Here is a 131,473-nt window from a genome sequence, read left to right on the forward strand (position 1 = left end):
CACGTGACTTTTTGCTCTTGACGAGTTCACTTGTCTGAAGGACAAGTAGGCTACAGTACATAAAAAGCCCTGCTATTAAACTTTAACATTATACCTTCAATTGAAGATATTCATCCAAGTTTTCCCTGACATCTGAGCACACACTGACTCAAGTAAGTACAAAGGTGAAAGGCGACAGTTATGAATAATCATTAATGACACATCAATCTCACAATCTTGTGAGATTAAGTCACATTTTTACCTTGGTGTAGGCCTACTGACTCCATCACCACCGGCGCTACTGACAGTGACAGGGTCCACTGATGGCCTGTAAATGAGCAAGGAGCAGTGGTTCATTTAAAAACGTAGGAATAGCCTATAGCCTAAGTTACACTTTGAACGACTGATCTATTTTGTAACGTTAGCCCTGACCTAAGGTAAACTAACATTAAACTTCACCAGCAGATAAATTGGCTAGCTAACTCGTTCAGTAAATCAAGTTATCTAATCAAATAACCAAAATCATGAATGAAAGACCCAATTATATACTTTGGACTCCAACTAGGATAGTTCACAATATACTGTACATGGAGTTCATATTTTGACTTTAGAAACGTTGATGAATGAAACCTACCTGAGCGCAGCATAACTGTGACAATCTTGCAGCGACATCTTGCAGCGACGAAAGAGATGGGCCCAATCCCAAACCACCCCCTACCCACTCCACCACCGAGTGTCCCTCCAAATGAATTGTCACTCGCAGCTGGGGAGGGCACTCTCAATCGAGGGGGAGGGTATATAAATGGAAAGCCAAATGTGGGATGGACTCCACCGGAACCGACCGGGACAGGGCCGTCAACATGGCATGTTTAGGTGATTTATGGGAAAAATGTTTAGGATTTATAATACAAATATAAATCACTATAATTAAATCCATGTATGATGAGAAATGGTCAAAAGTCCAAACGGAAATATGTTTTTTCAAATCAACTCTAACTAAATGAATACTATAACACTGTCCCGAGACAAATACATAAATCAATTAATAACTTAGTCCTATGCCTCTTGGGCAGCATTCCTTCTTTTGTGAAGTGCCATTTGCATATCGCAGCCTAATGGAAAGGAATATATGATGTAGGCTACATTTGACGTAGACCTAGGCATATTTAGATTTATTTTATGTCGGCTATGAATACAGGCTTTTAAGAGTTTGCTACAAGTCAAGTGATATAGGGATAAAGTGATGTTCTCCTACTTTTGTCTTCGATTTTGTTTGAGGCAGTGAAATCAGTGTGAGAAAAACAAATGTTTGAGTGCTGTAAAATAATCTGGAATAATTGACAGTGTAGGAAGACCGAACGTTATTTATATGCGGTTTCCTGCGGCATCTCTTTGGCACGTGCACTTCCTGCTTCGGTTATCGGGAGCTTGCACCGATGCAGGCTTGCTATTTAAAGGACAATGCTCGTTTTTGACAACCTGGACCTTATTTACGACATATTATAAGACGTTTGACTCACCGAGATCACTTTGGTGTAGTTCGGAGGCATGTAGAAGAAATTTTAAATCCAGCGCGAGCCAGTATATCCATGTAATGGCGGTGGTCGGGGCACTTAGAATGCAGTTTCTAAAAATTGTTGTGGCCTGTTGTGGTTTTCACATGCCATGATCTTTAGAAACGTCTTTCGAAACGAAATAGCTTCCTCACTTGCTCCAGCACGCATTCCCACAGCGTGCAATCTGTCTAAAGACGTTTCTAAAGATCATATTACAGAGGCATGTGAAAAACAACACAACAGGCCTATGCTCTATGTAAGCACAACTAGCGATTCATCAAGACAGATTGATGAAAACAACCGTTTCGCGGCAGAAAATTGATTTTTAGAAACTGCATTGCCTCCGATGCAGTTTTTAGAAACTACATGCCTCCGAACTACACCAAAGTGATCTCGGTGAGTCAAACGTTATAATATGTCGTAAATAAGGTCCAGGTTGTCAAAAACGAGCATTGTCCTTTAAGGGGTTGACAGCCCACTCGCACTCCAAGCGCACTCCGCGCTAATTGGTTTGGGACGGCCCTTAACATGGCGAAGCTCGGCGTGAACGTGCAAACGGAGGGGGAGTGGATAGGGCGAGGGCTTAGGGGGTGGTTTGAGATTGGGCCGTAGTGTTCAAGCCCGCGAAAGATTTTAGGTCAAAGAAGACGCTAGACAACTAACGTTAGCTAGCTAAGGCCCACGTAGTCAATTGAGTTTAACATGGTCAGTTATGGTTAGCTAGCATGCTAACGCGTTAGCGAAGGCTAACGAGAGAATAAATATATGATTTATGTTTCTGAACACTAGGAGTAGCCTACAGTGATATATTACCTGGTTGATTGAAACTGTCATGTTTAAAATAGCCACATAGTCCGTGAAAATGTATGCTAGCTATCTAGCTACTGCTAGCTTGCAAGCGTCGCTTGAGAGGCACGGTTTCCATAGGGACGCAGCCTGGGGAGTCGAGCCCGCTGGGGGGCGTGGCGGAGGGCGTGTTCTACCCCAACTCGGGTGGGAATCGTTAGTTTTGCGTCCTGAACGATGGTTACGTATTGTAACCCTAGTTCTATGAGTGGAGCGGAGCCCCACAGGGCTAGCTCCTATTGGCTAGCGAAACCCAGCTAGGTACATTGACTGAAGAAAAAAACATACACGCACCTGTGTCCAACCAAGTCCGGTGCACCACTGTATAAGCGGGCTACGCCCGCACATCTGCTCCTAACCGAAATTTTCAGCGAGCAGACTGCGGGGTCAGCAAGTCTGTTCCCTGTGGGGCTCCGCTCCACTCATAGAACTAGGGTTACAATACGTAACCATCGTTCTATTTTGTGGAGCTCCGCCCCACTTGGCTAGCTCCTATTGGCATAAGCGGAGCTACACGACCGCACCATACACTCTTGCTGGCCCCAATAAAGGAAAAGCCAGTCAGGACACGAGCCAGGGCTGCAAGGCGAGACCATACTAACAGTTGATCCGACCCAAGCACTAGCTCCACCCCGCCACACTCAGTCTATCACAGCCGAGGGCAAGGAGAGGTACGTGGGGCAAGAGCTGGACCAAAGCGGTTACTCCGTAACAAGCCCATCCCAGCCTCACTCATAAACAAGAGCGGAACGTCACTAGATGGGCCTGCTCCTACCTTAGCTGAACCAGTGAGACCTGCGTGAGTCACGTCTGCTTTCCTAGCAGGAAAAGACCCCGCGTCTCGAACCGGTTCTCCAGCAGCGGCGAGACCTGCCGTGGTCCATTCTGACTCTTTAACAGAAGACCCGGCGGCCCGAGCCGAACACCTACATGAAACATCCTGTCTAATGCTGGCTCGCACAGGCGGCTGTGTTTAGCACAGATGACGCCACAGAGACAGAGGACATGGATAAAAGGTAATAACGGACAAAAGGAGACGGGGACGACCAAGTCGCCGCCGCACAGATGTCCTCCACCGACACACCATTGAACAGGGCAACTGACGTGGCCACACCCCTTGTGGAGTGTGCCTGAACAGTACCAGGCAGAGGACGACCCGCAGTCACGTAAGACTGGGCGATGCCCTCACAGATCCAATGGGAGAGACGCTGTTTCGACAACGGAGAACCCACCTTCCCCGGGCCGTGGCAAACCAACAACTGGGGGGTAGTGCGGACCGCAGCCGTGCGCTGGACGTAACACGTCAACGCACGCACAGGACACAACAAATGTAGGCGGGCCTCTTCCTCGCTCGCATGAGGTGGAGGATAGAAGGCTCCCAGCTCCAAATCCTGTGCTCTATAGGCGCCCCGGACCACCTTCGGAACGAAAGATGGATCCGTGCGCAACACAGCTTTGCTCCCATCACCCGTGATGAGAAAAACCGTCAACGCCCTTAGATCACTGACCCGCTTGCCCGACGTCAGAGCAAGGAGCAGCGCGGTCTTAATCGAAAGCCACTTGAGAGATATCTGCTCCATTGGTTTCGAACGGCGCTTTACATAGCGCATCCAGAACCAAGAGCAAATCCCAAGGCGGCGCCGCAGCCTTACGCACAGGGCGAAGACGGCGCGTGCCGGCCAGGAAACGTTTAACCAGGGGATGCCCGAAAACCGTAGTTCTGGCGAACCCCTCATGGCATGTGGAAATAGCACACGCATACACCTTGATAGTGGATGCTGCCAAACCGTCACCATGATCCATCAAGTGCTGAAGGAATTCCAAAATTGCCTCGACCGAACATGACTCGGGAGCGAAGTCCCTTTCCTCACACCAACGCACAAAAGCAGCCCATTTGCCAGAGTAAACCAAGGCAGTGGAAGCCACGCGCGAACTCTGAATCGTACAGATCACGGCCGGAGAGAGTCCCCTATCAGACAATCTCCACCGTTCAAGAGCCAGGCCACCAGCGGCCGTCCCAAGACCGGAGGTGCGCAAATTGAGCCCTCCACCTGGGACAGCGCGTTCGGCCAATGAGGGATGTGCCACGGTTCTACAGTAGTCATGGCCATCACTTCTGCATACCATCTCGCCCAGTGGCGGTCCGGCGCTATCAGTATTACTGATGCACCCTCTGACCGCACCCTGGCCAACAATGGTAAAATCAGCCCCATCGGCGGGAAAGCATACAGCAGCGCCCCTGGCCAGGGGGCATGCGCAAACAGAGGCTGGTCCTGCTGTTTCAGAGAGACCCAGAGGGGACACTTTGCATTCTCTCTCGAAGCGAAGAGATCCACCCCTGCTCTGCCGAACCGGGTCCAGAGCTGAGCCACTATCTGAGGATGTAGGCTCCACTCGTCCGGGTGAGGCCCGCCCCGAGACATCAGGTCCGCCCCGACGTTCGGACGGCCGGCAATGTGCCGCGCTGTCAGTGACCGGAGATTGACATGAGCCCATCGCCACAGCGTCACCGCCAGACGGTGAAGTGCTGGCGAGCGGTCTTCCCCTTGTCGGTTGATGTAAGCTACTGTGGTCTGGTTGTCTGACCGCACCAGCACATCGCGCCCCTGTACCAGGTGTACAAAGTGGCGCAATGCCAGTAGCACCGTCTCCAACTCCAGGAGGTTGATGTGGCGCCGTTCTCCGACGGCCAACAAACCACCTACGGCCTGGGACAGACATGTACCTCCCCAGCCGCTTAGAGACGCGTCTGTGAAGACAGCGATGTGAGCCGACACCCTGCCTATTGGAACACTGTGCGCTATTACGCGCCGGTCCCTCCAATAGTCGAGGTCTGCTGACAACGACCCCGGCATCCGCACGAGGTGCCGTCTGTGCCTCACAGGGTCCAGACAAAGCCGCGCGAACCATCTCTGCACGCACCTCATGTGAAGTAGGCCCAGTGACACTACCACATGGGCAGCTGCCATGAGACCCAGAAGGCGCATGATCGACAGAACCGCAATCGTTCGAGAAGGACGGCAAACACTGAGACTCTTCTCCAGTGTTTCCCTCCTTGAATCGGATAGCCGTGCTCTCATGGCGCTCGTGTCCAGATTGATACCCAGGTAAACAATCTGACGGGCCGGCCACAGAGCGCTCTTCTCCCAGTTGACTGCAAACCCCAGGTCGGTGAGATGCCTCACCACCGTGACGGTATGCGTCAGAGCCAACAAAGGCGACGGAGCCAGTACCAGCAGGTTGTCCAGGTACGCCAGGATCCTGATGCCCTGACGGCGTAGTGGTCTCAACGCCGCCTCCACACAATTGGAGAAGGTTCTGGGGGCGAGCGCATATCCAAACGGAAGTCTGGTATATTTGTACGCCACACCCAGGTAGGCGAAACGCAAAAACGTCCGATGCCGATGAGCTATCGGTATGTGGAAGTAAGCGTACTTGAGGTCTATGCTGGTGCAAAAATAACCGGGAAGGAATGCCTCCAGCATTTGTCGCACCGTAAGCATATGGAACTTCAGATTCGCCACCGTTTTGTTGATAAGGCGGAGGTCCAAAATTGGCCTCACGCCCCCCGTCTTCTTTGGCACGAGGAAGTAGCGGGAATAAAATCCCTTGTTCCTCTGGTCTGACGGGACCACAGTTACCGCTCCCTTCGCCATCAGTTCTGCAATCTCTGCTGACAGAGCGGCAGCCTGAGCGGGACGCGGTATCACTGTCTCCACTACGCCCGTGAAGGGCGGTGGGGGGCAACAAAACTGAATGAGATACCCTTCCCGTAGAACACGCTGCAACCAGCTGTCCAGGAGACATCTCTCCTGCCAGACTGTGAAGCGGTTGGAAAGAGGTTGTGGCGGAGATCGCGGGAACAGATCGAGGAACCTGCCATAGTTCAATTTGGCCCTGACCGCCACCAGACGGCTGAGAAACTCTGCTGTCCTGGCCCAAGGCGGGCCATCCTCGAAAGGGAGATGAAAAATCCCCATTGGGAGTTCAATGTCCCTGAACAGCGCGAGGATGAATGGCATTCCTGTCAAGAAGCACTTCATTCATAAAAAGAGGAAGTGAGTCGACACCGTCCGCATTGCTGACAAGCCGCCGTTGCTCATCCCATTGAGAGAAAAAAGTGTTGCAATGCGGGAAACCCCGCCTTCTCATTTGCATGATCTGTCAAGGTGCCGTCTTTCGCAGACCGACTAGACGGGACATGAGAGGCGGGCAGTTATTTCTCACCAACATCACACAAAGCGGCTAGGCGAAAACCATGCGAATGGTGCACGTTGTGAGATGAAGTGTGGATATCAGACACCATAGGCCTGCTCCTCTTAGCTAAAGGCCGAGCGTTGGTATCACACACACTGACGGAGCGGCGCCTCGGCTGCTCATGAAAATAGCTAGCCGAGGCTGCCGTCAAACCATCACCCTTTTTACCTCGCCCGGTGGCAAGTGAAAACGTTTTAACTGCCGAAGCAGAAAAACGTGCCATTGTCCCAGCCGGAGGCTCAGTAAACATGGAAGTATTCTCACTGCGAACACACAGGGAGAGGCTCGAACGCTCGGCCCGAATGAACGAACGCCGTCTGGGGGTCAAGCGCATCTTTTTCGCCGCTGAACCCCGCCAGCTGTCGGTCCCGAGAAAACTCCGAACAGGGCAGCACAGCCATAGCACTTGGCCTGGGCGCACACATCCCCTTCGTTAAAAACCCAAACGGTCTGTTTAGAACAGGGACGGCGAGACCTGCCGTGGTCAAATCTGACTTTCTCACAGACGACCCAGCGGCTCTAGCCGAATATATTATATTGAACTGGCGAGAGCTGCGCACGTCACGTCTGCTTCCTTAGCGGGAAAAGACTCCGCGGCTCGAGCCGGTCTTTCAGCTGCGGCGAGACCTGCCGTGGTCAATTCTGACTCTTTCACAGAAGACCCAGCGGCTCTAGCCGAGAACATTACAGTAACTGAAACAAAAGGAGATGCGGACTGTACATGACAACCAGGATAGCGTTGCATTGTGGCTTTATTCCTCGGGGAAAAAAGGGAAACTCGCTCACCGCCGCTCTTAACAGAGCATGGTGTGGGCACAACACAGTCAAGCATCTCCACGCAGCCACCACAGTCACGCATCTCCACGCACCGTCAATAGGTGCGTCTCTTCTTGCCCCAAGCCGGAGGCGGAGCGGTGGGCGCGCTTAAAAACGCCGGTCCGGTCCCGGCACCCTGGGCGGGGTAGGCAGGGGGAGGTCGCGGGGGAGGAGCCGCGCGCGCAGTCCAGGAGCCCGGACGAGCCGGTCCATGGGCCGTAGCAGGGCGGGACCCCGTGGCAGGTTGTTGACTTGTGTGTTCGCCGGCGCTTGCTTCCGGTCGCGGCAGCATCAGCCAGAGCACGCGGACCTGCCGGCACACTGCACTCCCCCGGAGCAGCGAGGTGGCGAGCGAGGAGGAGCCGGTCCTGCTCCTGGCTGTGACACTGCTCCAGGATGTTAGACACAGCCGCCCCAAACAACCCCTCCCTACTGACCGGTGAGTTGAGGAGGACACCTTTGTTTTCCTCGCGCAGACGAGTCAGGGAGAGCCATAGGTGGCGCTGCTGCACCACCGACGTGGCCATCACTCCACCCAGACAGGAGGCAGAGACTCTCACAAGCTGAGCCATGGCTCCGGCGGCTTCGGCCATCTCCGCTCTCCTGTCTTCATCCATAGAGGGGGGGGTTTGCTCCGTAGCTAGCTGGTCGATGTAAATGGCCAGCATAGCAATGGAAGAGGAGGCAGCCATGGCCTGCGCGGCCAGCGAAAAACTCTTGTCGGCCAAGGACAGGGTTGTCCTTGACGTCCGGCATGAAAGGCTTCCTGGCCGAGCCCCAGGCAGAGGAACCAGGCACCAGGACCGCTGCAATATCGGGTTCCAGGGGAGGAGAGCCGATAGCTGCTACGTCAGTCCAGCCGGTTACCCTCATAGCTCTGCTGAACTGGCGAAGCGGACATCTGATGGCCAATGGCCGCTCCCATTCAGCCTCGACGAACGCTCCAGGTCAGGCATAGCCGGCAGGAGACAAGGGGCAAGCTGGGAGGGACGCCCTTAGCAGATGGAGCTCTACAGGGGGAGCCCCGTAGTCGCAGCAGCCTCCGGGACGGGGATACCGAGATGATGCGCGGCTCTCTCCAGCAGCCGGGGCAGGTCGCGATCGAAGGAACCCTGCCCCGGGAAGGAGGCGCCACTAGCCGTAGTGGCTTCTGAGGCAGAGAGACCCTCGTCTGGCTCGGAGAGCTCTTCCTCATCATCCGTAGGCTGGAGGGAGGTAATCGGGGCCGCCGGTTGTTGCAGGGGCGCGCCGATGTCCTCGCCGTCGACCGCGCCCTCAAGCTGGGCCAGACCTTCAGTCTCCAGCGGCGGCGGAGCGAAGAAATGCGCCCGGAGCATCCTCTCCATGGGGTCCAGGAGGGCGCAGATCTCGCAGGCGGGTGACGGTGCCAGACCCGCTCTGGCGTGCTGCGGCCCCAGACAGCGGAAACACAAGATCAATCGGCGCCGGCAGGGGGTCATCGAGGGATGCCGCCGGCTCCGCTTGGGTCCGCTATATAGACATCATATCTTGATCTTCTTCCAGTACAATGCGAGCTGAAAATTTCGAAGGAGCAGATGTGCGGGCGAAGCCCCGCTTATACAGTGGTGCACCGGACTTGGTTGGACACAGGTGCGTGTATGTTTTTTTCTTCAGTCAATGTAGCTAACTGGGTTTCGCTAGCCCTGTGGGGCGGAGCTCCACGAAATAGAACACATCTATGCGTCGGTATTGAGTCACGCTTAGAGCACCACCTACTGGTGACAGGAAGTTTCTCTCAGTACTGGACACCAAAATAGCACACCCTTTAATGGTGCCGCACCCTGACACACGTGGGTGCGAGGGCCCGCTCACTGCTGCTCGCAGCCCTAGTAATCCAGCCACTGAAGACAAGTTCCAAATAACGTCCATCTCATCAGATCTGCTGACCATCACTAATATGTACAGGTCTAATGATGCATCCCATGACTTCTTGACTGCCCTGTCAGATTTCATACAAGATCCATTTCCCACATTATCCTGGGAGACTGGAACTTTTGCCAGGGAGATGACACCAATCATCCAGTCAGGTAATTTCTGGAGGCGCATCAGTTCCAAGCAGTTCCAAGGGCAGATGCCTGGACCAGATATACATTAGATTCACCTCTCCAGGTGTACAGTGTATAACCACGTGTGTGAAAACGTGCTACTACTCAGACCATGAACCAGTTGCAATTACATTTCAATTAGACCATCAGATACTGTAGGTGATACATTTAAATTACAGAATAATAAAACAAAAGTATGCACATTTGTTTTATGGTGTCCTAAAGACAACTAACAACTCTGCTCTCAGAAGCAGAGTATCTCGTCATAGAGAATGAGCTTTTTCACTGTAGGTAAGGTGAGAGGGGATAGAGATAGTAGTCCGGAACAAAGGCCTGTTTGTCTTCTACAATCCCACAGACAAGTGTGGCAAAGTACATTATTTACAGTGGGACCCGAAACTAAACACTATGGTTGTATTCATACATAGATCACACACTTCCCCAGACACTCCCTCTCTCCGTGTCCTCCTCCTCAGTCTGAGAGGCAACTGAGAGTTGCTTACAGAGACTGAGTGGACAGAGGGAGGGGGTGTGAGAAGAAGCAAGGTAGACACGAGAATAGAAGGAGTGAGGCAGAAGGAAGAAAGGATTGTGTCCTATCGAGAACTAGAGAGAGGACGGCGTTCTGTATCCTTTAGATAGAGAGAGGACAGCGTTCTGTATCCTTTAGAGCTTTATAGAGAGAGAGAGAGAGAGAGAGAGAGAGAGAACAGCGTTCTGTATCCTTTAGAGAACTAGAAAGAGAGAGGACAGCGTTCTGTATCCTTTAGAGAACTAGAGAGAGAGAGATTGAGAGAGAGAGGACAGCGTTCTGTATCCTTTAGAGAACTTGAGAGAGAGAGATTGAGAGAGAGAGGACAGCGTTCTGTATCCTTTTGAGAACTTGAGAGAGAGAGAGAGAGAGAGAGAGATTGAGAGAGAGAGGACAGCGTTCTGTATCCTTTAATGCAGAGTTATAGGAAGAGGGGAGGACAGAAGAAAGGAGTATAGCGGCTCTCCCTCGTCTGACTCAAAGCGCATCACAAACACGCACGCACACACACAGGCTGTCAGGATGAGGTTTGAGGAGGTCCTGGACGATGTGGGCGGCTTCTCCAAGTTCCAGTTCCTGGTGCTGCACCTGCTCTGCCTGCCCCGGGTCATCCTGCCCCTGCACTTCCTCCTCCACAACTTCATCTCGGCGGTGCCCCCCCACCACTGCTTCCTGGGGGGCGGAGGGCCAACTGTGCCGTCCCTGGCCGTCCCGGAGACGTTAGCCCTCAGGGTCCCCCGCGAGGCTGACGGCTCGCTCAGCTCCTGCAGGGTCTTTGCCCCCGGGATGGCGGCCGCCGCCACAGACCTCGTCCACACCAACAGCACCAACACAAGCGTGACCGTGCCGTGCCAGGATGGCTGGGTGTACGACCACTCTCAGTTCAGCTCCACCACTGCCACACAGGTACCGTCGCCAAGTCAAAATGCTTAGTAGTCTATATTCTGTACGAGGCCGTGGGGTATGTTTACACACTGTCATGGATTCCCATGTTTCTGTGTTTGTATTACTTTTTTCACAGTGGGATTTGGTTTGTGACAACAAGAAGGCCAACCAGGCCCTTGCCACCCTGTTTTTTGTCGGAGTCACAATTGGTGCAGTTGTGTTTGGCCAACTTTCAGATAAGTAAGTTATACTTGTTTAGTTGCCTTTGTCCTGGCCAGAATCAGGTTTCTCTAAACATACAGTAGACTACACTATGGTGTATATAAAACTGAGCCGTTTACAATATGCTATGTGAGTGAACACCTGCTTATGGAGCTCATATGTCTGTTTCTTTGACTGGTTGGGGTCTGCTGAGCATGACTGGTTGGGGTCTGCTGGGCATAGTACAGGTGTTGAAGGACCATACTAGCATCTATGTTTGTACTTAACTGAGGAGTGGGTCTACTGAGCAACATTTGATCCTTCCATCATCTCTAAACTTGTGACACTGTGACAGGGCTGCGTGCTCTGGGCCAGGGTCAAGTTTGTGTCATACTTACGAAATGTAATCTATGGCAAATGTAATCTATGACATTGTGATGGGTGTTACGGTCTCACTGAAATGAACACGGCCAGCGTCACGAATTTCTGTGCAATGTATTCCTATGGGCCGAGCTTTTCGTGCTTGAGCCAAGTGGTCAAGACGCTGGCTTTATGGCCCGTCTCTCCGGAATGCTGAGATTGCCTCCAACTATGTTCGAATTTGTATTGTTTTTCATAATGTTTTCTGTATTTGATTTTGCATGTTTCTAAATCAGTGCAATGGGCCTCATTCACCAACGAAGTAAAGAAGTTCTTAAGAAACATTTCTACTTAAACTGTATTTACGCCGTTTCTAAGAAAATTCTGTCATTCACCAATGGTTTCTCATCTGGGATTTGTTCTCAGCTAAGAACAGAATACGAACACTGAATAGCAGTCGCAAGTAGGCCATTTGAGTGCGGAAATATAGACTATGCAAAATTGGTGATTTCAGTCACCTCAATTCTACAGTTGGATGATAGCCTATATGATTGAAATACAATTATATTTGCATAGTTCCCAATAACGTGTCCTGATTAATCATAACCATAATTTCCATTGTAAACGTGTGCGTCAGAATATCTGATATGTCATCGTTTAAATCATTTCGCTCCGAATTGCTTGTTATTCGTGTTGATCAGTCTTTAGATGTCGATAAAATATTTAGATTGTGTGTTAATAATTTGTGATTTTGGTATAAATTAATGAGTGTTGTGTTTTGTTTTAAATCGTTGACCGTTCTGCAAAACCGTGAGATTTCCATGACCATTTTATCAATTGGTGATTGCGGTCACCTCAATTCTACAGTTGGATGTGTGTTAGTGCGCTAGACGGAGAGTCTGCTGCGGAGAGAGGGTGGTAGTCCGTGTCCCTGGTGTCTGTATCCATTTCGCCAGCGGCGCGCACACCCAACAGTGCTGTTGTCCCTATTATGGCACTAACGCGCTGGTCGAACTCGGACAACGGTGGGCACGCCGGCCCCCCTCCAGTAGCCTGCATATCTCTCCTCAAGATTAAACATTCACGATTCCTTTATTTGTCACATGCAGCCTAATGTCCAGTCACAGTGAGTCACAGTTGCCGCCGGTGTTGTGCCGAATTCTCATCCCCGCAGAATCCTACTCCCCTAGCGCGTGAACGCGCATTCGCTTGTTCTCACTGCAGCTCGTCGGCAGGTCGTTCTGCGCTCTTCTCCCGACAGAATTAGTGTTTAAATACAGTTTCTACCACTCAGTAAAGACCAGAACGTCACAAGAGTAGCCTAGCAGCTCATCACAGAAAGCGATTGTATATTGTAGGTTTTAGGTTATAAGATGAACGCATCGAAATGCGAACCTCACTAATACATCCATGGAAACTCAGCGACCCATCGGCGAATGGAGCATATAGCCCACGCTATAACAGGTCACTGATGGTCGCCATGTAGGCTACCTGCTGGTTGTATGTAGGCTAGCCTTCAGTAGGCTATGCCATCTGTATTAATATCTAGCTATAAGATAGCCTGTATCAGGTTCTCCTAACATGATGCGTGAGTCGCTCTGAATAAAAGCCTCTGCTAAATGATTATGATAATGTGAGTTCACAGCCTTAATTATGTGTTTGGTATATCTTCTGCTGTACTGTGGATACCTTTTTGTATTTTTATTGTTTGTTTTGTCATAATTGATAATTGTTTATGAAAAAATAAACATAAAAGGTATCTTATGAGTCCATATGGGCTGGGTTTCATTTGAAGCATGACACTTAAATAATGGAATAATGAATTAATGTTGTGAACGACTGGCTCAGGGACCAAGGACCCGTGTGGCTAGACCTCCAGACAGACGGAAACCAGGGGAGAGTTTGGCCAGCAGGCCGTTTAATAAATAATAGGGGAAATAACTGTTGCCACAAAAACAAAGGGGGAGGTGAAACAGTGGGGGGAATGTATGGTGCGATGTGTGTGGTGTAATGGCGTGTGTTCTTCAGCAGGGGGTGTCTGTGTGTGTGTCTGCGAGTGGGAATGAGAGGGGTGTGTGGAAATGTGCGTCCACAGAGGACGCCATCGCCCACATCCTTCACACTATCCCACCGGGGCAAAGGGAAGGGGAATTTAGTGAGATTGCTGTGCATTGACTTTAGTTCATTTTTCAATACCATAACACCCCCCCCCCCTCTCTCAACACACTCCCAACTGCTATACTCCCTGTACATACATAATGATGTAAGCAGGTTAAATATGAAGTGCCTCTGACTTTGCAAACCAAAGATATGAGGGGAGTGAGATTCTGCCAGCCTGCTCACTTTCCCTGCCAAATGCCACCCGTTGTAACTACAAGCATGTGCTTTTAGGAACACCATCTAGTAACCTAAACATGTAAGAACACTAAATTCTTACAAATTCGAAATATTTGCAAACCAAAGATATGAGGGGAGTGAGAATCTGCCGAACAGGCTGGCAGAATTTCACTCCCCTCATATCTCTGGTTTGCAAATTCAGAGACGCTTCATATTTAGTGTTCTTACATGTTTAGGTCACTAGATGATATCCCTTAAAGCACATGCTTGTAGTTACAACGGGTGGCATTTGGCAGGGGGAATGAGAATCCGCCAAGCAGGCTGGCAGAATCTCACTCCCCTCAAACCTAGGTGTAATACTTGACTCAGATCTTAATTTCGAAAACCACATCAAGAATATTACAAAGACATCTTTTTACCACTTAAGGAACATTGCCAAGGTGCAACCGTTTCTCTCTCAGGCTGACACCGAAAGACTAATGCATGCTTTCATCACAAGCAGGCTGGACTACTGCAATGCTCTACTATCAGGCCTACCAAAGAAAGCAATCTCTAAACTACAAATGATACAGAATGCTGCAGCACGGGTCCTCACTAAGACTAGATGGAGGGCACACATCACACTAGCCTTAAAATCACTACACTGGTTACCTGTCAACTCTAGAATAGACTTTAAAATACTATTACTAGTCTATAAATCTCTCCATAGTCACGCATCTGAATACATTTCAGACATGCTTGTCAGGTACATGCCCAACAGACCACTCAGATCCTCAGGTACTGAACTCTTAACAGTTCCAAATGCCCGGACAAGAAACACAGAGAGGCAGCTTTTAGTTTCTATGCCCTCAACCTCTGGAACACGCTGCCGGAGTGCCTAAGAAGGGCCGAAACAATGGAGGTCTTCAAGCGAGATCTCAAGATGTACCTTTTCGGCCTAGCCTTCAATCACTAGCCAGGACCTTGAGACACAGAAAGGCAGCCTCCAACCTACCTGTGAATCCTCTGTATACATTGGTGTATATCCTGCTATGCACTGTATGTATATCGAGATGTGTACATAAGCTGGTTGCCCTGAAACAGGCATGTTCTGTTCTAATATCTGTGTTGCTTCTATGGCTCAGCGTGCTACTAACCCTTTTCTGCCTCCCCTCTCCCTAGTGCCTCTCTCTCTCCCTCCTACCTTCTAACCAGGTCCAGTGGATGCCCCACTATCACCCGCAGACCACCCTGAGTCCGATAGATACCCCCGTGTCAGCTGTGGATGTCATAGTATTTAGTTAACACACACATGTACACACAGACACACATCAGTCCACATCTGGCTTAGGCCTGGACCTGGGCCCAGTCCCCCTTCCCCTCACCCTAACCCGGGTCCATATCCTTTTCCTACCCCCACTCTACCCCCGACACCTGCCTCTACCTGGACCCAGGCACACTCACACACACACAGACATACACCAGTCCTGGGCTCAGATCCCCTTCCCCTCACCCTAACCCGGGTCCGTATCCTTTTCCTACCCCCTCCCTACCCCAACCCCTGCCTCTATCTGGGCCCAGGCACATTCACACACACACACACACACAGACATACACCAGTGTTAGCCATGTCTCTCCCATGATATTTTTAGCCTCTCTTACTCTGAAAATGTAATTAAATGTAATTTATTGCTTTATAAATGTTCTTAGCCGTTAGACAAACATACTCCAGGAGCTTGCTCGATCGTCTTGTTGAGAGGGGTCAGGGAAGAATTTTTACAGCTCACTTTTCTGGCCCCCGGGTGATACTGTTTTTTTGCTTCCCTCTGGAATATGTAGGGAGTGGGTCGTATGCTCACCTCCCTTGTTCTATGTAAAGGGCATTGTGTTGCCTCTGGGTATGAAATGCGCTATACAAATAAAGCTTTGATTGATTGATATCTTTGGTTTGCAAAGTCAGAGGCACTTCATATTTAACCTGCTTACATCGTTATGTATGTACAGGGAGTATAGCAGTTGGGAGTGTGTTGAGAGAGGGGGGGGGGGTGTTATGGTGTTGAAAGCTGAACTAAAGTCAATGAACAGCAATCTCACTAAATTCCCCTTCCGTTTGCCCAGGTGGGATAGTGTGAAGGATGTGGGCGATGGCGTCCTCTGTGGACCTATTGGGTCAATAGGCAAAGTGTAGAGGGTCCAGTGTACAGGGCAGTTTGGAGTAGATGTAGTCCTTCACCAACCTCTCAAAGCAGTTGATCACCACAGAGGTGAGTGCTACTGGGCAGTAGTCATGGACTATACGGACATATGGACGTTACAGGCCTATGGGTATAATATGCCTTATATTGATGTGACTTAATTCATTATTCCATTATTTAAGTGTCATGCTTCAAATGAAACCCAGCCGATATGGACTCATAAGATACATTTTCTGTTTATTTTTTCATAAACAATTATCAATTATGACAAAACAAACAATAAAAATACAAAAAGGTATCCACAGTACAGCAGAAGATATACCAAACACAAGTATGGCTGTGAACTCACATTATCATAATCATTTAGCAGAGGCTTTTATCTAGAGCTACTCACACGCATCATGTTAGGAGAACCTGATACAGGCTATCTTATAGCTAGATATTAATACAGATGGCATAGCCTACTGAAGGCTAGCCTACATACAACCAGCAGGTAGCCTACATGGCGACCATCAGTGACCTAATAATGTAGGCTAAACACGATAATGAGGGGGGGGGGGGGGGGGGGGTGGATAATAGAGTTGGCCGATTATGTATTTTAAGTGCTCTCGTTTATTGTCGTGGGCTATATGCTCCATTCGCCGATGGGTCGCTGAGTTTCCATGGATGCATTAGTGAGGTTCGCATTTTGATGCGTTCATCTCTTGTGACGTTCTGGTCTTTATTGAGTGGTAGAAACTGTATTTAAACACTAATTCTGTCGGGAGAAGAGCGCAGAACGACCTGCCGACGAGCTGCAGTGAGAACAAGCGAATGCACGTTCACGCGCTAGGGGAGTAGGATTCTGCGGGGATGAGAATTCGGCACAACACCGACTCCAAGGTTATGGTCACTACAGATAAACTCCAATGCTCAATTTACAAATGATACAATAAGGACCATTTCTACAGTATGTAGATAAGATCAGGTGAGGTAGATCTGAGGTAGGGTACCTCTTTTGTCAACTGCTAGCGTTGACAGCTGTGTAGGCTATATCCCTACTAACACAATCAGGTTGCAGCAATGTTGCAGCAACGTGCAATTTAGACTTTTGTATGGTCCACTCAACGTCAAGTTAAACGTGCATGCAACGCAAACGCGGTATCTGCACACAAGTTGCTGCAACGTGCCTGTAATGTGTACACAACGTTGTGATTTCCGTGATGATTTCGATGTATATTTCACACGTTTTGTCGCCGTTGTGGCAACGTGGACAGTAAGTAAAGTTGTAGTCGTACCTGGCTGCAACGTTGTATACACGTCTATATATTATGTTACGTTGGACTGCAACGTGGTCTACACTTGGCTACATTTATAATTTGCATTACAAATTTTTATAATTTGCATTACAAAACAAATCAGCTCTTTGCACAAGCTCCACTACTTCCTGAAACTCTACAGGCATATTTCTTTACCGTCCTACCCTACTAACACAATCAGGTTGCAGCAATGTTGCAGAAACGTGCAATTTAGACTTTTGTATGGTCCAGTCAACGTCAAGTTAAACGTGCATGCAACGCAAACGCGGTATCTGCACACAAGTTGCTGCAACGTGCAGGTCCAACGTGTCTGCAACGTGCCTGCAATGTGTACACAACGTTGTGATTTCCGCGATGATTTCGATGTATATTGCTGCAACGTTGTATACACGTTTATATATTACTTTGTTACGTTGCTGCAACGTGGTCTACACTTCCGTTGGCTACATTTATAATTTGCATTACAAAACAAATCAGCTCCTTGCACAAGCTCCACTACTTGTATATTGCTGCAACGTTGTATACACGTTTATATATTACTTTGTTACGTTGCTGCAACGTGGTCTACACTTCCGTTGGCTACATTTATAATTTGCATTACAAAACAAATCAGCTCCTTGCACAAGCTCCACTACTTCTTGAAACTCTACAGGCATATTTCTTTACCGTCCTATACTATTGGATAGCAATTGCGATGAATCCGGTGTGCAGCACACCTGATCAATCACTTCCATCCACTAGTATAGGACAGGAAAGAAATACGCCTGTAGAGTGTCAGGAAGTAGTGGAGCTTGTGCAAAGAGCCTATTAATGTCATAGTCAATGCAGCAAGCAAAATTATGTTACAAAAGTTATGACACAACACCATTAACAGTTAAGAACAATTTATTATATTAAAAAAGTACAATTTCACACTATGGCTATCCAGACAAAAAAGTACACACAATGTCTGGCCTGCAACGTAATAAACAAGTTCTAAAAACAAAAAGGATTTTACAAAAGCATCCTGTTAAAAAAAAGAAGTTATTTATATTACAAAAAGTTATTTACAAAAAAATGACAGGCTGTGCTCAGATAGGCTGGGGGGGGGGGGGGGGGGGCTGTGCTCAGATGGGCTGCGGGGGGGGGCTGTGCTCAGATGGGCTGGGGGTGGGCGTCAGATGGGCTGGGGGGCAGCTAGGAAGGGAAGTCTTCCTCATCAGAATGCTGGGGAGTGCTCAGATGGACTGTTCTTGGATGGGCTGTGCTCAGGCGGACTTCTGCAGATACCTAAAGACACAATGAAATGGCTGTAAATACACAACGCACATACAAGCACAAAAAAGTGGTACACAATCATTGGAACCATGCCGTGTCACTGGGTAGGAGAAACCCCCCAAAAAAGACATCACTTACCCTTCTGCATTTAGCAGGGGCATGTTTTTATGTCTCCTGCAGCTGGGCAGCCACCTCCGCCATCGTAGCCTTTGGCATCGAGACGATAACTGCACCTTTAAGTTATCAAGAAAGGTAATGGTTTCAATTCACATCGGTCATGGAACAAAGATGATGTATTAAAAAATATTAAAAATACTAGTGCTGCGAGCAGCAGTGAGCGGGCCCTCGCACCCCACGCGTGTCGGGGTGCTGCGCCGTTAAAGGCTGTGCTATTTCGGTGTGCAGTATTGAGAGAAACTTCCTGTCACCAGTAGGTGGCGCTCTAGGTGTGACTCAATACTGAAGCATAGTTGTGTTCAGGACGGTACCTTGATGAAGCGTGAGAAATGTTGAGTAAATCGGATAACGTATGTAGGAGTTATGAGGACTTCCTGTTTCACCAGTAGGTGGCGCTGTAAGTGTAACTCAATACCGACACATAGATGTGTTCAGAAGGTGACCTTCATGAAGCGTCAGCAATTTGGTGCAAATCGGATGATGTATGCAGGAGTTATGAGGACTTCCTGTTTCACCAATAGGTGGCGCTATAAGTATGACGCAATACTGACACATAGATGTGTTCAGGACAGAACCGTCATGAAGCGTGAGATAAATCGGACAAATCGGATAATGTATGGAGGAGTTATGAGGACTTCCTGTTTCACCAATAGGTGGCGCTATAAGTATGACGCAATACTGACACATAGATGTGTTCAGGACAGAACCGTCATGAAGCGTGAGATATATCGGACAAATCGGATAATGTATGGAGGAGTTATGAGGACTTCCTGTTTCACCAATAGGTGGCGCTATAAGTATGACGCAATACTGACACATAGATGTGTTCAGGACAGAACCGTCATGATGCGTGAGATATATGGGACAAATTGGATAATGTATGGAGGAGTTATGAGGACTTCCTGTTTCACCAATAGGTGGCGCTATAAGTATGACGCAATACTGACACATAGATGTGTTCAGGACAGAACCGTCATGAAGCGTGAGATATATCGGACAAATCGGATAATGTATGGAGGAGTTATGAGGACTTCGTGTTTTATGGCGAAATGTCAAACTTTGGCGGGGCGCCACGGCAAGGGTGTTTGGTGAAAACTCAATTTTTTTGATAACTTTTGATCACAAAGGTCTTAAGATGAAGCTAACCCGATATGAAGTTGATCGGATGAAATCTGTAGGAGGAGTTCGTCGAAGTACGAGGCATGGAAATGGTAAAAACAAGGACAAAATGGCACATAAAGAGCAAAATGGCGGACTTCCTGTTGCATGTTGGGTATAGCTCCAAGAGACATTTAAGTGTGGCTCGATGAAATACATATGCCCACCAAATTTCGTTCGCCTACATCCAACTGAAAGGTGGGGCTCGCCATTTTAAACTTTCCAGGGGGCGCTCTTGAGCCGTTTTGCCACGCCCATTTCCGTCACCAATGAAATATCCGATTTTCACCAGGACTGATGTATCTGCAAAGTTTCATCCGTTTTCATCGATGTTTAGGCCGCCAAAAAGGCATTTGTTTGGGGAGAAGAAGAAGGTAGAATAATAATCCTTCGAAATTCAATAGGGCCTCGCACCGCCAGTGCTCGGGCCCTAATGAACCATTTCTTACGTGTTAGAACATTGAAGAGTGTCATACTCTTCAGTGGCTTCTTCCCCTTCTTCCCGTGCGCTCCACACCGCATGTGTGGCAACAGCTGACAGCACCCGCCGGACTGTGTCAGCCAAGTCTCTGCCACCAATGGCACCTAGACAGGCACAAAGACAGTCATTTACTGTCTTTACTTCCCTGCAAAAATAAGACAAAGTTCTGCCCTGCAGACACTCACCATCTTCCTCTGATGTTCCCGGTCCTTCAACCTGGCCTCAAAGACCTGCAGCTCCTCCTCCGTTTGGGCAGGGTTCAGTACACCCAGCACTTCTCCCTGGGCACCTCCGGACTCCACAGGCCACATGCTCTGGGCCAGTTCCCTCACACTCTGCGCAAGCTCACGGAGTTGCTCCCGCAAGTCTGAGAACTGCTGATGTACAGACCTCTGGAAATCTAGATAAACACAGATGTGGCTATAAGTACATTGACATAAAACTAAATGAAACAAAATTAAACTCAAAATATATCCCTGCATGCAACATGAAGTAGTTCCTGAAATTGCACATACCAGCATCTGCAGAGCAGCATCGATTGGGTAGAGGGGTACATGGAGTCAATGCTGCTGGAGCCGTTCTCTTGGGCGATGGCATCACAGAGCTAACTGAAAACCAAAAGGGATAAAAAGATTAGCAGGAAACTTTATGGTGTTGGCAGCATGCTTTGGCTTCTGGCATTTGAAGGAAAATAAATGAAGACATGAAACAGGTAGACACATCACAACACCACAGCAGTACATGCCACTCTTACCTGGTCTGGCTGGGGTGCTATACATGGGGCCTGGGCTTGCATGGTTTTCGCTCACAGGGGATGAGCTTGGAAAATCTGCAAGATGAGAATGGTATTCAAAATTTAAAAAAATAGTCCAACTATCAGTGTGCAAATAGGCATAGACATTTCACAACTCAAACATGCATACCTGGATTGTACAGCACACGCGGATTGTACTGGACAGCCGGCAGAGGCCTTTCGATTCCGGCACCTGGCATACTGGCTTTGGCCTGCGTTGTGGGGACCGATGGCTGCCTGGGGCTTGGAATATCTAGTGGAATATGAGTAAATTAGCTCAGATCAGATCAGTCAATTTCAAAAGTAGTAATCTTTTGGGACTGTTGAATGCACTTTATTATATTACATTCGTCACTGGAGTCATAGCGCGTGTTGCGCCGTCTCTTTTGAACATCTTGCCGCTCATCCATTGATGACTGCTGCTCGAACACCTTTGCCATGATCCTGGCACCTTCATAATGATCTGTGTGCATTAAGTACCATAATCAAAACATTTCAGCCATCCTTTTTCCTCAAAATAATGAATCATGTTTTTGTCCGATCAGTATTTTTTTAACAGCTTAAAATGCAAGCCTACCAGTTATGGACTTTGGGAAAACTCAGACTCTGGAGCGCCCAGTCAGGGTTTAGTTACACACAGTTCTTTATGCGTTGGCTGACTTTGTTCATTGGCCTGCAACACATCTGCAACTATGAGTGAAACCATGTTAGTACCTGCTTCCCTGTACAATTGAAAAGTAGCACACCAATCAGAAACATTGTTCACACAAACTGTTCTTACCTCCCATCCTTTTTCGAGAGCCACGATACTGGGACAACCGACAGTTCCCGTCTCCAGAAACTCCACGCTGCAAAACATTCTGCCCAATAAACACAAAATATTAAGGTTATAAACACATAAGGACCCTATGGGAAAGTAGGCAGAGGGGAAGAGGCGAGTAAAACAGTGAACAATTCAACAAGTAATTACAGCAGATAAGTAATTAGTGACACGTCACTAGGGGGAGTTGGCAGCAAAGTAGCATTGATGTTTGATGATCTCGTCTGCCCAGGCAGAGGCGCAGATGGAAATGGCGGTCAATCATAAGTGTGGGAAACATGAAGCTAGTTTAGGCATTAGCCACTGCAGTGCACAGATTAAACGTATAAGGCTCATGAATCACGCGTTACTACTCGCAGTTTTAACAGGAACGCCTGTTTTTTTGACTCGTGAACTCAAACAATACACACCGATGCTACAGATGTGGCAAACAAAGCTGCCTCCATCTTTGTTTCGAGCTAACGTTATTGTCTATGGTACCACGGTTACCTTGTGGGTGGCATCGTTCTCAGTCTCTCCGACTTACCAGACAAATGGAAAATATATAACGCATTATCTTGGCTTCGCCTTCACTGTTACCTATGTAATAGTAGCCTAAGATTCGTGATGGCCTTAGAAAGCCTGACACGAGCGAGCTCCCAATGTGAGTCTCAAATTCAGCAGTCAAACAAACAAACAATTCACATTTCCCTCAGTCCAGTGGCCATTTTAGAGTAACGTTAACTAACACAAAACTTAACAGCTCAGACCGTTCGCTTATGTTTCTGCAAATGTTCGCGGCGAACACAAAGCCAGCAGTAACAGAAAAAAGGTTTGCAATAGTTTGTCGGAGTATTTGCAATATTGTCTAAACGTTAGTCAAGTTCGGGCCTTGACTTAGCTAGCTAACACTAGGTAACGTGCTAGCTAGCATTAGCTAACGTTAGCTAGCTATCATTAGGCTTCCAATTCCTGAACTTAGTTTAGCGTGCAGGTTATGAGTTACTTCTGTTTACTTAAATTATTACCGGTAAGTAAACAAATAAATAGCTAAACCAACAGTCAAATCAATGTAATTTAATGAGAAAAAACCCCCGAGGTAACTGGTATAACTTACCAGAGATGAAGTGCGCACCACACTGTGTTTGTTGGTCCCCAATCTGTTCTCTTTATGGCTTTAAACCACAGCTGTCGGCGGTTCCTCTGAAAAGGGTAACATCTAAAGGGGATGCTGAAGAATCTGAGGCCATCATCTTGTCCTTTTCTGTTTGTACAGTTCACAGCACAGCAGCTTTGAGGCATAATTAGCTACATGAAACGGAGCTCCTGGCTACTGTGGCGAGTTCGTTTGCCTTTTTACCCAGAGGCTGCGTGCTCGCTCTGCTGTGACGTAGGCGGCGAACCCATCTATAGGGAGGGAAAGTAATCTCATCGCCCCCTAGTGGAAGCGTTCCATAATGCCGAGAGAATGAATGGGTTTTCTCGACACGTCTTTTGAAAAATGATATCTTGGTCGACACCGAAAAGTTAGTAGAATTTTTTTTAATTAATGAAAAAGCATTCAATTTATAACAAACAGGGAAATATACAATCAATAACATTTCTAAGATGAGTTATTCACCTCAACATACAGTACAATATGAAGGATATAAGCGAAAATTAAAAAAAAAATTAAAAAATACAGGAGCAGTTTGGCAAAGAATCCTGCCTACTTCAACTGTGAACCAGCAAGCAGTGACGTCACGGGATAGCCCGATTGCTAGCCTAATAGGACTGTAATACAACGTTACTGTCACGTTATGTAATGACGTTGCAGGGACCCATGTTGCCAATGTTTCTGCAACGTTGCAGTAAAGTCTAATTAGACTTATGAGGGTAAAGTTATTTTCGATGAAGATGAAGGTGGCAACACCGAAACGTTGTTAAAAAGATTAAAGCAGAGAAAAAGTGTGTGCGGGAGTGTTGTATTTCTCATTTAAAGTTATTTTCGACCATAGATGGACGTTGTCACAACATCGCCTGATGGTAACGTTGCAACTTACCTAAGTACAACTTATGTGCAACGTTGCTGCAACCCATTTTTTTAGTTGGGATATTACTGTATATTGTATTCTATCACTTTGACATTTTGCACCGTTCTGTCTCGCTGTTTATGTACCAAGGCAAATTCCTCGTAGTAGGAGGCCTACTTGGCTGAATTAAAATCAGATTTTGATTGCCCACATTGGATTCGACATTCAGTCCTCTGACTTGCTAACGCACCTGACACAACCCCACCTAAACCATTATGCTATCGAAAAGCTGGCGAGTCGAGGGCGCGAATTACCGGTATTCATTCAGAGAAGTGACATCTGCGCACAACCCTGTAGTTGCATATCCTTATATGGGGCTGGCGGGGAGTTTACCTATGCTAATTCATGTGAGCGGCAACAAGCTTTGAACTTGAGAAACCATTCGCCATTAAGAGAAGGCAGGTGCTAACTCTTCCAGCGGTTTACGAACACCTACGTCGTGAATCAGACAGGAGCTTTCCTTAGAAACGTTCTTAGGAAGAAATTTAAGAACAGAACTGGTGAATGAGGCCCAATTGTTCTTAATCGTTGGTTTGTAATGGTTTGATGGTTGTTGCGCCCGTTATAAAAACGATTAGTGGATTTTGAATTAGCCAGGTCTTCTTTGGTTATTTGGCGGCAAATTACCGTCCTTGGTGCAGTGACATGAGTTATCGCTCCAAATTATCTCGCCATCACCATTCTACTGGTAAGTTGTGTCCCGCCTGTCCTGTGCATGTTTTGTGCAAATGAATTATGTATTTCTTTTCCTGACAATTTGCATGGTTTTCACATTGAGGTGCTCCTAACGTTAGCTAGCTTGCTTTCTATGGTTTCCAGACCACACAGCTTGATGGTAACAGTAACATTAGTACTTAATAACTACTTCAACTAACGAGGTTTCGCAAGGTTTACCTGCTATACGTTATGAGAAAGGAGTTGACAGCTAGCATAGCAGCTCGCAATGCTACAGAACACAGTCAATACTTAAAGTTGGCTAATTTAGCTAGCTACTTATGCGCATCAGGGCGCTGGGACCACTAGCATACACGGAGGCAGGAAACAGTTCTTTGTAGTTTATACTGTAGGACATCAAATCACTACAGAGGCGGTACGGTGTAGGCTATCACAAACTCATAAATCAGCTGCTATGAAGTTAGAGGAGATTAATCGGTGCTCTCTTTGGACCGCTAACGGGCATCCAAACATGTGCATGAATGAAATGAAATGAAATGTAATGACGGGCTTCTATGGGGAAATCAATTCATTCAATTGTAGCCTTTTGTTCATGTTGGTGTACATTTGGTTGCTATACAGGCATTCCTTATTATACTGTTAATGGGCCATCTCTTCTCTTCTCCTAGGTCTGATCAAGCAACCCATTCAATCTCTCACTTTAACTCTTTCGTTCGCTCATTCAAAAACAAATGCACTTTTAGGAGCCATCTGCTCTCTCTGTCCCTCACTCTCAATCTCGCTCCCTGTTTTTTAATCTCCCCTTCTCTCTCTTGCGCGCACGCATGCACACACACACACACACACATACAAAAGGAAAGAAAATGCCTGGAGGGTTCACTAAAAAAATTTGCCCGGCATTAAGACAGTAAGGGCATTTTATTTTGTGCCCGTCTTTGATGCCCGGCGTCAGGACTGGTTGTACAGCATAAAGAAAAACCACAATAGTGGCTGCCTGAATGATGACGCCTGAATGATGCATCTGACGCATCTGTTCTGGTGTGTATACGATTCATGCATATTTCAAAATGTCATTTTTTTTGTTTATACATGTAGGTTCTAGCTTGTAATAGTGAAAGTCATAAGATAATTTAACAGTAATGTTATAATTGGGTTTTGCCTGCTTGAACAATTCCAGGCAGTTGGCTATAAGCCGGTGCTTCTGCCGGGGACAAGAAAACGAAACACAGCAAAGTGTGAAGTACTGCTACCTCGCTGCACCCTAAGTCTATTTTCACAGACGTCCTTACAAAGGATGAGCGACGTGTTCTGTGCTTTGGTTGAAGGTAACTAAAATATGAACCAGGTTTCACCACAATTGTGTTTGCAATAGGAATTTAGCCATGAGTCAACACCTGACCGACCATGCACCTAATGAATTAGAGGAGCCTCAAGCAATGAGGGAATTAAAATTATATATATATTATATATATATATATATATATATATGTATATATATTTAGGTGACCAATAAGCCTTCAGCCATGGTTATGTACATTTGAGAGGGTCATTTTGAATGCTCATTGTAAATTTCACTGTTATTTCTGTCCAACACTTGTCAATGCTGCATAGATTGGACCAAAATGTCCTCCGTGGATGAGGCTGTTATAGAAGGACCAACCCCAGGGTGAACCAGGAAGTAGGCTACAGATGAAGGACCTCCCATGGACTTGCCAGGTAGTTTATACAGTATGATATACAGTATAGTGTTGCATGGTATACCGATATTTTATAAGAACCGTATTTCCGAGTTGTGTAGAAGCAGTGTGCGTGCGTCTCTCTACCTCTCTGCTACTCTGTCTTTCTGGGGCAGTGTGCGTGTAGCGCTCTGCTTCTCTCTGTCCCTCCGCTACGCCTTTACTCCTCCTAAGAAGAGTAACCATCAGTCCAGTTCACCAAACTACTTTCAGACTGTAACAATATATGATTGACAGTCGGAGCTAACACCAGTTTGGATTCGGCGCGAGCCTTGTTGTAATCATTTTATGAAGAGCTGACTAAAGAAGTTGAACCTTAAAGGAGTAGTAAAGGGAAAATGCATGTTTAGCCCTGTTTTAAGGTTACTTATGATCATATACAATGGTTCAGATCAAAAAGTTGACAAAACTAGCACTTTTGATAAAGTCTGATCATTGCTCTACCACCGTTTAGGTCATTCAATGGATGTGGGTGGGCACCGTGAAAAATCTTTCAAAAACATGTGCCCCTAGCGGATTTGTTCCTATCGGAGAGGAGTTTCAATGTAAACTCCCATAGACCAGATTTTCTAATAATTACTACGAAGCCATTTCGGTGAAGTTATCAAAACAAAAACTTGTGAGTGTCTTTACAGTAATAACCTACTAACCGTGAGAATTTCAAACAGTATTTCGCCTTCTTTCAAATTTTCGAAATTGCTCCATTTCTCCAGTCAAAGTCAATGGAATTTAATAAAAATATTTTCATAATTCGGATTGTGATTGAAAATCAACTATGATCACCAGAATCAATAAAGTTTGTAAGAAAAATATACAAAAAAGTATTTGCCCTTTAAGGCATTCTACTAACTTTTCGGTGTCAACCAAGATATAGTTTTTCAAAAGACGCGTCTATGAGAAATCTCATTAATTATCTCGGCATTAGAAACACTACCACTAGGGGGCAATGAGATTACTTTGCCTCTCTATATGAGTTACTTTTGCAAAGTTTTGTAAAAAAAATATAATAATAACTTTTCGAATTCGAAAAAAAGCTTCGAATACCAACCTACCCAACGAATAGTGGAATACTCAAATTACTCAGGCCTAATGTACAATATATGTGTGAGGGGTTTATTTAATGTAATTACTAATTGGCCATTTAGTCAGGCCTTATGCAATCTATGTTGTTGGGTTATGATGCATTTTCTGCACCTTAGGACTGCTAAACCTGGCCTTTGTCTTTGGTAGCATGTTCATCAGCATGACGGAACGTCCATTGTGGGTGTGGAGTGGTGAGATACAGAGAGGCTATGTTCTGAATCGCAGACTTCTACTTTTTACTACCAGTACGTACTATAGCTGCCCCTAGAATGTACATACGTTGCATTGTATGCAGTATGCATACAATTGGGACATACTACTTTGGCATAACATTGTGCCTTGAAATTTGACCACATCCTTTGCACTCCATAAAGTGTCATTCTTCCATATAGTCCACAGCTGTTGCGACCATGGAGCTATAAAAATATGACTCGCACATGTGATGTAATTCTCACTGCGCACAGGATTGTGGGTCAGAATAGGCAGAAAAGCCTGCTGGCTTGCATACTGCAAAATACGACGGGATGTAGTAGGACATCCTGGCATTTTTACCATACTGCATGTGGCATACTATGTATTGGGACATACTACATCCTTTTTTGGCATACTATATGCAGTAGTATGGACAGTGGCGTGCACAGACATTTTGGGGGGCAGGTGCTCAGTGAAAAATGAGGGCACTTGCGCGGCGAGATGTTGACGGGGGGTGGGTAGAGGTCGATAATTTGTATTTTGATTGTCACGCAAGTTGTTGACGGGGGTGCTGACAGAGATTTTTTGATTGTCGCGCGAGTTGTTGACCGGGGGGGGCTTTTGCCATGTTCGATTTGTTCGATCCACCCGTGGTTGCTCATTTCTCCGCGTGAGAATTGTGAAGTGTGGCATGTGAGCGTGAGAAGAGGCTGAAACGCGTGTGTCTCACGCTCAATGCATGAGACTTGGCAGCCCTGTAAGCCTAAGATTAATACATAATACTTAATATTCAGCTTAAAGGGCAATGCTCGTTTTTGACAACCTGGACCTTATTTACGACATATTATAAGAAGTTTGACTCACCGAGATCCCTTTTGTGTAGTTCGGAGGCCTGTAGAAGAAATTTAAAATCCAGCGCGAGCCAGTATATCCATGTAATGACGGTGATCGGGGCACCGAGAATGCAGTTTCTCAAAATCTATTTTCGGCCGCTAAACGGTTGTTTTCATCAATCAGATTGGATGAATCGACAGTTGAGATTCCTCAACGCGAGGCATTGTTGTGGTTTTCAAATACGGGGTCTTTAGCCTCTGTAATATGATCTTTACACGCCTTTCCCCACTTGCTCCAGCACGCATGCGCACAGGCCAGGCTACACTCGCGGCTCACATTCTCTGCGCTACGATCGTTGTTGGTGCCGAGAATATTGTCGTCGTCATTCGTCAGCAACAATCCGATCGTAGCGCAGAGAATGTACGAGCGAGTGTAGCCTGGCCTGTGCGCATGCGTGCTGGAGCAAGTGGGGAAAGGCGTGTAAAGATCATATTACATATTATATTACTGGCTCGCGCTGGATTTTAAATTTCTTCTACAGGCCTCCGAACTACACAAAAGTGATCTCGGTGAGTCAAACTTCTTATAATATGTCGTAAATAAGGTCCAGGTTGTCAAAAACGAGCATTGCCCTTTAAGTATACTGATAGCTTAAGCTTCACATGCTGTACCAACAACAAATTCTACCGACATTGGTCGTGTGGTGGTCGTCATTACGTTAAATCCATTAATTGATTATGACTAGCTAGCTTGTTAAAGGACAATGCTCGTTTTTGACAACCAGGACCTTATTTACGACATATTATAAGACGTTTGACTCACCGAGATCACTTTGGTGTAGTTCGGAGGCATGTAGAGGCAGTTTCAAAAAATCTATTTTCTGCCGCGAAACGGTTGTTTTCATCAATCTGTCTTGATGAATCGCTAGTTGTGCTTACATAGAGCATAGGCCTGTTGTGGTTTTCACATGCCATGATCTTTAGAAACGTCTTTCGAAACGAAATAGCTTCCTCACTTGCTCCAGCACGCATGCGCACAGCGCGCAATCGTTGCTCCAGCACGCTGTGCGCATGCGTGCTGGAGCAAGTGAGGAAGCTATTTCGTGTCTAAAGACGTTTCTAAAGATCATATTACAGAGGCATGTGAAAAACCACAACAGGCCTATGCTCTATGTAAGCACAACTAGCGATTCATCAAGACAGATTGATGAAAACAACCGTTTCGCGGCAGGAAATAGATTTTTTAATCTAAGTGCCCCGACCACCGCCATTACATGGATATACTGGCTCGCGCTGGATTTTAAATTTCTTCTACATGCCTCCGAACTACACCAAAGTGATCTCGGTGAGTCAAACGTCTTATAATATGTTGTAAATAAGGTCCAGGTTGTCAAACAATACACTTGTTTCATTTATGTGTTACCTGGCTGGTTAGGTGTCATCACTCGGGGACTCTGGATGGGGAAAGGGCAGTAGAGGAGATGTGTGTGCTGTGTGCAGTGCTGCTGCAGCGCACCTTCGTTTGTGTCCACTTTTTCGCGTTTACGGTTGACAAAGGAAGAGAGGGAGGGGAGGGGCACGGGTGTGCCGCAGGCACGTGTGTGTGGGGGGGAGAGTCTGGCAAAATAACAACGCATTTTGGGGCATTATTATTACACGCTTTTAATCGAGAATTGGTCGATGTCACCATGGGCCACATACAGTAGGCCTACACTGTAAAACTTAAAAATAAAAAATAAAAAAACAAGTAACTTTCAAAAGGGCACTTGTCTTGTCCAGAGGGCAAAGGGCAGGTGCTCTAGCACCACCTCGTGTCTATCTGTGCACGTCCCTGAGTATGGAAGTATGCGAACGCAGCCACAGAGTGCGCACATTGTGTACCCTCCTGCTTGGTTGCCACCTGCTGGCTACTGTGGGTAGTGGCTGGCTGCTGGCAAAAATCCCAGAATTCACATTGAATCCATTATCCAGCAAACCTCTCACTGATATTAGGGGAAACTGTTTCATTTTAAAGACTGTGATGAACTTGTTCTTTATGTGCAACCCGTTTAAATTTCTTTAACAGACTTGACTACTGGATATCAGAACAGAGGACTAGAGGAGGTGGTGAATAAAAAAAAAAAGGGAAATAAAAGCTCTCCCTACATACCCATGCTGCCCCTCATGCTGCCCCTACCCCAAACCCACCTACTGTCCCTCCATCTATCCAATGTTCAGGTAACAAAAAATGTGTGCAAGGTGGGGGGCACGGCCTGTCAATCATATCTGACTGACAGTTCTCAATGATAGACCTACAAAACAAGGTGTACTTGTAAGAGTGGGAAATTTGGGCATATTTACATGAGTCATTCAGCAGATGCTTTTATCGAAAGCGACTGAGAATAATTTAGTACAAACTAGTACTAAAGTCAAGGAGTAAGAGCAGCTGGGAAGTTGTATTGGAGAACTTGGGGTGGTTGAATACCAGGTGAACTGCAGCTTTCTTTAATGTTTAGAGTTTTATAGTACTTCAAAAGACTAACATTGAATAACAACATTGATCGACACATTCACTTAAAGATAACTGGCATGTGTCAGATTCAACCACCATGTTACTCCTAAACAGCTTGGACCACACAGGGCTGTTTACTGTGCCTGCAGCAACTACCCTAAACCCACCTACTGCAGCCACCCTGTTTAAAGCTCATGGTAAACTTAATTGTTTTCTCTGTTCAACACTTTTAAACTCATGAAACAGCCTTGAACAGACAAGAGTCAGAGCTAGTTCCTGTACCTACCCCTGCTGCACATACCGCACATAGAAAGAAGAGAGCTAAGCAAAATGGTGAGCTGCATCAATTCATCTACACTAAGGTTTTGTCCACACACTAAGTAGGAGAAATTGTTGTATTTTAATTTGTTCTTAAATACAGTTTGAAATGGCATTGAAAGCTACATGAGATAACTCGGCACCTTTGTGATAAAATCGGCACTGTGTTTTAAGAATCACACTTCCTATAATCCCCCACTCACTCGCTGTAATGATGGGGAAAAAATGATAACAAACGCCCGTGGCGCAGACTGGATTGGAAGATTGTAGCTACTTTCTGGAAGGATGGCTTCAATGCAGGCAAATACCGGTCTTCTTTCTTTTATGTGCATGTAGATTTCGTATCGCGGGGCGAAGTGTTCGTTGTCTTCCTGATATTGTGACGTGTCACTTCCGTTTCCATCACAAGATTTCCCGCCAGTGTACTAGCCAGTACACCGAAATAATAAAATAATAAATTCACAGGGTCTTATGCAGTTTCATGTCACGGAAATGATTTTTAGGGTCTTGCTAAGGTCAATTCATAAACGAATAGCAATTAAAGGTGAATAATGAACCATAAAAAAGTTATCTCATTGAGCTTTAAAGGTTTACTGCTAACCTGATGTGCCAGATGGTTTGTTCATACAGAACCATCTGGGAAGGTTTTGTTGGAAACTGTTTGGCAAAGGACAGGCATTTTCAATAAATACAGGCAGGTGATTAGATAAAATCATCTATCACCGACTATCATTCTTGCCGAAGTCAGTCGAGACAAGAGCAGAAACCTATTTACATGGAGAAAAGCCTTCAGTGCTGTTACTTGCTCTTCTTTCAATGAAGAAATACTCTCCAGTTCAGACTTAAAAAACGCTTTTGGCTCCAAATATACCCTACTCCACAAAGACGTCTCGATTGCACTGGGCTGCTGCTTGTTCGAACGCCTGCACTTTCATGCTCAAACCTTAATACCATTCCATAGGTACAGTATTTGTGTGAAAATGAACACTGGGTTCCAATCAAATGCAATGTTGCTACTGTAGCTATAGCTAAATATAGACATTCTACAAAACTTCTAACCCACTAGGGAGACCCTAGGCTGCGTTAAAAATTGTAGGCTACTTATTAGTAATGTAATCGGATCAGCCGATTTGGCTTTTGGTGATCGGCCCCCAAAATCCTGATTGTAGCATCCCTGGTTATATATAACAACAAATCTGTGTGAGGTGGGGAGCACGGCCTTCCAGCATGGCCTTTCATATATAACTGATACTTCTCAATGATAGGCCTACAAAAATGAACTTGTTTTGTAGGAAAATTTGGCATATTTATTTAGCAGTTCAGGCGGGAGATGAAAAGGGCCTGGATGAGCACCTGCGCCGTTTCGTCAGTGAGGAACGAGCGAATCCTCCTGATGTTGTAGAGCAAGAATCTGCAAGAGCGTGGATGTGATATGTGCCGAGAATGACAGTTGATCGTCCAGGGGAAAATACCAACATGCACACTCTCACAATGTTGTGGTGCTGGGAGTAAATCCCCTTAAAGGTTTTAAATGAAAAATGACATACTCGCGCACATACTTTTTCTCTGCTTTTCATCTGCCAATGTTTCGGTTAGAGCTTCATCAGGACAGATTTTTGTAACAATGAGAATGTGAGTTAATTTTAAACACCACCATACAATGTGATTGGATAATTGGATGTGTGTTTCCAATCCCCATTGGTTAGTGAGATGACATCATGAAACGACATCACTGCAAGGAGAAAAGAGGCAAATTAGAAAATAAAACATTATAATGTATACATAACACCAACATTATTAGGAAAAACATTCTAGAGAAACATATTCTAAAGAGAAAAAAGGGACTCTAAGGACGCTTTCACACCTAAAGGTCTAGACCAAGGTCCGAACCTGAATCCCGTTTGGCGCTTTCACATTTTGTATTTTTTATTGATTAGTTCCATAACTTTCGCTTTCACACCAGCGGACCAAAGGATTTTTGGCGGCAGACCTACATTATGTCGTCATCGCTTGCATGGGGGTGCGTCTCCCTATACTTGACACTGATTGGTTTGTGGATACACGCGTCTGTTTGATCCGAAAGTGCGAACCTTTGATTTCACATTAGGCAGCAGCGTACCTTGGTTCGAGCCGAGACCACCTCTTGAGGTTGGACCAGAGACCGAGTCTTTGATCCGCGCCCCGTGGTCCAGGAGGTTTCACACCTGTCAATTTGGTTCGGATCAAACTGGAAAGTCTGAAAGTCCGGACTAAACAACTTAGGTGTGAAAGGGTCCTTAATCATCAAACACCTGTCTATCAGCATATTGTATCAAGCAGTATATTAAGAACATGACATAGTTTGACTTATAATAGTACAAAACATAAATCTATCATCAATAGGATATAATAGAAACCTATTAAAATATATTTCACAAACACACACTTCCCCGGGAGGAACAGCAGCTCAGTCTTGTCCAGGTTAAGCTTGAGGTGGCATGTCGCCATCCACTCATGTCAGCCAAGCATCCAGCTATGCGTGCCTCCATGACAGGACCAGCTGGGTGTCATCGGCATAGCAGTGATAGGAGAAGCCATGTGAGTGAATGACCGAAGAACCCTGAGAGGAGGAAAAAGTTATAGGGTTAATTATTATTATTAATTATTATTAATAATTTTTTGGTGTTGATTTGTCCTTTAGATTTCCAAACAGAAAGACCAGACCAGAAATGCTAGTCTGGCTGTAGCCTATCTGCAACCTAGAGTAATTTTAAAGAGCTGGTATTGTGGAAAACAAGAAAAAATTGTTTGCCGACGGATTAGGGTGATTGTGATCCTGTGTAACATTACTAATTTATATCTCCTTGGTCTTTTTAAGTTATTTGAACTTTTGAAAAGAAAAAGACTGAAATAATTTAGTCCTGGGTATATGGTGGCATGCATTTGATCAATAATAGAATGTTTAATGTCAGGTATATTTAGTTTAGACAGAAAAAGGTTGAGAAGTGTGTGAGAGAGGGATGGAGAGAGAGAACACTGGGAAACTACTGTGTTCATCTGATGTAATTATAGCCTATGTGGGATTTCAGTTATGATCGGGGGTGGCATAATTGCATATTATATATTTGTGTATGTGTTCCATGTCCAGGTATAGGTTGGACAAGACTCAACCCAGACCAACACCAGGCTCCATCCCTCCAGGAACCACACCAGGCTCTGTCCCTCCACACATCACCACCCCAGGCTCTGTCCCTCCAGGAACCAGCACACCAGGCTCTGTCCCTCCAGGAACCAGCACACCAGGCTCTGTCCCTCCACACATCACCTCACCAGGCTCTGTCCCTCCACACATCACCACACCAGGCTCTGTCCCTCCACACATCACCACACCAGGCTCTGTCCCTCCACACATCACCACACCAGGCTCTGTCCCTCCAGGAACCAGCACACCAGCTATGCAGCCACCCAAGCAGGGCCCACAGTCGGGTAAAAGAACAAAGAAAATGAAAGGTGTGTTTAGTCTCTGCATGGCTTGTATTTGTTTTTGTGCACTCTGAATTGAGCCCTATACAAAAAGCACTACTGCACGTTCTGCACATTTGTATGAATAATATATTCCTTAGAATTACAGATAGCGCTCACAACCAGCTTTACATCTTTCCAGTCTGTGAAATGATATAGACAAGGAAAAGAAAGGCAGGGCAGTGTTAATGACTAACTTGATTATAGTGTTTCCTCTTCTCTTTGGCTGTACCAGTTGCTGGTTATCGATTCCGATTGATAAACCCTCCTTCATGGGAGGGGAGGGTTTAACACTGATGAACCCTCCTTCATGGGAGGGGAGGGTTTAACACTGATAAACCCTCCACGGGAAGGGAGGGTTTAACACTCGACTGGGATCACGCCTCTCATCGTTCACCAGCAGCTGGTCAGTGGATGAGGAAAATGTAAACAGTCAGTGCATGGGTTGCATAGCAACTCTACGATTTACGAGTTTTAGTGCTGTCCTATTACGTAGGGAAAGTATACCCCTCGTAGCTCTGCTCTGAAGGGTAACTCCAAACCTATGGCTAGGACTAAGGGTGAGAATTGGGATGCAGCCTATGTCACAATATTTAGCTGTTTATGTACACATCCTGTAAATTCCTTTAGCTTGCAGTGTCTGTCAAATATCTTGTTTGATGACTATGATTCAAAATATACTGTATACTATTTCAACAATGCATATATATATTTTACTGCTTACAAAATTCAAATAACATACAGATGTACAATGTCTGTCTGCTTGCCACAGGGGAGGACAGAGAACCTTTGTGACTGACAGCCATGCACCATATGGTACATTAGCTTTTGGTTATGTACAGTTACATCTAATACGGACACAGAGGCAGTCACATGGCGTGTCCCATAAGACGCCACATGTATGACTAAACACTAATTTTTCTTCTCTCCCTTTATTTATATTTTCTCAGTGGAAAGACTTGGCCTCCATCCTGGCAGCTAGCCGCTGGCATCTTAACCTTTTGTTGACAGACTTTTTAATGTAATTTAAAGGGTCATTAAAAGACTGCCCTGGCAGGTGATTTATGTTAACACTCTATTGGGGGAATAGCCTACTTTACTGATAGTTTAAAAAAAAAAAAAAAAATCCAAGTCCAGTGGAGGGGTGCAGTTTGTTCAGGGAACTTCTAATGGGTTGTTGTGTTCAGCTTTTTTATGTTATGGTGTGTTTTTATTTACCTTTTATTATTACTGTTTGCAAAAGAGGTTTTGTTGACCAGTCTGATAGGCAGTAGTACTATACTCAGGTGTATATATTTATTTTATTTTCATTGCTGTTTTTTTGTTTAGATAACAGAATATGACTTCCATTACAGAATTTAAGATAAGATCATGGAACGTACATGGGCTGAATAACTTATCCAAGCTAAAACAAGTTTAAAATAGAGCTAAGCGAACTCCAAAATATTACTTTTACAGGAATCACACCTACCACAAAGTGATATTCATAAGGTCCAGAATAGATGGAATGGCCAGGTCATTGCAGCTTCCTACTCTTCCCATGCTAGAGGGGTGTTAACTCTTATACATAATTATATTCCTCTAAATATAATTAGGACAGTGTCTGACCCAAGAGGTAGATACTCCATTATTCACGGCACTCTTCTTTCAGACACTTTGAATATTGTCAATATACAGTATATGGTCCCAATGAGGATATACCCTTATTTTTCAAAGATCATTTTCTAACTCTATCGTCATTCCCAGGTCATTATATCATATGCCACGGAGCAGTGTTTAGCCAATTCAACTGGGTAACATGTACATTTTCAGGGCTACTTACTGTTCAGACAGGCATGGAAACCAGGACATCGGGGCAGATCAGGGGAAGAGACTTAGTTGAGTGGGTGGAGATTCTGCAAGAAGTAGTAGCCCACAGACAGTAACAGAAAAACATAATTACACATGCAACACGAAATAAGCATACAATCCATGGATTAATAAAAGCATGTAAAGTACACCCAACTGCACTTTCTCGTGGGTTGTGACGATTTTGTTACCATTGCATAACAGAAAGTACATTTTGATTGTTGAAATCAAGTCCAATTTGGAGATTCCCATCATGTAGTACTCAAACACTTACCCAGTTGAATTACATTATGTTAGGAAATCAAACAGGTCATAACTACACTTTTGAGAAATGGTGAACGTGAAAAAGGCAAAGTGGACAGATCAGATGAAAATGCTATGGAAAGTTTTGACCACTAGATGTCAGTCAGTCAAGATACATTACAGCAGCATAATGAAAAAGTTGACTGGTCCCATTAGGATCTAAAACCATTAGATTCCATTAGAAACCTACTGGTCCCATTAGGATCTAAACCATTAGAAACCTACTGGTCCCATTAGGATCTAAAACCATTAGAAACCTACTGGTCCCATTAGGATCTAAAACCATTAGGATCTACCGGTGCTGTGTTAAAGTCACCATTAGGATTCACTGGTTCCCACACAGTAGGCTTGAACTAAAATATTTAATTAAAGCAAACGGATCTGCAGTCATCCTCCATTCACATTATTATACCTCCTGAACCTAACATCTGAAAGCATTAAGTGGAAAAAAACAGCAACATTACATTTTTTGAATTTATTAACTTGAGTCAAATTCTGTTTTACAATGTAATTGAACAAGAATTGTAATGACTTTCAAACAAAGAACTATGACAAAGCGCTATAACATCTGCACAGAAATAATGTCAGTGAGTGTGCGTCCATCTGAAAGAGAGTAACTTTGAGATGCATCAGGGGCAGTGTGTAATCCTGCCGGTATTCCAAGCGGATTAATTAGGATGGTGTGTTGGGCTATTCAGGAGACGGGAAGTGTTGTGGCGATAGGAGTAACTCAGATTTGGCTGGTGGCAGTACAAGGTGTTAGGGTTTTCTGGGGCGCAGTCTGTGGTGTTGGGACGATTCCAGGGGGCAGCGAGTGTTGTGGGGAAGGAGGACTGCAAATCCTGCTCTAAAGCACAGGATTTGAGAGCGCAGTGATGTTGCCTAAAGATAAAGAGTGGGAAATAAATGAAGAAATCAAAATTCAATAATATTGTTAAAGTGGAGGGGGGGGGGGGATATATTTTTCTAACCTAGCCTTTTGTAATCCTTAAGTGGTCTAGTAAAGAAAAATATATGTTCCCAACTTTAAAATATTGCCCCATGTATGTATTATTTTATTTTACCATCTGTGTGGCCATCCTTGAGAGTCCAGAGGAGAGGAAGAGGGAGGGAGGGGGTGAGGAGGAAGAGAGAGAAAGTCCAGGGGTGAGGAGGGGTAAGAGGAGAGAGTCCAGATTAGGGTTAGAGTTTGAATGTACTGTACCATACATCATGTTAAAATCATAATAATAACCACCTCCATCTATTCCTCATGCCAAAATTAAACAGAAAATGGGGCCATGTTCAAACGTTATGTAGATTTAAACATTTAGTTCTTCACTTTCCGAAATCCAGGATGGCCACAAAGATTATTAAAAATAATTTGAGAGCGAGCGAATAAGAGGGCAATATTTAGGCCGAAACAACCAAGCTTTTAGGTAAACACTAAACTACAGAGCCATTATATGGCAACAATGGCCAAGCACCACAAAGAGAATGACAGGACGATAAAATACACCCCCTTAGGGCACAGCACTCAATAGCCTTCTCCCCTACTTCACTAATCAGTGTTTAGGCTACTAGCCTACAAGCCTGCTAGGCGTATTAGCCCACCGCTCCAGGTCTTGATTTGATTTGGTCTTGACTTCCGTAAGCTAGAATCATTTTAAGTCAAAAACAGTCTGAAAGTCGATTTCAGGCTTCCCCTTATGGTGTCAGAATGATGGCTTATGATCAAGTTTTCAAATCAAGTTTTATTTGTATTTGTATGGGTAAGCCAGGCTTACCCTGGCTTATAGGAGCAATCGCCACTGGGGTACCAATAATTTGCAACACTTGGGACAATTTAATTGTTCCTATCAAAACGTAAACAACTATAATTCCACACCAAAACGAAGTTCATTAGGCTACGACAACTCTTGCTCAAACACCACAATGCCTTTTATCAAACTAAAATAGCCCTGCCAGTGCTAACCATCTCTGGGCTACTGTATTTAACATAATAACATCGCATTCATAAGCCATCGTTCTGACACCATAAGGGGAAGCTTGTCAACGACATGCGACAACAGGTCCTTATCTCTCACATAGCAGCAAATTCACACACATTGCCAACATGATCAATCTGAAATGCATACGGTTGCGTGTCCACCGACAAGGTGTATTTTAGGGCGTTATAGGGACGAGAAAATAACTTACCTGATATAAAATGGGCACCGCAAAGGTTGGCATTTCTGATTATGTCCTCAGTCCAGTCCGTAGGCTACGCTTAATGGCTTGTAGCCACAGTCGACTCCAGTTCTGAAAAGGCCGGTTTCCTCTTGAAACTACTAAAGTTTGCCACTAGACTACTAGTCTTTGCACTAAAATACGGCTTGCTCTGAACTCGTCTGTCTCCCCCTGCTTGTTTCAAGAATGCACGTGCATACATAGCTGGGTCTGTAATGAACAAATATGACCCACGCTCTATTTTAACATTTCTGATGATTTCCTCAGTCCAGTCCTACGCTTAATAATGGCGATTTCGTCTGTCTTCCTCTACTACTGTTTCAAGAATGCGCGGGCATACTTGTGCTGACTAGGCTGTAAAAGGGTCTATAATTAACAAAAATGACCCATGCTTGTTACATAACTTCTTGGTATGTCCACATCAAGGATTGAACTCACGACCTTCGGGGTGATAAGCAGCGCACTATCCACTCAGCCACTGCTGACCAGAGACATCTGTGGAGTCTTCTTGTTTTGATGTTCTGGGACCACTGCCTCTTGTGGTAGCAACATAGAACTGCAGGTCAATAACTTGACGGAAGTTGAGGCAGGGAGCGACAACTCGGGATTCCCTCTTCTTGGTGTGTCGGCTGTATACTGTATACAGCCAACACACAAAAACACATACATGGTACAATACTGTATTTCAAGTGAGGAACATCAAGATTCCCCCCCGCCCCCCCCCCATGGTGGATGGGAACGAGCAACCGATTAAGTAAAACTAACACACTGCAGTTCTCCATTACCTATTGCAGATGAAATAATATATGATGTATATAGTATACATAGTACAATATAGTATGATTCAGATTTACCTCTGTCAGATGGGCCCTTCTTGTTATGTGACTGGTCCTCAATGGCCTCCTGCTGATACCCGTGTTGTTTGAACCCAGAGACTCCCAGCAACCTCTGAATGTCTTCCATCACCAGGGCAGGGTTGGAGTGAAGGGTTGAGTGAAGCCAGTCACTATGTGCAGTTGGACATACCACAGACACACAAATCACAATACTGGAATACTGTTGATCAGTAAATGCCTTTGGCTAGCTATGGTGCAAGTGAGGGAGGGAGGGAGGGAGGGAGGGGGAGAGAGAGATTCTAATTTGAGTTCTATCTTGAGTTCATCTAAGTTTGTACTGTAGACTACTTTCATGTCAAAGAGGAAATAAACATTAAAATTGTAAATTGATTTGTGTAAGTAGATTGACCATAATCTTACCATATCAACAGCTGCAGGGTGGGACTCAGTGGTGGATCAGTTGAAGGACTCTTCAAAACTTTGGAGGTTCCAGTTTTCTCTAGGTGAAAAAGAAATGTGAACAGAATTGTGATCGGGTCAGCTGTTAAAGGAGAATGCTCGTTTTTGACAACCTGGACCTTATTTACGGCATATTATAAGACGTTTGACTCACCGAGATAACTTTGGTGTAATTTGGAGGCCTGTAGAAGAAATTTAAAATCCAGCGCGAGCCAAGTATATCCATGTAATGGCGGCGGACGGGGCACTGAGAATGCAGCTTCTAAAAAAATCTATTTTCTGCCGCGAAACAGTTGTTTTCATCAATCTGTCTTTATGAATCACTAGTTGTGCTTACATAGAGTGAGGGCTTGTTGTGGTTTTTCACATGCCTCTGTAATATGATCTTGAGAAACGTCTTTAGAAATGAAATAGCTTCCCCACTTGCTCCAGCACGAATGCGCACAGCGTGCAGACTGGACATTCTCCGTTACGTCTGTAGGCTACACTCACGGCTCACATTCTCTAACATACTCTACGATCGGCTTGTTGGTGCCTGAAATATTGTGTGCAATATGCCTGAATATTTATCAGATTTTGAGGATATAGAAGATGACTTAGAATATGATGGACGCCGATCGTAGCGTAGATAATGTGAGCCGCGAGTCTAGCCTACAGACGGAGAATAGCCAGTTTGCGCGCTGTGCGCATGCGTGCTGGAGCAAGTGGGGAAGCTATTTCGTTTCTAAAGATCATATTACAGATACATATTACTTAACAAGTTAAGACAGCTAGTGTTAGCTTGTTAGCTAGCCAGTTCCAACGCTCGCCGCAGTTTTGACCAAAGACCATCGTCAGAACAGCCTTTTACATCCGTCGCTAGAGCCTAGAGCTCAATCGTAGGCTAATGGATGTTAAATAAACTGTACTATTTACAAAAAAGATGAGCTTGTGTTGTGTGGCAAATAAAGATGCCGTCAAGTGATAGAACTTGAAGCATGTGATCTTGGAACGTTTTAATAAACATGGCTGTGATAATGAAATTGCTTAACATTGCAATCTAACAACATACTGTATAGCGTACACCAGGAACTATTAGAAATTACATTACAGATGCGATGGCCATTAAGTCCATAACAGTCTATAGTGTTGATGTCCAGACTATTTCCATCACATCACCATTAGGGACCACTAGACTCCTGTAGGGACCGTTAAGACTCCTGTAGGGACCATTAGACTCCTGTAGGAGACATTTGAATCCTATTAGAAAACCTTTAAAGGTGTCTAGAATCAGTCATAGATCAGCTATTGAACCATTAGGAACTTTTATTTTATGATACCAAACCATCAGGAAAACACTACAACCATTAGTAGCCATTAGAACCCATTACAAAACCATCAGAAACCAATAGAATATGTGTAATGGTTTCTATAGTTTTTTTCATCAGGGTGTACAACAAAACGATGAACGCAGACACAGAAGATTGTTCAATATCAACTTGATGGTTTTAATATTATTACCTTCATGGTTATGAAATGACCGCTGATATGATTACTATATGAAATTGTTCTGGCTACTATACAGTATTTGGTATTATTCTGCCAACAGAACTGGGGCCTATTACTAAGCTACAAGAAATACAACATAATCAGATGTTAATGGTACATCATTTGATAACAGGAAGCAGTCAAAACGTCATCACGAGGTATGTCATTCACGACCAATGTACAACTATACTGCGACTTTGTAGGGAAGACATCGCTACGACGTCTCGAAGATGTCACGTTATTCAACAAAATGCGACTTTGTGCCGACGACGCCACAACGTCGTCACAAAGTTGTTGTTGTTTTTTTGTTGTTATTTATTAGACCAGAATGGGATGAACATTCCATACAATTGGTACACAATAGGCATCAAATCGACTAGAATATCACAAATACATTCAACTACACAAAAAACAAAACAAACATACATTCAAGAACATTCAAGTAAATAGGCTATACAGTCATATCTCTTAATAAATCTTGTACTAGACTCACTGTATGGTTACATTTCTTATTTCCTATCAACATGATTCAATATATTTCCTAAAATCAATGAGAAACTTAAGGGGAGACACCCCAGGTGAATAGGAAAAAAAATATCCTTAATAGGTATCACCATCAAACTCCCCCAGTTTGTTAGGTACATTAAGGAGCATCATTTTTGTATTACAAGTTTTATGAAATCTTATGGATTAATATGCAAATTAGGCATTATATGCGCTAATTTGCATAATTTCGGGACATCAAATTTTTTAATTGGTTCAAGCCAGATTCAAAATTTTGTTCACATATCCCTATTCAAAACTTTGGCCAAGGGGGATTTTTGATATCTCTTTTCTTCACTTCAGAAATCAGAAAATACTGTCAACAGTCATAAAAAGACCAATTTTCGCCATGTTTTAGGGATAAACTGTTATATAAATCAGGCTATGAATGAAATTTAAAAAATCCCCCTTGGCCAAACCCTTCAGAATATGGATTGGAACAAAACTGGAAAGTTAGGTGTATGTAGGTGCTACTCAAGTGGTGGTTTTGATGTCCCAAAGATGAGAAATAACTCATTTTGAGAAAACGGGCTTTGAAAATTTGTATTGTAAAAAATCATACATTTGCATTGTAAACCAATATTTACAACCACAATATCCAATCACATCATTAGTAACAACATTACACAACATCTGAAAACACATAGAAACTGAAAACTGAATAACACAGCATGTTTTGGATTCAAAATAGTCCAGGAGTAGACATTTTGTATAGAGAAGCAAGACCTGTTTAGTTGGAAGCCCACTCACCACGTCAAGGTACAGCCCACGAGTGGGGTGTTAGTGAGACGAGACTAGAGACGAGACAATGTTAGTAGGGAAGAGAACATTCCCTTTTAGAAAGCTTGTATTATTTTGTTAAACAGATCATTGACAAAGATAGACACATTTGACGAGGACATGCATGAGAAAACAGATTATCTAACTTTTTGTGTTTTTTTAAGCGTTTTACATGGAGAAAACATGAATGAATGAATGAATGAATGAATGAATGAATGAACATGAAGAGTAAGCTGATTCATAAATACACAGGACAAGATGTGGTAAACAATGCAGGGTAAACACCAATAGAAGCTAAATATAGATTGCCAAACAAACAAGTGAGATAACCATCGTCAAAAGCAACACCATAGGAGACATCAAGCTACGCCGTCATAGGTCTACAGAGTCACTACTCAGATGGCACCACACTAGCTATCCACAAAACTGTTCTAGGCAGCTAGTTTGTAGAACCCACTCAGCTGCAGTCCACAAAACTGTCCTAAAACCACAATATGTTCCTGGTGCGCATGGGGTTGTCATCAGTGAAGCAGACTACCCCATATTGCCGCCTTCATGTTGTCCACTGAACGCTGGTTATTGAGAATTATTGTAATAATTCTCAATAACTGTAATAATTTTGTAACATTTTGCATTTATTGGCAGTCAGCTTACCTACCTCTGGGTCCACATCTGCATATGCCTGCCTAATCTGCTCTCTGCTTCTGTGCAAGGACTCCAGACCTCTCTCTATTTCAGCAACTGAAATTAAAACAGTTTATTTGGTCAGTTTATGGATGCATGTAGAAATGCCAAAGGTAGAGAGAGGGAGACTACTGTGCATATGTATAGGCTATTGATATTGGCTAGAGAGAGAGAGAGAGAGAGAGAGGGAACATGTTTCAATAGCCTACCTGTCACCCTCTTGTCATGTTTCTGATACGTTTTCAGATGAAGCCCTAGGATCCAACACTTTACTAATCTTTTGGAGAGCTGCATACCCCAACCCTAACTCGTGCGCTAAGAGGACCATCCTCACATTGACATCAAATGCAACATCATTCCTAGTTGTATCATGAAGCCAAGTCGATGTGTAGACACTTTTGCGATAGCCATTCCTCACAAAGACTGCACTCTAAGAGCAAAGTACTACAGAACCCACTATTCTGAGGATCTATGTTAATTTTAAGACCAGTCCCTGCACAATTAGGACAAATCAACCCAGTTATCAGCTCATTCAAACGCGCCGCATCTCTCTGCTGCTTACTGGACATGCTAACGCTAGCCTCATCTCCCTGCTGCTCACTGGACATGCTAGCACCGGCTAATGACAACTTGCGCGAATAGGCACTTTATATCTCATAAATGTAAACCTTTCCATTTAGTTTCTCTGGTTTTCTGTTCAACCTTGCGGGCAAACACTGTTGTCGTTGTTGCTTATTACGTTTAGAACGCTTTACAGACGGCATTGTTTGGATTAGATATAAGGATGTGGAAACGTGTCACATGACGCGCTGAACCAATCACGTTCTCAGAAATCAACAACAGCCAATGAGATTTCACGGTTAGCATCAAACCCGCCTTTGTATTTCCACGATTGGTTGCTGATACAAATGAAACTATCAGGTTTGGTTGCGATAACATTGAGCTAGAGAGCCAGAGCTTTCCAATGATAGCTGGCATGACCGGGTCCAAACGAAAGAAACGCTGCGAGACGTTCTGAAAAAAGGCTAACTTTTGGTGATTTTAGGAAGAATCTACAGACGCAAACAGACTAAATGAAGAAAAATAAACATCTAAATGCGTATTTTTTATGTTTTAATTCCACTCGTATGAAAGAAGACATGTTATGGAAGCAAACTAGCACAAAATCTCAAATTTGACCAGGGCGTTGAAAAACGATGTTTTCACCAAACGTGTCTCCCCTTAACAAAGGAAGGGAGAGATTTTGAAAATGTAGCTGTATGGATGTGAAATTTGGCGATCAAAATCATTAAATTAAAAATATACTGAATTTTCTGGGATTTGTTTTCATAATATAACAACACATCTTTCAATTCCAAATTAAGTGGATGCTTAGTTCGTGAGATTAAATATTTCTAAATTTTTTTCAAGAATCCTGAAGAGTACTGACAATCATAAAAAATATGTTCAATCGTCTCCTTCATTCTTACAAAATTCACATTTGTTATCAATGTCTGTAAACCTCGACAGATAAATATTAGTGGTATAAATGTAATGTAAAATCTTGTATTGAATTTCTTTCATTTTGAGGGAGATAACATATTTATAAGGAAGAAGCCATGCCATTTTCCAATTAATATCGTAAGATAGGGAGGTCCATACAAATTTTCCTCTTGGAGCAATTCTCCTTATTTTGTGAAAATAATTGGGGGCCAAGCAGCGAAGGCCACCATTGTTCTTGTACCTTTTCTTATTATTTATTTATTATTATTTATTCTTCTGCCATGGGAGTCTATGGCAGCTCATAGAACCGTATGGTAAAAACTTGTGAAAATTGGCACCCTCATTCATGACAGTCCCGTGAGTCTTTTCACCAAGACCCATGTCCACAGGCCGAACCCTCTAGTGCCACCAACATGTCAAAGTTGGAGGTGCGTTTGTGCACGCAACTTTTGACCTGTAAGCCCGATTTTCAAAAACGAGGTACCGTTGGATTCCTTGGCTCAAGCGAGGAGGATTGGATTGGATTTTCCGCCATTTTGGATTTTATGAAAAACACTTAAAATGTATCTCCTCCTAGGCATTTTCACAAATCTGCATGAAACTCGGTGGGTGTCATCTCTAGACCAATGTCTATAGGATTCTTAAAGGGATTTTTGATTGTCCATTGCGTTCACTCCTTACAGCCAATCAAAATTTGGCATCCAAGCCGCCAAACAGGATATGGGGTTATATCTCAGCAAATTGTTGATGTATCAAAGCCACATTTGGCACACTCATTGGGGACAGTCCCATGACCCCTGTAAGCAAGTGTCATCACGACAGCTTGAACCCTCTAGTGCCACCACCATGTCAAAGTTGGAAGTGCGTTTAGGCACACAACTTTTGACCTGTGTGACCGATTTTCAAAAATGAGGTACCGTTGGAATCCCTGGATCATGCCGAGTTCACCCTATGATGTAATTTTACACCAATTGGATTTCCCACCATTTTGTATTTTGTGTAAAACACTTAAAATATATCTTCTCCTCGGGATTTTCACCAATCTACATGAAACTGGCTGTACACATTCTCTATACCAATGTCCACAAAAGTCTTACAGGGATTTTCGATTGTCGAAGGCATTCGCTTGCTACAGCCAATCAAATTTGGCATCCAAGCCGCCAAACAGGAAGTGTGGTCATATCTCAGTACCGTTTTGATGTATCATAACCACATTAGGCACACTCATCGGGGACGGTCCCATGACCCTTGTCACCAAGTCTATGTCAACACCTCTAACTCTCTAGCACCACCAACCTGTCATAGTCATGTTAGTAAAGTACCATAAGGATTCTGGATTTTTCAGATATTCTTTTAACAATATTATTTTAAAAGTAAAATTTCACATCCATAAAATCTAATATCTCCATGCCACCATCGCCTTTTCAATCTGCTAAAATCTCTTTTCTTAAATAATGGCACTTATTTTTCCAAACAAAATTGATTAAGGTGTTATTTATTTCTTTACAGAGGGATTGTTGGATAAAGAGAGAGAGAGTAGGATAAATTAATCTAGAGATGCCATCCGCTTTACTGAGAAGAACTCTACCTAACAGGGACACATCTCTGTGAAGCCACATTTATACTTTTAGTTTTTTGTATCTTGGGCTTAAAGTTTTTTACTTGACGATCATTAAGATTTTTTGAAATATAAATTCCAAGATATTTAACACCTTTTTAACAGGCATCTCACAAATTAAGGATTCCTCAGTGTCATACATACTTAATATTTCACATTTATTTAAACCTGAAGCTGTTGATAAAGTATCTATCATCTTGAGTGCTATCTCTATTTGTTGTTTATCTTTTAAGAAGAGGACTGTATCATCCGCTAGCTGCGTCATCCTAATTTCTCTTTCAAATATCCTCAAACCTTGAAAGACATGGCTATAACTTCGGGTTACGACCTCAGACACGGAACCCGTTTTCTGACACTTGGATTTGAATGGGGACACTTGGGAATCATTTTGACACATGGGACTCACTGACATTTGGGATCCTTTTGGCATTTGGGCATCTTGTCCACTGGGGTACCTTTTTGACATTTGGGAATTGTACATTTGGGACTCTTTTGACATTTGGGAACCGTCCATTGGGGACTCTTTTGACATTTGGGAATCCTCCCGTGTCCATTTGGGAATCTTTTGACACTTGGGACTCTCCATGGGGGTGTACATATGGGACTCTTGACATTTGGGAATCCCTATTGGATATGAATGGGGAACACTTGGGAATCATTTTGACACATGGGACACATTTGGGACTAGTCCATTGGGGACTCTTTTGACATTTGGGAATCTTCCCATGTCCATTTGAGACTCTTTTGACATTTGGGCATCGACATTTGGGAATCGTTTGACTTTTGGGAATCTTTCCCAAATTGGACACTTCCCATCAAAATAGAGTCTTGCTTATCAGTGTGTGGGGTTTTTAGCATGACCCAAGACCAGCTAGAGGGGTCCTGTGTTGATTTTACCTTTGCAAGTACCAGAACCATACTGTCCATTTGGGAATAAAGAAAGATTCCCAAATGTACGTCCCATATCCAAACTCTCACTGTTCCCGTGCAGGCATGCTAGCTCCTAGCGGGTCCGATCAAAGACCGTCCTGCTCCATTTGAGTGTGGTAACAACATATAAAAAAAATCAGCACCATTGCATGTTCAGAAAAAAAGTTGCTTCAATCTGATCAAGATGTACAGATGGTGTCAGGGGCTATGATCCTGATACCATATAGACCGTGGTTTCTCCAACAAGACAAACTTTTTTTCTGAAGGACTTGGGCAGTTTATTCTTTCACATTATAATAGTAAACACTCTCCCTGCTATGCGTGTGAAATATGGGGTTCCTAGAGTAATATTAAGGGTAATTTGCCCATGAAAGATTCCCAAATGTACACCACTGACATTTGGGAATCCTGGACGAAAATTCAAACTTTGGAACTCATTTTGAAGGTCTTACCATTGACCAATGTGCACAAACACCGGATCACACGTTGTTTGTACTGTCCACTTTAACATACAAGTGGTTGCAAGTGTCTAGCTATAGTGAAAGGGTCATGAAGCCATGAATATGTTTAGAAACATGAAAAGGTCACCAACTGTCATTCCATTCCGTTACTTTTGAATCCGAAATGTCAAATGATTCCCAAATGGACACCCCCTGTAGAGTCCCACATGTCAAAATGGTACCCCAATGGACAGTTGGGCCTAACAATCTTAATTTAATCAGGACATTTTGTACTGTCCACAGCTCCACAAAGGATGCAAGTAGAAGGCCCATATTTACATATGTTCATCCCACAGTGGGGTGCTATATGTCGCCCAATTACCAGCCTTCTATCTCCTTTCCAGGGCTACTTATACCCAATAATGTCAGTGACATTTTGAGACCCAAGTGTCAGAAACCATTGACATTAGGCTTCTGCGATGAACAAAACAGCCACAATGTAGCCTGCTTATAGCAAGCGAGAGGGCAGTCTACCATAAAGTGTATAACCATAATGTAATATATCTAGACTACATGCATTGTGGTATTTCTTTATATGCCTATGCCTGCCTATCATTTTTTTCTCAATAAACAGTTATGTCATCCTCTGAGTCCGAATAAGTAGGCTAATAGACCGGCAGCTCTAAATGCCTTCCCAATCAATGAGACATGGTTGTAAAAATGATGTTTTATTGATGAAAAGGGTAAAACTGAAAAACATGGAAAGAGTCATTGCATTGATCGATGCAGTCCGTTCAAATAGGCATCAAAATATAAAGTAGGTCCATTTAAAATGACCAATTACATCTTTAAATCCCTTCTAATCTTGGCCTTTGATAGGGTTTTTTCACGCCCTACTGCCAATTATATCCGGACATTAACTATCTTGTGCATACAGAGCACAAGCAATGAAACAATGAAACGAATAGATTTCCTCCCTGTCTGTCTGTGGCATTCACATCCAGCAAACACTGAAAATACAGGTCCTCAATTTATTTAGATTATACTAGCCTATCCAACTGGACAACTCCAATGAATGTTGAACGTAGCCTACTTTTGTTCTTTAGGTTTTACAGAATCGGCCTACAATGTCCACACATGCATGCGCCATATCTGACTAGCTCGCCACTCGGCAGCGAACCTGGACTAGACTATTGTAACCCCCCCCCCCCTACAAATTCCTTTATATTCAAATAAACTGGATGGACCGGTTTCCTAGCCCTGGATCGTGGGGAGGGGGGTAGCCTACGTTAGCGGGTGCTTTGCCATGACCGGCCATTCCACAGGTGTTGGATTGAATTCGCTAGTTTGATTGATAGATGGATTAAACGTCCAAAGTATTGTGCAAGTATTGTATAGGCCCATGTGTAAGAGATGAATGGTTGTAACCATGAACTCAGCCAGAGGTAGGCCCTACTGTAGATTATCAGTATTATCACCAGTATCAATTGATGCTTTCCTACGTGTTGCCATTCATTTAAACCACCATCTCACCTAGACTACTTCTGTTGCTGCATTTTTACATTTATGCTTTCATGATTTTAGAGCGCAATCAACATTTTCCAGGATTCCAATAAGTCCATCCATTCATCCAACTTTGTGCTGAGCGCAGCGCAGGCTGGTAGCCTACTGTCAAGGATCACGACTGATGCACTCCCTTAACACGTCTCGCAACTCCCCAGACCATCAAGAGAATTTCAATATGAAAGACCTTAAGTGGGGTATTCCAGGAGGTAGCCTAATGTAGCAAGTCGTCAGTCTTCATGATGCACTGTTATGCTTGTTTGCTGTGTAGATCCAGTCATAGAAGCGGGCATCTCGTCCGGCGATTTGAAACAGCTGGTCAATTCACCCCAACAGAATAGCCAAGCGAAGGACAAAAATTAAACCACAAACGTTACTGCTGGTATTGAAACAACTGTGTTAGCCTAGTTCCATATGAGAACACTCCTCGGTCCAATTCCATATAGTAGATCAGCCCGTGTCCACGTAGTTGCTAGCTAACTGGTGTGTACATTCCATGAATATCCGAAGCAATTATTCCCTATGTAGTTCACTATATGGGTAACACTACTTAGGGAATAGGGAGTGAGTGAACCATTTCAAACACATCTCTAGTCAGCCCCATTAGCTAGCTTACTCGTCCTGATGCCATGTTCCATATGAGAACACTCTGCTAGCTAGCTAGTTAGCCTACTGTATTAAACCTCTACTTGTCCCGATACCTTGTTCCATATGAGTTAACAGATACAGACCCGACGACAGTTACAGAGATAGATAGGCCTACTAGCAGCTCACCCCGCACCTCGTTGAAGGCAGCCCGTTGCTTGACAATCCTCTGGGTGAAGTCGGGTTGAATGCGAATCCTGTCACCATCTGGAGTGACGACCTCTCCCTTCTGGATGGCTTTCTTAATCAGCACCTCCCGTTCCTGGAAATAATGACACTTCACTACGAAAGCTCGTGCAGGTTGGTCGTCTCCCAGTCTCTCCCGTAAAGTGCGGTAGCCCGGTCTAATAGGGGAGCTTTGTCCAGCCTGAGAGAGTCCTTAAAGGAGTAGTAAAATGTATATGTATGTGTAAAAAAATGCATGTTTAGCCCTGTTTTAGGGTTACTTATGATCATATACAATGGTTCAGATCAAAACGTTGACAAAACTAGCACTTTTGAGAAAGTCTGATAATTGTTCTACCACCGTTTTGGTCATACAATGGATGGGCACCATGAAAAAGCTTTCAAAAACATGTTAAACTCTTGATTTCAAAGACAAGAAGCTCACAGAGGGGGTAATTGATGTCCGTTGGTGTTCTGACATCAAATTCGCCGCAAAGTATGAATCCTCTAGGGTTTTATTGACCATTTTATGAAATCCATTGACTTGTATAACGCCAACTAATACCTTGGTGAGTTTCTTGTCTTTGAAATTGAGAGTTTAACATGTTTTTTGAATGATTTTTCACCGTGCACACCTACATCCATTTTATGACCAAAACGGTGGTAGAGCAATTATCAGACTTTCTCAAAAGTGCTAGTTTTGTCAATGTTTTGATCTGAACCATTGTATATGATCATAAGTAACCTTAAAACAGCGCTAAACATGCATTTTCCCTTTACTACTCCTTTAAGCAGTTGCGAAACGAATTCCGGAGCATGCTTCCCATCCTCTCGTCTCTCCTTCACACCGATTATGCGCAAGTTACACCAGCGAGATCTAGCCTCCAAGTCCTCGTTCTTCTGCTCTAAGTTGTTGACATCTCGCTTCAACTTGGTTACCTCTTGTTGGAGGGAGGTTATAGCGTTGAGTGGTCATTCACGGCTTCTTCCATAGAGCTCACCTGGGCTTCGAGTGCTGCGGTCTTGTTATTTGCTTGGTCTGTCACATTTCTAAATTCTTCTCTCAGCTTCTCACATTGGTCTCTCATCTCGGTAGCCTGTATTTCTGCCCTCTCGTCAATCTTCGAGAATAGTTCCGTTTTCAGTCCTCTTATCTCACGGAGAATCGCCTCTTGGCTACCCTCAGTTTCACCCTCGGCGTTAGCCTCCTCGGCAGCGCTAGCTGCAGCCATGCTAGCTCCGTGACCCTTGTTGCATGGCATGGTTTATCTAGTTCTACTACTAACGTTAAACACTGCTTCTGACTAAATCCTACTTTCTCATTTCTTTATAGTCATATTGGAACGCATAAAACCGATAGAGAGTGTAATTGTGATCAAATTAAATGAGGTTTGTTGAAGTGCTCGGCCCAACACGTCCTCACATGGCGTTGCTCAAACCGGAATTCCAGACACTCGGAAAGTAGAGTTAACATTTCTCACTGAGAGTTTTAGAGGAAAGGGATAGCCTATATTTGATACTGATATTACTTAATATGATACTGATATATACTAATTTACACAGATATTGCCCATTCAATTTCAGTTCAATCCCTCGTGAAATAAAATGATTGAACAATATAAATCCTGTTGCTGTGTGCTTAAAAAAAAAAACATTTTCATTATGTCAGTAGGATACAGGACATCAACCCCCCCCCCCCACCCCCCCTCACAGAATTTGGTTTTGAAATGCTCCTTATTTCTGAGGTGTCAAGGTTGGCAAGTATGTGTTAAGGTCACTGATGGAGGATACAACAGTTTTAAGACCTGTGTGATCACAAGGTCAAGGGTGTGGACAAGTAACATGTTGACTGAAGTCCATGGAATTCAGAAGCTTAATGAAATCCCTTGCCTTCAAGTCGTCCTCATTGTGCAGATTAAAATCGCCAGTCATAATAATCTGATCATAGTTTGTGTGAATCATAGACAGGAGTTCTGAAAAATCCAATAAAAGGGGAAGGCATTTCTTGGGTGGTCTATACACAGTTACTGCTAGATCTGGGGAGTGGCACTTTAAAACTACGGCATGTGTAAAGGTAAAACAATAAGTTTCGTTCTAGACAACGGAGAATATGTAATGTTTTAATGTTCAAGATGTCACAGGGAGAGACAGAGGGCTGGGGTTGTTTGGAATGTGTTAAGACAGGTAGTCTGAATGGCCTGGTAAGATTGGAATCTTTGGGGTTGAGGCTAAGAATGTGGAATGTGTTCAGATAGGTACTCTAAGTGGTCCGGTAATCTGATAATCTTTACACTCAGGGTGAGATGAAAAGGACAGGCTCCAGTGGTCTATGTCCTGGGGAACGTTACGACACCTGAAAGTCCAGATTTGTGGGCAAGAAAGGGGGAGTCATACTCTTCTGCCTTAAATTGTGGAGCACAGATTGCACTTGGGGTTCTCTAAACTAACCAGCCTTGCTGCAGGTTGCTTGACAAGAAGCCACACTCGAGTGTTTGTAACAATCCTTGAATTAATAAATTCTGGTAACTCTGTTGAACTCTGTTTTGCTTCTTAACCCATATTGAACGAGAAATTCTACAATAGATGATATTCAAATGAAGTAAAATCATCAAAGGAAATGCTCCTGCAGCTCAGAGCATCAGTTGCTATGGTGGCTGTTCCTCCGCCCTTTTTCCCAGTTCTGGTAGACTGAGAAAATGTAGTTGGAGGGAGAAGCTTTAATCAGGGCTGCTGACCCATTGGTATCTAACCGAGTTTCAGTCATAAACATACAGTCAAGTTTATGTTCACATATAAGATTGTTTATGAGAAACGTCTTGCCAGCAAGTGACCAGATATTAAGAATTGTCATGACAACATGGACATGTTCTCTGGGTGGGGGGACTGGTTCGAGCTACACTTTGTAAGAGGCATATCAAATTGTCTGTGGATACTCAATTTGGTCTGTGGCTGGCTCTGTAAGTTCTTTGAAGAGAGGCATGGACTTATCGTGTTTATAGGCCTACCAGGTAGTTACTTTGTTGAAAATACCAACCGATCCGTTTGTGTGCACTGACTCAATAGGAACAGGACATAGGGGAGATGGAGCGGTAGAATTTTCAGTACAATGCCAACACCTGAGGGAAGAAGCCATGTTCTCGGAGAGCAGCCAGGCCCCCAACTGGTTTGGGTGGAGACCATCATGTTTCAGTAGGCTAGGCCACGTCCAGAACAGGTCAATGTTGGAGAGGAAAGGGAAGGACTCCTAGGGAAGCGCAGTAGTCCTGTAGCCAGGTGTGAAGCCAGAATAGTCTGCACCCTCTCTCACAACCCCTTCGGAATGTATGGAGGGGCTCAGAGAGGATCTGTTTTCCAGTGTCTAGAAGGGAACTTATAAGTGCTTTAAAATCATCCTTTCAAACCTCTGACTGCCGGGCTCTCACGGCGTTTGTTCCTACGTGTAGGATGATGGATTCAGCCTTGATGTAGCTGGCTAGGATGCTTGCGAGTTTGTGATGGAGATCATGGACTCGAGCACCTGGGAAACAGTGAACTCTAGAGGAGCATCCAGATGTGGGCAAGATGCAAATGTCTCTGGTTGAGTTCGGGGAGGAGCCGGCTGAGAGGAGGGGCAAGAGGCAGGGGGGCTGGGGAGGAGACTGTGCTGCGTGGCGCATCTCCTGCCCCTGGCGTGTTGTCTCCAGGCTGCGTGGCGATGTCACCTCCTGTTCCCGGCACACTGTCTCCAGTCTGCATGGTGATATCATCTCCCGTCCCCGGGCGCGTCTCTGCCGGGTCGCGTGGTGATGTCATCTCCCGTCCCCGGGCGCGTCGCTGCCAGGCCGAATGGTGATGTCAGCTCCCTTGCCGAACACACGATCTACAGAGGGCCTGTCCTCCATGTCCATTGTTGCCAGGGGGTTTGAACCTGTGGTTTCAGATGCTGACTTGAAACCGAGGGGTAGATGAAAATTCACACAATGCTTTGCGAACTTAGGTAGGGATATGAAACATAGCTGCCAGTGCCGTGAAAAAACGTGGGAAGAAAGCCCAATATCTTCGCAAATAATCATTTAAAAATGGTAAAATCCATGGAAAAGCTTAGTTTAATGTAGATGCAAAGGAACATGTCATTGGATCGTTATGACATGCATTTCAGAAAAAAAACGCTTTTTACGATGTCAAAGGCATTTCATTGCGTTTTGATGTGGATCCAGTAAGTTACTGGTAGGCTACGGTGCAATGTTGAATCTAATCGAATCCATAGAACTTTGTGTAAACAACGATTTTTGAGTGACAGTTGATTCGACTCCCCCCGGGCCTCACCGAATTCCTCTCTCTCCTTGGTTCCACTTTACTGGGCAAAATATGATTGAATGGGCTTCATTTTCCTAATTTTGTTAACGTTACTGGCAGGGACATTCGGCGTCTGCACAGTCGTTTTTGAGTCATCACGAGAGTCCTGCACGTTGCAGGTTGCAGTCATGGGACTTAAAACATTGTGGGACTTGTAGTTTTGTATACGAGTGCGCAAAACTTTGACTTTGAGTTTGATCCAATTTGCATCGATTTATGTTAGGCGCAAAAAAGTGAAATAGTTGAAAACAGTACTCGCACAGTGTGCTCCTAAATTATTTTTTCGGATCACACAAAACTATTTTTAGTCGCAAATGTGAGTAAAATGGTCGCACCTTAGAGCCCTGGTGAGTCAGAAAGTTAGAAAATGGGTATGAATTCAGAATTAGCAGCACAAAAGTTAGAGAGGAGAGCCATTCATTTGAATGGAGAGCATTGTTGTCGAACACATCGTCATACCTAAAATACTATAAGTCACACAGCTTAGATACTTATATTGTACGAATCAGCACAAGCGTGTGAACATTTTGATGTATGCTATGTGTATGTGCTGTTAAGACTGTAGGAGTGCCAGCAGTTTACAAAATATGTCAATATTTTCAAATCAACCATACTAGTCACCAGTTAGATCAGATGTACACTAGTGTGCTTCTGATGGTGATCCTTTAATAAACGAAACTAAACCATACTAGTCACCATAGCAACCACAGCGCAGCAGCACAGCTTTACAGCACCAAAGCACAGAACACACAGAATTCACTGACTCACTCGCCATAGGTTTCAATGGGGAGCGCAGTTGCCGAACAAATTGTCACACAGCTTAGATACTTACATTGTACGAATCAGCACAGTTGTGTGAACATTTCAATATATAATATGTGTATGAGCTGTTAACACTGTAGGAATAGCGACAAGTTAGAAAAAGAGTAAAAATGCAAAATTAGCAGCTCAAAAGCTAGAGTGCATTGCCATACGTTTCAATGGGGAGTGCAGTTGCCGAACAAATCGTCATACAGCGAAAACTACAAGTCACACAGCTTAGATACTTACATTCTAAGAATCAGCACAGTTGTGTGAATATTTTAATATATGATATGTGTATGAACTTTCAAAACTGTAGGAGTGTCAGCAGTTTACAAAATGTGTGAATATTTTCAAAGCAACAGCTGCCACCACTCTAAAAACAAAGTTTCTGAACATTCCAAAAGCAGTTTCAAGCAGTTTCAATGGGACAAAAATTTGTTTTAAAAGTTAAATTTCTAAAAATCTATAAAAAATATAAAAAATCTGAATGGATGTTAAAGAGCTAAAAAGTTTCAAAGTTTCAAAGTTTGAATGAAGTTTCTAGCATAAAGTATGAAGAAGTAGTTAAGGAGACAAAAACTGGGGAGAATAAGAAAGAAAGAAAGAAATAGTGGAAAAATCACAAGTTGGGCTAGCTTCTGCAAGCTAGCTCACCTAATAAATAACTGGAGAACAATATGCTGAAGTCAGCATTCACACAAATAATAATAACTAGAAAGGGTGCTGTTGTTGGTGTGAAATGTTGGTGTAATCGAGTTGAAATGGTTTAACTCACTACTCAGTATAAATATAGAACACTTGCACCATTGAAGAGTAAGCTTTTTGGTGGTGTAACTGATTGTGGTGTTTATGAGAGGTGGTCATGTATGAACACAACTGAACATACTTGTGTACTTGTGTTATTTCAATTTCAATCAGCCATTATAGAGAATAACAGAAGACATAAGTTACAAAACTATATACAGAAATTAGGCATGCATAACATGCATAGAAACTATATTATAGAAAAAAATAGAAACAATATTGCGTAAACAGCAAAAAAAAAAGTTGGGCTGACGCATTGATGCTCCGTGTATTCTTAGACAGGAAATGCAACCTATAATGAAAATGCAACAAGATATTCACAATTCCAGCTGTAAATATTTGCAGAATACATCTGAGAATCAGTATGTAAAGTTTAGTAAATGCACCTGCCCTGGAAGTTGAGATAGCAGGTACCGAGTAACGTCAGGTACTGAAAAAACTTAATTTTAAGAAAATAATAAGATAAAGATAAGCATTATCAATTCATATGGTTATTTCACAGGTACAAAAATTTGAAAAATAGCAGTTTTTAATCAAGTCTTGCCATTTCTCTGTTAATGTCGTGATATACATGTTATAATAGAAGAATATTGAAAAATCTGAAAATTGAAGTTCGGAAGAAAAAAACCCATTTTGACTGTAGTGTCTCCCCTTAATTCGTGTATCCGCCCAGTTATTCTAATCACACCAACATTTTATGTGTTCTAACTTGGCCCATGCTACACCCCTCCACTGAGTTTCATGAAAATCGCTCTGGTAGTTTTTGTATAATCCTGCTATGTGACTGAACGAACGAATGAAATAACACACACGACTGAAAATATACCCTCCGCCAGCGGTCTCTGGGCGGAGTGAATAAAAATAATAATATTCATAATAATGAAAAGAATAAAAACGAATAAAAACATTTTACTATGCTCCAGAGAGGCTCAAGGCGAAACTTACAGGCAAGTGCTCTTATAAAAAGAGCCCGCTGCATTAGACGGATGTATAGGGGTAGCGGGAGTCAGCCACGGAGATAGCAGCACACTGTGTAGGGGTCTAGCTGGGAACAAGACTTACCGGCAAAGGCCCAAACGCTAAGCACGTTTTAAAGCAGAGATGGCACAGGACTGTGGTGATGGTGTCCTATTCCTGATCTTGTCCCAGTACTACGCCGCCAGCGTCATCGTAGCCGGTGCTGCTAGCAGCGTCTCCATAGCCAACACGCTAGCACTAGCTAGCAGTGTCCATTCTCGACCGAGACTCAGAAATAGCCTACTCGAGAAATCCGAGCGTCGGATTGATAAAATAGTTACTACGTTAAAATAAGTAGATGGAAACCACCAATATCTAAAAACGATCACAAAGATATGGTGTAAAACTGTATTAAAACAAAGTTTCGGCAGAGCAGAGCAACTTAGAGCCAAACAGGAAGTGAGTGCATGCTTGCCCAAATATACAATACTAAGGGAAAGCTGGAAGTTTTTGAAAATATTTGGGGGAGCTTCATGGAATTTTGGAAACAAAAAGTAGGTAATGATCAATAAATCCAAGGACTGGGGTGGGGATGGGGCAGCTGGAATAAGCCTATAAACTGGAGTAGCCTGTGTGTTCTTTAAGATTTCTGTACATGTATGTACTCTAACTCCTGTATCTTGACCTGTATTAATTACTGTTTTACTTACTTGCCTATACGTTTGATGGTATACTGTACTTGCTGCCAAGACTGACCATTTTATTTTATTATGTTTGTTTGTTTATATTTGAAAAACAATCTCAATAAAAAATATTGTTAAAAAAATAATAATATGAAACCTATCGGTTCTTCCACGGTGACAAAACACTTTTACACTTCACTCTTTTGTGACAGTGTAGTGATAGCGGACGTTAATCAGCCCTAACCTGATATGACTGTTTTCTGATCACTCCAATCCTCTCTGCAGGTTCGGTCGGAGACCCATGATTCTGGTGTCCTTTGTGGCCAGCGCCGCATTCGGAACAATCTCCGCCTTCTCCGTCTCCTACGTCATGTTTGCTGTGACAAGAACGCTCTGCGGTGTGGCGCTGACGGGAATGTCCATCACTACACTTGCACTGAGTAAGGATGTTGTCTTCTCTCCCCCTCATAATGTCCCATGTGGTACACTGTATGTCACTTTGAAGCACATGCTTTCATGTATCTTGTTTGTACCCAGTGGTGTCTGTCGATTGAGCCCTGCTGACACCTCAAAAGACTTCCCTTGGAGCATCATAAGAAATCAAATTGTCATGTTATAATATCACATTGCATCGTATTGGCTTGCATCCATACAGTAGTAGTCTATGATGCATGTGTTGTGTGTCTTTTCACCCTCCAGGTATTGAGTGGACAGACATTAAGCATCGCACCTTCAGTGGTACCATCATCAGTCTGTCCTGGAGCCTGGGGAATATGCTGCTGGCCCTGCTGGCATACTTCATCAGGGACTGGAGATATCTGATGCTGGTCGTCACCTCTCCCTGTATCGCCGCCATCATCTCCTGGTGGTAGGATGGTCATTTCTCCCTGTATCTCTGCTGTTATCTCCTGGGCCCAGTATTTCAAAACATTTAATCTGGATCAGAATGATCTAGATTTCATAATCCCTTTTTTTGCTATCCCAATCAAATTGATCGTGTAGGTTTTGTCCTGTTTTTTCAAAGAATTTCCAGATACCACAAGATCAGGATTACAGAATCCTAGATTTGCAGTCATTCTATAGGCCTTCGTTGGTCAAAGTAATACAACATTTCATTGACACAGACGTTAATGAATAATAATTTATGAGTAATAATAATAATAATTATAATGTATTACTGGATAAAAAAGTTAAACTGTTTTTATTGATCAAATGACCCTAAGTAAAATAGTGGTTGACTAGAACTCTTCTCATTGGCCGTCCATCTGGTTGCAGTGCTGCTAGTGGGAGGTCAGGGACATCTACTTGGGGCTGTGAATGATCACCTCTTTCACCACAGAGAGGAACCTTGCGTTCTTCAGCAATGTTATGAAGCACAATGCAGGCCAGAATGATGTTGCATGCTTGCTGTGAGTCTACACGTATTGATGTGAGAACATAAGAATGTAACTTGACCTGCGTTATTCTAACAGACGCTTTATGGCATTACGCACCACCGCTCGCATGCCCATAGAGGGCGCAGTAATACTAGGCTACTCATTGACCTGTAGCTCATCTCGCACATTAGATGAGCCTACCTTGTTCTCAAACTCCTTGTTCTCGGTTGTAATTTAATTATTACGAACAAAGCCAATCTATCTATAGTATCTATCTCTGTAACTGTCGTCGGGTCTATATCTGTTAACTCATGTGTTGGGACAAGTAGAGGTTTAATACAGTAGGCTAACTGAGTGTTCTCATATGGAACATGGCATCAGGATGAGTAAGATGGCTAACAGAGCTGACCAGAGATCGAATGCACCCATGTGCATATTCAAGCATCTCATCAGAGGGAGTGGGGATATGTCAACAGGAAAAGGAGGCACAGCATCAATGTGCAACTTGTGGGAGATGCTGACCTTGCCATCACCAACTGTGTTGTGAAATCAGTCAGTACATGATCATCACACATCTTTAGAGAGAGCCAGTTGTTCACTGAATTCGGTATTTGCTAATTCAATCCTACTCAGAATCCTGATCAAATGCTGTTCTGGGGTATTTCAAAATTCTAAGGTGGAGATTAGGTTCTATTTCATGGAGCTCCTCCCCACAGGGCTAGCTCCTACTGGCTAGTGAAACCTACCTAGCTACAATTGACAGAAGAATAAAACCCATACACGCACCTGTGTCCAACCAGGTCCGGTGCCTGCACAACTGCTCCTTTGAAATTTTCAGCTCGCAAAGACAACTAAAAAGAGAAGACCCGAAGATGACTACTCGGCAACTCTCCGAGGAGCTGGCGGCATCCCCCGGGGCCCCCGGCCGGCGCTGTTTAGTCCACCAGATAGATTCTGCAGTTGCGGCGCTCGCTACAACGATGTGGGACATCCCCTCTGCTTCCGCTATGTGGGGGCGCAGCAACTCGACTATTGGAGGGACTGCCGCGTAATAGCACACAGCGTTCCAATAGGCAGTCGTCTCACATTGCCAATTTCACAGACGCATCTCTAAAAGGCTGGGGTGGTACATGTTTGTCCCAGGCCGTAGGTGTTTTGCGGGCCGTTGGGGAATGGCGCCACATCAACCTCCTAGAATTAGAGATGGTGTTGCTGATGTAGCGCCACTTTGTCCACCAGGTATGGGGGCAAGATCTGCTGGTGCAGTCGGACAACAAGACCACAGTAGTGTACATCAACCGGCAAGGGGGAGTTCGGTCACCGGCACTTCACCGACTGGCAGTGATTCTGTGGCGATGGGCTCATGTCATCCTCCGGTCTCTGATGGCACAGCACATTGCCGGTCATTTGAACATCGGGGCGGACTTGATGTCTCGAGGCGGGCTTCATCCGGACGAGTGGAGCCTACATCCTCAGATTGTAGCTCAGCTCTGGGCTCAGTTTGGCAGTGGACCTCTTCGCTTTGAGAGAGAACGCAAAGTGTCCCCTCTGGTTTTCGCTGCTTTATGCCTTCTCGCCGATGGGGCTGATTTGACCATTGCTAGCCAGAGTGCGGTCAGAGGGTCTATCAGTGATACTGATAGTGACAGATTGCCTCTGGGAGAGATGTTTTGCTGATGTGATGGCCATGATGTCTGTGGAACCGTGCTTCATCCCTTCTTGGCTGAAGGCAATGTCTCAGGCGGAGGGCTCGATTTGCATGCCCCCGGTTCTGGGGCGGCCGCTGGTGACTTGGCTCTTAAACGGTGGAGATTGTCTGATAGAGGGCTCTCTCCAGCTGTGATCTCTACAATTCAGAGTGCGCACGCAGCTTCCACTGCCTCGGTTTACTCTGGCAAATCGGCTGCTTTTGCACGTTGGTGTGGAGAAAGGGATATCGCTCCCGAGTCCTGCTCGGTTGAGACGATTTGGGAATTTCCTCAACAAATGATCGATCATGGCAGGGGCGTTGCTAGACATAAGACTCTACTGGGGCACAGCCACCCACCCCCGTAAGAAAATGATGTAGGCCTACATCAAAATTAAGAGGCTAGATGTATGAAGACATTTGACCTCTTGTAAACTACAACTGTTAAAAATGTAGAGATATTAATCTTTATGAAAAAATAAAATGGCCTTCATTCATATTTCACATGTGCACAATTCAAATAAATACAATTAAGCTACATAGTAGTATAACAACTTGAATATATGTTGTCTCCTCTTGAAGGACAAATTTTTTGAGCATTAAAACTACCATCTGTACATTTTGGCAAAGTGGTAAACCACTTGACTGACTCAACTTAGATAGTTCCTCCCTCTCAACCGACAAGATGGCAAGATGGTGAAGCCTGTCTTGCCCCCAAGTGTGGAGCCGTCTCAGCACACTGAGGTTTCATGGAACTCAGTCTCATCTCTTGGGTGTGATCTCTCCTGTCTTTCATCCGTCTCTTGCTGCCTGTCTTTCCTCTCTGTTTCCCCTGACTCATCCAGTTCTCCTCCTCCTCCCCCTGCACTCTGCTCCTCCTTATCTGATGCAACATACAAAAAAATGAATATGATCACCTATAGCCTCCCCAAATCATTAAGATCTGCAAGTAGGTTAGCTAGCTAGCTTGTCAACTAGGTCTCACCTCTCTGTGTCATCTCTCTCAGGCTAATCCACCTCCATCTCTCTTCCTCTTCCTGCACTCTGCTCCACTTTGTCATTTTTATTATATATTTTTTAATATATATATATATATATATATATATATATATATATATATATACAGTAGGCCTAGGCGATATCTGGTCAACTATAACATAAGCTTTCCCTAATTCATCATTCAGACAGGTAAACCCTGGATAGCAAGTCAATGTTAACCAGCTAACGTAATCTGTGTTAGCTAACTAATGTTAGCATGTTAGCTAGCCAAGTCTCCGTCTCATTTCTTTTCCCAACTAACGTTAGCTCAATCTGTCAACGGTCTGTCTATGGCCAATGATCATGAAGTGCGTGCCTAAACTTGTATTTTGGGGTTAAACTGCATTGCTTTGACATTGTGGGTTATTGTCATCAACAGGGCTGTACTGGGTGAATATTTCATGTTGGCAGTCATGTCCAAGTCAGGCCACGAGCCAAGCCGACGTGGTGAGATGGAACACTTTCAGTTTCGTTTTGCGGGGGGGGGGGGGGGGTGCTGCGCGATTTGTTGACGGGGGGGCTGCTGCGCTATTTGTTGACGGGGGGCAGGTCATACATCGCGTGCCAGGCCAGATGGGTAAGCGGGTCAGTGACTGAAGAACTCTGACGGTTTATCTCATCACATAACAGGTGATGGGACCAAAGCTGTTTTGCGCACGGATCCGTCTTTCGGTCAGAAAATGGTCCAGGGCGCATTCAGTGCACAGGATTTGGAGCTGAGAGCCTTCTATCCTCTGCCTCATGCGAGTGAGGAAGAGGCCCGCTTACATGTATTGTGTCCTGTGCGTGCACTGACTGCGGTCCGTACTACCCCCCAGCACTTGGTTTGCCATGGCCCGGTGAGGGTGGGTTCACCACTGTCTAAACAGCATCTCTCCCAGTGGATTTGTGAGGGCATCTCCAAGTATTATGAGACTGCATGTCGTCCACTGCTAAGGGCTGTTTGAGCACACTCTACAAGGGGCCTGGCCACATTGGTTGCCCTGTTCAATGGTGTTTCTGTGGAGGACAATTCTGAGGCGGTGACTTGGTCGTTTCCGTCTCCTTTGGTCCTCTGTCTCCGTGGCCTCGTCTGTGCTAGGCACAGCTGCCAGTGTGAATCAGCATTAGACATGATGTACTATGGCGGAACTGTCTTATGAGTGACGGTCTCACCTTGGAGTGCTGGCTTGTGTCCTGGCTGGCCAGTCCTTTATTAAAGGTGCCAGCAAGTCAGGTGCCACACAGGCCCAAGTCATCTTCAGCTTTTAACTTCTGGTAGGGACTTGGATCTACAGACTGAATTAGAATTTACTAAGTATACATTTCTTACTCTAATGGGTAGTGCTAAGTGTTAGTCGTCAGTGCCGTTGTGAAGCTGCTTTGCTAGTCAATTATATTGTGAGCGTTAGTTTCTGCCTGAGATAGACTAATTTCCCTGGTGATTGCCCTGAGGGAGTGGCGTACTCTCCTGGCAGACCATAAGCAATCAGCGGCAACAGCAGCACTGCTGCCCTAGATGGCGACAGCCGGAAGGCGACAGCTCCCTCTGGCGTGCGACCGAAGGCTAGGTCGACCGAAGGCACCGGGTGACTTATTCAAGAGCGACTTTGTCAAGAAAGACTGTGTCAGTTAAGTAGTACGTCTACATTTACTTCTGTACTTGTTTTGTTATAACTATGTGTTTGCATCCTATTCCTGTTCTGTCCCCGCTCCGGGGGTCACGCAGGCATTGGGTCATCCCCAGACTCCGTACCCCTGTAACCTCATCTATCCTACTGTCTCAACTCATAGCGAGCAAGTGGTGACAAGGGGACTTTGGAATTGCCAGTCGGCGGTGCCCAAAGATGAGTTTATCTCAGGCTATGCATCCTCGCTCTCCCTCAACTTTCTTGCACTCACGGAGACAGGGATCACACCAGAGAACACTGCCACACTCGCAGCCCTGTCAGATGTGTACTCTTTCTCCCACACTTCCAGAGCTGTGAGGCGAGGTGGTGGTACTAGCCTGCTTATTTCCCCAAAATGGAAATATTCTCTCTTCTCTATTCCAGTTTTCCCCACCCTCTTTTGAATTCCATGCTCTCTGTCACATATCCAATTATATCTCAGCATTGCTGTTGTGTATCGCCCACCAGCCCCCCTTGGTAAGTAAAGTTCCTGGAGGAACACTAGTTTCACATTACACTAGTTTCACACTTCCCTGATGTTGGGTCCGCACTTATCCTTCTCTGCGACTTCAACATCCAGAGTGAGAAATTGGAACCTCTCTCTTTCCTCACCTCATTCGATCTTCACCTCTCTTCTCCTCCTAGTCACAAAGCCGACAACCAGCTGGATCTCATTTTCACTAGACACTGTTCCACCACTAACCTCTCTGTCACTCCCCTCCATCTCTCTGACCATTATTTAATGTCCTACTCCCTCTCTCTCCCCTCTTCCCCATAATTCCTCCTCCTACCCACATGGTTACTACCCATAGCCACCTCCGCTCACTCGCTCCTACTGATCTTTCCTCTGCCGTTACTTCTCTCTCCTACCCTCTTATACTGCCACTGATCTTCTCCTCTATACTTTCCTCTTCTCTGCACAATCTCTGTCCCCTCACCTCCAGGCCAGCACGCCCAACTCCACCTGCCCCATGGCTGTCGACAGTGGCGTATTTAAGCATGGGCGACATGGGCATCTCGCAGGGGGCGACAAGAAGAAGAAAGAAAAACAAACACCCCCCCCCCTACCCCCAGCGCCCACGGTGTCGGTGTAACTCCCCACCCCGCCCCCCCGGCGCCCCCTGTGTAACTTATCAGAGGTATCGTTTTGACTCGACGCTTCTGACGGTTGGGGGTGCGGGGGTGGATAGCCTGCTAGCGCCGAGTGTCATTCATTCATTACGGTCAAGTGCGCTGTGCAAATTGTGTCGATATGTCGAAAAGAAGTGAGCCCAGTTCTGGAAAAAGAGGAAAGAAGAGGAGGATAAACATTCGAATGATAGAGGTATACCGCTATGTCATCCCTTTATAAGTAAAAACATGTAATGACATGCTAGTTTCTAACGTTATTATCTTACTGTAACGTTATGTTAGCCCAGCCTACGATGCTGCTAGCCAGATAGCTAGCTAGTTAGAAAGGCAGAAGACAGTAAATACGGAAATACATTGGAGAAAAACTTCTTCTTTTTTTTTTGCCTTGGTTTTTACTGCAATTTTAACTGAACTGTCACACACAGTTTGGGTTTTGTCTTTGTGGGGGGAATAGGGGCTCATGCAGTGACTGGGTGACTGTTTTCTCAGTTATGCTTAGCTATCTATCTATCTAACGTTAGTTAGCTAGCATAAGCATTGGATATACTTCCACACAGTTTCATCCTGATAATGTGTGTAGCCTCTTGCCTTCAACATAAATGATTACAACCTCACTACAGTACGTTATATAAACTTTCATTGAGGTGACATAGGTTTTTTGAGATTGTATTGACTTGACTAGCAAATGTTACTGAGCTCGGGAATTTTCAATGCTGTAGGCTGGCTAACTTGGTTTCCCAACCTGGATTTCGGACCCCAGCGATTGCAGGCCTAACGGGGGGGGGGGGGGCAGGCCTAACGGGGGGGGGGGGTTCCGCCCAGGATGGCATATAAGCTGGAAACGCCACTGGCTGTCGGTCTCAGTGTGTACTGGGAGATGGAGCCTGTGAATAGCTGAGCGTAAATGGATGAAAGGCAGACTCCCAGAGGACCTTCCTCTTTCCATATTCTCCTCCTCCCTATCTGCTGCTGAAGCTGATTTCTTCTGCTCTAAAATCCTAACCTCTGCTTCCAATCCTAAAAAACTCTTTGAAACTTCTCTTCACTACTCCAGCCCCCACCTCCTACTCCCAACTCCTCCTTTCTCTCTGACTATTTCGCCAACTTCTTTGACAAGAAAGTTAACAATATCAGATCCTCTTTCCCCCATCCCCCAGTCAACGCTCCGTGCACCAACCTCACCTCCCCACCCCTCTCTTCCCTCTCCACTCCCCCCCTCCTCTCCACGTCCCACCTTATCCCACTTTTCTCCCCTCTCCCCCAACAAGGTCCTCAACCTTGTACCATCTAACCACCCCACTACATGCTCCCTGGACCCTGTTTCGCCTCTCCGTCAGTCTGTTGCACTCAAACTCCTTCCCTTCCTAACCCACCTCATCAACGCATCTCTTGTATCAGGATGCTTTCCCTCCGCTTTCTAGACTGCCAGAGTCACCCCCCTCCTGAAGAAACCATCTCTCGACCCCTCTGATGTCAAAAACTACAGACCGGTTTCCCTTCTATCCTTTCTATCTAAAACACTTGAACGTGCTATCTTTAACCAACTATCTTTATACCTCAACCAGAACGACCTCCTAGACCCCCACCAGTCCGGGTTCGAGGCTGACCACTCGACAGAGACTGCCCTCCTTGCAATGATGGAGTCACTCCATGCCATGAGAGTGAACTCTTTCTCTTCTGTCCTGATACTTCTTGATACGCTAGACCAACAGATCCTCCTCTCCACCCTCGACGAGAAAGGCATCACTGGCTCTGCACGCTCTCTGTTTGCATCCTACCTGACGGGGGACGCTCCTACCAGGTGACATGGAGAGAGTCGGAACCGCGTAGTTTGACTACGGGGGTTCCACAAGGGTCTGTCCAGGGTCCTCTCCTTTTTTCCCTCTACACTACATCCCTGGGCTCTGTCATTCGCTCGCATGGCTTCTCCTATCACTGCTATGCCGATGACACCCAACTGGTCCTGTCCTTTCCCCCTTCTAATACACAAGTGGACACACGCATAGCTGGGTGCTTGGCTGACATCTTGGAGTGGATGACAACACATCACTTTAAGCTCAATCTGGACAAGACTGAGCTGCTCTTCTTCCCTGGGAAGGGCTGCCCGCACCAAGACCTGGCCATCATGTATCAGTGATCAGGCATTTCTGACCATCACTGTGTCTTTTTTGATACAAACCTAATCTTTACAAAGACCAAAAGAGAAAACTTGCTCAAAAGAGATTCTTAGACTGCAAGGCTGAAGCACAGTTCGCCAATATTATTCGATAATTTGAGCCATGCAGCTATGAATGCTCTTTAAATTAAATGCTCCAAAACTTCCACAGTACCTTGTCAACTGCTTTAGATACCATTGCTCCACTAAACAATGTTCCAGTAGGCTACGGTGCAATGTTGAATCTAATCTAATCAATAGAACTTGGCGTAAACAACTATTTTTGAGTGAAAGTTGATTCCATGTCCCGTTCAGGAAGTTTAGAAGTGCTGATTCTCATCCCAGCCGCTTCACACTCGGTTGTGAACCTATCCAGAGAGTGCTGGAGGTGAAGTGTGAGCAATTACAGATGTGGGAACATAAGAATGTAACTTGACCCGCGGTATTCTAACAGGCGCTTTACGTCATTCCGCACCACCGCTCGCCTGCCCATAGGGGCGCAGTAATACCACTCATTGACCCATTGCTGGCTCGCACATTAGATGAGCCTACCGTTCTCAAACTCCTTGTTGTCTGTCTGGTTGTAATTTAATTATTACGAACAAAGCCTATCTATTTATAGTTTCTATCTCTGTAACTGTCGCCGGGTCTATATCTGTTAACTGTCGGGACAAGTAGAAGTTTAATACATTAGGCTGAGTGTTCTCATATGGAACATGGCATCAGGACGAGGAAGATGGCTAACGGAGATGACCAGAGATGTGTTTGAAATGGTTCACTCACTCCCTCCCTATTACCATGGATGTATTGAGTGCGACTCATAGTGAACTACATGGGGAATGATTTAACAGTTTTGGGACACATGGAATGTAACTGCGTAAGATATTCATGACTCAAACAAGCAGACGCGCCGATCACTGATGGCAGCAGGTTGAAATATCAGGTAGTATTCAGGTTCCATGTTTAGTTGAATGATAAATCCCATATAAATGGTTGGAATTCTAATGATGTGCAAGTGTGATTTTGTCAACTTAATGCTGTCTGCTAATAGCAGGCTGTGAAGCTGCACGATGAGACCGTGATAGCACGTTAGCTCACGACAGCAGCTTCCATAATATTAACGGTAGCTGTCGGTGGCTAAAAAGCAGATAGATAACTTTACAACGTTGATTCCTGTAGCTATTTTGATGCTATAAGTTCAACTTCTGTTTCTCGGGCAGGAACGGAGACGAACTCGCATTAGCAGCAAAGCAGCTAGAGGAATGATCGCGCGGTCTCTTTAGCCCTGAGACCATCAGGCAGGCAGCAGGAGGTCGTTGAAGGCTTTATATATTATTATGATATTATGTCTAATAATACATTCGTTGAAAGTAGGCTACACAGGCTGATCTACTATACGGAATTGGACCGAGGAGTGTTCTCATATGGAACTATGCTGCACACGCCCGCCCGCGACAAGAGCTGAATTGTAGTCAGCTTGCCCCGCTGCGCGCAGGACGCGTGCGTCCCCCGCTCCGAGCAGAACGCAGGCGGAATGTCGCTCCCCGTCTGAAACGGCCTTGACTCCTGGAATCCCAAGGTCTTTCATATTGAAATTATCTTGATGGCCTGGGAAGAGACGTGTTAAGGGAGTGCATCAGTCGTGAGCCTTGACAGTAGGCTACCAGCCTGCGCTGCGCTCAGAACAAAGTTGGATGAATGGATGGACTTTTTGGAATCCTGCAAAAATGTTTATTGCGCTCTAAAATCATGAAAGCATAAATGTAAAAATGCAGCAACAGAAGTAGGCCTAGTCTAGATGAGATGGTGGTTTAAATGAATGGCAACACATAAATTCAATGGCCGGTCATGGCAAAGCACCCGCTAACGCAGGCTACCCCCCTCCCACGATCCAGGGAAACCGGTTCCTCCAGTTTATTTGAATATAAAAGAATTTTTGGGGGGGGGGGGGTTACAATAGTCTAGTCCAGGTTCGCTGGAGGACCTGTATTTTCAGTGTTTGCTGGTAGCGGACTGCATCGATCAATGCAATGACTCTTCAGTTTTACCCTTTACATCAATAAAACATCATTTTTACAACCATGTCTCATTGATTGGGAAGGCATTTAGAGCTGCCGGTCTATTAGCCTACATTCGGACTCAGAGGATGACATAACTGTTTATTGAGAAACAATTGGCTATATAAAGAAATACCACAATGCATGTAGTCTAGATATATTAGGCTACATTATGGTTATACACTTTATGGTAGACTGCCCTCTCGCTCGCTAAGCAGGCTACATTGTGGCTGTTTTGTTCATCGCCTATAGGCTACACATTAGAAAAATGTTTTTTTTTATATAGACCTAGAAGGAATCATTTCCTATTTTAATACAATTCAAATTCTGCTTAGAGGGAATTATTTTCAACGGACATTATGACCTGAGCATAATTAATAATTATCTAAGTTAATATAGGCCTATGAGAACGCAACGCTTTTTACGATAGGCTAGGCCTATGCGTCTTGTGATTGTAGGCTACTGTAGCCTAGGCTACAACTTAAGGCTTGCCCTATTGAATTCATTTTATAGCCTACTAGGCTACTCATTATTATCGAATTATCTAGTTGATATATGAATAAAACAATAAGCCGTTTTAATGGCTATGGGCTACTAGTTGTAGCGATGCGCTCTGCTCTTACGCACGGTTGAGGCGGCAGCTCAAATACACAGCCAACTGGAGATGTCGCGTCTGGGGAGGCTCTGTGTCTCTCCACCAGTCCCCAGCGAGTCCAAGCTATTCCCAATGAATAATACTTAGGCCTATTTATAATAGCCTACATAGCGCGAAACTGTTCATATAATAGGCTGTAGCCAGCGCGAAACTGCGCATTCCCTATAGCCGTTCATTGAACAGCTGGCGGCCGGTATAAATAAATTAAAACATACACGATATTTTGTTATTTGAATGATCTTGAATATATATATTCAAGATCATTCAAATAACAACATATTGTGTAGCCTATGTTTTTTTCATTTATAATTTAACAATAGGGGGTGCAACAGAACACAATTTTAGGGAAAGTCATTGACAGGCGGACTTCAATGTTTTATTAAAATATAGTTATGTGCAAATGAAAACCCACAATCGTCCTATGGACCTTACCCCGATTTTGGAAATCAGATAAAGGCGTTCACAAGACCATTTCAATAATCGCATTATTACAATTATCGGTTGATGTCTCACTGTCAAACCTGCCGCTATGCACAAGATAGTTAATGTCCGGATATGATTGGCAATGAGTGATCTTTACTCATGGCGACTATTTCAATTTTGTATGGATCCACAAGTCGATCAAGCTTATTTTTTCTTTGTATCGTGCTGAAGCCATATAGCCTACTGCGCTCAGACTTGGCTACATTATGCCCTGTCTTCAAATTTACTTCCGGGGTTTACGAGTAGCCTAACAGTTGAATGCGTTCCAGAAACAAAACGCAAAACCCTCACGTTCACCATATCTTTACTAACAAATATATTTACAATACTGTTATTTTGCGCATTTGACCAAACAGCCTCCACGTCTTGACCCGACGTCAGTTGCCGAGATAGATAGGCTACTGTAGGCCTAGATATATTATAGGTGTTCGTAATAATTAAATTACATCGAGGTGGATAAAACATGTGTTTGAGAACAAGGTAATAATAACAATTAAACGTTATTTGTATAGCCCCTTTCATACAGATACCTTCAGCTCAAAGTGCTTTACAACAGAGCATTTAAATTAAAGAATGTGAAATTTAATGATGCTTCATTCGTAGACTATAGGAGAAAAACAGAGCCCAGCCTGCTAAATCTACTCAAAGACGCCACCTGGCGGTAGTGCATCACTAAAACGAAATAACACCCGTCTGAAATCCCACGAGATTTCCAACGGGATTTCCCTGCCAAATACCGCGACGTGAAATGCTGCAGCAAGTTACATTCTTATGTTCCCACATCTGTAGGTGAAAATCGGATAATGTATTTAGGAGTTATGAGGACTTACTGTTTTATGGCGAAATGTCGAAATTTTGGGGGGCGCCACGGCAAGGATGATTGGTGAAAACACATTTTTTTACTTTTGATCACAAAGGTCTTAAGACGAAGCTGACCGAATATGAAGTTGATCGGATGAAATCTGTAGGAGTTTTAGGAGTTAAAGTACAAGGCATGGAAAAGGTAAAACCAAGGAAATAATGGCACATTAAGGGCAAAATGGCTGACTTCCTGTTGGATGTTGGGTATAGCTCCAAGAGACATTTTAGTGTGTCTCGATGAACTTCATTACCAAATTTCGTTCGTCTACATCAAACTGAAAGGTGGGACTCGCCATTTAAAATTTTCCAGGGGGCGCTCTTGAGCCGTTTTGCCACGCCCATTTCCGTCACCCACCAAATATAAAATTTTTCTCCAGGACTGACGTATCTGCAAAGTTTCATGTATTTTCATTGATGTTTAGGCCGCCAAAAAGGCATTTGTTTGGGGAGAAGAAGAATAATCCTTACAATTTCAATAGGGCCTCGCACCGCCAGTGCTCGGTCCCTTATGACCAGCTAACATTAGCTGAATTAAGAAATTTGCTGCTTGACCTTCCAACTTTATCTGACAACGGTTGAGTGAAAATGTGTCCTCGGCACAAAGCTTGGATCCTGGGTCAAGTGTTACTTGGAGAAACACGGACCCTGGCAGTTGAGGGTTACAAAGAGAAATCACGAGAGTGCACGAGTGGACGAACTTCCTGTCTGATCCCTTTTTAAGGAGCAGAGCTGAGGTGTGTCCTGTGAGCATAGACAGGCACCCGATTGGTGACTTGGATCACCCAGTGGCCCCTGCTGCCATCGTAAAACAGAGCAGCTAAGCTATGCAAGCTGAGCTCAGGGGTCTAGAAATCATCACATATCCTTCAACCTGATATTTCCACCACATGCATAATCAACTGATTAATGATTTTAGCCAAAGATGGATACCAAACTTGACTATGGTAGACTTAGCAGCATAGAATCAGTTATTTATAACACACAGTACAGTTGCATTACAAATACAATACATCATACAATAACTTTGTTCACCAAGCTTATTCATGTGGTGTTTGGATCACATGGTGGAGATGGAGCAATTTCACTTTATTAAAGAAACAAGGCAAAGAGGTTTACTCCTTTGTCTCAGTGTGTGTGTCTGGCTTGGAATGTGGCCTGGCCTGTCGCAGGGGGAGACAGGATGTGTTAGGTCTGAGGAGTCCTTATCAGTTGTCTCCACATTCCAACCTTCCAGTGAGATGGTCTCACAATATCAGTAGAACTGTGTTGTCGTCAGTAGACAATGGTAAGTAGAACGGCGTCATGTCCTCCACCACTACAATTATTATTACCTCCGCCACAGGGGCAAAGCCCCGCCCCTGTCTGTCTGTCTGTCTGTCTGTCTGTCTGTCTGTCTGTGTGTGTGTGTGTCTGTAGGCAGACAGGATTAAACAAAAACTACTGGCCCGATATGCATGAAACTCGGTGGAGGGGTGCAGCATGGGCCAAGGAACTGACCATTACATTTTGACCATGATTAATTCATAGGTGGCTCTACAGTACCCATATTACTGTAACTTCAGTGTAGTGGGGGATTTAGGTTTCAGTTTCCTCATAGGTTTCAGGTTCTTGGCGCAATAATGAGCTTGGCCACTATGCCAAAAACTGGCTGTTCCTGGCCATGGGGGCTTGCTTCATGCGCCACTGAGCAACTTTCTTTGGATTGAATGGGCTGCCATCTTTGCATGCCTTATCCACTTCTTATAATACATCCATGATCCAGCCATGATCAGTTATGCTCGCGTCAACAGACTGGTGTCTATTTTCTTTTTCAGCTCGATCCGGAAGGTAGAACGCTAGAGCCCGGCGGATGGAAGATGATGCAGCAGCAGTGTTATTATTTAAATCAGCAATATTTAAATTTCGCCTTGCGCCTGATGAGACTACTGGCTGCAGTGTAGAGAGCGACAAACAAGCTGCTAAAGCTATTGCTGATTATGGTGTTTTGTGCGCACAATACCACTTAGTGCGTTGTTATCAACTTGTTTGCTAACAAAGGCTAGAGCTACTAGTTAGCTGTTGATAACAAGATCAGCTGTTGCAACTGGAACGCTCACCTCAGGAGTGACCGTTGCCAGTTCCCACTTGCACCTCCCGAGACAAATGGAATGCACCATAACGTTATATTTCTCATTCGTGTGGATAGTTGAAGCGATGCATTCTGTAGGCTCGCTCACCTCTGGAGTGACCATTGCCAGTTCCCACTCGCAACTCCCGAGACAAATGGAATCCACCATAATGTTATATTTCTCATTTGTGTGGATAGTTGAAGCGATGCATTCTGTAGGCTACCTCAATAGAGTCCGCTAAATTACCATGTTTAATGCTTTATGTATACTATATGTTAGTGTGATGATTTCTGTACAGCCACGATCAAACCTAGCATGGGCAAGTGAGCGTAAAGGCAATAGTGTCAAGCAACACAGTGACACCTGTTATAGACTAGTGTCTCAAGTTGCATTTAAACGATAATGTAAACTTCAAGCATTCAAAGTAAACTGCAGACACTTTCAGGTGGATGAAAATAGTGTCTGCACATTAAAATGATTGACTTCATAGAAAACTATATCTCACCTATAGACTTTAGATTTAACATGTCATTGGCTGTATAACTCCCATCTCAAATGTACATCTTGTAAACTACTGTCTGCAGACTCTGAACCAGCTCACTTCTCTCTCCACTACTGCTCTGCTTGGTTGTTAATGAATGTGAATGGGAAGTCTTCACAGAACTAGTAACGTTTTGGAAATTGGAGAGGAAAGATGTCAAGCAAAAAGAGGAAACTACAGGTGGTGCTACAGTAACCAATTCAAAAAGCCAGTAGGAGAGCACAGCACATGAGAGGTGGTGGTGGGAGGAAAGGTAGAGGAAAGGTAGGGGGGGGGGGCAGAGGGGGACGTGGAAGGGGGAGAGCAGTTGAGGGGAGGGGGGCGGAGGTCTGTGCAAGCCCCTCTAGTTGTTATTATTATTATTATTATTGTTTCCCTGTATCTCTGCTGTTATCTCCTGGTGGTAGGATAGTCATGTCTCCCTGTATCACAGAACACCGTTATGATTAAGTTTGCTGTAATCTCTCCATATCTGCCCGTCCCTAGGTGGATCCCTGAGTCAGCAAGATGGCTTCTGGCTAATGGCAAAGTGGAGGAGGCCAAGACGTACTTGGTTCAGTGTGCTAAAATGAATGGAAGATATGGTTTCACATCAACTTTAGACACTGACGTGAGTGGTTAGATAAGAAAAATAGCATGAAATCAATTTCAATGAAAATTTTATTCTTGCTAAAGACAGCACATTTTTGTATTTAATATGTGTACCGTATTCAATTGTATTTGTACTTAGACACAGAGAACTTGAACTGAACTTACGTAGCTTATGTAACCATGACTTTTTCTTCACTCACTCTTCTTTTTAAGACTCTGAGGAAAGTTACTGTTTCTGAAGTTGCCAATAAGAACCATTCCTACTTGGACCTGGTCAGGACGCCAAAGATGAGGAAAATTGCTATCTGCTCAGGAATATTCTGGTACAGATCACATCTCATCAGGAATATTCTGGTTCAGATCATCTCTGATCAGAAATATTCTGGTACAGATCAACTCAGGAATATTCTGATTAAGATCACCTTTTATCAGGAATATTCTGATACAGGTCGTGTGTGTGTGTGTTCTAGATATATTTCAGCTTCACACAACTCAAAAAGTTATTGGTTTCCAAAGGAATTCTGTAACAAATGGCAGTAGCTGCTGGAGTAGCAGATACAGTAACGGACTCTGGTGGAATATGTTTGTCGTAGGAGACCCTCAAGGGATCCAGAATAAATCCCAAATTACACACATACTGTACAGTAACTTATGTGAAGTATCTATGAACACAGGTATAGTTTAAACCAAAAAGAAATTAGAGCTCATTCAGGGTAAACTTCACAAACTGCTCCCCTTTCTCCCTCAAGGTTTGCTGTGGCATTCACTTACTATGGAATCAGCTTTAAGATCACCGGGTTCGGTCTGAATATGTACCTCACACATTTTGTCTACGGGGCCATTGAAGTTCCAGCTAAGGTGGGGACGTACTTTGCCCTGGATCGGATTGGCCGGAGAAACGGACAGGCATGGTCTCTCATTATAACAGGGACCCTGATTGGCCTCAATACTGCAATACCCACAGGTAGAGTAACAAGGATGATCATTTAAGGGGAGACACTACAGTTGAATAGGATTTTTTTTTCCCTTTAAAGATATCCTAATGAATTTTTAACAGTTTAATCTTCACATCAAGAGAAATGCAAATTAGGCAATAACTCATTAAATATGCATACATTTGTATACATTTTGGTACCTACTATCTAAACAATGGATAAAGTCAGGCTTAAAGTTTTACTTTTGTTTTGACAATATACTAAAAACTTAAATATTTACAGCTGGGTTTGTGAATACAAGCTTATTTTCAAAACATATTGAAAAAAGACTGCATACACACAATACTTTTTTGGCGTACTTTTAGAGAGGAAATGCAACCTAAAATGAAAAGACAGCAAGATATTTACAATTCCAGCCGTAAATATTTGCAGAATACATCTGAGAATCAGTATGTAAAGTTTAGTGAATGCACCTGCCCTGGAAGTTGAGATAGCAGGTACCGAGTGACGTCAGGTACTGAAAAAACGTAATTTTAAGAAAATGTCCGATAAAGATAAGCATTATCAATTCATATGCTTGTTTGACAGGTACAACAATTTTAAAAATAGCAGTTTTTAATCAAGTCTCGCCATTTCTCTGTTAATGTAGTGATAGTATACATGTTATAGTAGAAGAATATAAAAAAATCTGAAAATTGAAGTTGGGAAGAAAAAACACCATTTTGACTGTAGTGTCTCCGCTTAGTTATTGCATATGGTTGGGTTGGAAAAGATTTGAATCGCATCCATTTAGATAAGTATTTAGACTAGCATTTAAAGGTGCAGTGTGTGATTTTTGGTGGCATCTTGTGGTGAATACAATTACATGATGCAACCCTCTGTGGAAGGACCCGCTCCCTATGTAGATATAAGGGCCTCATTCAAAGGTAACGAAAACACAACCATTCTTATTCGGGATTATACACTATGTAAAACATACATATGAATGTTATATTCCATTTTGGCCAAGTCTGTTCCACTAGATGCCACTACATTCTACACAGTGCACCTTTAAAGGTTGCCTATTATGCTCTTTTTCAACAAGATAATATACTGTAATTCTCTGGGGTCCCCAGAACATGTTACAACAATGTTAAGTCAAAGCTTGCTAGCTGGGGATCCAACTCCAATCGTTCATGAAGTATTTTGCATGTCTCCAATTTAACAACATTCTATGCCAAGCAGTTTCTAAGCATATACTAGCACAATAATGGGGGCATCCAGCTGCCCTTTGATGTTTCCTGTTTGTTTTCTAGACTACGGTCTTGTTCGCACCTCTGTAGCCGTTGTGGGGAAGGGATTTTCCGAGGCAGCGTTCACCACCGCCTTCCTCTACACAGCGGAGCTCTACCCCACTGTCATCAGGTAACAGACCCTTTAAACCCATCACACTATAATCAGGTAACAGACTCTTTAAACCCATCACACCCTCATCAGGTAACAGACCCTTTAAACCTGTCACACCATCAGGTAACAGACCCTTTAAATGCGTAACACTGTCATCAGGGCTCAGTATTTCAAAACATTCAATCTGGATCAGAATGATCAGGATAGGATTAAATCTCAAAATTGGGTATTTCAAACCAGGATTATGTAATCCTGATCCTCCTATATTGGGATATGGATTTGCTAATCCAAGGCCTTAACATTTTAGAAGAGGCTGAAAGATAACTGCATTGCAATTTCAGATGTGTGACATTCTTGTACTTGCACCTACCTATTTTAAGTTTTTTGAGTTAATTGAAAATATTTTATTGGTTGATTATTTAATTTAGAATGGATATTGTTTTGGCATGGTCTGTGTTAGGCTACTTTAATATTTAATAAAATAATGATTAAATATGTGCCATGTATCCTACAGTACGTCTCTATATCCACCTTGAATCCATGCTTGATCCACCCTTCCAGTGGGATCAGGATAATCCTGCTTTTAGCATCAAAACTATCCTAATCTCCACTTTAGAATTTTGAAATACCCAAGAACAACATTTGATCAGGATTCTGGGTAGGATTGGATTACCAAATCCATATTCCAATGTAGCAGGATCAGGATGACATATCCTGGATTGAAATACACAATTTTGAGATTTAATCCTATCCTGATCATCCTGATCCAGTTGAATGTTTTGAAATACTGGGCCATGGCATCTGGATCAGAATGATCCTATCTGGAAATTCTTTGAAAAACCATGACAAAACCTACAGTACAAGATCAATTTGCATAGCAAAAAAAGGGATTACAAAATCTGTATGATTCTGATACGGATTAAATGTTTTAAATGAAATACTGGGCCCAGGTAACTGACCCTTTACACCCGTCACACCCAAGGATATGCTTTTTTTTAAACAGTCACAGTAAAAAATAATAACAATGTCGCACACTCAAATTGTCTCCTCTGCTTTGACTAAAAAAGGGCCAAGCCTATCTTTTAGGAAATACCCTGACAAAGGCTCTCAAATTTGCTCTGAAATGTTGGTCTATTAAGTCACAGCAGAGGAAAACATTTGAGTGTGACTTCCTTCTTCTTGTGTTTTACTGTTGATGTTCTGTTAGTCTGTACCTCTGATAATGTAGGGTGCGCTCCACTTTGTATATACAGTATATAATGAAACAGTCACACAAGTGGAAGGACTACATTTCATGGAATCGGTCTGATTTCATGATGAAAATATAAACGATTAGAAAGAGGGTCAAACATTCCCCACAGCTGTGTATTAAAGGGATTTTTATTGTAGTCTAACATGCACTTTGTGCCCCCTCATGAAGACAGTGTGGACTAGGCTACGCATCTTTCTTGGGGCGTCTGGGGGGCTCACTGGCGCCCATGGTCATGTTGCTGGAGGACGTCTGGCTGCTCCTGCCGCCCCTCCTTTTCGCCCTCACGGCCGTCATCAGCGGCTTCGTGGTCTTCATGCTTCCCGAGACCCTCAACACGCGGCTGCCAGAAAATGTCTTGGACGTGGAGGAGGGAAGGTACTGTACTGTTTATTACATGGGTTAGGGTCAGTTACATTATAGTTTACTGTTACATGCATTGCTGTTTATGCTGGTACATTGCTGTAGCTTTAGTTGAGTCCTGTGACTCTCTAGGATTCGTTAATTAACATCTTCCATTGTTCCTGTTCATGTCTTTCTCTCCTAGACACAAGTGCCCTACCACACACACGGTGGAGCTGAACGAAATTGACTCCAGATCTCTGACATCAGCCCAAAACAACAAATAAAAAGGATGCTATTGTTATGAAATGCCATGGAGAAAGCTTTTCTGAAATGTGATGTACAAGGTATTGACATTAGGCTCATGAGACCACCCTGATTTCGCGAGCTCTCATTCTGTTTCTCTTCAAATCAGTCTGGATACTCTCCATAGAGATCAGTTTGTGCCAGATCAGAAATCGATCTCGCCAATCAGTGTTGGTTCTGAGGAATTTGAAATACAAACAGCTATGCTGGGCGGGTTTAGTTGTGATGACAGCAAGGAGCGGTTTAAGTTAACGATGGTCCATCTTATCACCTGCCAAGTATTTTTTTCAAAACTTGTTTCCAATGGAGAGTTCCCAGATGGTTATGCGAAGCAAAGCATCAGCCGTGTCAGGTTAGTTGACATTACAGCTACAGTATGAAACACTTGCTTACACCATCACATTTTTAAAATGCCCAAGCGGATATGTGACATGCCCCGCTCTGCTCTCTGTGACTTCTCTAGTCCCTTTAGTGTCTCTTTAGTCCCCCGCTAGTCCCTTTAGTCTCTCTTTAGTCCCCCACTAGTCCCTCTCTAGTCCCCCTCTAGTCCGTTTCTAGTTCCTCTATAGTCCCTCTCTAGTCCCGCTAGTCTCTCTTTAGTTCCCCTCTAGTCTCTCTCTAGAGATAGAGAGGGAGTAGAGGGATATATTGTTGTTATACCTGTCCAGTTCTTTATATACCAGTTTTGTTCTTATACCAGCCCAGTTCTGTACGAGCCCAGTTCTTATACCAGCCCAATTCTTATACCAGCCCAATTCTTTATCTACCAGCCCAGTTCGGTCTTCCTCTTCTCATTTCATTGTCTGTCTTGTGTTTGTTCCCTGTGGTTTTTACACCTTTTTCTGTTTTGGATGTTCATATTTTTGGTTTGATGGTTTTCCTGTTCCCTGGACCTGATATGTTCCTGTCTTTCTGCCTGGATCTGTGGGTGTGGCTATTTGGGACAGTTTGCATACCTGCAAACTAGTCGCCTTTCGGCTACAATCGCCGTTTTTTTTGTCAATTGTGTCATTCATATGAATCGTGCAGATCCGGGGAGTTTTCCAAAAAGGGGGGGGGGTGTGTGACTGCGTTTGATGTTCAGGCTAGAATAAACCTTATTGGATAGTACTAACTGGTTAGCTTGGCATAGATATAAGTACAAACTTCGATGCTACAAGCTAAATGTTATAGAGTGGTGGGTCAATTCAGAACGTGAAATAGTGACTAACCACAGCAGACGAGTGTATAAATACAGATCCTGTTGTTGGATGTAACGTTGCTTGATCTTGAATAACGTAAACGTTATGTCAACAGCGTCCAACATCCATTCCAATTGCGCAAGTTTTCTCCCAGGATCTCCTCATACAGTGTTTTTTCATACAGCCCAAATATCTCCAAAGCTGCTGCTGCTAATCACTTGTTAACGAATATGGATATTTTTGCGGTCTAAAATTAGGATAGAGGACACTACTAGTTGCCCCTCAAGCAGAAACGAAACTTATGTCCGGTAGCTTTCTTTCAAGGAATTCCAAAATAAAAGTCACGGAAAACAATTACACAACAAAAAACACTACCTTTTTTTTTTTACTCACTTGGCATTGGTCCGAATGGTATACTGTATACTGAAGTATGAAGTCTACTGAATCTGATATATACAGAATAATATTTGGAGGGCCTATTCATCAGTTAATAAGGGATAATAATGGGCAACCTTAATCTAAAAATATGCAAGCAAAGTCATATCGATACAATTCGCCTTATTCACCTCAGCTGCCATATTGGTCAGTCTGACATAATGAGGGATGCGGAAGTGCCCGTTGCCTTCAATGTTAAAAGTTCGCTGTAAAAACACCACTTCAAGAACCGAAATAGTCAAAATAACAGTCTGAATACACTATCGGGGTTAGAAACTCATCATTACCAGACTCCAATTGTTTTTCACTGCCGTTGATTTCGCGTTTGGAAATACATCAGAGTGAATGCAGCTGACGGCTAACTATGGCTCATTCACCTCCATGTATTTCCAAACGCGAAAACAACGGCAGTGAACACAAGTCCACATATATGTCATGTTAAATATATCTATGAATGCAAATATCTAAAAATAGATTAGGCCATTCATTATGACTCATTGAAAAACTGCTCAAAAAGTAAAATTAATGTATTAATATGAGTTAACAGCCTAAAGACTGCCATTCTGAATATTTCATGGTGTGAAAAGAGCATGTCTGTTTTAACTGCTCTGATACTAAAACTCTAATTCATTACCACGTTTAGTTTAATGCTTTATGGATTTATGGTTTGTTATGTTAATATAAGAGCAATTAAAACAGACTGGTCAAATTTGGCCTCAAAAACTGGAGAAAGTTTAAAAGAATCTTAAAATCAATTCTAAAAGAAACAGGGAGCCAGTGCAGTTCAGCTAAAACAGGAGTGATATGCTCATTCTTCTTGGTCATAATTAAAAGAGACCATGAGAGACCAGTAAATAGTGATAGATAAATAAATAAATAAAGATGTGTTGTTTTTTTGCATTACAAAATAAATAACAATAATAATAATAATAATAACAACAATAAAAGAAAATGCTAACTAAAAAAGATAAAATACATAATAAAACAAGATAAGAGATGGCATTAATAAGATTGTTGTGGTGATTTATAATAAAATATAAATTGTTATAAATGCTTATATAAAACAGATAAATAAAGATTGTTATTTGTATGAATTGCACAAAATAATAATAATAGAATAATAATAAAGGAAAATGCAAATCAAAAAAGATCAAATAAATAACAATAAAACAAGATAAGATATACGATTATTGTGGTGGTTTAAAATAAAATATAAACTGCTATAAGTGATTTCATATTCATCCAAAAATAATAATAATAATAATAAGTTAAACTGAAAAGGAATGTTTGGTTAATACATAAAAAAATAATATTGAATATAATATAACTGAGAAATTATGAAGAGGTTTATGCCCCTGATTGTTCCGGTCACAATGCAATTCCTGGAAACTGTTCTAGATAGGGCGAAAGCCAGACTGTGGAGAGGAACTGAATGTGACCGGTGAGTGACACAAGTGGCAAAAGTTTGAAAGTGGGATCTTACCCGTCTTTGTCTAACCAGCCTTCCATACTCACCTCATGCAGGAAACTGACTTGGCATGAATCATTGGCTGTTTCCATCAGCAGTGCCATGAATGCCTTCATTGGCTGTTTTTGGTTTGTTTTGTTTGTTTCAAACTTGTGTCAATAGCCAGACAATGAATGAGGGTAGTAATCCTTGCATTAGTTCAGCTGATATTTGTGTCTAAGTGTCTTCCAATCACTTGTCAACATTGTAAATGAGGGAAACCTCAATGCTTTACGAGAATAAATAAAGATTTGAAATGAAAATGAAGAAATCACCTCCAGAAATTACATTGTGACCGGACCAATCAGGGACTGATTATACTCTCCAAGGATTATTCCACTAACCAAACTACTCTTTACAAAGTGTTGCAAATGTATTTTGCTTCCAGTGGCGTTAAGTGTTTTGTCATGTTCATATGAGGAGGTGCAGCAGGGGTGTGGTAATCTCTAAATTTTGCTTCCAATCCTGGTGTTGTGTTTTGTTAATGTTCATCTGTCAGCAATCAAGTCACAAGAATCCAAAGATTGAGGAGGGCCAGCACGGGGGTCTTGGTGTGAGGGGCAGTGGTGTTGTGAATCCTTTTACAGTCTTGTGTGGCTCCTGGGGCTGCCCCCTCCTGGCTGGGGCCACGTGTCCATGGAAGAGGAGTAGGACCGGGCCAGCATGGTTCTCTTTGTGCCCCTGGCGGGCATCCTGGCGGGGTCTTCTCTGCAGGGGGCTCTGGGGAAGGCTTGGGGACGCATACTGAACTGAGGTAGGGTGCCTCTTGGACACCAACACTTTCTCTTGGTGTTCCAATTGTGTGTCAGCCTTTGGTCCGCTCCCATCACTGAACTCCACCACCAACAAGACACATTATTCTAGAGTGCGTCCCAAGTAGAACAACCAAGAACATACATAAATTTGGTGGCAATGATATAAAACACCATTTTCTATTTTTGATACCATACCTTAAAATGACTTCTTGATCGTCTGGGGGCTGCAGGTCCAGACTGGGGCTTGTCCTGGGCTGGGGACAGTTCCACCTCGAATGGCAGTTTACTGTAGGTCAGGCTTGGCAGCCCCTCTCTGTGTTGAGGTGGGTGCCGGGACCCTTGGGGTCTGAGCCCCTCTTTCAAAGTCAACCTCTGCTGTGAGGTGGGATCCTCCGTCCGTCCCTCCCTCCCACCCTCCAAGCCTCTATCTCCTTCACTCTCTCTGAGGCTGGGGCAGCAGGCCAGGTGGTGAGGCCTGCTGCAACGGAGGATCCACCTACTTTGGTTGCATTGAGAATATTGTATTACATTTCTGATAAATTGTGATCTATTAAAATGTGCTCTGTTAAAGTATTATTTTACACAATGATCTGTTAAGCTATGCAAGAGAGATAAGGAGGTCCCATTCTGTCAAAAAGGTATGACGTCATATAAATTTAATAGTGAAAAATAATCATGGAAAATTATGTAGGTCAGTTATGTAAATTGCTGAGTGGAAGTGCAGTCCATATATGGTATTTTTCCGGGAGTGGTTGTGTAAGTTAACTATTTCCAAATGTGGAGAGTGTCGGAAGATGTTTGTTTTCGCACCGGAACACCCAAAGGAATTATAGGGAGATAACTGTGCTACTGTTCTCGTGTTCTCGTAAAAAGTGGAGTGATTTTCCATATGGGGTTTCGTAATGGAGGTGTCACATCTGTATGAGTGAAATTTGAATTTCCCGGGCTTTTTCTGCCGGCGATGATTGGCTGTGTCACATCTGTATGAGTGAAATTCGAATTTCCCGGGGTTTTTCTGCCGGCGATGATTGGCTGTGTCACATCTGTATGAGTGAAATTTGAATTTGCTGGGCTTTTTTCTGCCCGCCTTTTTTTGTTTATTTTGGGGTATGGGGAGGGCTCGTACACGTCAACAGGTGTGGTTTAAACAGGTTTCCCTTTAAATAGAAAGCTGTTAAGCGTCCTTTGTCAACAAAAGGTTGAGAGAGAACATGGGATCAACTGCTTTGCTCTACCATGACGAGGAGGAGAAGATTTGGGGTTTATCGGACGGTCATAAACTGCGTTGTAGCTTTACAGCTTCTACTGCGTTTCCGTATGTCGATCTGTGTTCATTGGAAGAAGATGAACGCTTCTTCAAAGTGTGTGATGCTCGTGAGGTGAGAGTGTATGCGACAGAAATCAGCGGATTGAAGGAGGCCATTCTTGATTTTGACAAGTATTTGCATTGCAATGGAAAAGTAGAAGCGGGGTACATCAATAAATCTATTGTCTTTGTTTGAAACCAGCTTGAATCGACCACTCGCGTGCTCTTATTTTCAAACCAAGTATAAAAATACTTTCATAGTACAATTTTCAATTTGCATGCTTTAGTAGTCGATATAGTCGCATTTATACTGAAGAACCGGCTTCCTATTGATGTTAACCATGTAGTGAATTTATTCCAAGATTATATTATTGAGAAAAAAGGCATTATGATTTTGTTTCATGTAATGGAAATATGTAATCATTGAACTGATATAATCATTTTTGTATGAAAAAAAGCTTTTGCCCCGTGGTCAATATTATTCTAATGCTTTTCTACTATCACATCAGTGTCAGCTATGGCTTTGAAGAACACGGGACGTGTGATGAAGACTGTGTATTATGATCCGTCCCACCCTGGTTTGTATGGTGGCGCTGAAAGACTTTTAAGAGGTATTCAGGATCAGACGGGGAAAAAAACGAATCCTGAGCAAGTGAGAGAGTGGCTGAGTGAGCAAAAGGCTTACACTTTACACAAACCAGCGCGAAAAACCTTCACTAGAAACCGGGTGTTTGTCCCGCGAGCTCTCTATCAATTTCAAGCTGATCTTTGTGGTATGGGAGCGGTATCTAAATACATTGATAACTTTAAGTTTCTCCTAACGGTCATTGATGTGTTTTCCAAAAAGGCTTATGTGCTTTGAAAAACAAGACGGCACTGGAAGTGTGTCGGGCATTTGCATCTGTTCTGGATGAGAGTGGAATTCCTATCAAACTTCAAACCGATGATGGAAAATAATTCTTTAATCATGTCTTTGAAAAGCTCTTGAAGAAACACGGTATTATTCATTTCAGTACGGGAAATGAGCTTAAGGCTTCAGCTGTAGAACGCTTTAACAGAACTCTTAAAACCAGAATGTGGCGCTGTTTCACAGCTAAGAATACCCTGCGCTATATCGACATTCTTCCGGATTTAATTGCTAGTTATAACAATAGCTACCACAGCAGTATCAAAATGAGACCTGTGGATGTTACACCCGGCAAGACAGCTGAAGTGTTTGAGAATGTATATGTTACAATGGCTCTAAAGAGTTATTCGATGGCTTTTAAATTCAAAGAGGGGGACACTGTGAGGATTTAAAAATACAGAGGAGTCTTTGATAAAAATATGAGCAGTCGTTTACAGATGAGTATTTTACCGTCACTGAGTGCATCCCTAGAGTACCTCCTGTTTATAAATTAAGGGATGTACAGGGAGCGATTCTTAAGGGTACGTTCTATGAGGCTGAGCTGCAGAAGGTGAAAATTCTGCCGAATGAAGTGTTTCGTATAGAACAAATTTTAGACAAGAAAATTAAAAATGGTCAGAAGATGGTTTTAGTGCACTGGCAAGGCTGGCTTTCGCAGTTTGACTCTTGGATACCATCTAAAGATATCATTGATCTTGAGAACAAGAAGAAAAGAGCGTAGTAAAAATATATAAAAATATGAAAGCGTATGATTTTATCCTGAGTGAGTCAGTTTGAAAAAGACATTGCATCTAGAATGATGGAAGAGCAAAGATCTTTTTACGTCACACTTCCATCGAATGCCTGTCACAACATCTTTCCAAATAACAATAGCTCAGATTATACAATACTGTCGTCTCAGCCTATAGAATTACAAGGTCCGTACGAGGTAGCATTAGCAGAAATCATGTACTGCCACACGTGGAATAATATCATAAGTTTAGAAGATAGTTACGATGTAATGAAACATCAAGGCAGAGTCAGTGGTGAGGAGAAGAAGGAGGTTTTGCCTTTGATTTATCAAAAAATTAAAACAGGGTACTATGAAAACATACCACGGCTGGTAAAAGAAATCAACGCGGTATTTGCGAAATCGGGATTAGACATTCATATATCATACAATGGTGTAAAGAAAAGAATTGAGATCATTGGCTCAGGGGAATATTCAGTCAGATACAGGGCGCCGTTAGCTTATATGCTAGGACTTGAACCGGGAGAATGGTATCGTGCTACACCCGACGGGACAGTTGGAAAATACCCTGCAGATATTTACGGAGGACAATATCATTTTATGGTATACACAAATATCATAGAAGCGCAGCACATCTGAAACTACTCAGTACCTCTTCTTCGAATCGTTAAAATAGAAGGACAATACGGTGAACCTGTCACTCTGTCATATAACAAGCTACATTACGTTGCGGTCAACAAACAACAAATTCAGAGCATACAAATAGAATTAAAATCGGATTTGAATGAACTGATTCGTTTCAAGTATGGGAAAACCATTTGCAAGTTGCACTTTCGCCCTATAACGAGCTCTGTTATCTACATAAATTTAATTAATTTATTTACATTTATTTACCACGATGGACCAGCAAAGATTTGTTTCTTATTAAACAAATCAAGCGGGACATGGTTTGCCGGGATTTATCGGAGCTCCTGTGGTTTACGGGCGAGGGTTAGTATCTGTGCTCAGTAGGGCATTCAGATTCGTTTTACCATTTCTTAAACGTGGAGCTAATTTAACCAAACCTCATTTGAAAACAGCGGCGAAAGGACATCGGATGTTGTAGGCGCTGTCACAAGCCGATTGGTCAAACGGACAGAGCCTGAACAGAAAGGATCAGGACTATTGCAGCTATCACGCAGAACTCAGAAAAGATCTCTTGTGCGCGCACCCTTTGGTGGATCTAAAAATCGTAAACGTATAGACAGAAAACACGGAAAACGTGTCTTTAAATTAAAGAAAATACGTCTCTCAATCATCCTCTCTCAGCGGAGTGCACAAAGTCAGAGCTCGATCTCTTTGCGGCTCCAATGACTCAGCTTTTCATGGACCAAACCAATTATGTGGAGATTAACCCTTTAAACGCCATTGCAGATCAAGAAGTTCTGGATTTTTTGATACCAGGAAGTGGAGATTTCTAGCTAGACTTAAACTCCACCTTACTCCATCTCCGGCTTAGAATTCTCAAACAAGATGGGACCGCTTTGGGTGATAACGATCCAAGCGGGATTATTCAATACCCTCTGAATTCAATTTTTTCTCAAGTCGACATCAGTCTAAATGACGTTCTTATTAGCTCTTCCTCGTCCACGCACACTTACAGATCAGTTATTGAAACTGCTAAATTTTTATCAGGAAATATTAGAGAGTCAGTTCTCCGCCTGTCTTTGGATCAAAGATGTTGGGGATATGGATTCGATCAATATTGCAGATGACGGTCCTAACCCAGGGCTTGTCTCACAGGCATGGTTCTGCAAAAATTTGCGTGAATTTGAATTAATGGGTCCGCTGCACGCTGATATCTTTTTTTCGGACAGACTCCTGCTGAATAATATGGATGTTCGACTGAAACTTGTAAAAGCTAAAAATGATTTCACATTAATGTCGGCTGCTAATGCAAACTTTGAATTAAAATTTCTGTCGGCCAGCCTTTTCGTTAAGAAGATTAACGTTTCCCCAGCCGTGATGATTGGACATTCAGCGGCGCTTATGAAATCTAACGCATTGTACCCTATTAGTCGCACAGTGGTTAAAAATTACACACTTCCTGCACAGTCAAGAGTTTGTTCGCAGGATAACTTATTTCTAGGAAAGCTTTCTAGATATTTAGTGATCGGTCTGGTGGATCACGCCGCATTTGTAGGAACTCGAAATCTGAACCCATTCAACTTCCAACACTGCGATCTTGAATATCTAAGCCTGACAGTTAACGGTAGTCACATTCCGAGTAAAGCATGAGAGCAGGTTCTGATTGACTTTTAAAGAATCATATAACGGGAGAAGAGGAAGATGAACAACCATCAGCTCGAAAGTATATTACGCCCGATTATGTGTGAAGCCCTTGGTGGAGTATGGTCTAGTCGAGACGTCCTTACTACATGGTGGTCAACACTCACCCTCAAAGCAGAGAAGGTGAACATTGGGTGGCGATGGTGTTGGAGGCCTCTGAGGGGAAAGCTTCATTTTTTGACAGCTACGGTCATCCTCCGAATTTTGCTTACTACCCTGAACATTTAATGAAGTTTTTATCGCAGAATGGTCATGAAATATGGTACAACAGAATTCAAATCCAGGACGACTTTTCATCCACCTGCAGCGCACATGTCATCTTTTTCCTCTGTCAACGTTTTAAAGGACTGTCTTTTGAAGAAGCAATACACCTTTATTCTGATAATTTAAAAAAAGAATGATTTATTTGTGACAAAGTTTGTTAAAAAATATGTGACAGCGGCTGGTGATTTGGTCTGCAACTCGGCAAACCCCGAAATGCGCTAGGGGGCAAAATAAATCAAAAAACTTTTTTTTTTTTTTTTTTGTGTATTACCAAAGTTGAAGTTCTGAAGAACCTACTTACTATAACAGACAAAAGTTTTAGGTTCACGAAATACGTTTAATTAGTCTGCAAACTAAGCTCGTTTTTAGCTGATTTCGAGCCGGGCTTGGGGGCGGGCAGATCGATTAGCATGATTTGGTTTCATTGGCTATTGCTTCCGGGTTCTCCGCCCCCACCCTTCCCAAACAACACGCCGGCTTTGTTTACATTCATTCCCAAGTTTAAGCATGGATGCTACAGCTTTTGCTAAAGAGAAGACGGGGATGGCATCCAGGACATGGAAAGAGTTTTAAGAGCAGCTAAAACTCCAGCAGAGCAGGACTCGTTCGTACACGGAGTTTATTCTTGATGACCTGTGATACAGAGATGACTGTATCAGCAAAGCAAGTTGCTACAAAGCGAACGCGAACGAGGTACCAGATTCACACCACTGCCAAGCATTCTGCTTTGCTTTGGGGTAAGCTATCTTTATACTATCTGTGCTGTTTACATTACATTAACGTTAGTCGTTTAGCAGCTCCTTTCTAAACAAGTGACTAAGTCTAGCTAGCATAAAGGCACTAGCACTAACTAACAAAGGCTAGCTAGCTAACGTTAGCTAACATGCTAGTTAGCTGAGCTAGCCCTTGGTTCCTAAACTAGCTAGCGAGGCAGCTAATATCGAGCTAGGTAGCTATATTATAGAGAGAAACAGAATGAGAGAGCATGAGAGCTATGGTAGTCTGACACCTTTTTCTTTGTTTTGGTTACAGGATGAGCAAAAAGGTGAGGATTTGCAGCTCTCCCTGGGCCCCTCCATACCAGCCAGCAAGAAGATCACTATGCACTACAGCTTTGATTTTGCACAACAGGTGAGAATACGTTCATCCTATCATGCATTAGCTAGTCTATTTAATCAACACATTCTGGTACTATTTTATCTATATGGAGTGCCAGTACTGTGGGCAATAGTTTAATGTACTTTCTTCCTTCTATTCTATTGCAGTTTTGATGCTGAGAGACCTGGCATGGTTGTGGCCAGAGAACACCGTGATGCACCGGCAGTCGAGTTTCAGCTGCTGCGCAAGCCTGATGTCCTGCCCCCCAGAGAAGGTCTTCTTGTGCAAGCCCCACCCGGACTGGACATGGCCAGACAGACGTATCTCTTTGACAAGATCAGAGAGTTCTGTTCTGATGAGGGACGAGACGTCACATGTCCTCCGCCAAACTCCACAGCAGCTCAGAACAAGACTGTCCGCTTGTAGATTCACTGCAGATCATCAGGACGGACAGCACTGCAGGAGAAAGGCCACAGCCTTTTCCTGTTTGTATACTGAAGCGTTGCTTGTTCTCTTGCACAGACTTGCCCACACTTGCACAGACTGCATTGTTAGAATATTGAATACTGAGATGAGTACTGTTGTTATTACCTTGAGTATTGAGCTGGGGACTGTTATTACTTTGTTGTACACTTGATCACAATGAACACTATGCACCTTGTCTATAAAACAGACAACTGACTGTACACTTTAACACTTAGACTGTTGCCTTTTTTTGTACACTTAACTACTTATGCTTGTACTTTATATCATGTATGTGACAATAAAGAACGTTAAATTTGAACTTCATCTTATATTGTTCTTAACTGCATTCACAACACAAAATTAATACTGACTCAGAGTGTGGGGTCATCAGTGAGAGAGCACCTCACTTGGCAGCCACTCTCAGGTAATACCCCAAGTTGACAGCCACTCTGACAGATAATGACAGATCGTCCAGTGGGGGAGTGGCTGGGGGAGGGGTTACCAGGTCATTGTTCACGCCCATTACCTGGCAGTCAGAGGTGTGAAAATGTTGGAGAACTTTGGAGGGAGATTTCTCAGCTAAGTTGATTTGGCAGTACTAGCATTCAAATAAGCATATCTTCTTCAAATATGTTCAGATTTCAATGTATGAGACCTCATTTGAAAGCTTACAATCTGCACTTTCATAATCTGTAAAAAACTGAAAAATGAAAATGCCTAGTTGAGGACCAAATTACCAGCGGCGGTCACATATACAAAATGTATCAAGTCGTCTAAAGCCTGTTAAAACTTATACTCAAAATGCACGCTTTAAAACTATTTTACGAGTGTTATGATTGTGATAAATTGATGCATACTCTTTTATATGATTTTCAATAAACATTTATTGATAAACACTGAAACAAGCGGTTTACACGTGTAATTTATTTACAGAGTAAATTCCAGCCAATTTTTGTAAGGAGTACCAGCGAGAGGCCATAATTCAGGCATGGGGGTAGGTGAACCTAATGGGCTGTTTCTACTTGTTTCCTTCTTCTTTTTCTTCTTTCTCTTTATTCCCGCGCCATCGTCTAGCCGCGATTCAGTGATTCCGACAGCCTGCTTAAGTTCTTCCACCGGTTTTCTCGCTCGAATATTAACGATGCTAGTGAGTGGGATATTTAAATTCTGAAATAATATTCAAAAACGGGTCCCAGCCTCTCGGAGGATCTCGAAGTTGAGATGATTGTTGTGATAAAATCTTGATTAAGTCTAAAATATGAGACCCCTTAATCGGATTCCCTCTGATAACGAGCTCAACCGACGGTTTCCACTCTACAACACCATCAGAATCACGGAGCTTGTGTAAAATGTATTCTGCCTTTTTTTTTTAGCACGAAGAGGAACATGCTCTATAATTTCTTCTACAGTCATCATTTCCAGTTTCACGTTCACCCGCTTGCTGATTCTCTTTCTCCGGTAGTTTCAAAACTATTTCTCGTCCTTCTTCCTTGCGCTGTAAAGTGAGATATCTCTGCAGCAGATCATTGTAACGCTTTGCCTTATCATACAGATGTGGGAAGTTAGAAATGTCACATGCTGCAGCATTTCACCTGCGGTATTTGGCAGGGAAATCCCGTTGGAAATCTCGTGGGATTTCAGACGGGTGTTATTTCGTTTTAGTGATGCACCACCGCCAGGTGGCGTCTTTGAGTAGATTTAGCAGGCTGGGCTCAGTGTTTTTCTCCTATAGTCTACGAATGAAGCATCATTAAGTTTCACATTCTTTAATTTAAATGCTCTGTTGTAAAGCACTTTGAGCTGAATTTATCTGTATGAAAGGTGCTATACAAATAACGTTTAATTGTTATTATTACCTTGTTCTCAAACACATGTTTTCTCCATCTGGATGTAATTTAATTATTACGAACACCTATATCTAGGCCTACAGTAGCCTATCTATCTCGGTAACTGACGTCAGGTCAAGACGTGGTGGCTGTTATGTCAAATGCGCAAAATAACAGTATTGTAAATATATTTGTTAGTAAAGATGTGGTGAACGTGGGGGTTTTGCGTTTTGTTTCTGGAACGCATTCAACTGGTAGGCTACTCGTAAACCCTGGAAGTAAATTTGAAGACGGGGCACCAGCTGTAGCCAAGTCTGAGCGCAGTAGGCTATATGGCTTCAGCACGATACAAAGAAAAAATAAGCTTGATCGACTTGTGGATCCATACAAAATTGACATAGTCGCCATGAGTAAAGATCACTCATTGCCAATCATATCCGGACATTTACTATCTTGTGCATAGATAGCGGCAGGTTTGACAGTGAGTGCATTCACATGCACAATATACACAATATTTTGTTATTTGAATGATCTTGAATATATATTTATTCAAGATCATTCGAATAAGAAAATATCGTGTATGTTTTTTTTTATTTATACCGGCCGCCAGCCGTTCCATGAACGGCTATAGGGAATGCGCAGTTTCGCGCTGGCTACAGCCTATGATATGCACAGTTTTGCGCTACGTAGGCTATTATAAATAAGTATTATTCATTGGGGGAGCTTGGACTCGCTGGGGACTGGTGGAGAGAAGCAGAGCCTCCCCAGACGCGACATCTCCAGTTGGCTGAAGAGCTGCGCGCTCTGGCGTCCAAGCCACCGGCGGCGCCCCTCGCAGTGTCCACAGAAGAATACCCCCCCCAAAATACCTGCATGGTGAAGACAAGCTGCCGCAAGAACAGAACTGTCTACCAATGTATGAAGTGCACCTAGCTGTCTGTGAGAGGCTATAGCAGAGGATATGTGCGAAGTGTATTTGAGCTGCCGCCTCAACCGTGCGTAAGAGCAGAGCGCATCAACTCGTGTATAGCTACAACTTGTAGCCCATAGCCATTAAAACGGCTTATTGTTTTATTCATATATCAACTAGATAATTCGATAATAATGAGTAGCCTAGGCTATAAAAGGAATTCAATAGGGCCAAGCCTTAAGTTGTAGCCTAGGCTACAGTACAATCACAAGACGCATAGGCCTAGCCTATCGTAAAAAGCGTTGCGTTCTCATAGGCCTATATTAACTTAGATGATTATTAATTATGCTCAGGTCATAATGTCCGTTGAAAATAATTCCCTCTCAGCAGAATTTGAATTGTATTAAAATAGGCTAAAATTAAATTTCCACATATTCTTATTCCTTCTAGGCCTATATAATTTTTTTTTTTTTTTTAATGTGTAGCCTAGGCTATAGGCTTCTGCGATGAACAAAACAGCCACAATGTAGCCTGCTTAGCGAGCGAGAGGGCAGTCTACCATAAAGTGTAGGCTATAGCCTAACCATAATGTAATATATCTAGACTACATGCATTGTGGTATTTCTTTATATAGCCCAGCCTGCAATTGTTTCTCAATAAACAGTTATGTCATCCTCTGAGTCCGAATGTAGGCTAATAGACCGGCAGCTCTAAATGCCTTCCCAATCAATGAGACATGGTTGTAAAAATGATGTTTTATTGATGAAAAGGGTAAAACTGAAAAACATGGAGAGTCATTGCATTGATCGATGCAGTCAGTTCAAATAGGCATCAAAAGATATAGTAGGCCCATTTAAAATGACCAATCACATCTTCAAATCCCTTCTAATCTTGGCCTTTGATAGGGTTTTTTCCCGCCCTACTGCCAATTATATCCGAACATTAACTATCTTGTGCATACAGAGCACAAACAATGAAACAATGAAACGAATAGATTTCCTCCCTGTCTGTCTGTGCACATGGCATTCGCTACCAGCAAACACTGAAAATACAGGTCCTTAATTTATTAATATTAGACTAGCCTATCCAACTGGACCACTCCAATGAATGTTGAACGTAGCCTACTTTTATTCTTTAGGTTTTACAGAATCGGCCTACAATGTCCACACATGCATGCGCCATCTGACTAGCTCGTCACTCGCCAGCGAACCTGGACTAGACTATTGTAACCCCCCCCCCCAAATTATTTTATATTCAAATAAACTGGATGAACCGGTTTCCTAGCCCTGGATCGTGGGGAGGGGGGTAGCCTGCGTTAGCGGGTGCTTTGCCATGACCGGCCATTGAATTTGCTAGTTTGATTGATGGATGGATTTAACGTCCAAAGTAGATTGTGCAAGTATTGTATAGGCCCATGTGTAAGAGATGAATGGCTGTAACCATGAACTCAGCCAGAGGTAGGCCCTACTGTAGATTATCAGCATTATCACCAGTCTCAATTTATGTCTCAATTTATGTGTTGCCATTCATTTAAACCACCATCTCATCTAGACTACTTCTGTTGCTGCATTTTTACATTAATTCTTTCATGATTTTAGAGCGCAATAAACATTTTCCAGGATTCCAATAAGTCCATCCATTCATCCAACTTTGTGCTGAGCGCAGCGCAGGCTGGTAGCCTACTGTCAAGGCACACGACTGATGCACTCCCTTAACACGTCTCGCAACTTCCCAGACCATCAAGAGAATTTCAATATGAAAGACCTTGGGATTCCAGGAGTCAAGGCCGTTTCAGACGGGGAGCGACATTCCGCCTGCGTTCTCGCTCGGATCAGCGGGGGACGCACGCCTCCTGCGCGCAGCGGGGAAAGCTGACTACAATTCAGCTCTTGTCGCGGGCGGGCGTGTGCAGCCTAGTTCCATATGAGAACACTCCTCGGTCCAATTCCGTATAGTAGATCAGCCTGTGTACTTTCAACGAATGTTTTATTAGACATAATATCATAATAATATATATAGCCTTCAACGACCTCCTGAGCTGCCTGCCTGATGGTCTCAGGGCTAAAGAGACCGCGTGTTGTTTTCCTCACCCTAACAATTGGCATGCTATCAATGAAAGAAAATACATTGTAAATAAACATGGTTTTAGGCTATTGTTTTTATGTAGGCCTATAGGTTAAGCTATTTGTGTTCATAAGGTAACGTCATTGTAAACGAAAGAAGCCTATAGCCTATAATCCAATTGACTGGAACCAGGGGGTTTGACAAAAGTTAAGAGGCAAAATAATTTGTCTTGACTGCATTCAAGATGCATCTTTCACATTAAAACTACATACAAAGCTGACCAATAGCCTAAGAAAGATCTCTTCGAGAGCTTTCATTTCACCTGTACATTCTGCCCAAATGTCACTAGCGCACCCCTGCAGCTATCATGCAGCCAGTAGATATGCTAAGAAAAGTGCATATGTTTGCAAACTAAAACAAGTGAACACAATTTTACAATCGAAAAATGCTTATGAGACCATTATTTTACTTATATGGGGCAAAAGTGGTTTCTCTTCCTGCTTTTGCCTAAGCCCTCCACAATACCACAACACAACGGTGTCATGTTTTGCCGAAGGAGAAGTGAAGAAGACGGTAGCTAGCAGTAGCTAAAGCAGTTAGCTAATGTTAAGATCATTCCTCTAGCTGCTTTGCTGCTAATGCGAGTTCGTCTCCGTTCCTGCCCGAGAAACAGAAGTTGAACTAATAGCATCAAAATCAAAATAGCTACAGGAATCAACGTTGTAAAGTTAGCTATCTGTTTTTTAGCCACCGACAGTTACCGTTAATATTATGGAAGCTGCTGTCGTGAGCTAACTTGCTATCACGGTCTTATCGTGCAGCTTCACAGCCTGCTATTAGCAGACAGCACTAAAGTTAACAAAATCCCACTTGCACATCATTAGAATTCCAACCATTTATATGGGATTTATCATTCAACTAAACATGGAACCTGAATACTACCTGATATGTCAACCTGCTGCCATCAGTGATCGGCGCGTCTGCTTGTTTGAGTCATTAATATCTTACGCAGTTACATTCCATGTGTCCCAAAACTGTTAAATCATTCCCCATGTAGTTCACTATGAGTCGCACTCAATACATCCATGGTAATAGGGAATAGGGAGTGAGTGAACCATTTCAAACACATCTCTGGTCATCTCCGTTAGCCATCTTACTCGTCCTGATGCCATGTTCCATATGAGAACACTCAGTCAGCCTAATGTATTAAACTTCTACTTGTCCCGACAGTATAGACCCGGCGACATTTACAGAGATAGAAACTATAAATAGATAGGCTTTGTTCGTAATAATTAAATTACAACCAGACAGAGAACAAGGAGTTTGAGAACGGTAGGCTCATCTAGTGTGCGAGATGAGCTACAGCAATGGGTCAATGAGTGGTATTACTGCGCCCCTATAGGCAGGCGAGCGGTGGTGCGGAATGCCGTAAAGCGCCTGTTAGAATACCGCGGGTCAAGTTACATTCTTATGTTCCCACATCTGTAGGAGATATGGAGGGCCAAATTATACTGGCAGGTGATTTCAATCAGGTGATGGATGGCGTGATCGATAGGAGCAAGCCCGGTAGTAGGCCTTCGCCCAGGGAAAGAGCTGCGATCCAGATGCTGTCAGAGGACCTGGGCTTAGTGGATATATGGAGGTTAGTGAACCCACGGGAGAGGGAGTACACGTTTTATTCTCATTGCCACAAGTCACATTCTAGGATAGATTTCTTCTTGATAGCTAACAGCTTGGTAGACTCAGTTGTGGACTGCGGGATAGGTGCCATCGCTCTCAGTGACCATGCCACAGTGGAGTTGCATGTTGACCTGAATTCAGACACGGTGAAAAAAGGTGCTACTGCAGGATCAGGCATTTAGTGAGTATGTCAGATGATCTTCAATCCTTTTTTGAAATTAATATTGGTTCCACTGGAAAAATATCCTCTGTTTGGGAAGCGTCCAAGGAATATATAAGAGGGGAAATTATCGCTCACTCTTCGAAAGTGAAGAAAGAGAATGCAAGTAAGGAAAGACAACTAAATATAGAAATATGCAATTTGGAGAAAGATTTGGCGAGGCACTATTCAGATAGTCTGCAAACCATTTGTAATTTGAAATATCAGTTACATGACATATACAACAAGAAAGCGGACGCACACTTCCAGGTAACGGTATAACAAAAACTGATTTATTTTCTTTTAACCATAACATAAAGTCCACTTTGCAGTTCCTCTTGAAGTCATGGAAATGAAACATACAAAATAACAAGATACGCTCAGCTTAGATTCCAAAATCCTTTTGTCTCTGTGTTTGTGCTGTGTTTGTGTGTGGTCAAAAAACTTTTCCCCTACCCAGGTCTACCTGGACTCCTTCCTGGTGGTAGCCCTAACTTCCTGCCATCTATACATTAGCCACTCTACAAATGAATGGACACTAGAGGGGGTGCATTGTACCACATCACATTCTTCTCAAATAATCAAAATACCCAAATAATCTGATAAATACCTTCAATAAATAATATCAACTCGAAACCATGAAATAATATCAATTTGGCTCCTACATACCGGCCCCTAATTGTTGATAGCAAGGCATGCAGAAACAATTAATAAGACATGTTTACACTTCTAAGGGAGACATATCATCATATAGTACATCATATACAGCAAAACACATTATGTATACAGTATTTTTCTTTTTTCTTTTCTTTTTCTCCCAATTTCACACATTGTACAGTTCTTTGTTAGGTAACATGGTACCTTGAGTCCATGCTAGGTTCATAGTCCATCAGTCCATTTCAGGATGTATATGTGTATTCGGCAGTCCATGTATGTGTATCAGTATAAGTGTTAGACTTGCCAACGGGACAGTCTATGTATGCAAAGTCCATAAAAGTCCATTATATTCCAGATGGCTGAAAACTACATTATATGAAGAAAGTCACATGTTAGTAAGATGACTTGATTCACTGATATGACAGCCATTGTCTCATGGAATCATTCAGGTGCCTCTAATAGCAAACATAGTTCATCTATAGGCCTCTGTAATATGTTGGTCTTAGTTTTAACCAGGACACTCCTGACAAGACCTTTGGCTCCTGGTAGTGTTTTGATGACACGCCCCATCAACCAGGAATTTCTTGGAGCTGTATCATCCACGATGACCACAAGGTCTCCAGGTGTGAAGTTTCTTCTGGGGTGGTTCCATTTGCTCTGTTCTTGCATCAAGGGGAGATATTCTTTTATCCACCTCTTCCAGAAGAGATCAACTATGTACTGTACTTGCCTCCATCTCCTTTGTGAGTACAAGTCCTTTTTGTTGAATAAACCTGGTGGCATGACAGGTTTTCCCTTTAGTTGAATTAAGTGATTTGGAGTGAGGGGCTCCAGGTCATTAGGATCGTTAGTCACGGTTGTGATCGGTCTATCATTCATGATCGCCTCAACCTCACAGAGTGCCGTCTGTAGAGCCTCATCATCCAGTGCCTGCTCCTTGAGGACCGAAGAGAGAATCTTCTTCACCAGTTTAATCAGCCTCTCCCACACCCCTCCATGGTGTGCTCCTGAGGGAGGGTTGAATGTCCACTTTATTCCATCTTTCAGCAATGTGTTTTGGATCCTTTTATGATTCAGTTCCTTCAAAGCTTCTCCTAGCTCTCTTTGAGCACCGACAAAGTTAGTGCCCTGATCCATTCTGATACTGGTGACTGGGCCTCTTCGACAGATAAACCTGCGCAGGGCGTTAATACAGGAATCCGTATCTAATTGGCTTGCAACCTCGAGATGGACCGCTTGGCTCACCAGGCAAGTGAAGATCACACCGTAGCGTTTTACATGGGCGCGACCTCGTTTCACGTCTATAGGCCCAAAGTAGTCGATGCCTACCAGTGTTAATTTTCACAGCAAATTATAATTTTGTTTTAGTCATAGTCTTTTGACTAAAATGCCATTTAGTTTTAGTCATATTTTAGTCATCTGACTTGTTTTAGTTGACTAAATATCATTACGATTTTAGTCGACAAAATCTACCATAGATTTAGACAACTCAAATTTAACAGGCTTAGTTCAATCAATCAATCAAGTTGGATTCATATAGCGCCCTTCATGAAACCCAGAGCGCTTTACAGAGTCCAGTATTCATTCAGACACAGTCATACCGGTGGTGGTAAGACATAGCTACAGCTGCCCTGGGGCAGACTGACAGAAGCAGCCACGCTTCTGTCAGTCTGCCCCAGGGCAGCTGTAGCTATGTCTTACCACCACAAATCAGACAGTTTCATAATGAAGCATTCCTCTCCCCTAGTCTGATGCTAACTGTGTTTTTTGCCTGATATAGCAAGCTATAACATTATCATGTCAGCACTAGTTGGCTAGTCAGGCTAGCTAACATCAGGCACAGGCTAGCTAACGTCACACCGGAGGAGAGGGGCTATGGCGGCGCCAGGTAGCTAACTGTTCTTGTCTTATCCATCTAGCTACAGTATAACATTAGACAGCAGCAGTAGTTGCTTAGCTAGCTTACCCAGACTAGCTAACGCTAGATACCCCCGCCAGCCGCCACAAGCATAGCCCCACTTGTTGCTAGCTAACCTGTGCCTAACATTAGCTAGCCACTAACGTTAGCGTTGCAATGATCAGACACTTCAGTTCTCCCCCGCCACAAACCTACGTGAAACACTGGTTTCTTTTAGCTTGTATTGTATTTGAAGTATTTCAGAAACACACCAGCTTGGGTTTAGCTAATACAGTAACGTTAGCCGGGGGTGGGGGGGTGCTTACCTTCTCGTGAATTTCGGGATGACTGTTCTCCAAATGTCGCTTTAAGTTTGTTGTATTTTTGCCAGTAATTTTCACCCCACACGGTTTACGAAATGGTTTTGTTTTCCTTTGCATCAAATATGAAGTTTATCCAGATGTCTGCTCTCCTCTTTCTCCCTGTGTGTGCGAACGTTGACAAAGACATTTCTGAACTGTGGTAATTTACTGAACAGTTCAGGCGCAGCAGTCGTATGCTGTTAGTTGACTTCCCGCCAGCCGGTGTAGCAACGGTACTATTCAAATGTAGGCTATACACACAGGCTACCTGTAGGTTGCATCCAACTCGTTCTATTAATACATCCATGATCCAACTGCGCACATCCCGAACCTCGACATTCTGATTTGAACTTTTCCCATACGTCCCTCCATAACCATTTTAGTCTAGTTTTTATTTGTTGACGAAAATGTGAATAGATATAGTCATAGTTTTTGTCATCATACATTCATTTTTATTTAGTTATCGTCTTGTGACGATAACCCAAAAAATGTCGTTGACGAATAGTTTTCGTCATAGTTCTCGTCAACGAAATTAACACTGATGCCTACGTGAGTGAAGGGGGGTAGATCAGGTGACACACGATCTTGCGGTAGGTCAGACATCTTTTGTTCTCCAGCCCTTGCTTGCATACGTCTACAGAAGATACAGCTCTTAATGATCTTCCTGGCTGCAGAGTTGGCACAAGACATCCAGAATCTCTGTCCAAGTTTGGAAAGCATATAACTTCTCCCCGAGTGGCCCACCTGCTCATGGATGTGTCGCAATATCAGTTTGCATATATGAGATTGTTTCGGTAGAATCATAGGGTTTTTCAGTTCCACAGGTAAGGCAGATTTGTTTATCCTTCCTCCCACTCTCAGAATGCCATCATGCAGTTTTGGGTCCAGCCTATAGATGGGGCTCTTTCTCTGGACACATGGCTCTCCTTTCTCCAAGAGTACAATCTCCTGTTTCAAGTATTGTCATTGCTCAAAACCAATGATGGCCTTCTCTGCTTCAGCCAGGTCCTCTACTGACAGACTTTGATCTGGCTTGTGGTGATTCTGTTGTCCTTTCTGTGAGTTTGTCAGACTCTGATCTGGTCCTGGATTCACCTTCATGAGACTCTTTCTTTTCTGGACTAGTTCTTGAAGATGTCTTTTCAGTTTCAGTACCCAAGCCACGGCTTTCTTCAGGCTATTCCATACTGAGTAATGTTCAATCAGTTTACTGGTTGGACTCTTACTTTCCACACTCAGGATGTTCACAGTGACCTCATTCCTTGTCTCTGGATCATCTGGATGGATGGCGCCTGGCTCTGTGACTTTTGGCCATTGATCTTCTGGCTCCTTAAGAAACTCTGGTCCTGTAAGCCAGCTTTCTGAATTCATAAAAGGTTCAATGTTCAACCCTCGGGAGGCGTCGTCAGCGGGGTTCTGTTTTGAACATACATATCTCCACTGATCTCTTCCTGACAGGTCATGGATTACAGCAAGCCTGTTTGCCACAAAAGTGTGGAATCTCCTTGGGTCATTATTGATGTATTTCAACACAGACTGACTGTCTGTCCAGAAAGTTGAATCAACAAGTTTGATCTTCAGCTCAGACCTTAAAGGGCAATGCTCGTTTTTGACAACCTGGACCTTATTTACGACATATTATAAGAAGTTTGACTCACCGAGATCACTTTGGTGTAGTTCGGAGGCCTGTAGAAGAAATTTAAAATCCAGCGCGAGCCAGTATATCCATGTAATGACGGTGATCGGGGCACCGAGAATGCAGTTTCTCAAAATCTATTTTCGGCCGCTAAACGTTTGTTTTCATCAATCAGATTGGATGAATCGACAGTTGAGATTCCTCAACGCGAGGCATTGTTGTGGTTTTCAAATACGGGGTCTTTAGCCTCTGTAATATGATATTTATAGCCTTTCCCCACTTGCTCCAGCACGCATGCGCACAGGCCAGCGCGCAGACTGGCTATTCTCCGGCTCACATTCTCTGCGCTACGATCGTTGTTGGTGCCGAGAATATTGTCGTCGTCATTCGTCAGCAACAATCCGATCGTAGCGCAGAGAATGTGAGCCGGAGAATAGCCAGTCTGCGCGCTGGCCTGTGCGCATGCGTGCTGGAGCAAGTGGGGAAAGGCGTGTAAAGATCATATTACAGAGGCTAAAGACCCCGTATTTGAAAACCACAACAATGCCTCGCGTTGAGGAATCTCAACTGTCGATTCATCCAATCTGATTGATGAAAACAACCGTTTAGCGGCCGAAAATAGATTTTGAGAAACTGCATTCTCGGTGCCCCGATCACCGTCATTACATGGATATACTGGCTCGCGCTGGATTTTAAATTTCTTCTACAGGCCTCCGAACTACACCAAAGTGATCTCGGTGAGTCAAACTTCTTATAATATGTCGTAAATAAGGTCCAGGTTGTCAAAAACGAGCATTGCCCTTTAACATATGATCCACACGCACCGCCAGTGTTGCCGCAGCAAGCTCCAGTCTCGGAATAGTTACTTGCTTCAATGGGGTAACTCTGGACTTTCCCGTCACAAATGCAATATGCACCTCATGGCTCCAGTTTGTGATCCTCAGATAGCTTGCAGTTCCGTATCCCAGTTCACTGGCATCACTCAAGTGATGAAGTTGTGCGGTTTTCATGTTTTGGAAGTTGTCAGGTTTCATGCACCTTTCAATATGGAAATCAGACAGTTGGTTCAGCTCTGTGAGCCATGTCCTCCATGGTTTAGAGAGATCATCTGGGATGATTTTATCCCATTCATACTCCTGAAGAATTTCGCCTTCAGTAGAAATGGGGCAATAAAGCCGAGTGGATCATACACTGAGGAGACCATTGAGAGGATACCTCTTCTGGTGAGGGGCTTGCTCTTGATAGTCACTCTGAATGTGAATGTGTCTCTCTCGATGTTCCACTGAACTCCGACGTGCTCTCTCAGATGGCAGTTTCTCTCTGTCCAAGTCCAATTCTTTCACTTGTTTGGCTTGGTCGTCCTTTGGAATAGTAGCCAGCACAGCACGGCTGTTACTGACCCATTTGGTCAGCTTAAATCCACCTTCAGCACATGCATCACACAGCTCTTTTCTTAGGGCTATGGCTTGCTCTTCTGTCATCACAGACTTAAGGCAGTCGTCAACATAAAAGTTATGCTTGATGGTTTCAAGGACTTCATCATCATATTTCTCACGGTTATCTTCTGCCGTTCTTTGAAGTGCAAAGTTAGCACAACTGGGGGAAGATATAGCATCAAAAAGATGAACCTTCATCTTGTACTCCTCTAACTTCTGGCTGGTGTCGCCATCAGACCACCACAAGAATCTCAAAAAGTCCACATGCTCATCATTAACCCGGACTTGATAAAACATTCCCTCAATGTCGGCCATCATGGCAATGGGTTCTTCACAGAATCTTAGTAGGACACCTAAGAGGATGTTTGCAAGGTCCGGACCTTGGAGCAGCTCGCCGTTGAGAGAAACGCCTTGAAATGTTGAGGTACAGTCAAAAACTACACGAATTGTGCCTTTGCGTTTATGATAAACGCTGTGGTGCGGTATGTACCATGTTTGACCTTCTTTCCCTTCAAGTTGATGAGGTGGCACCTTCTCGGCGTATCCCTTTGTAATAACATCACACATGAATTCTTTGTACTCTCCAGAGTACACCTCATCCTTTCTGAACTTCTTTGCCAGGTTGTGGGCTCGCTGTTCGGCTATTCGTCGGTTATTGGGCATCAATCAATCAATCAATCAAAGCTCGGGCATGACCCCGTCTTTGCTGCGAAACGGCATTGGCAGGTAGTAATGACCATCTTTGAGGGTTATTGAGTTCGTTGCAATCTGAATGAACTTTCTGTCCTCACGGGACATCTCCCTCTTCCCTTCATACTCCTTCTCTGAGAAATCTACGTTGTATTGACTGACAAGAAGATCCTCCAGCTCAGCTATTGAAATCCTATTGGAAGTCAGTTCTGGATGTCCATCTATGTCCATAGCAGTAGAACTATTAAGCGGACCATTTACCACCCATCCTAGAACTGTTCTTGCTGCATATGGTCCATTACCACGACTATTGATTATTTGCCATGGTTCCATTGCCTTAGGGGTATCGGCTCCAATCAGAAGGTCAATGTCAGCATCAATTTTGGTTAACTGAACCTCTTTCAGGTAAGGCCACATGTTGATGTCATCTTGGGTTGGAACATTATCTCTTGTGACTGGGATCTTGTTTTGTGTATAGACCTTCGGAAGTGACAAAAATGTGTTTCCTTCAAAGTCACCCACTTCCAATCCAGTAACCTCAAAAGTGGAGACGGGTTTCTCCTGTCCCATTGTTCGAAGGAGAATTTCAGTTTTACGACTTTTAGCATTCAGCTGCTTTAGGAGTTTTTCCGTACAAAATGTCGCTGAGCTCCCAGGATCGAGAAAAGCATAAGTTAATACTGACTTGTTCCCTTTTTGCAACCTTCACTCTTACAGGCACAATAGCGAGTGCACAGTCTTTACCGGCCCCGGTTCCTTCACCATCTCCAAGTGAGACAAGGGCACTGCTTACAGAGACCTCCTCTGCTTTAGTTGCTGTATCTGCTTCTACATTTTGAGCCTTCTTTCCTTCATTGTGCAGAATGGTGGGGTGCTTTCCCTGGCATCTGCTGCAGGTTATCCTTTTTTTGCATTCTTTGCTCAAGTGTCCTCTTGTCAGGCATCCAAAACAATTGCCATTTGTTTTTAGGAACTCAATCTTAAATTCGTGTGATTGTGCTTGCAATTGTTGACAGTCAGCTAAAGAATGTTTACCTGTACAATATGTACATGAGTTATCAACTATAGGGCCGTTGCCTTGTTTCTGTATTTGGAATGATTTTTCCTTTGTTGGTGTTCCAGTATCTCTGGTCGCCACCGTAGTAGCAAAACTGCTTCCTTTGCTCTTTGACTTGTATTGTCTGAGATCTATTGTGGTCTTGGGCTTCAAAACTTTTTTGTTGGAGAGGGGGTCTTGGATATCCCCGAATAATGGATCTTGCAGTATCCTGGCCTGTTTTTCCAAGTATCGTACAAGGTCAGAGAATCGGGGTCTTCTATGTGTTTTCTCCAACACCTCACATGCTGTAGACCTCCATCTCTCCCTTAGTTTATACGGAAGCTTTAAGATGATCAGCTTCAAGTTGGATGGCAAATCCAGCTCTTCCATGTTTGGCAGATCTTCCATAGCGTTGCAATGGCCTCTTAGATAGAGTGCATAACTATGCAGCGCTTTTCCGTCATCAGATCTGATGTTATTCCAAGTCAAGGCTTTTTCCATATATGCTGATGTGACTTTTATTTCATCACCAAAGTGTTCCTCCAGTAGTTTCATGGCCTCTTTATAACCCTTTTCCACCTCCATATGCAGACAGCTCCTCACTAGTTCCCTGGGTTCACCAGATGTATACTGTTCCAGGTAGTAGAGCCTATCCTGATGGCTGGTGGTTTTATGCTCTATCCCATACTGAAATGCACGCATGAATGGTTTGAAATTCAATGGGTCACCATCAAATGTGGGAATTTCTCTGGTAGGGAGTGAGGCTAGTTTTTGCTGTTGGACAATCAGGCCAGCAATGTCATTCTGTCTTTCCATAACTGTTGAGAGGTCACCAGGATGCACAGGGTTTTGATTGGATACTGGAGAACTAGATTGATGTAACACTGGTGAGTGACTAGGCTCCGGTGGTCTCAATTGCTGATCTAAAGCCCTTTGGAGTGGCGTCTTTGGAACTGCACCTAATTGTTAGAAGTCAATAGGTGATGGTGCAGGGCCCAGGTGATCACCAGAGCTTTCCTGTTGCTGTGACTGAACATACGAGTTCATCCCATCTCCTTGGGAATGGGACACAGCATGGGTTTGAGAAGCTGCCTCGTGGCTCTCCAGGACCTTTAATTTAGCATCGGATGCAGCCAGTTCAGTCTCCAGTTCCATTCTTTCCAGCTTTGTTTGCAGTGCAGCCCTTTCCAGATCCAGTGCATGCTTCCTCTCTAATTGTGCTGCACGGGCTAGTAGAGTTGCCCTTTCCAGGTCAGCTTTCAGGCGAGCAGAGGACAGTGAGGTTGCCTTTGAGGATGCCATTGAGGATGATTTTGATTTATTTGACACATTTGAAACACTGTCCTGTGGTTGAATGAGACTTTGTGGATCCTTCTTAGTTTTCCATGCATCCACTTCATTCATGAATTCATTGAAAGTGTCCATTTTCGGTTCATACCATTCCTTTGTGTCCTCTTTCATTAATTCATCAGACAACAGCATTTACACTGATTTATTAACTTCTTGATTTATGAACGTCTTTAATTCACACATAAGCAGCTCAAATACCTCAAGGCCCTCATTCACCTTGCTCACATTTCCACCAACATCAAGCCATGATTTTATTTCATTCATTTTGCGCGTACACACTCCAAGCTTTGCGCTCCGGCTCGCTTTGAGTGATTTAAACTCTTCATCTGCCATCGCAGCTGTGCGTTTAGAGGTTTTTTCCTCGGTCATTCTCTCTAAGAATTATAACGTCAACTCAAACGTTTTAATTATTCATTATTCACAGTCATCCTTTTTCCAAACGCAACAATTGACTGTCTCCAAGCGCGCAGTTTTATCCGCGATAATCCCTTTGATCTCCGCTTATTGTATGTAGACTCAGGCTGAATCCCAAATCGCGCACTTAGGCGAAAGTGCAGAGCACTCGCGGCCTTGTGGCCTTACATGTTTCCGCTAAGTCCACAAGGGCTCAGGGTTGATCCAAAACGGAATTGCTAGGTCCACAAGTGCGCCACGCCGCCATTTTGCGCACTTTAACCGCACTTACCGAAAGTCCGCAATTTCGCGGACTCGGGAGCATAAAATACCCACAGTCCACCGCGTCTCATGTGACAAATCTGATGCAGACAAAATGACTGCGCGCAGGACCCGATACATCTGTAAGTAATGTACCCTAAACTAAACAACTAACCGATGACATTTCCTGCAAACATATCCCATCCAGCAGAATTATTAATAATGTTTCGATGTGTGCATTGCATTTAATTTTGGCACTAATTACCCTCCATACATTAACAGGGACGGACGAGCAGACGCTCCGGTTCATAGCCGCGAGGATGGAGCACGACCTCCTCTTCACCGGCTTAAGAGGCTCGGCGCTTGACGGTTACCAGTAAGTACAGTAGCTAACGTTGGCCACAGCTGTGCTACTCAGTCAGCGATCATACAGCCAGCCATTGTTGTGTGAACGCTAAGGAATAGCACAGTCAACTTCATTCTAATAGAATCAGCCCTGTGTCATGTATAGTTAGGGTAAAGAAACAGGACTGTACATTCATGTGATCATATCAGTGCAGACTGGGTGTAACATTGAACCCAGTTACATGCCTATCTGAGTACCAGTTACATGCCCAACTGAGTATTAACATACCGTAAAGAGTATCAATCAGCCTATTGAAACCAATGGATGGAACGGCCAGCAATCAAGAGTATTGATGTCATTCTCTACATGCCAAAATGTGTCAATTGACTCATATGGTCACCCACAGGCTTCATTGTGTGTGTCCGTGTTCTCCAACAGGGTGGTCTTAAGAGAGATTGGTCTTGATGGCATTCTAACAAATGCCCAAGCCAAGAAAAAATGGGAAAACCTGAAGAAAATATACAGGGTGAAGAAATACACGTTACCCACTGATATTAATGGGTCATAGGATCATGTAGCCCTATCTATGGGGATTAATTTCACACTAGTGGTTGTGGCAAGGCTATTCCTGTAGCACTGTGGTGTCTTGGGTGTCCCTCAGCATGATTGTCAGTATACTATTGTATATTTGTGTGCATCCTCATCATCACTTTCTGCAAGTGTACCGCTGTCACAAACTTAATTTCACCCTCTGACCAGAAATGAAAGACATCTCATATCATTTTATCTGATCTTTGCCACACAGGAGCTCCTGAACCCCCGGACAGGGAGTGGAACTCAGGGGAGACTATCAGCCGCCACCTGGCCGTACTTTGAGGCCATGCACGAGGCTCTGGGGCAGAGGGACTCCATCACACCGGTGAACACCATCTCCAGTGTGGTGGAGTCGGGCGACTCAGACGATGGTGTTCACTGGTCCTCTGCCCCAGAGTCTTCCAGCCTCTCCTCCGGCCCACCTGACCCTCCCACCCCCTCCAGCCCCTCTGGGCCCTCCTCCGGCCCCTCACGCCCCTCTACCTCTGGCCCCTCCTCCTCTTCCACAGGTCCATCCACCCAGCAGCCTGGGGGTGGGAAGAGGAAAAGTAAGGCCAACCATCTAGACCCACCTGAACTCCTCAGGGAGTGGATGCAGCAACAGGAGAGGAGGCAGGTGGAGCTAGATGGGAGGCAGGCAGCGCGGCAGGCAGAGCTGGACCGGAGGCACGCAGAGCAGGAGAGGCAGCTGAGGGAGACTGAAGCGGAGGATGGGAGGCGATTCGACCGCCTCCTCAACATACTGGACAAGTGGGCAGGGAATAAATAGCCCCCCAAATATTCCTTTATTTCCTTTGTATTTCCTAGTATTGTGCCACATGTTTTATTGTCTTTCTTTTATTACTCATTCATATTTTGACCTTTTGGACCCAGGGAGGCTTGATTTAATAAAAACATGTTGCACCACATCTGTGTCAGTGCAGTTTCATGGTATTGCCACCTCTTGCATGATCCTTGCAAATGATTGCTCAGAGGGGGGATGTGGGAGTGCCATGGAAATGTTTTCATTCTGTATAGATTCTGATTTGATATGTCACTGTACATGTGCTGCAATGAAGAAATTAGGAGCATCTACATGGATGTGAACATGAAATGGATGAAGAGTTCCTTTGCAAAAACAGTAGTGGGTTTGGTCATATCATGTTTCCCTTTTTTACAGTCAAGACTAACAATTCACCGTTTACAAGTAAAGCCTGAATACTCCCAAGTTTGGCTTTGACTTGTGACAAATGACCTATGTGATCATGACTGCCTTGACAACGCACACACAAGAGTCGTAGACAGTGATGTGGTTAAACATGGCTTTATTTGCACAGAACAGAAAGGGAAGACATGGATGATGTAAGTGTAACAGATGTACTGTAGTTGTGGGAGACCTGGGATGCCGATGCCAGGTGAAACAAGTGCAATTCCCCCACACTTACTGGAATTATCACAGTTTGATCAGCAAGAGTTACATAAGTACCTGTTTAGTGGATAGGATTGTTGGCCCTATGCACCCATTTAACCTCTGGGGTGAGGTGGTCCAATTGGTCTGGCCTCTACCCTTTGATCTGGCCAGCATGGGTGACCCTGGCACAGCTCTCAGGGTCACTGAGGCACGCAAGCCACCACCCCACGACAAGGGATGGACCGTGTGGTGGAAAATAGGCATGTGGTCTGTGCCAAATGTTAACTGCATGGACTGTTCAGAACTGAAATATGACATCCCCCCCCCCACAAAAAAAGCAGTCCCATTATGCATCTAAACTGAAAATCAGAAAATCAGTCCTATCATGCCTCAACTGAAAATCATCCATCTTGTGGGAATATGAAGACTGAAGGGAAAAAAGAGGCCACCAACAAAATAAAGACTCAACTCCTGCAGTAGTCATGGTGGGCTAACAGGTCCAGCAGGATCTGGGTTGCGGACACCTGGGCACACAGCCTCTCCCTGATGTGGGCCCCACTCCTCTCCTGGGTCGGCTCCTGGACAAGTGGCGCAGGGGGACCAGGTTGTTCCAGGTCATCCTCAGGCAGCTCCATGATGTCCCCATGGCTGAGGCAGATGTTGTGGAGGACTGTGCAGGCCAGGACAACATCGGAGCAGAAGCCTACCCTCACCTCCAGCGCCTTAAAAAAGATGGAGCGCCAACGAGCCTTCATCATTCCATAGCTCCTCTAAAAGATGTGGCGTCCTCTTGAGTGCGCCACGTTGAATCTTTCCTGCACCCTGCCTTGCACAGGACGCCTGTACGGCGTCACAATGGAGATGGGCTGCTCTAGGCAAGGGTAGCCTCCATCTCCCAGCAGGAAGTAGCCAGGTGGGGGGTACAGGGAGTGGGTGTACACCGGGCTGTTGCGCAGGATGCGTGTGTCATGCACCGACCCTGGATAGCCCACAAACACATCCAGGAAGCTCCCGCTGCTGTCGCAGATGGCCTGGAGCTGGATGGAGTAGAATTGCTTGTAATTAAAGTAGTCTACCTTGTTCCGCTTTGGCGGCTTGATGCGAATGTGGCATCCATCGATGGCCCCTACTGCCCTGTTGAAGGCCCCATGGCTGGCCAGCCGGCCGAATCCCTGACCCACTGTGTCAAGGGTGTCTGGGGGGGGGGGGATCAGATGATCTTGGACCTGGCCTTTCGGACCCTCTGGCCGATCCTGTGCACCACTCTGTGGATGGTGCTCTTGGGGATGTCAAAGGCCCGCGCCGTCACCCGGTAGGACGCTGCATGGGCCAGCCAGAAGATGAACACGAGCACTTCCAGGTTGTGTCCCCAGCCATGGTCCTTCTCCTGGTGCAGGAGGCCCAGTACACCATTGAAGGCCTGTGGAGACAACCTGAAGTCAGGCCTCATGTCTCTCTCAGGGTCCAGGTAGACCCTCAGGGCAGGCGCCAGCCTGTTTAGCCTGGTGTATGGGCCGCATGGGTGGGCCTGGGGGTGCAAGAGAGTAATATGTAAGTGAGTGAGTGAGTGAGTGAGTGGACAGGGATTTCAGATGCTGCATATCACACACATGCAATCAAGGGGTTGTGGCCTATTATCTATCAATCAATCAAACAAACAAACTTTATCAAGCACTTTTCCCATTTACACTGAATTGTTACAGTGTCTGCATCACCTTTTTTTCCCTAGATATGATGTTGGGTTAACTAGGACAGTAGTTCAATGTGTAGTTGTTAATTACCTGTATTCCAGTCACCATGGCCAGTAACTGGCCAACACAAGCAGTGTTTGCCAGTTGGCCATTACTTTCCTCCTCAGAATTGATGTGGATCCTTCTGCGCCTCCTCAAACGCTGCCTCCGTCGCAGATGCTGAAGGAGATACAGCACAATACCGAGTCCCTGCATCTTTAAATCTGACGTCAGTCATGTGCCCCGCTGGAAGTGCTGTCCCATACCTTTTATGCAATTCAGCGCCCTTGCACCCTCTGGCCCTTCCAGCTGACGTCAATTAAGTGCTCAGACTTCAGGCCGCAAGTGCGAGCGGCCGCAAGTTCGGTTTGCGCACTCAGATTGGGATTCAGCTTATGTCTCCGTTATTATTTTCACAGCGCTGTTTTAGGATTGTTGTTTCCGAAGCGTAATCATTCCATCAAACATTCCATTTAGTAGTAGGCGCGCTCGTTGCCACTTCCGTATTATGCTTATTATGTTTGATCACATTGAATAGTCAGCTCATTCATAAATCCGCGGTGATTAGCCTACTCTCCGATGGCGAATTCTAGGAGTTTCAATCCTTCCAGGCGAGCTGTCCTTTCTATTCCAAACCAATGGGAAATGAACACGGTATCCAGCGTGTCCTTTGCGGAGCTTTCTTTCCTTTCCGATTTGTCCACGGGAAGTTTTTTGACTAAATGTAGTGGTTTCAAACCTATACGAACCACTGCCCAAGCAGGTAGGGAGTTTGACGCACACTTCCAGGTAACGGTATAACAAAAACTGATTTATTTTCTTTTAACCATAACATCAAGTCCACTTTGCAGTTCCTCTTGAAGTCATGGAAATGAAACATACAAAATAACAAGATAAACTCAGCTTAGATTCCAAAATCCATTTGTCTCTGTGTTTGTGTGTGTGGTCAAAAGACTTAACCCCTACCCAGGTCTACTTGGACTCCTTCCTGGTGGTAGGCCTAACTTCCTGCCATCTATACATTAGCCACTCTACAAATGAATGGACACTAGAGGGGGTGCATTGTACCACATCACATTCTTCTCAAATAATCAAAATACCCAAATAATCAGATAAATACCTTCAATAAATAATATCAACTCGAAACCATGAAATAATATCAATTTGTCTCCTACATACCGGCCCCTAATTGTTGATAGCAAGGCATGCAGAAACAATTAATAAGAAATGTTTACACTTCTACGGGAGACATATCATCATTTAGTACATCATATACAGCAAAACACATTATGTATACAGTATTTTTCTTTTTTCCAAATTGTTTTCCCAATTTCACACATTGTACAGTTCTTTGTTAGGTAACATGGTACCTTGAGTCCATGCTAGGTTCATAGTCCAAATAATCAGATAAATACCTTCAATAAATAATATCAACTCGAAACCACAAAATAATATCAATTTGGCTCATTCAATGCCCTATTTAGACTTAAAACTACATTTTATGAAGGGGGTGAGAAAAACGGCAGGCTACTAGCTAGGCAATTGAAGCGACAGGATAACTATACTAATATGCCAATGATCAAGAAGGGTGATGGCGTAGTAGTAACTTCATCAAAAGACATCAACAGTGTTTTTGAGAAGTTTTATATGGATCTCTACGCATCTGAATGTACACCGACCCCAGCGGAATTGGATGCATTTTTCTCTGGTCTTCAGTTGCCCACTGTTTCTAGTGAACAGAAGAATAGGATGGATGCTCCCCTTACAGAGGATGAAATCAGAGCCACTATTATGTCCATGAAAACGGGAAAATCACCTGGTCTGGATGGATTCCCTGTTGAATATTATAAGAAATATATAGATATCCTCACTCCCATTCTACATAAGGTGTATTTGGAGGCATTTGAAACAGGCTCTCTACCTGGTACATTTAATGATGCCTTAATCTCGCTCATTCCTAAAAAGGACAGGGATACCTCAGATCCATACTTGGGGTAGATTGTAAGATTCTGACAAAAAGGTTGGCGTCACGTTTAGAGAAAGTACTACCGGATATCATACATAGTGACCAAGTGGGTTTCATTAAGAACAGGTCCTCAGTTGATAACATGCGGAGGCTTATTCACCTTACGCATATGAATCGTTCCAACCCAGTTCCAGTAGCGGCCTTGTCACTTGATGCCGAGAAGGCTTTTGATCGAGTAGAGTGGGGGTTCCTGATGTTAGCTCTTTCAAAATTCGGGTTTGGGCCCGGCTTCTGCAATTGGGTTAAGGTACTCTATTCCAATCCGAGAGCAGCTGTTCTCACAAACGGGCTGATATCAATTTTTTTCTGCCTATCGAGGGGGACTAGAGTGGGCTGTGCTCTTTCACCATTGCTCTTCACGATAGTATTAGAACCTCTGGCCTTAAGACTCAGAGCTGATGTAAGAACTAAGGGCGTACATGCAGGGGGTAGAGAGCATAAGCTGCTTATGTATGCTGATGATATTTTAGCATTGGTAGCAGATCCCATCAGCTCATTACCAGTGTTACTTGAGTGTATTGATTCATATTCTAAATTGTCAGGATATAAGATAAATTGGCACAAATCAGAGAGTATGCCTTTATCCAATACGTGTCACTCCAGGGCTGTTACCTCATTTCATTTTAAATGGATACCTTCAGGTATGAAATATCTTGGTATTAAACTAAGCTCTAATTTAGATGAAATAATGCTCTCAAATATGGAACCACTTCTCCAGAAGATAAAAACAAACTTGGATAAGTGGGGGAAATTGAAGTTGACGTTATGGGGGAAAATTAATGTGATTAAAATGGTGGTTGCGCCACAGTTCATTTATGCGTCCATGATGCTACCTGTTTGTATATCACCTCAGTTGTTTAAACAATATGATAAGATTGTTAAGGAATTTCTGTGGGACGGGAAGAGACCAAGGATTGGTATGAAGAAAATGTGGTCATCAAGGGAGATCTGGGGTCTGGCTCTACCCAATGTAAGGCTATATAACCTAGCATTCGAAATGTCTAGAATAGTTAAGCACTGGGAGGGGTCAGAGGTGGAGCTGAGCTGGATAGGAATTGAGCGAGAGCTAGTAAGTCCTTTCAACCCTTTGGATGCTCTTTCACGTGGTTCAGCTATTGATGGTCCCGATTACCCCTCAAACCCAGTACTAGCCCACTCCAAAATAGTCTGGAGAGAAGTACATAAGATATGTGGTGTACTGTATCTCATCTAAAACAACCATATGTGACAGCGGCTGGTGATTTGGTCCGCAACTCGGCAAACCCCGAAATGCGCTAGAGGGCAAAATAAATCAAAAAACGTTTTTTTTTTTTTTTTTTTGTATTACCAAAGTTGAAGTTGTGAAGAACCCACTTACTATAACAGACAACAGTTTTAGGTTCACGAAATACGTATAATTAGTCTGCAAACTAAGCTCGTTTTTAGCTGATTTCGAGCCGGGCTTGGGGGCGGGCAGATCGATTAGCATGATTTGTTTTCATTGGCTATTGCTTCCGGGTTCTCCGCCCCACCCTTCCCCAACACGCCGGCTTTGTTTACATTCAGTCCCAAGTTTAACCATGGATGCTACAGCTTTTGCTAAAGAGAAGACGGGGATGGCATCCAGGGCATGGAAAGAGTTTTAAGAGCAGCTAAAACTCCAGCAGAGCAGGACTCGTTCGTACACGGAGTTTTATTCTTGATGACCTGTGATACAGAGATGACTGTATCAACTTGTTGCTACCAAGTTGCTACCAAGCGAAACGTCGAACGAGGTACCAGATTCACACCACCGCCAAGCATTCTGCTTTGCTTTGGGGTAAACTGATCTTTATACTATCTGTGCTGTTTACATTACATTAACATTAGTCGTTTAGCAGAAGCTCCTTTCTAAACAAGTGACTAAGTCTCGCTAGCATAACAAAGGCACTAGCACTAACTAACAAAGGCTAGCTAGCGAACGTTAGCTAACATGCTAGTTAGCTGAGCTAGCCCTTTGTTCCTAAACTAGCCAGCTAGTCTATTTAATCAACACATTCTGGTACTATTTTATCTATATGGAGTGCCAGTACTGTGGGCAATAGTTTAATGTACTTTCTTCCTTCTATTCTATTGCAGTTTTGATGCTGAGAGACCTGGCATGGTTGTGGCCAGAGAACACCGTGATGCACCGGCAGTCGAGTTTCAGCTGCTGCGCAAGCCTGATATCCTGCCCCCCAGAGAAGGTCTTCTTGTGCAAGCCCCACCCGGACTGGACATGGCCAGACAGACGTATCTCTTTGACAAGATCAGAGAGTTCTGTTCTAATGAGGGACGAGACGTCACATGTCCCCCGCCAAACTCCACAGCAGCTCAGAACAAGACTGTCCGCTTGTAGATTCACTGCAGATCATCAGGACGGACAGCACTGCAGGAGAAAGGCCACAGCCTTTCCTGTTTGTATACTGAAGCGTTGCTTGTTCTCTTGCACAGACTTGCCCACACTTGCACAGACTGCATTGTTAGAATATTGAATACTGAGCTGAGTACTGTTGTTATTACCTTGAGTATTGAGCTGGGGACTGTTATTACTTTGTTGTACACTTGATCACAATGAACACTATGCACCTTGTCTATAAAACAGACAACTGGCTGTACACTTTAACACTTAGACTGTTGCCTTTTTTTGTACACTTTACTACTTATGCTTGTACTTTATATCATGTATGTGACAATAAAGAACGTTAAATTTGAACTTCATCTTATATTGTGTTGTGAATGCAGTTAAGAACAAGATTAATACTGACTCAAAGAGTGTGGGGTCATCAGTGAGAGAGCACCTCACTTGGCAGCCACTCTCAGGTAATACCCCAAGTTGACAGCCACTCTGACAGATAATGACAGATCGTCCAGTGGGGGAGTGGCTGGGGGTGCGGTTACCAGGCTATTGTTCACGCCCATTACCTGGCAGTCAGAGGTGTGAAAATGTTGGAGAACTTTGGAGGAGGAATTCTCAGCTAAATTGATTTGGCAGTACTAGCATTCAAATAAGCATATCTTCTTCAACTATGTTCAGATTTCAATGTATGAGACCTCATTTGAAAGCTTACAATCTGCACTTTCATAATCTGTTAAAAACTGAAAAATGACCTTTGCCTAGTTGAGGACCAAATTACCAGCGGCGGTCACATATGCTTCTCTTTGGTGCAATCCTGCGATATGTATTGGGAAAAAACCTGTGTATTGGAAGGAATGGCTTATAAGAGGGATATGTAAGATAGGTGATCTATACTCAGACGGAGTATTTATTTCTTTTTCTGATCTGGTACATAGATATAACTTGGAAAGGAAAGGTAATTTTTGGAAGTACTTACAGATTAGAGATTGCATCAATAAGGGTGAATTTAGTCAGGACAGGAATTCAGTGTGGGACTTTTTGGAGTTGCCTAGCATAGCGCATAGAGCAGCAGTGTTTTACTCAAGCTTTAATGGGCTAGAAAAAGATATTATGCATAAAAACTTGAAGATCATATGGCAGAAGGATCTAGGGTTTGAGTGGAGTGATGAGGAATTGTTAAGGGTATTATCAAATACTGGGAAGTATATAAGGGAGGCCAGGGGGAAATGTACTCAATATAAATTGATACATAGATTTTATTTTACTCCTTCCAGGATGGGAATATTGGACAACAATTTATGTTGGAAGTGTAAGTCAGAAACTGGAACCTTTCTACATGCGTTTTGGGAATGTAAACTTGTGCACCCATTCTGGGAGGAAGTGTTAGAATATATAGGGAAGTGGTTGGGCTCGACAGTACCTGTATCGCCCAGATTATGTCTATTAGGGGATCGGTCAGAATTACCCAATGTTTCAAAGTATGACTTTACAGTGATAAAGGTAGGGGTTGTAACAGCTGCTCGAATGATCCTTAGACTGTGGAAAAGTACATCATCTCCTGTTATAAACAAATGGATAGAATCCATGTTAGAAACAGTATCTTATGAGCGGATGCTGGCTAGATTAAGTGGTGGGAATGAGAACTTTCTGAGGTCATGGGACCGTTTCTTTGTTTGCAGCATTTCTGGACGCAGTGATGTTTGATTAGAATGCTGGGATTGTTTTAGCAATGTTCTATTATTTATTATTGTTTTTTTTTCCTATTATTGGCTTGCCTGTCCTGAGCATGTGCACTTTTCATAGACCTTTGGATGTCTTGTAATTGAAAATAATATTACTGTCTGTTCGAATATGTTTGAATAAAAAACTTAAATGACAAAAAAATACTAAGGATAACCCAGACAGTCTCTCTTGCGACATTGTGCTCCTCAAATACGTCTTTATTAATTTACGTTTTGAGAAAGATCTCTCGGCACTGGCAACATTCACAGGTAGGCTATTGTTAAAAACAATTTCAGTGATGTGGCAACATAGGGGATACTAGGCAAAATGGACTGATTTTGAATGAGCAGGGTTTGTGCAAGGTAGGTATTTGATTGTTCCACGCTCAATTTCCTTTATAGTAGCCTTGGAGCATTACGGTGGGACAGGATCTGGAAAGGAAACTCGGCTGACAAGTCGTCTTTATTTTAGATGTTATGTAATAAGCTCACACGATGGACCCTTTTTTTTTCAGATGGAGGAGGGGTTGGGGTGGAATCACATTTTAAATTACATGTTTTCTGCGCAGATGGATTTACATAAATGAATGAATTTAGTAAACTCTGCAAACTCTATACCATCATGCTAAATGACTTTGTTTGATTGATTCACCATTCTTTATAAAGTAGGCTAGATCTACCAACTTTAACAAAGTTCCATCACTGGCACCCATGGTGGAAACCAAGTGTATAGGTGAAGACACTGAAATACTCTTAACCTCTACTTTGTAGATTTATTCACCACTGTTTATGAAGCAAGCTAGGTCTACCATAAACAAAATTAGCTGGCACCAGTGGTGTAGTGGAACACTTATATATCCATGTACCCACAGTTTACCCATTTCTTTATTCAGAGTATATCCACTTCATTAGTCACATCGCTGGAACCCATGGGGGCAATCATTTTTATAGATCAAGACTCTCAAATACAATTAATTTGTACTTTGTAGATTGAATATAAGCAGGCTAGGTCTACCAAACAAAATCATCCATCACTGTCACCCATGATGGAAATCACATTTATAGATGAAGACGCAGAAATACACTTAACCTCTACTTTGTAGATTGATTCATCAGTTTATAAAGTAGGCTAGATCTACTATACACACAATTATCCATCGCTGGTACCAGTGGTGTAGTGGAGGGTATACAGAGTATACGTATACCCACTTCTTTATCCAAGGACCCACAGTATACCCACTAATGTAACCACCACTAATGTAGAAAACATTTCTGCTACACTATACCCGTTTCTTTAGTCAGAGTAGACCCACTTCTCTATCCATGGACCCACAATATACACACTTCTTTAAACACCACCAATGTACAAACTGCTGCAGTATACCCAGTTCTTTAGTCACCACTACACCCCTGGTTGCAATCACTTTTGTAGATGAAGTACTCAAATACAATTAATCTCTACTTTGTAGATTCATTCACTATTGTTGATATAGCAGGCAACTGTAGGTGTACCATACACCAAATTCTCACCAACACAAATAAAATATGTATGCAATGAAATATGTGTATAAATACACACTATACAAATATATAGGCACTATGCTATAAAACAGGACCGTTTTAAAACATTAAGGAGTCCAGTCAAATAAAATAAAATCTAATTGTATTTACAAAATAGAGGGAAGAGATACTAGGGAGGAGAGAGGCAGACAGAGTTAGTAGCATGCAGAGTCCAATATAACAACACATCACAATATACACACAACGCACCATAGAATATACACATCATACAATACACCAAACATTTTTACAGAGGCGGTAGTGAGACATTACAAGCCTGTATATGTCTGTATTATGGCCTCTGGTCTCTGCGGTTTTCTGCTGATCTCTGCAGGTTTAACATCGAACGACACCACACCAAGGGTGTGCTCCACAGGAACGCCTCCAGGACCTGGTTATAAAACAAGAGAGAAACACCAGGGAGGAGAGAGGCAGACGGGGTTAGTAGCATGTTCACCAGCAGTCACCCCAGGACGTCCTCTTCGTCCCGTCCTGGGAAATACACATTTGGCACCACTGCGAGCAGAGCAGTATCCAGGGTAGGAATGCTCCGAATAGATCGCTTGCAGCTTCCCCCGCTGTCCTTTCCCAACGTAGCCTGTGGGGACAGCAAAAACAAAACTAAAGCATACTCTTGATTCGCCATCATACAGCATTCAGATGTATTTTTGGTTGCAGACATTAAAAGTAATTTTGGTTAGCAACAAGTGAGTACTAAAACAGCCATTAAAGCACAATAAACATACCTGGCATGCAACACTTGTACAGTTGGCGGCACTTCTGGCAGGTCATCACTGAGTACATGGTCCAGAACTCCTGCTGATATTCCAAGGAATATCTGCTCCAATCAGTGACACCTGTATAATAACATTTATGGCTTATGAAACAATCCATTGCGCTTCATGTGAGAAATGTGTAGAAAATTCAGTTTACTTACTGACAAGCCACAAAAAGTGAGCTCTTCTCCTGAACTTGTCATCAGTGACGATGTCTTTGAAGGTGGAGCACACTAGGGCCAGGGTCAGCAGGGCTTTGTCGCCGTCCTCAAGAACCACCGCAATCAGGATGTTCTCCAGATCACAATGTGCTGTCTGCAAAGCATATAATAGACAAATGTCCAAATTACTTTTAAAGTATTATTTTTTCCCCACTTTGCTGTGTGCTCAACAATGCCTTTCAGCTGTGATGCAAGTACACTACAGTCTGTCACTAGCCTTATGAAAATATCCTGATCACACAAACTCAAGAGTTAGCTAGGGGAGTTGTTTAGTTGCTTGGACAAAACCATCTGACAAACTATCTGGCGCGTTAGGTTAGTCTGTCGTAGCTTATTGCTTAAATATTTATTGTACATTCATGTCTGTTGTAAAGACATTACATGTCGAAAACCCAATTTCCCAATGAGTTATAAAGATAATAACGAATAATAATGTTGTGAAGTGGTCATACTGCCAGGATTCCAAGTCCTTGGTGGGCAATATCCTGACATGGATCACTGTGTGTCTTGGCGATTGCAGTGGGTCCTGGCAGTTGAGGTGGGTGCTCACAGGTAAGGTCCGTAACTGAACCCTCCTATCGGAATGCAAAGGTTTACTAAGGTCATAGTGCACCAAACTTTTTGTTATTACGAGACATCATTTATCATGTGTGATTCAGTGTAAACCATAATGCAATTATCCAAATGTTAAAGCCTCTGGAAACTCAAATCCACAAAAGTCTTCTAACTATGTAATTTAGTGTATTATGTACATAATAAACAACATGTAAAAGTATTAGCAATTACTTTCTATCAAAATTCGAAATATTCTCATTTAGGTTTTTGTAACATTCCTGACAGTGGGTTTGAAATGGGCGTTGTTTAATTAGTTTAATGTGACGTCATTATATCCGAGATCCAATCATTAAAAAATGCACATTAGTAAGTCCTACCTCCCCGCTAAATCTGCCTCTTCGACAGCAAATTTGCAGTTAGCTAACATATTTGATCCAGCCTAGTATCTTTGTCTATTTTTATCTATCCATCTACCGGTATCTATTTTTATCTATCCTCTGTCCCCCCACCCTGTGCACCATCATGATTGTTTGTGCTGTCCCTGGGTGCAAGGGACATTCTTTAGTTTTCCAACTGTGTTGGATTTAGAGAAACTGTGGACCGCGTTTTTGGTGAGCCGTGGTGGAGCAGTCCGGAAACATACCTTCATATGCTGCGCACATTCATTAAATTCTGCCAGAAAGCCATGGGTTTTCCAACGGCTATGTCTTGTAGCTGGAGCAGTACCCTCTCTCCCTCCACTTCAGCCTCTCCCCGATGCCCAGAGCCTAGATTTAAGTAAATGTTCCACGTTTATTGTTAACCTCACCTTTTTCTAAAGAAATCTAACATTGTTAGCTTGCCAACTCAGTGCTTTGTAGCTGCTTAGCAGCCTAATAATGTTAGCGCTAGCTAGTATGGTTAGAACTAGCTGTGGCTAACTAATTCTACTAATGGATAGAAAAAGCCTTTTGGAACTCACCATTCAGTGATCGATTAAAATTAATTATTTGGAGATGGCAGGGCTTCTACTGTATTTCTGCATCCTCTGAGAATTGAGGTGAAGCTGTGGCAACGCAGTATAACCAACCACATGTACTGGTCCGCTACAGCATCAGCTTCTGGACAGGAAACCGTGGCAAAGTGGACTTCCATTGTGAACCATCTTTACAATGTCCACACACATGAAGATCCCTTGTTCCCAAAATGTGTTCACCCTGATCTTACAGAAACACATGGGAACAAGTGGTTCCAGCCTGGTAAGTACTGCATCTTGTAATACGGATAGGTTATTCATTGGCATATTATATGGGGATTGATGGGTAGGGATGTTACATATTCCTATTCCATTTAAGGTGATGCAAGTGCCCACAAAGTGGAAATGGCCCTGACGAACAGGAGGTTCCTGAAAGACGTGGGAAAACTAAGTCCACAGCACCAGACGTCAGCACTGGAGGCATTCCATGCGGTCATCCTGAGGTTCGCACCCAAGAATGTCCATTTCCCTTTCTTTGGGATGCTGTGCAGGTACAGCATGTTATAACTCCTGTATAGCACAGGTTGCATGAGTGATGTACAGTAGGATGTACGGACCAAACCGATTTAAATTTTTAAAAAGCTACAGTAAGAAGCCAGCAACTTGAGCTGTGAAGAAAGTATTTATTCAACATATACTGGAATTATAAGGGTGGTCTGAAGCCAACATACTCTCCCTCTTCGTCTGGGTTCTCTCGGCGGATTCGCAGGACGACACACGATGGTATTATAACCCTGTTTCTGCTGCCCAGGCAGCCCCAGTACCAGCAGACAAATTGCCTGTAGGCCAGAAAGCGAGCACGCCTGTAATAAAAATACATATTTCATGCAAGCAATTTCAATATACATATCTTGAAAATATATTTTAGGTCTCGGACAGTGAGATCGTTTTCCATTTCCTACTGTTTCGATTCAGGTAAAAATTATTTTCAGCATTGAACACTCATGTTATATTGTTTCAAACTATAAACATGGCTAAGCTTTTTTATTTGGGTAACACTCACGCTGCTCTCTCCCTATCAGGCAAAGGCCCATACTGTACCCTGAAGGCATTTTGGGCTATCTGAAGGGTGTAGGGGTTGAGGCAGCCTGGTTCCAAACCAGGGTGAAAAATAATGCACCCCAGGTCTTGTGGAAGCTCTCCACACCTGGCCTTACCTAAAAAAAAAATTGTATAAAAAAAATAAAAATAAATTATATTAAAATAAATTGTTTTCATGGTAGAGGAACCATTCAGGTGTGTTATTTTGGTGGGGAATTGGATTTGATCAAAGGGTGTCACCACCACTCATCTAATATAGCTACCATAACTGCCTTTACTGTATGTGGTTGACAATGTGTCGGGGTCATGTGCCATACTGCAATGGCCTTGATAATAATACACACTGGTGTGAGTTCTGCACAGCAGATGTTTTCCTCTTCAGAGGGAATAGTTTGGCACTGTCCACATAAGCACCTGTTTATGGATAAATATTGATATGAATATTCAAGATCAAGACTTAGGGAATTTACTGCTACCAGAATTGTTATATTTGACCACATGGGCAAGCGGTATATCTTTCACTCACCACTCCGTGACCACTTGGGTCAACCGCCTGTTTTCTGGCGGTGGTGGTGGTGGTGGGCCCTCGGCAAAGTCTGTCTCAGACGGCTCAAATTGGTACGGTAGTACCAGCCGCCCTACCTCGCTGCCTTGTGCCATGGTTCTTCAGAGCTGTAGGGGAGGGTGGGGGAGAAACTACCACATTTACTCTAATTTTGTGACATCATATGTTATTATGGTTTCAGGCATTACTTGGCTGCAATGCACTTCAACGAGAACACCAACCGGAGCCAGGCAATCAGCTCCAAAGGAGAACTGGCCTACATGATTAAGTATCCCAAGGCAAAGAAGGGACAATACTCCATTCAAGCCCTCAAGACCAAGCCAACACACAGTGAGTAATACATTCCCATTCTTATTTTAAAGGTGCTCTGTTCGATTTACTGCACTTTTTGGAGAAAAACCCCCCAATATATGCAATAAATAGGTCCAGGGGAGTCATAACTATCTGTACAGAAAATAAAGCCAACGGTGTCATGCCTGTGGAGCAAATGCAGATTATTTTTATTATGAGCGAAGCCGGCCCGGCGCTGAGCCCCACCCCTTGAACAGCACTGTATGGATTGAAAACGGCCACTTGTTTATATCTGATACGCTGCACCACTGTCCCATCTAGTGGCTGAAAAAAATCGAACTGAGCACTTTAACTATATTTCTTCTCTACATAATGTATAGACTTAATGTATAGAACAAACAAACACACTTTGTCCTTGTTATTGTGCCTTTCAGAGTATCGGGACGCACTAATGACCACGCTCTTCAACGAGGTTTTCCAAATGCCTGAGCCGAACTGAGCCGAGATGATCCAGATGCCTGTACCAGACAACCTGAACGCACAGTACGGCAAACCCATGAAGGCTGATGCGGTAGCTGGATATGTGTCACGGTTCAGTCAGCCTCGCAGACTCTGATTCAGAGCAGCCTGGCACATCCCACAGCGTGCAGCGTACGTCGATCAACATGGTCAACCCATCTCTGACAGAATAAGAAGCCGGTCTGCTCAAGTCGATGCCAGATCATTGACCAACCTAGTGGGCAGCACACATCTCTAGCTCTCTCAAATAAGCCTGTCTATATTTTTTAACCCTGCCTTACCCTTTGTTTTTCCTTCATCCTAGTCTGACCTGCCTGAACCATTGCCTACCTGGCCTCGTCTCAACACCAACCTTGACACCCGCTCGTCTCAACACCAACCTTGACACCCGCTCGTCTCAACACCAACTGCTTGACACCCGCTCGTCTCAACACCAACTGCTTGACACCCGCTTGACTCAACACCAACTGCTTGACACCCGCTCGTCTCAACACCAACCTTGACATCCGCTCGTCTCAACACCAACTGCTTGACACCCGCTCGTCTCAACACCAACCTTGACACCCGCTCGTCTCAACACCAACTGCTTGACACCCGCTCGTCTCAACACCAACTGCTTGACACCCGCTCGTCTCAACACCAACCTTGACACCCGCTCGTCTCAACACCAACCTGAACCGCCTGGAAAATTCACCCGAGTCTCACATCCTTGCTTTGTCCTGTCTGACTTGCCTGTTCCTGCTGTGACCCTCTGAGATCCTCGCTCCTGCCAAACCTTATCCGTCTGACTGCCCCGTCGTAGCCCGACTATCACCTGCCTCCAATTAAGCCATACGTGGTCTTTTCCACTAAACCTGCATTCTGTGTCTGCTCTTGGGCCCCCTGCCACCCCCTCCTCTCCCTTGTTGAGGAAAAATGTAATACATTGAGAGAATGCATATTGCCTTTTTTCATTTTATAACCATCCATGTTAGATAATAGGCCTAATTGTCGAACCCCCTTGTGATGTTTGGTATGAGGGGCCTAATTGTCGAACCCCCTTGTGATGTTTGGTATGAGGGGCCTAATTGTTGAACCCCCTTGTGATGTTTGGTATGAGGGGCTCTCAGAGCCCTACAAGGCCAAACTGTGGAGGGGAGGGTGATCACCCTGGCGGCGGAGCTCTGCGGGGTGCAGTGCTCAACCCTCTAGCAGCTCTACGACCAGAGGGCGGTGAAGAAAGCAAGTAAGATCGCGAGAGACTCAACTCACAACCTCAGCACCTGCTTACAGATCCTGCCCTCTGGTAGGAGGTATGCTGCCTCTGTATTTGAAACAAACGGGGCCAGGGCCAGTTTCAACCCTTCTGTGATAAGGCTCCTGAACAAACAATCCCCCCTCCCCTCCACTGCTCCCCCCCATGAGTGGATGAACTGGCCCTGGTGGGCCAACACCCCCTATGTGGACACAAACATGCACACAATGCACAAGCACTTATACACAAAATTATTTTTAGAGACCCTACCTCTTCCCTTTTTGTGATTTTTATTGTGTACTGTGATGGGTTTTATTTGTCTGACTGAGGCAAAATTAATTTACCTTGTGGACAATAAAGACATCATGTAATTATGTTTCAACATGGACAGTCAGCAGTACATTCTCAATGTGACAGCTAGAACTCTTAAAATAATATTATATATTATATGTGCCATTTTTTCGCTTGGCTGACTAATTGACTGATCACTGGGAGGCAGTAGAAGCACTTGTTACTGTATTGAACCACTGCCCCCCCCCCCCCCCCATCTCTCCTAGTATATTGTTATGCAGCCAAACCTGTGTAGGTCTACTACAACTTTATCAGTGTCATTTGACAGCTTGAACGCTGTGTGTAAATGACAGCATACTATATAAATGACAACACTGTAGAGGCTCACTGGCAAGGGGAACACCAGACTGCATCTCCAAATAACGTTACTCCTTCATGGCCACAATGTGGTGCTTGAGAGCCACCATTGTAGTGTCTTGAATATGCTGCTTCTAGTAGAATTATAGTCTATAATCTTTTCACTGAGTTTAACTTGACATGTAAAGTAAATTTAAATAGAGCATACTGTAGCACATTTTAAATAAATGTATATATTAATGCATTGAAAGGACGACTATCTGGTTAGCTAGCTATATTAATTTACTGTACCTACGTTCATTACCCATCGAGCGTTCGAATGGTGGTGACAGCTAACGTTCGTGGATTATTAGCTAGTACTAACTGTAAATAACCCCATGAAAGGTTTATTATTTTTTGTTTAATTACCTGCTTCATATTTGTGATATCACTCAGTTTTCATTTTATTTGAAGAATTGATAGAGACGTACTACTGTGTGTATATGTGACCTTTTTTTTAAAGACCTGCGACGCTAACATGTTTACATTTCCGCTTTTGACGGTAAAATGTTCAGTTCAATTTAGCTCTAGAAGGACGCTAATAAAAGTTGTAATGTTTAATGGACCCGTATGAGGCCATAGCTCTTACGGTGGGACGCTTGTTTACAGAAGGTTTAAGGAATGTAATACCATGCAAATGGAAAATAAAACAGCGATTTAACCAGCAGTAAGTTGCCAGCCACTTTATATACGGGGATCCGTTACACTAACGTTAGCTAATTTTATATTCCCCATACGCTACTCATGAAGTTGGCTAGCTAAGTTACTTCAATAAAGACAATAGTTGTGCTTTCCCCTGGTTAGCAGCTAGTAAAACATTACTGGACAAGTCACCTTCTGGATGTTGGTTATTGATCTGGCTGTTGTGCGATCTAGCTCTTGTGCTGTCTAGCTCGGAGCGGTGGTAGCTATGGTAACGGGGCACACGCCTGTCAATCATAATGATTCTAGTTGGTCATTTGCTCAGAGAACTGTCAATCAGTTGTTATGAATCACGCCCAGTTTTGAGTGAGTGAACTTTTTGAGTGGCAGATTCAGACCTCTATAAAACATGTTTTAAAATAATTTGTATGGATCAATTCTGAAATAGTTAAACACATGTGTTTTGTTGTTGCCTAAAGATACCTGGAAAGTGTTATATTGAACCACCATGTTAATCCTTTAATATCGAGCTAGCTACCACATACAGTAACTTTAGATCACGTTATCCGGTACTAGAAATAGTCACTCAACCTTCCTAGGGCAACGCCATTTAGTTATACCGCAACATGAATTGCACTGTCCTCCGAGAGCAGCATGGGTCCGCTAGTTAGCTAAAAAGAGAAAAAAAAACTCCGGTGTAATGTAAGATAAACATGACTGCGTGAGCCAGTTAGCTAATGCCAGGCGTTAGTTTGTGTGAATTAATTATAGCTAACGACACAAACAAATAAAACACTTTACACAAACTGCAAGAATAAAATGTTAAAAGTTTAATGTAATTTCAGAGAACGCCAACACTACTTTAATAATGACATTAGTTAGCCAACTTATAGTTAGTTGATTACTATATGCTTCAAGTTATTTACATAACCTCCTAACTTTATAAGTTGCAGTTACATCAAAACATGAATGTTGTATTGCTTACCTTGGTTCTATTGGTGGAGTTCTTGTTCAGATGTTTGTAAATCTATGAAAAATATGAGTAAAGTAGCATTACAGTATTCATCAGATCAGATAATGACCAACGAACGGAGAAAGCAGTTTATATATGCGCCGTTTCTCCGATGTGTGCACGTGACTTAAGGGTCCAGGAGTGGAGATGGGGTCTGACAGTGGAGGTGGGGTCTGACAGTGGAGCTCCACAGCCAGACCCTTCTCCTTTGTTTTGAGCGCTGCCCAGGCTGCCAATGAGCATTTATGATCAGCCGGCTCAACCAATCACAGGTGAGCAAATAATTATTAGAATGATACACTTGACGGGGTGCCTTGCAACATATGAGGGAAGGGGGCGGGCCCTCTGCATCCTGTTCCTGTTACGACTTTGAAATCTAAGAAGCTACAAAATGTAAAGGAAAAAAAAATCTAGTGGAGCCTAAGCTCCGGGGCTCCCCCACACCCCCCGCGGTGCGCCTCCGGTAGGCCAGTGGCTCAAGACCCTAATTCGTAACACTCCGCGAGATTAGTTCTTTACATTAGTTATGGTTTTTTCCATACTGTTTTTAATGCACATGTGCATAAGTGTGGGTGCATACTCACTGGGTGGGGATGCGCTTGTTTGATTTAGTAAGATACATTTTGTGGGGGGAAGAGCTGCACCCCTTTTCCTGTTGCTCATGTTTCGTTGCCCATATCAATAAATGGACCAACACAATGCAAACTTGAATTTTCGCAGCTCCTGCTACAAAAGTTGTTTTACAGGCCTGGCTTGAAAGGGTAAATACTAATAATTTGGAATGCAATACATTTCCTATCACCCCTTGTATGAAAAAACATTAGATCATGAAAATTGGATGCATTTAATTTATATATTCAGCATTCAATATCATAGCCTAAATCTCTATTTTTGTGTGATTTTGGCATTTTTGGGCATGAAAGGGTTAATATCTGAAAAAGCTCAAGGGATATCACCGAGCACCCTCTTGTACCTCTTGAAGAGGTACCCCCAAGCTACAAGAAACAGCAAAGAAAAAAATTGCACCCGGCAAAACAAGGTTCAACCCCATGGCTCCCAGACTAAATACTCAGTACTGAATTGAGCTCCGAATACCTACCTAACGAATAGCCTCGTGGAATACTCGAATTACTCGGGCCAGCCCTAATCCTCACTGATGAAACGGCGCAGGTACTCATCCAGGCCCTGGTCATCTCCCGCCTGGACTACTGCAACTCCCTCCTTGCTGGGGCCCCGGCGTCAGCCATTAAACCTCTGGAACTTGTCCAGAAAGCTGCTGCTCGCCTGGTGTTCAACCACCCCAAGTTCTCCCACACAACTTCCCTCCTCCGTTCCCTACACTGGCTCCCTGTAGCGACTCGCATCCAGTTTAAAACTCTGGCGCTAACCTACAGGGCAATGAAAGGAACAGCCCCCTCCTACCTCCAGGCCATGGTCAAACCTTACACCCCCTCCCGACCGCTACGCTCTGCTACCTCGGGGCGACTGGTTGCCCCGTCACTCCGAGGCCCCTGCGGTCGATCGACACGGTCACGGTTCTTCTCTGTCCTGGCCCCGCAGTGGTGGAATGAGCTGCCCACTGATGTCAGGACAGCAGAGTCGCTGCCCATCTTTCGTCGCAGGCTCAAAACTCATCTCTTCAAGAAGTACTACAACAATCCTCCCTCCTAAGCACTTATTGTATTTTATTGTATTGTACTTTAGATTGCTATTCTTGCACTTTGCCTTCAGCACTAGATTATGCTCTTAGTCGCTTGTTTTAGAGAGAAGATGCACTTGTGAGTTCTGGCAAGTATTGGCTTTTCCTACGTTAAATGCAATTATTGTTAGTCGCTTTGGATAAAAGCGTCTGCTAAATGACTATAATGTAATGATAATACAGAGAAAATGACTGAGACACAAACATGACTAGGGTGGCTGGGGAGGGAAAATGAAAAGGACAAGACACCACTTTATAACATTGTTTATACCTGTCTGTCTGGGATAATGTCCAAACTGAAAAGTTGAAAGGAAATTGTGGTTAAAGCAAAAACTACAGCTTTGACAGAGAAATCAATCCACCGAAAATCGCATGTTCACTTTTGTAGCCTATAGGTCAGCAACACCCTATATCAGTGAATGCATGATGCTACCGGGCAGGTATCGGTGTCCAGACGAATTCCCTCTATCTGCTTGAACATGCTATAACCTATGTATGCAGTCATTATCATTTTAATATGCTCCAATTATGGAGTGACTGCGTGTGTATGTGGTGTGTGTGTGGTGTGACTGGTGTGTGTGGTGTGACTGGTGTGTGGTGTGACTGTATGGTGTGACTGGTGTGTGGTGTGACTGGTTTGTGTGACTGGTGTGTGTGGTGTGACTATGGTGTGTCGTGTGTGTGGTGTGACTAGTTTGTGTGTCTGTTGTGACTGTTTGGTGTGAGGAGAGGGTGAAAGGAAAGGGAGATAAACCTATTTATTTATTTTTTGCCTTGCCTTGCGGTTTTGTTTTGGACTGGTGATTGTGAACTGAGGAGAGGGTGAAAGGGGGGTAGAGAAACCCTTTTTTCCCTTTGCTTTGCAGTTTTGTTTTGGACTGATGCATGTGACCTCAGGTGGCTGTTTTTTTATTTTTATTTTCTGTGACTGTTAAACCACTTTCCGTTCTGTTGTGAAAACTGTTTATTGCTTTCTGTATGTGCCTTAAATGTCCAGAAGATCTTTGTCCGTTCTCAATGTCTGGGGAAATAAACAGATAAGCATAATCTTTAATGTGTTGTGAATTTATTTAAAGTACAGTAGCCTTTTATGCAAGACAATTACTGTAGTAGTGTGTTGCTCTGCTGTGAGTGTTGATATAACACTGGACAGAGTTAAGAGATGTTTTAACACTAATAGGAGTCGCCTAATTTCAACCCCAGTGAGTGTCACTAGAACACTGGACAGAGTAAATAAAAGTTTCAACACTAATTGGAGTCACTTCATTTCAACTCTAGTCACAATGTTTTATCACTAATGAGTGTCATTATAACACTCAAAGTGTTGATTATCTCTCAGAGTTAAATCTTATCAACACTTGTAGTGTTATTTTTAGCACTATTCAGTGTTAAATCTACTGTAGAAATGTAACACTTTGTTCAGTGTAATTTTTACTCTGTGTAGATTGGGACCATATGTTATCTTTGACAGTATTACATTTTACTCTTTAAGTGTTGATTTAACACTTTCAAATTTGCTGTGTAGCATCATCGCCATCTCTCCTCGTGTTTAATTCCCTCAATGGGAAATCACGAATGAATGAGCGTTGTAATGTTGGCTATTATGTGGTGAGGATCTGAGTTGTGTATTCGGGCAGCCTTAATCATGCAGATGTTTTGGAGGAACACACATATATAGGCTATATAATATATTGACTACAACTATATAATATATATGGTACAACTATATAATGTATGTACTACAACTAGGCTATATAATATATAGGATACAACTATATAATGTATGGACTACAACTATATAATACAGTATATAGGGTACAACTAGGCTATATAGGCTGAGTGAGTGACGATGCTCTGGATATTTATTCCTCTCAAGGGGAAATTGATGCTTTTATTGTTGTCCACCACCAAAACAAATGTTGTACAACCCAGTAGAGTCTATATGCTATGTGTGTGTGTAATGTGCATAATATATATATAGAACTGCTAGAACTGACATTTCTGAGATGACAATGTTTTTCTCATATAAAGCGCTTTACAAGTCGAGTTTAACAGCTGTTTGTGGGCTATTCCATTGTAGACAGCTAGCATGCCTAAAATGTAGGCTACCAAATTACCCACTGTCTTCCATTCTTGGAGCAAATTTAAATGATAATGGCTGCATACTTAGGTTATAGCACGTTCAAGCAGATGGAGGAAATTCGTTTGGCCACCGACACCTGCCTGGTAAACGTTTACACAACATCATACATTCACATTCACTCACCATGCGATTTTCGGTGGATTAATTGCTCTGTCGACGCTGTTGTTTTTAGCTTTAACCACAATTTCCTTTCAATTTTTCAGTTTGGACATTATCTCATAGACAGACAGGTATAAACAATGTTATAAAGTGGTGTCGTATAGGCCAATATGTTTGTGTGTGTGTGTGTGTGTGTGTGTGTGTGTGTGTGTGTGTGTGTGTGTGTGTGTGTGTGTGTGTGTGTGTGTGCAGACCGGACTGGATAGTCACAACATCTCCTCATACCTCACAGTTGTAAACATGTAACTATGTTACAACTACATCATTTTGGGGAAATGAGTAGGCTAATTATTCCGGCCATGGAAGTTAATACATTTGCAGTCTCCTTTGGAAATAAATACGCTGAGGAAATGTGATCTCCCGGGGACCAAACATTATTGGTCTTATGTCTCCCTCTGCTGGCATATCAAGGCTAGTAGGCTGGGCTGAGTATAGGGGACTGAGAAATTGTTCTTGTTCGCTTATACTTCTGTAGGCCGTCATGTTGCCATTATAAAAGCCTAGGTCCTGTTCATGAAGTTAAAATGGAACATAATTAGGATATAATTAAAATAAACTACTAGGCCCTCTGTTTCAGTAAAATTATACAACTGTAGCCTACGTGAAAGGTAAAAGCCCCCAATGAAGGTATACGCTACAGTCTATGATAAAATTACTTGGAACATTCACATTCAAACGGCGTCTGTTGGCTTAATATTGCAGCACGTGTCTATTCATGGTTCTACTGGGTTCTATTCATGGGTCTACTGGGTTCTATTCGTCGTTCTATTGGTTCTAC

The 131,473-nt window shown here is 43.6% G+C and overlaps 1 protein-coding gene across 1 annotated transcript; it reads left to right on the forward strand.

Moving 5' to 3' along the window:
• Nucleotides 1–10,565: 10,565 nt before the first annotated feature.
• Nucleotides 10,566–79,018, forward strand: slc22a7a (solute carrier family 22 member 7a; the record flags this gene model as incomplete). Its single annotated transcript, XM_084460350.1, has 10 exons — nucleotides 10,566–10,958; nucleotides 11,074–11,177; nucleotides 58,773–58,927; nucleotides 59,187–59,355; nucleotides 74,715–74,838; nucleotides 75,033–75,142; nucleotides 75,569–75,783; nucleotides 77,050–77,158; nucleotides 78,561–78,767; nucleotides 78,937–79,018. Exons 1-10 carry the CDS (start codon nucleotides 10,575–10,577, stop codon nucleotides 79,016–79,018), a joined length of 1,659 nt encoding a protein of 552 aa, XP_084316476.1. The 5' UTR covers nucleotides 10,566–10,574.
• Between the last annotated feature and the right edge of the window lie 52,455 nt (nucleotides 79,019–131,473).

This window comes from Borostomias antarcticus, assembly GCF_949987555.1.
Source record: "Borostomias antarcticus genome assembly, chromosome: 31".
In the NCBI taxonomy this organism is placed as follows: Eukaryota; Metazoa; Chordata; class Actinopteri; order Stomiiformes; family Stomiidae; genus Borostomias; species Borostomias antarcticus.